This window comes from Hyaena hyaena, unplaced genomic scaffold (assembly GCF_003009895.1).
Source record: "Hyaena hyaena isolate Hyena2069 unplaced genomic scaffold, ASM300989v1 scaffold_363, whole genome shotgun sequence".
NCBI classification, from domain to species: domain Eukaryota; kingdom Metazoa; phylum Chordata; class Mammalia; order Carnivora; family Hyaenidae; genus Hyaena; species Hyaena hyaena.
In genome coordinates, this window is record NW_024080995.1 from 1,530,273 (window position 1) to 1,661,784 (window position 131,512).

Below are 131,512 nucleotides of genomic sequence, written 5' to 3' on the forward strand. Positions count from 1 at the left end.
AAATTTGTGTGTGTGTGTGTGTGTATGTGTGTGTGTGTGTGTGTGTGTACGCATATGCATACACACATCTATAAGTTGCTTTTAGATTAAAAAACAAAGCAAATTAATATCTAATTATGTAAGATTGATCATGTATGTACAACAGACATAGAATGAATGTTTAGAATCAATGTATTGTATATGCTTGAAGCAAAAGAGGGCATTTTACTTCAAGTAGTATAATTTTCAAATAGTGTCGTCTTATATTTCAGTATAAATGCCCTCTAGCAGCAGTGGATAGCACCTTCCCTCCTAGGTAATAGATAATTTGTGGTGCCTTTCTAACTTCTGAAATTATAATTCTATAGTTTAGAGAATTTCCTTATCTTATAAGTTAACTATGAAATAGAGCATTATGAAGAAATAGGAAGAGTGCAAAAAGTAACACAGTAAAAATAGATTATATTAAAAAGAAGCAGTTAAAATTAAGGACATAGCATTTTATCTTTTTGCCATTTAATTAACAGACCTTACTCAGTATCTGACACAAAGTGGCTACTCATGCTCTTTACTGGTGCTCCAAGAAAAGAAAAAGAAAAGGCAAAAAAATTTATTACTTCTAGAAAATATAATAATCTATTCAGAATACAAAATTGACAAACTATGAGAAATGAAAATTAAAGATCACTGTATGCAAAGTCACATTAGTAGCAGTTACCAACTAGAATGTATATGCTTTAAAAAAAATAGGACATCATTGGGGTGCCTGGGTGGCTCAGTCAATTAAGCATCCAACTCCTGATCTCAGCTCAGGTCTTTATCTCAGGGTTGAGTTCAGGCCCCATATTGGACTCCATGCTGGACATGAAGCCTACTTAAAAAAAATTAGGGTGTCATTTATAATAGCAACATAAAACTATGATGTGTGTAGATTAATGTAACTAGGAATATACAAATCCTTATGTAGAAAAAAATGTAAACTTGAAAAAGGGACAAAAAAGATTGTCTATCTCATTAGAAAGTCATTCTATGCTTTTGGATGGGAAGACAATATTGTAAATATATAAATTCTTTACACATTCTATAAGTTTCAGTTGGCTTTTTATAGAAAAGGAGAGGTCTTGTCTCAATATGTACTAAAACGTATTGTAAGAAATCTTTGGTGGGAGGAGAGGTGAAGGAGGCTACATTAAGCAATACTTGCAGAGCATTACAATAAGGCAAATTAAGTGTACCTGTTCAATGACGAAAAGATACCACCAAGAAAATTAATGACAGAATAGAAAGTATTTGCAATTCTGAAACTGAGGTATTTTACAATCTGGTATATCCAAGGAACACCTACTAATCAACCAATAAAAGACAACAATCACAATAGAAATATTGGGAAAGGATAAGAAGAAAGAATTCACATAAAAGAAACCCAGAGCTCTAGTAGGCATACAAAGAGTACTTGACATCATTTTAGACCAGAGCAATACTAACTCAACTAACTGGTTTTTCACCTCTTCGTCTGGTAAAAGTTAGAAAAATATTAAGACAGATTCTCCTTGGGAAGAGAATACTGTAAATGTGTAAATGAGTAGTGTTAAATATTGGTGAGGATGTAGAGATACAGAACCTTCGTGCACTCCACTGGGAGAGTAGAAAGGTAAAGCCATTCTGGAGAGGAACTTGGCACTGCTTAGCCCATTTAAATATAGATTACCTTAGGACCCAGCAGTTAAGCTCCCAGGTAACAGTTTCCCAGTAATTCTTATACAGCTCTATGAAAGGATACATACAAAGTTGTTCATGACCCTGTTATTTTGTGCTGGTGACAAATGAGTTTACTAAGCAGGTAATGAAGCGAGGAGGAGCCTCAACAATGTGTTCACATGGTTGTCTATTCTGGTAAGATTTACGAAAGTAAGATACCTTAACTATTACCATAATTTGCCTCCTTTTAAGTAGTGTTAGAGTAGCTATGGGCATATTTGGTTTGCAGTAAAGTGGAGTTGAATTGGGCAGTCTTATTTTTTTTAATTTTTTAATGTCTATTTATTTTTGAGAGACAGAGTGAGACAAAACACAAGTAAGGGAGGGGCAGAGAGAGAAGGAGACACAGAACTGGAAGCAGGCTCCAGGCTCTGAGCTATCAGCACAGAGCCTGACTCAGGGCTCAAACCCACAGACCAAGAGATCATGACCTGAGCCTAAGTGGATGCTTAACCAACTGAGCCACTCAGGCTCCCCAAATTGGGCAGTCTTAAAATGAGATTACTTTCATTTTGATTTAGTAATTTGAACAATTGGAAATTGATAATATTTAGGTTGTCTTGCTTTAGTCTTCTGTAGCCCAATAAAGAAAAATTCCCAAATGTATTCCATTAATTCTACTGGCAGTTAGTATAATGGCATTTAAAAATAAATTTTAATACACATAATTATATTGCAGATAATTCAATTGATAGTTGGTGATTTAAGATTTATTCTCTAATTTTCAGTTAGTGAAGGGTCTTTCAAAATAAGACCACTTTGAAAAATAGTAATATTTGACAACAGTATACTCCAAAGTTTTCATGGAGAATATTTTCTACACAAAGAGAAAAACTCCATTTACTTTTTTTTAAGTCTGAGAAAAATTGGTAATAAAACCACTCAAATGTTATAGACTGAAATAATTGAAAATCAGTTAAGATGAAAGGAAGTCTAGTTTGTGTATACAAATTGATGAATTTAAGAAAATATATCATTGGAATTCATTTATGCATTATATTTGACATAGTCTTAAAATCTGTAAGATATCATTAATGCTTTGTTTAGTCATTGTTCTCTTTTGCCGAGTACATTTTTATTTATATGCACAGACATACCCATTCTGATGTTCAATTCTTTCTGCGTTTCCATTTTTTTGTTCTTAGGATCTTTTCCTTTAAGCCTAATAAGTTCCTTTAATATGTATGTAGCATAGTGATGAATTCTCTCAGTTTGCATTTTTTGAAAATTTTTTTTTAATTTCAAATTCATCTTTTTAAACTTTTCATGAAGTACAATATACTTATATAAAAAGACATATATCCTAACTGTACAGTCCAATGAATTCTCTAAACTAAACAAACGATGCAGCCAGCACTGGGATAAAAACATGGAACTCCTACGCTCTAGAAAGATATTTTTACTCTCTTTAGTATTCTGAATTGTCAGATTATTATCAGAATAATATGTGTAATATATTATCAGAATACATTACCATATTGTCAGAAAATCAAGTGGGAGGTCTACTTTTTTCCAAGCACAATTATAAGCTAAGGATACACTGCTCTCTAGGATTTCATAATTTTAGAGGTTCCCAGAGACATCTAATTCTAACAGTTAAGTAAAAACTATCTATTTATGGATGGCAGTTAAATGGTGATACAGATAAGGGCACCTTGCTTTCAGGGAGAGCTCCTTTAAAAATTTTTTTTTTAATGTTTTATTTATTTCTGAGAGAGAGAGAGAGAGAGCATGAGCAGGGGAGGGTCAGAGAGGGAGGGAGATACAGAATCTGAAGAAGGCTCCAGACTCTGAGCTGTCAGCACAGAGCCTGAGGCAGGGCTTGAACCCACAAACCATGAGATCATGACCTGAGCCGAAGTTGGATTCTCAACCGACTGAGCCACCCAGGCACCCCAGGGAGAGCTCCTTAATATGATGAGGAATAACTATGAGTTAGCAGGGCCTGGGTGTTGGGGAGTATTAATTGATAAGGTTGTATTATATTTGACTCTTTACTTCTGATGACATTGTAAGAAACTATATAAAGTTAAAAGCAAATGGAGATATTATATTGAGGAAATAAAGGTTTGTATGTATATTTGCAAAGGCTGTCTTAATTCCATTCTACCTACCTAAATGTAAAAATTTTGGTTAACTTTAAAATTTCAGATAACAAAGCAAATAATATAGTCATCACCTAAACCTCTAAGTATAATGGATTATAGTCATTGGTTTTACTACACCTAGACTGGGCAAGGGTAAGGTAAAACATTAGAGGTATAACAATCAGCAATTTGAAAATTTATGCAGTTTCCTAAAGTCATAAACTGATATTCATGAAGTATTGGAGGCTTTACCAAAATTAGAGCTAAAATTGTGTTTTTATTTTGAACAAAATAATACATAAATTTCAAGACAGCAAATTAAAAAAGTAGCCAATGAGTTTCATAGATCTTTTATTGCAGATTAAATGCAATGCCAAGCAGTTTTTAGATATGGCCCACGGTGCTTCTAGTCATCAGCCTGCAGTTGGGAATCTTTAGTTATTGGAGTTCCCAAGCTCTGCAAGTCACTAGGATGCCATTTAATCAAGGTACAGGATTTCCAAACAGTAGGATTAAATACTAAGAATTTAGGAGTTCTGTTTGTGCTTATTTTATTAATGCTGTGCAGCCATAATACCCGTCTTTTCAGAAGAGCACACAATAGTTGTGGCATACCTGGATAATGATCATGACAATTGTTTCATATGCTCCCATAAAAAGAAGTATTACAAAGCAGAGCTGGGTCCGAGGTCCTATTTGCTAAGACTTCTCAAAATAAGATGAGCATTTATCTAAGCTTACCCAGAACAGTCCGAGTTTATGCCTGTTGTCTTGGTATCTGATGTGATGTAGCCTTTATTCTTGACCAAAAAAAACCAAAACCAAAAACAAAAAAAACCTTGGTTTGCAACATCAATTCTATGTTCATCCTGCCAAGTATAGAACCAGATTTTTAAGTATATTTCTTACAGTTTAAGTGTATCTGTCTCTGCTTTTCTCCAATGATGCTGTCAAGTGTTCAAATATCAGTAAAATGAAAAACTATTGAGAGATTTTTAAATTATAATTCAGGGAGCAGATAAGACTCACACATGGTTTAATTATTATCTTTTTCCCATATTCTCCAGATTCAGTCTTCTAGCAGCTTCGGGTTTCTTATCTAATGGCAGAGCTACTGGATGAATAAAGTGCACTTCTGCTTGTCTTCAGATGTTTCAGCTTTATCTTCCTTGTTGTTAAAATAGAGGATTTGTATGATCTTGATATTCCTCTCATGCACTGAGGCTGGGAAGACTCATCTGGAAGTTTTCAGTTCCAATGGAAGTGAGCATATATCATAACATTTCATACTGGAAGTAAACACTGCCTCTTCCATCTCTCCTGATGATGTCTTTCTTTATTATCATGGAATTTCAGATTTTATGAATGGAAATATTATGAACAAATAGAAGATTTTAAAATGCCATGGTGGCCAAAGAGACCTTTATGGTTATAAGAAATGGCTAAGTGAACCCCTTGACAGCCAGCGTGAAGTTGTCCACTGCCTCGTTTTGATCATGGTATCAGTGTTTGTATGTCAGTAAAAGGAGAATTTCTGAATCAAATAGATTTCTTTCATCTCAGTGTTACTCCCATAGTTCCTGAAGTAACACAGAAAGCAAAAGAGAGTCTTTTGTATCTTAACAGAATTGTTAAGATCGATGTATAATTAAGTCTTAACTTAAAAAATAGTGTGCTTAACACCACCGAGTAAGTTAAATTACCATTATTCTAAAAGGAAATGAACACAGAATCCGTAACAGATACACTTTTTGGCCTACTTAGTCATAATTACTCTCAAGTATAATTAGGACTCAGACATTGTGACTCCAGTCTATTTTTGTATTTATAAGTTGTAAGCTCATTCCTTCCCCAGGAGAGCACATTTATAGAAAATAATCCTCCCAAGCATGAAAGTTGATCAGCATTTCTAATAGATATCTTATTGATCAAAGCAATGTTATTTTGTACTGTGATTTTATATATTAATTACAACCCATTTTAATTAGACCTGTTATCACTTAGGTATATATACCTATATATGGCAATATACGGCGATATACTTACTTGATCCATTCAAATTTACTGGAACATTGTTAACTTTACATAATATTAGTGTAATTCTGCATGTGGTTTCTTTTTTTATATGTGCTTTTTATCTTGAAATAGTTTCAGACTTATGGAAGAATGATGCAGACGGTGTGGAGAATTCTCACTGAGTCCGTACCCAGTTCCCCTGTTAACACTTTATGTTAGTATGCTACATTTGTCACAAGTAATGAAACCATAATGGTACATTATTTATTATTAACTAATGTCCTTACTTGATTCAGATTCCCATAGTTTTTCCCCACTGCCTTTTTTCCTCCTCCAAGATTCCATCCAGGATAACACATTACATTTAATCATCATTATCTCCTTTGACATTGCTCTGCTGTGACAGTCTCTCAGACTTCCCTTGTTTTGGATGACCTTGGAAATATCATGACCAATACTGATGAGGTATTTTGTAGGATGGCCCTGAGTTGGGATTTTTCTGATTTTTTTATCATTAGATCAAAATAATGAGTTTGAGGAGAAAGACTATATAAGGAAAGTACCATTCTCATATCCTATCATGGCAACATATTATCAACATGAGTTATCACTACTGAAGTTGGCTATGATTTATTTTACAATGCTTTTGAAAATGCTCATGTATAGATTCTGTGGTGCCTTGAGAATGCTTTAAAATATAATGGTACTTCAGCTAAAATTCTGCCTGTGGGAAAATATCACTATTTCCAGAGAGTCCACATTTTCAAAACAGTTTTTCACTTGACAACAGTGAGCATCAATAAAACATTCTTATTTTGCTTATTTTTACGTTGGTTCACTGTCTTAAATAATTTAGATCTGACCTACTTTGATTCAGATTTTGGCAGACCTTCAAAATGATTTATTGGACCAATTTTAATTTTATATATATAGAATCTAAGTTATCTACAGGTAAGAGACTCAGTGACAGAATATAAAACAGAAACTGATGTTATTACAGAGTTATGAATGCATAATTTTCTCCTCCTTGAAATATGGAAATATTCAATCTTAATCCTACCTTAATCCCTCTAATCATAGTAAAACAAATTTGAATATTACTTGCTTTCTACAAGAAATATTGAAAGTTGTCAAATAAAGTTCACTGCTAAAAGAATCCAATGGGAAACCTTTTAAGAGAATAACTAATTCCATTTTTTCAATGTAGATTTCATATGTAAGGCAAAGTATGCTAATAATCATTACCAAAGCATAATTCATATTACAAAATTATATGGGCATAATACACACATATCCTATCTGAACCACAACAAAGTTGACACTCTGACATTAATAAATCAGTTGGGAAGTGCAATTTAGCGTTTCAGTATTAGGTACCTGCCACGGGGCCAAGAAGTAATAGAGGCCACTGGGACCTTTGCCAATGTAAGATAATGAGCACAGCCCACATTTTTTCCTTTCAGTCATTTAGGTAAGAATTGTTTTTTGGGGTTCACGTAAGTGATTTCTGGGAGATTCCCAATTTGGATCTCAAGCATGTACAGGAATCGATTCTAATCTCACTCTCAGGAGCTATTCTTTTTTTTTTTTTTTTTTTTTTTTTAATTTTTTAATGTTTTTATTTATTTCTAGGAGAGAGAGACGGCGTGAGCAGGGGAGGGTCAGAGAGAGGGAGTCACAGACTGAAACAGGCTCCAGGCTCTGAGCTGGCAGCCAGCACAGAGCCCGACGCGGGGCTCGAACCCACGAACCGCGAGACCATGACCTAAGCGAAAGTCGGACGCTTAACCGACTAAGCCACCCAGGCGCCCCTCTCAGGAGCTATTCTTATGTGAAAGGAACTAGGAAGTATTCCTATGAAATAGGACCCAGAGGACTAAAGGAATCCCCGAAAGCAGCTTCCTGGAGTCTGCTTCTGATATTTGACTCCAGGAAAACAGTTCTCTGAACAACAGTCTATTAGCAGCCATACCAGGCATCCAGAGTCCCTAAAACTCTATAGAGACGACCTGTGATATTTCTTACTTGAAGGTAGGGACTTTGTTCATTGACTCCATTAATGATATTTAAATGCTTCTCAGAAAGTGAACCAAGTGGAAGAATTCACTGCCTTTTGAGCTGTTCAGAAATACCAATTTAATTTAAAAAAGAAAAAAATCTTAATGATAGCTCTTAAGACTCTTAAATATAGAGAACAAACTGAGGGTTGATGGGGATAGGAAAGTGGGTGATGGGCATTGAGGAGGACACTTGTTGGGATGAACACTGGGTGTTGTATGGAAGCCAACTGACAAAAAATTATATTAAATGAAAAAAAAAAAAGATAGCTCTTGAGCCACAAAACTTTGTCTAATTAAAAAACAACATTTTCCAACTCTCCATATAAAGTTCAAGGCAACAAAGATAAATTAATAGGAATTTACTTAACTAAAGAACATTCAGTAGCAATCTAAACCTCTGAGCAATCAGTATTTATCCTAGGGTTGCTTGCAGTGTCTAATACTATCTTTTATAAAGTAACTGGTTCTCTTCTAAATGCTTCAATGATTTCAGGCTCCGAAGGGGTGCATAACTTGGATATCCAAGGTCACATACATAGCTAGTAAATGGCAAACCCAGGATTCAAACTCCAGGCTTCTTAGCTCCAGAACTTGCACTTGAATCACTAATGTAAACCAAAAGTCTGCTTATATTATACATGTGTGTGAAATATGTTTCATGTTTAAAAGGCTCGTAATTCCTATAAATTGAAATATCCTCAGGATTGATGAAATTAATAGATCTTAATTACAGATGCGTAATGAAATTTACCTAAGCGAGGAATTAAATTGGAAGGACACGTTAATACTAACGTGTCTAATGAGTGTCTAAGCACTCATTTTTTCATGTTAACTATGTGCAAAATTCTCTACACACACTTACATACACACGTGTGTAAGTACTTTACACACACTTAACCATCCCAATCCTAACCAGTCTTTGAGGCAGTGATTATTAACATGTTTCAAATTAGGAAAACTGAAGCTCCAAGAAGTTGTCTGGACAGGCTCAATAGCTATGAAGGGTAGAACAAGGTCACGATGACTACTTATCTGTGAGCTACTGGAACAGTTTTTCTTCTGTATTGAATATAAGTGTTCTTCATGGTATATATTAACTATCCCTGAAGGATTTTACCTATTTTACATTTTTTAATTTTATTTATTTATTTTGAGAGAGAGAGAGAGCAGGGGAGGGGCAGAGAGGGAGAGAGAATCTCAAGCAGGCCCCATTCCCAGTGTGGAGCTCATTTCAGGGCTGGATCCTACAAATCATGAAATCATGACCTGAGCTGAAACCAAGAGTTGGATTCTTAATCAACTGAGCCATCCAGGCACCCCCTATTTTACATTTGGAATTTGTCATATTTTCAATGTCTTGCAGAAACTCAGATTTAAAGAGAAACTAGAAACTCATGTAAATAGAAGAATTGTTTTTTTTAAGTGTATACACTCCTAAATAGTATTCATAAAGTTCTTTAGTTCTTAATATATTTTTTTATCTTTGTATTTTTTTCGATGTTGTCATTTACTCCTGAAAGTTGGAAGATCGGCTTTAAAAAAAAATTGGGGTATAATTGACATATTACATTATGCTACTTTCAGTTGTATAGCATAATGATTTGATATTTATTTGTATATATTGTGAAATGATCACTGCAATAAGTAGTTAGTGCATCATACATAGTTATAGTTTTTCTTTGTCTTTTCTTTTTGATGAAGACTTTTAAGATTTATTCTCTCAGCAACTTTCAAATATTTACCACAGTATTATTGACTATAGTCACCACAAAAGATCAGCTTTTTAAAATAAGTACTTGGAAAAACTAGATGTAACTCTTGGTTATTTTACAATAGGAGTGGGTTTTCCTTCTTCTTGCTGACCAGATTGAAGGAATAGTGAAGATAGGGCACTGTAGTGAGGAGTATTGCATGCGTCAAATGAAAATGGAGAGAACGAAGGATACAAGAATAGGGTTTCCAGTCCTCATAGGGATGAAGTGATGTGAGTGACATGAATGATACTTGAAATATTGAGATTTAAAACTAAAAGTTAACATGGCGAAGAACTTGCTTTACTTTTTCATTGTCTTGGATTTCGTAGCTGGGAGTATACTAAGGGAGAGAGGACATTTTTGTTAGACTCTCATCCCTCTCTCTCCTCTTATACTCTCTTTGCCTGTTTGGTTTATCATCTTCCTTCCATCCTTCAGCATTGTTTCTCATTCTCCCTTGTTCCTCCTCAATCCAGCTTTTCTTTCTTTAACTCAGCATAGCAGATTCAGAGTTCAAATTATGTGATGCTTTTCTTGAATGGATTTTATGTTTATCCTTGCAATTTTAAAATGGAGTTTTTAGACTTTGATATTTTATATTCCTAGTCTTCAGTAAAACAAAATCCAAAAAGTTTTGGACATCTTTAATTGAATTTGTTTTCTCTTACTAAGTAATAAAACCTGGTTGCTAATTATGCGTATTCACCAAATATTTTCAATTTAGTGCATTTGTTGCTTTAAAATGGTTCTTAAAAGGAGTTTCACATCAGTAACTTATGCTTTTTTAAAAATATTTTTAATGTTTATTTATTCTTGAGAGAGAGAACATGAGCAGGGAAGGACAGAGAGAGAGGGAGACACAGAACCTGAAGCAGGCTTCAGGCTCTGAGCTGTCAGCAGAGAACCCGATGCGGGGCTTGAACCCATGAACTGTGAGATCATGACCTGAGCCAAAGTCAGGCACTCAACTGACTGAGATACCCAGGCGCCCCCCAAATTATGCTTTTTAAAAGTAAATAAGCTTAGGCCCTTCTCCCTAAAATTTGTTTCAATATTATTTGGGTAAGCCCTTGGGGCTGTTTTTTTTTTTTTTTTTAAGTTATACAGATGATTCTTTTTTATACTCTGGTTGAGAACCACAATGGAGCATACTTTTATTTTGACATACAGATTTTTTAGCAGCAGTAGGGACAAATGGCACTTAACTGCCTTCTTGCAGTTACCTAACAGAAGTGAAAAGAGCTTTTAAAACATAATGTTTAAGAAAATATAGGGATATAGTTTTGTTAATTCCACACTATGCATTCTTGGTGTTAGTATAATGTAATGACAATTTCTAAAACCGATTATGGAGGAATTGGTGTCAGATTCAGTGAAATTTGATATTACTAAAAATCATACATTCAGCAAGCTAGCCATAGATGGTACCTAAAAAAGTATTCCATCTTCATCTAACAGAGAAAGTAGAAGACACATTCCTTACCCTGTGGGAGAGTTTTCATCATGACATGTCACGCCTTTGAAAAAGAAATATTAACAAAATAAATTTCAGATTGTCTCCAATTTACCCTAATATGTAGATTATGAGTCTAATACATAGATTTGTTTCAAAACCTTGTCTTTATTAGTGGAATTATCTTTTTAACTGAACTTCCTTCATACTTTTCAGCCTGATGACTCTTGATTAAGTTTTTTCTATCAATTCTTTTATTATTTTCTCTCTTTCATTTGCTGCTCCCTCTTTTGAGACTGATGCTGGGACTACCGAAATTATTCCACATCTTCTGAATTTTATGCTCGACTGTATTGGCAAATCTAATAGACATAGACACTATGAATTTTTTTTCATATTTATGTACTTATGTGACCATCACACAGATCAAGTATAGAACATATCCACACCTGAGAATTCTCACTTGTGCCCATCCGGGTAAAGTACCTTTGACAGGGAACTAAAATTTTGACTTCTGTTTCTTTTAAGCAAATATTCTATTGAAACTTTTATTTTGATGGTCATTCCTCCAAGAATTTTTATTGTTTTTGATTCCTTTTTTTTGATTGCCTATTCTTTTCAGTAACAGATTATCTTCTCAAATTTCTCTGAGAATACTAGTTTTAACCCCTTAATGTTACGCTGTTTGCTAATTTTTTTCTTCTAGAGTTAGGAGTTTGATCTGTTCATCTGAATCCTTCAGTTTTAAATTTTTGGTCATCTATGGTTACCAATTCATCCTTAATTATCTGTTAATAGTTTTGAATGAAAGACTATTTTGCTGTTGTTCGGGATTGCTTCTGACTTTATGTGAGTTTATTTCCCAAACAAATCCTCCCTTGACCAGGAGGAATGCCTGTAAGCTTTGTGTATGTATCTGGTTGGCTACATTTTAGGATATGGGCAAGGCAAAGTCAAGAAAAGTCCACCTTGATAGAAAATCCTAAATAATCTACCAAAATACCAGGGCAGATAAGTGAATTTAGCAAAGCCACAGTGCACAGAGGTAATTAATATTACATAAACAGGTTCAGTTTAACCATTTTAGCAATTGTTTCACTTTGTTCTTCAAACCAGTGTTTCTAAAGTGTCTTCTGAACAACACAGGAGAAATTAACGTGTGAAATACAAAGGGTTCCTTTGGAACAACTTGAGGTTCCCCTGGGGAAATGAGCGGGGAAGTGAAGGTAACTGAATTGAGAATAGTGATGGGGGCTTCAACTGTAACTGAGTATTTTTATTTCTTCAAAAAACAAAAAGTTAAAGGTCCAAAACAATAGATCTATTATTTTCTACACTTTTCTATGTGTTTGAAACATTTCATAATTTTTCATTTCCAACATTATCAAAAAAGAACAGCAACAACAGAAGAGTTCTGTGATCTAGCAGATTCAGGGTCTGCTACATATCAACTCTGTCAAACCCTAAAAGTGAAAAGTCCCTAATAGCCCAGGGGCAGAGAAATTTAAGTTTGTTTTCTACACCAGCATTTTCCTAATTTAGCCACAGAACTCTTTCTTAGGACATATCAATTCATATCATGTGGATCGTCATTTGCAGACAGCAGCTTTTGATACACTGCTTTATAATTTATACCCAATTACTTCACAAAATAATTTGAGGAATTATTCAGTGAAAATTTAATATACTTGAAATAGAAGTACAGGAGACCTCTGGTTGAGCATCTGACTCTTGATTTTGGCTCAGGTCATGATCTAACTAACAGTTTATAAGATTCAGCCCCGTGTCAGGCTCTGTGCTGATAGCGTGGAACTAACTTGGGACCTTCTATCTCTTTCTCTCCCCTGCTCATGTGTGATAATGCTCTCTTTTCCTCTTTCAAAAATAAGTGAATCAAAACTTAAAAAAAATAGAAATAGGGGCATCTGGGTGGCTTAGTCGGTTGAGTGTGTGACTCTTGATATTGGCTCAGGTCATGATCCTAGGGTCATGGGATCAAGCCCTACATAGGGCTCCGTGCTGGATGTGGAGCCTGCTTGGGATTTTCTCTCTCTCCCTCTGTCCTTCTCCCCTGCTCCGTGTCTCTATCATTAAAAAAGAAAAAAAGAAAGAAAGAAAAGAAATAAAAAAGATAAAAATTCAAAATACATGAGAAAAAGGCAGTAAATTAACCTGCCCTATTTCTAGTAAAAATGGGAAAGGAACACCTTATGTGATTTCATCTCAGTTAATTCAGAGATTAATTTTGTTTGTTTAGTCTGGGATTAAATTTAGCCTGGGGATAAATCTCATTGCTTCATATTTGAATATAGAGGAGGAAGTGGGGAAATGTGACCTGCAACATTGTTGAGTAGAATTATCCTTAGTCAACTTATTTTCTGACCTACTTAATTCCTGGCCAATTGTAAGACTTCTCTGCTGGACAAAAATATGTTTTTTCTCTCTTCTGACTTTCTCAGATGAGTGTAGGCTGTGGCTTCTGGTCTAATCTTCTCGCTAGGGGAAACTTGTCTGCTCTCTTTCTTCAGATTTGTGAAAACTCTTTAGTGTCGTCTCTGGTTTTCAGTGATATCATGAAACTTTTCCCTCCTGTCCCTCTTTGTTTACATTGCAATGGGAATTTGGAAGCTAGGGGATGATAAAACATGGGATAAGACCATTGTCACGAACTAGAACCTGACAGTGCTTTGACTGGAAAGATGTATGAGGAAAGATGTATGACCACTCGATCCCCTGCCCCCCTCTCTATCTGCCCCTCCCATGCTCACATTCTCTCCCTCAAAAATTATAAACATTTTAAAAATTTTTGGAAAAATAAAGGTATAAAAATTAATAAAAATTACCCATATTCCCTCATCTGTGAATAACCTTCATTAAGAATATTGTGCCTTTTCACCCTCCTACATTGGTGGGAATGTACACTGGTTCAGCCCCTCTGGAAAATTGTGTGGAGGTCCCTCAAAAAATTAACAATAGAACTCCCCTATGACCCAGCAATAGCACTGCTAGGAATTTACCCAGGGGATACAGGAGTGCTGAGGCATAGGAGCACATGTACCCCAATGTTCATAGCAGCACTCTCAACAATAGCCAAAACATGGAAAGAGCCTAAGTGTCCAAGAACTGACGAATGGATCAAGAATATGTGGTTTATCTATACAATGGAATACTACATGGCAATGAGAAAGAATGAAATCTGGCCATGTGTAGCAACATGGATGGACCTTGAGGGTGTTATGCTGAGTGAAATAAGTCAGGCAGAGAAAGACAGATACCATATGTTTACATGTAAAGGTGGATTAGGAGGAACTTAACGGAGGACCATGGGGGAGGAAAAGGGGAAAAATAGTTGGCGAGAGGGAAGGAGGCAAACTATGAGAGACTCTTGAATTCTGAGAACAAACTGAGGACTGATGAGGGGAGGGGAGAGGGGAAGGGGGTGATGGGCATGGAAGAGGGCACTTACAGGATGAGCACTGGGTGTTTTATGGAAACCAACTTGACAATAAACTATTTAAGGAAAAATAAAAACATTGTGCCTTTAATTTCAGACTGTACTTTTAAAAAATTGAGATGAATACACATTTGTATGTGTAACACACATATTAGTTATCCAGATAAGATTTCTGGAAGTTATTAAATAGTCTTTAAAAGCATTCTTTTTTTTTTTTTTAAACACGCTTTATGCCTAGCGTAAGGCCCAACATGGGGCTTGAACTCATGACCCTGAGATCAAGCCCTGAGCTGAGATCAAGAGTCAGTTGCTTAACTGACTGATCCATCCTGGGGCCCCTAAAAATTATTGAAATGCCGCTCAACTTTTCATTATATGTTCATTTTTTATTCACTGAAACTCTGTCAGACTTTTAGATTTATTATAATTTTTCAGTATGGAAACATTGCAGTAAACATCTTCATAGGTGTTTGAGGACATCTGAGACTATTGCTTTTGAATAAATCTTATAAGGGAGGTTATTTGGCAATAAAAGTGAATTAACACATTTAAGGCCTTTGATAGATATTGCAAAATTCTCCTCAAAAAAATTGTACACATTATTTATTCCCATCATCCAGATGGGAGGCAGTGACTTCCATTATACCCTCCAAATTAGAAGATAATGATGGAATCTGATTGGGTTGTGAATCTGATTGGGCTTAGTGTCTTTCTTAGTGTCCAGGAAAATACCTCCCATGCATGGTACTAGGGACATGAGTAACCCACCAGCCCTGGTGTCCATATACAGTTTAGTGAATCAGAATATGTATGTTAAAGGTGTACATGAATTGAGAAAGAGGGGAAGAGAAAGAAGGGAAAAAGAAACAAGCGGTATGGAACTAGGAATTGGACATCTGAGCTCATGACATCTACTTACTTATTGTCAAATAATTCCTGAAGGAGGTAGCATTTCCAGTTGAATGTAGGGAGTATAAAACTGCCAGTCGTCCAGCCATCTTTTCTCCAAGAGACCAGGTATGTGTGCACTGAAGATACTCTTCCCCTCACCTGTATGATTTCCAAATGTGTTGGGGGAATCCTAAACCCAAGTGGAAACTGTACTCATTGCCTTATTTCTCATATTGGTGTTGGTGCTGTTTCTAAAAGGCTACTAAAGTCTTTTTTAAAATACATAGACTTCTGATAAGGGTCTTATACTGTGCCCAAATAATCGAGGGCAAGAGTCATCAACTTTGTTCTAAACATAAAGTTCATTTTGTTCGATACAGAAATAGAATCCTGGTAAAGAATAATTTTAGCTTCTTCCATCTCTTCTTCTGAATCTATAATCTGTGGTGTCACCACTGTGATTTGCTAAATTTTTATGGGTCACTCTCCCTCCAGCTTTGGTGATATTACTATATATACAGCTTCTCCAGCTGTTCACAATGGGTCAACATATTAGAAGTTGGTGTGTCCCAATTCTCAGGAAATCCTAATGAAAAAAAAAAAAGACTCATATAGTTTTTTTTTTTTTTTAATGAAGAAGTTACAAAGTTAGCCTGACCCACTGGAATAATTAGTTTTTTACTTCTAAAATAAGAACTATTATTTTTATGCTTTTTTATTTAAAACATTTCAAAGTAATAATACATAGAAATTGACTTTTTCATTTTACATTTTTCTTTTCTACGGGCTTTGTAATGCTTTGTATACATATATATGTTATTTAGGGAAGTCATAGTTTAAATGCATATCATAGTGGGTTTTTTTTTTTTACTTTTTAAATAGAATCTGTCACAAATATTTTCCAAATTTCTTTTCTTTCCTCTTCCTAAAACATTTCTCCAAATTGTTTTTAGTTCAAAATGAAAAAAAAATTCTGATTTGTAAATGGATATGTAATTGTGATAATATAAATATGCAAAATAGGATAACACAATGTTTCCACCACATGGTTTCATAGAAATGAGTTTCCCTAAGAAAGAGAAGCAGAGGTTGTGAGCATGTTATGAGATTAAGACAGAAGAGGATCAGGTGATCAGAGAGGCAAGAGGAGAACCTAGAGAGAAGCCCTGTTGTGGAACCCTGGCTGACTCGGTTGAGCGTCTGCCTCTTGATTTCAGGTCAAGTCATGATCTCATGGTTCATGGGATCAAGCCCCATGTCTGGCTCTGTGCTGACAGCATGGATTCTGCTGGGAATTCTCTTTCCCTCTCTCTCTGCCCCTCCCCTGTTATCTCTGTCTCTCAAAATATATAAAATAAACTTAAAAAATAAAGAAGCACTGTCATAAAGAAATTTAAGTAAGGAAGGTTGATTCAAGAGCACTAAAAGTAAATGCAGATAAAAAGTAAATAGCTTTTTTTTTTAATTTTAGAAGCTGGGAAGTGTTACGATCAAATTTTTAAATAAAAATGGTTAGGTAGCATGGAAAATAAGCCTTGAGCATAGTAGTCACTTAATAAATGTTAATTTAACATAATAATCCACTGAACACATTACTTCTTGTAGTTGAAACCAAAAAATTTGTATATTATTTCTTGTAATGTGCCATTTCTGGCTGGCAAACACCTACCACTTTCTTTCTTTGTTTCCACTTAGGCCTTTTATGTAAGGAGCTGAAGGGGAAATAAAATATACAGGATGAAAAGATGGCAACGTTACCTCCCCCAGGACCTCAGAGTTTTGTCTACTTCACAAGACAGTCTCTTGCCCTCATTGAACAACGTATTGCTGAAGGAAAAACCAAGGAACCCAAAGAAGAAAAGAAAGATGATGATGAAGAAGGCCCAAGGCCAAGCAGTGACTTGGAGGCTGGCAAACAGCTGCCCTTCATCTATGGGGACATCCCACCAGGCATGGTGTCAGAGCCCCTGGAAGACCTGGACCCCTACTATGCAGACAAAAAGGTGAGTTTATTGTGACCCCAGTAGCACAGTCTTTGTTTCTTTTGTACAGAGAGATACTTAATTTTTTTTAATGTTTATTTATTTTTGAGAGACAGAGACAGAGTGTGAGTGGGGAGAGGCAGAGAGAGAGGGGGAGACATAGAATCTGAAGCTGGCTCCAGGCTCTGAGCTGTCAGCCCAGAGTCTGATGGAGGGCTTGAACCCACAAACCGTGATATCATGACCTGAGCGGAAGTCAGACACTTAACCAACTGAGCCACCCGGGTGCCCCTGTACAGAGAGATATTTTAAATTGAGATTAAGTGGAATTTAGTGAAAAGCCACATCATGACAAAAATACCCAGTTACGTAATGGATATTCAGAATTTGTACTTTTAATTTTTCATCCAAACTGGTTCTGTCGCCGACACATGATTTTGATATCCTTAATATTCTAAAATGCTCAATACAGTGTTCTGCCTTTTGGGACATGACATAGAGGCATACCTGTAGGAACAGAATTATTGTCAGTTGAGAACTAAGACCTGGAGATAGGCCCAGAATGCGTTCGTATGCAGGTGCCAACCGACTTTATGGGGATATGTAAGATCGTTCCACTAATAATGGAGTTTAGGCTTCTGCGTCACTTACGGTGTTGAAAAGAGGAGTCTGAGATAGAGAGGTGGGACATAAATCAGAAAATGTTTCCATTGTTCAATAAAGTATTTCACAAAATTACTCAGAAAGTTGAAGATAAGGAAAGGAGATTAAAACGAACAAAGAGGATGAGCTGGTAAGTTTTCTGCAAGCAGTTTGTGTTAGCGGATGGAAAGGAAAGCAAGAAGGTGGTAGAGGGCAAATAAAAAGAGGAAGTGGGTAGCAGTACATTCATGCAGAATAATTTGAAAAGTTTTCCACTAGGAAAATGGGCACTTGAGGCAACAAATAAATTGAAAACTTTTAAAATATAGGATATAAATAGCACCTTGAAAGTTAAAAAAATAATTCTCAGAAAAATACAGAGGATTAGAATCATGTTGTAGCTAGTTGCAGGTGTTAATAGACAAGAGACAAGCTACAGGCCAGATTGTATTTGCATTAGAAAAGTGGAGAGAAGGGGCGCCTGGGTGGCTCAGTGCATTCAGTGTCCAGCTCTTGAGGTAGGCTCTGATTGTGATCTCACAGTTCGTGAGTTGTAGCCCTGCATTGAGCTCTGTGCTGACAACAAAGTCTACTTGAGGTTCTCTCTCTCCCTCTCTCTTTGCCCCTCCCTCACTTGCATGTGGGTTTCCTCTCTCCCCCCACTTTCTAAATAGCTAAATAAACTTGAAAAAAAAAAAGGTGGAGAGTGGGGTGCCTGGGTGGCTCAGTTGGTTAAGCATCCGACTTCGGCCCAGGTCATGATCTCGTGGTTTGTGGGTTTGAGCCCCACACCGGGTTCTGTGCTGACAGCTCAGAGCCTGGAGCCTGTTTCGGATTCTGTGTCTCCCTCTCTCTCTGCCCCTCCCCCACTTGTGCTCTGTCTCTCTCTGTCTCAAAAATAAATAAACTATAAAAAAAAAAGGGGGGGTGGAGACAAGTCTTACTGAGACTTGAGGGGGCAAACAGAGGTTGGATTTAAGAGTCCTGATACACTGAAGTAAAGGCAGGCACATCAGAGGAAATCCATGTTACATGGTGTCAATATTTTCCACACCGCAGGAATGAAAATTGTCTCCTGCAAGTCAAATGTTGAGAGTAGCAGAACTGAGAAGGTGTTTTCACATTAGGGAAATGGAAGAGAGTTTGAAACACCTGCTGTAAAGGTTATTCTGTTGAAAAAATGAGAAGTACAGCTTTCCTGACACAGTAGTGGACACAACCAGGTTGAAGGTGAAGTTGACTAAGAGGAAACTCTAAAGTATTAGATTGGCAGTTTTATAACTTTCTCCAACCTTGCTTTGCCGCATAGCACCTGTAGACTTTGAAAGGTCAAGAAAGATAGAATAAAGTCCATTTAAAAAATGGTTTGATTTGTTTAAGATATAACTGAAAGGAAATATTTCTTGATTAGATATCTAGCAAATAAAGTAAAATAGAGAACATATTTGAAATATCTTGAGAAATATAAAATATGATGAGGTTACATGTTGCTAGTAGAAACACATCTGGCTCACTGGTGATTGCTATGAATAGCAGTACCTAATACTTGCTTCACATCACAACAGGCTGACAGCACAGCAATAAAAAACAGAGTACCTGAGAACCCCTTGAAATACTATGCAGCATTCTAATTAATCCATCAATATTCTGGCACAGAAAGGAAGAATGCTAATATGGATTCAGGATCTCTGTGTCAGGCACTAGACTTTTTATATAAATTAGCATACATATTTATCATAACCTGGTGAGATAGGAAGAAATACCGTATTTTTATTTATTTTTTAAACTTTATTTATTTTGAGAGAGAGAGAGAGCGAGCGAGCTGGGGAGGGGCAGAAAGAGAGGGAAAGGGAAAATCCCAAGTGGGCTCTGCACTGATGTGGGGATTGATCTCATCTCATGAACCCTGAGATCATGACCTGGGCCTAAATCAAGTCAGATGTTTAACTGACTGAGCCACCCAGGCATTCCCTTCTCTCTCTCTCTCTCTCTCTCTCTCAGATTCTCTCTCTCTCTGTTTGTAATACCCTATTGTTAAATGAGACAAAGGGCTTGAGGAAATTAGGCAATTTGCAAAATGTTACACCCCAGTAGTTGTAGATTCTTAAAATTCAAGTTGGTTTGATCCCCTACTGAGATTCTATTATGCCGCATCTCTTAGTATAGTCTAGTTTCTGTTGCATAGCAACCACTATGCTAACAACTTCACAAAAGTGAATAAAATAATGATGAGTAAATAAGACAGGCAAAAAAAGTACTTTCTCATTTTACTTATTACTTCATTTTGAAAAATTCCTGGCTCAGAATGGATACCTACTACATTTCCCATTTCCAAGGGAGTCTAGATATTACTTGACCAGCCACCTCTTAAGGAGGAAAGAAATCTTTCCAGAATAATCCCTGAGGCATAGATATACACTAATACTAGCTTAAAGTAATTTGAGAGGTAAAGGGAAGATGTTTGCAGTTAAATTTTTTTTAATGTTTTATTTATTTCCGAGACAGACAGAGAGACAGCGTTAGCAGGGGAGAGTCAGAGAGAGAGGGAGATACAGAATCGAAAGCAGGCTCCAGGCTCTGAGCTAGCTGTCAGCACAGAGCCCAATGCAGGGCTCGAACCCACAGACAGTGAGATTATGACCTGAGCCAAAGTCGGATGCTTAACCATCTGGGTCACCCACATGCCCCAAAATGTTTGCATTTGTTTTTTTTTTTTTTAAATATTTTTATTTATTTCTAGGAGAGAGAGACAGCGTGAACAGGGGAGGGTCAGAGAGAGAGGGAGACACAGACTCTGAAATAGGCTCCAGGCTCTGAGCTGGCAGTCAGCACAGAGCCCGATGCGGGGCTCGAACCCACGAACCGCCAGATCATGACCTAAGTGAAAGTCGGACGCTTAACCGACTAAGCCACCCAGGTGCCCCAAAATGTTTGCATTTGAATGGAGGACAATAGACCTGTTAACTAATGGAATAATGTTGGCTATGTGATAGACTAATTTAATACAGAACATTTAGGGTGGGACTCCTATCCTTCACCTTGACCCTGATTCCTTTCAAATAATATAACACCAGCCACATCAAAAGCCTAAACCATATTTGCATCAGTATAGTTAACTAGGTCAGACAAAACCTCTTTTTCATGGTTCCCTATTCTTGACATGGGAAAAAAAGATCTAAAGGGATAACCAAGTCTTTTTATTTTCTTTTGGTTTGGAGCTTTAAAAAATTAATTTTTTGTGCCTAGCTTCTCAAACATTCTTGATAACAGTAGTTTTGACTTTTGCTTGGAACCTTAGGGTTAGCTTTGTGGATTGATTCCTCTATGTTTCAAGTTATTCACACTACTAGACAAAAACTTTAGTTCTGCTACATTATAATTATTGCTCAGATTAGAAATCTTAATGACCCCTGGGGCACCTGGGTAGCTCACTTGGTGAAATGTTTGGCTCAGTTCATGATCTCACAGTTCTTGAGTTTGAGCCCTGCATCGGACTCTCTGCTGTCAGCACAGAGCTTGCTTCACATCCTCTGTCTGCCCCCACTCTGCCCCTCCCCACTCACACACATTCTCTCAAAAATAAATGAACATTTTAAAAATGTATCCTAATGACCCTTAATTTGACTTGGGCTCAGACTTTAATTTGTATTTGAGTGTAATTATCAATGCTTTGTTAAAACAAAGAACACTTAATAAATTAATGATAGAAGTTAGGGCTTCATTTTTATGTGTGATGAGTATATAAGTGCTTTTTAATAGTGTTATACAGTGCTTTAACTGTAAATGAAACTGTTTTCAGTTAAATTTCACAAATTTAACTGTTTGTGTCTTTAAGAAAAAATAAATCACAAATTACCCTGTGCTGTGGGTATTAAAAGGACAGGTACAACGGCCTACTAGCTTCCTATTTTCTGTGCCTTATATGTTACCCATAATTTCAGCAGCTGCTCCCAATACTGACTAAGAATTTACAATGTGCCAGAAACTTAAAAGCTTTACCGGCACTAAGTACTGGCTTTTGAGCTGCTAAATGGTGGGTCTGGTATTTAGAATCATATCTGTCCAAACCAAAGCATATGCTCTTTGGGTACCATAAATGTCTAATTTTATGTTCAACAAATTCTTAAATAAATGAGCAAAATGAAAAGAATTTATTCAGACTTTGATATCTATGTATTTCATAGTAGGATTTTAGAATTTACTAGAGGGACCTATACTGATCCTCCCACATTTCATAGGCTAACCTATTTTTCCTACCTATAATTAACTCCTGGGTGTGTGTAAACCCAGATATTCCTAAAGAAGTTCTTGATATGAATAAACAATGAGAATTTATATTTAAAAGTAGCAAATGAATTCCTTTTTGTAAAAATTTCAAGCACAAGGTAACTTGATCTGGCCAACTCTAGGCAGTAATATGATTTTAACATTAGCTCCGCTGATGTCTCTGGTTCAGGAAGTCTCTCTGTTAATTCTCACCTATGTGTGACCCTGTCTCTTTCATACTGTCACACTCTTCCATTTGTAGTTCTCTGCGTTATATCTGTCACATCTTGCCTTGTGTTTGAGTTACTGTGTATGCATCACTTTCCTAGGAAGTTTCTTGAATGCGTGCCTCATTTTTGTTCAAATGCCTTTCATCACCTCAGAAGTTGTTCAATACACAATTGCAGAATTTAATGGATGCATGAATTCTAAAAAGCACAGTGTATTTAAGAAAGATTTAAAATTTAAGAAAACAGTAGTTGTACTCAAAGACTAGATATTAATTTTAAAACTAATTTTAAGGTAAAAGGGAATTTTATGGAAAATTATATTTAGGCATAATTGGTATAGTGAAAGTGACTAGGAATATAAAAGGATATCTGAAAAGAATAGATTCTGATTCACTTACTTGAGAACACTGCCATATACAATTAAAAAGCAAGATACGTGAACTTAGGTCCCCAATTTGGTGAAAAATATTTATTACCAGAAACCCATTCATAAACTTATATGAAATTCAGATTAAACAACAAAAGACCAAGTCAATGGTTTCTAAAAAACACAAGTAATTTGCCTACCAACTATAGGAGAATAAGATGAAAAGCTTGAATTTAGTCTTCTTGATTTCCAAGCAAATTTCTTAGATTGTGTTAATGTTTTGTTGTTGTTGCTGTTTATTTGTTTGAGTTTTAAAATGTTTAACTAAATACCAAAGTTGTGAAGAATGTCAGTTGTGTCACAAGAATATTTTCTTGAAATGTGTTATGCAACTATTACTGTGGGTAGTAGGAAACAAGTCCTTTAATTTGTGTTTTTTTATTTAGCTGTTATTAATATTATATCTAATATAAGAAAATTAAACTGGGTAATAGGATTCTTCTAATTCTAATATTCCTTAAATCTATGAAAATATGTTTTTGAAAGGACTCATATTTTGGAACACTTACTATTAGCCATGACAATAATCAACAAGTATTAAAATTCTCAAGGTATTATGGCAAAAATCAGGGATAGCTAGTTTCTATTTTGTTTGCTTTTGATTCCAATGGCCACAACTTACGGTTACTGATTTGGGTGTTAAAGGGATGTTAAAGAGAGAAGACATTGTATTTGGGGAGTTCTAGGTAACCCATGTGCATAAATGGCTCACTTCTTAATTCACTCAGAAGAAAGGGAAGGAGTTCATTGGCCAGTGGGATCTAAAGAGTGGCATTAACGGCAGTGGTACCACGTTGCTTGAGTCTGATGGCAGTTTCTTTACCGTGAGCCTACCACAGGCAGAGGTAAATTGCTGATGTAAGTGTGCGAGGGTGGAATTTTGGATTCTCAATTTCATGTTTTCTTTTTCTTCTACAGACGTTCATAGTGTTGAACAAAGGGAAAGCAATCTTCCGTTTCAATGCCACACCTGCTTTGTACATGCTGTCTCCTTTCAGTCCCCTAAGAAGAATATCAATTAAGATTTTAGTACACTCATATCCTTTTTAAATTGTTTACTGACAATGGTGCCTTAAACTGTAATTTTTGCTACGTTTTTCAAATGTAGATTTTAGTCCTCATATACTCGAAGAGACTCTGGTTTTAGTGTGCCGATTTCAATATAATTTGATGTAAGTCCCTGAGAAAATTGGGAGAATGGCAATTTTAGCATTTTAAGATAAATTATGTTATATATTACTCTCTTGTTCAGAGAGATTAAAAAAAGTTATAAAATCATATAGAATTGTTTTCCCGGACAAAGTTGTTAGCATTTTAACAAGTGTCATTTCCAAATAGTCAACATTCCGATTGTGGTCTTTTATCAGATTCCTTGATTCTAAGCTACTTTATTCAGCATGCTTATCATGTGCACTATTCTGACGAACTGCATATTTATGACCATGAGTAACCCTCCAGACTGGACCAAGAATGTAGAGTAAGTGGTATAAATACATTTTAATATGGTCTCACTGTTATCATCTAATCCTCTTCTTTCCCGCCACAAAGTTACTATAGCTCTAAAAATTGTGGTGTTTATCTTCCAATGTTATATGGTTGCTTTTCTTTCAGTTATTTTTTCCTCCTCTGTGGTATTAACCAGTTAGCAGTGGAATAGAATCATTGCTATAGTCTTTTCCAGAAGAATGAATTTACCAGATGTCCTGCCTTGTTCTTAGATGTGTTATATATTTCTTATCCTTGGGGATATTTCTGATAGGTGTAAAGTAGGACTTTTCCAGGCAGATCTAATACCTATGTTTTCAGTCATTTTGAATATCTCTACTTTCTCTAAGAGTATCTAATATGGACATTTTAAGATTTTCTGGAAATACCTTAATTGTAGTTTATTCTAATACTTAGAGTGGATCCATAAACCAACAGCTACACTCTAATAGATGGCTTTCTTGCGTTGATCAGAAAAAAATATTTATATTGATTCTCTTCTCCTCATATTTAATATGCCATTGGATTATTGTGTCTAGGTACACTTTTACTGGAATATATACTTTTGAATCACTTGTAAAAATCCTTGCAAGAGGCTTCTGTGTAGGAGAGTTCACTTTCCTTCGTGACCCTTGGAACTGGCTTGATTTTGTCGTCATTGTTTTTGCGTAAGTACATTCAGTTTCTTTGAAATGGCAAACTCATGAAAAACAGAGAGCACAGTATTCCAGTAAAAACAAGTCTTTGGGGTCTGACTTTTCCTGCAGGTAGTGGTTGCATTTAAAGGATACTGAATGAAAGTAGTCATTGATAGGCAAATAATTAATTTTTGAGAAAGAGCATTTCCCATTGGAAAGTGTATGACATAATTAAGATTGATCATTCTCTTCATGCTCAGCACTTGGATGGATATATGCAGTACAAGTGAGGTTCACACTTTAATAAAACCTGTAAGAATCACAGAAAAAGCTCAAGTCTTTAATTAAAAAGTACAGTGCTCTTTTTAGTAACCTATACTAGTAAACTATTATACTATATTAAAATATAGAAGTAAATTTTTTGTAAGGGCTGTCACTGCATGCTAACCCTAACTTCAGTGCATTGTGCATATATTACATATGCAGTCACAGTTTATTTTTAAGGGAAAATATTACATTAACATATAATTTTAATTTATCCATACTGCTGTTCTTTTCCCAAATACATTTGCCAGAAATATTCCATTGTTTTTTTAAGTCTCAAACCTACATGCAATTTGTTTCCCTCTATCACCTTGAATTTTAAAACTAATGCATGTTCACTGAGGGAATTTAGAAAACACAGAGGAGTCTTAAGATTTTCAGTTTCTCATTCCCTCACCCCCACCCCACCTCTTTGTCCATCAGGCTCCCTTCTTTCATGGTCACATGACTGCTGCAGGTGTACCACACATGCTGACAAGAGTCAGCATTGACCTTGAGTCAAAGAAGAGTGCCTCATCTCAGGAGTCTTGTTTTTTATTGAGATATAATTTATATGCCATAAAATTTACCCTTTTAAAGTAAAAATTCAATGTTGTTTTATTTTAGTAGGTTCACTACATTGTACAACTATCACTAACTTCTAATTTCAGAATATTTCTATCACCCCCAGAAGTCACTTCTATTCCCTTCTCTCCCTAGTCCTTGGAAACCACTCATCTATTTTTTGAGGCTGTGGACTTGCCTGTTCTAGACATTTCATATGAATGGAATTGTACTTAATGTGACCGTTTGTGTCTGGCTTCTTTCAATTAGCATAGTTTTCAAAATTGGTGCTGACATTTTATAGGATATTAAATACCTATATTACCGTAATGTTGAGGTCTAATAATTAAAACATTTGATTGTTTATTTAGGTATTTAAATACTTGAAGCTATTTTAATAATGTATCTGTATTTTACTCACATAAAGGGGGTTGAATCAAATCTAATCAAATTAGAACAGTTGTGTTAGGAAAAAAAAAAAAAAGACTTGCAGAACAATCCATTTAAATAAGCATTTCCAAATGTAGGCAATACCTTGACTTAAAGGCACGGGTAAGTATCATAGATTCTATCTAAATTCTGAATAACTCTGATTTAATTCTACAGGTATTTAACAGAATTTGTAAACCTAGGCAATGTTTCAGCTCTTCGAACTTTCAGAGTGTTGAGAGCTTTGAAAACTATTTCTGTAATTCCAGGTAAGGAGTGATTGGTGTGGAGCATTAGGCCACTCATAACTCCAACTATTTGGGAGTTGTTCTTTGTTTGTGTGTGTGTTGTCACTGTGTTGTGTGTGAACTCCCTATTACAGATATGTGACAGAGTTTGTGGACCTGGGCAATGTCTCAGCACTGAGAACATTCAGAGTTCTCCGAGCACTGAAAACAATTTCAGTCATTCCAGGTGAGAGTGGGGTTAAACACCGGGGCTGACTTTGATCTTTTGGAGCCAAGACAAGAATGACTTTCTCTTACACAATTTTAATTAAATTTGATTTCTTGTGTTTTTCACAATCATTATTATTAAAAGTCAGCCTTTGAGTTTAATCAATTGCATGGATCTTAGAGGATGAAGATGGCCATTTGGCTCACATCTCAACTTGAAATTTTCCTTCCTGGATAACAGATTATTTTCCATTTTGTTTAGCCAGGAATGAAAACTTCAATTTATTCTGATTGCTTTTCATACAGTTAGGAAAAGAGATTTAAAATATCAGCATGGGGGTATTGCATGATATGTTTTTGGTTTTTTTTTTAGCTTTCCACAACAAACCATTTCTTAACTGATTATTAGCAACTTGTCACTCTATGCTGCACTTCAGCCCCTTTCTTTTAATGTCATTATAGAGAGATGTTTGACAAACATTTACTAAATTCGCACTTTGAAAAATTATTTTTATAAGTGAATATGGATATGGCTTAAGAAACCAATTTATTCATTTTGACAGTGTGGTTACTCTTTGGAACTATTTTATAATTTTTATCATTTGCTGTGATACATAGAAGTGAAATATATATAAAACAGCAAATCCTCCCTTTTGAGCTAGTAGACTTTTTTTGAACTAGGCTCTTTAAGGTCATTGATTTGATATAATGCATGAATTTCTAGGAAATCTTGTGTTCTGTGTTTATTTCTCAATCAGAGGCTTTATTTCATTATGAACACTTTTCTCCCCCTGCATTCAGGCCTGAAGACCATCGTGGGAGCTCTGATCCAGTCCGTGAAGAAGCTCTCCGATGTCATGATCCTGACCGTGTTCTGTCTGAGCGTGTTTGCACTGATCGGGCTGCAGCTGTTCATGGGCAACCTAAAGCACAAATGTCTGAGGGATCCGCTGGAAAATAATGAAACATTAGCAAGCATCCTGGATAACCTTGAAGAAGAAGACTATAAAAGTAAGATTGTCCCTGCAGTAATTAAGAGATTGAAGTAAGATTGTTCTCTCTTAGGGGCGCCTGGGTGGCTCAGTGGGTTAAGCGTCTGATTTCAGCTGAGGTCATGATCTCAAAGTTTAATTCATCAGAACTAGTTCTATAGGAACCATATGAATTGGTGTGTACACACAGTCTCAAAGTCTGCTTAATTCACAAGTATATTTTAGAATATTTTACAGAAAGCCCACACTGCTTTCTGAATAGTTGCCCTCTAATACAGCTCCTCTTGCCAGAGCTATTGATGAATTTGGGTGAGAAGGAGATCAAACAAGATTGTGCTTTCCATCTAATACCTACAGTGTGTGTGTATGATGTTGCCCACATGAACTCATAAACTTTACTGGATAATTAAATCCAAAGGTAGGGGGTGAGGGAATCAAGACACCTTCTAAGTGTATGTGCGTTTGACAGAATGAGATCAGAGAGTAAAGGTCAAGGTTCTCCTTGGATTATGAAGAGTACACATCACTTTTTTTTCTTTACTATATGTGTATTCTTGGATGCACTGGGGAAGATAAAGCAAATAAAACCTAGCTAATATAGTAGATGACTGTAAATAAAGAAAACAGAAAAAATTACAGAAGCCTAAAATGAAAGAAAACTGAAGGTTTTCAAGTAAAATATTTATAATTTCTTTACTATCAATGTTTGATGAGGAAGTTAGTATATTTTCCCTTCCTTTTTATTTTTACTTATTTTTTCAGTTTATAATTTTGGTTAATATGATCTTAAATTTATTTTCAATTTCCAAAGGATCTTTTTCTTTAAGTTATATATACTATAAAAGTAATATATCTTGTGGATAATTGTTGACATTTATAATTTACAATCAGCTTACAACACTTACTTAAACTTAGCTGTTTTTTTCCTCAGATCACTACCAGTTCTCTTATTTTGAATTGTGGTCCTATTCTTGAGTTTATAATCTGAATGACTTTTTTTTTACCTCTCACATTTCTTTAAGCAATGTTTTTCAAATGAATAGGAAGAGTCTTTGAATTTTGCAGTGAATCTTCATATTGCATTTATTGCAAATGAGTGAATAACAGCCTAGTGCACAATGAAATTTTATACCACAATCCTTTCCCTTAATTCTATACATTATTCTTTATTTTCTTCTGAAATACAGTTTTAGGGACATATTTGTGTCTGGTCTGAATTTGGTTTCCTCACTTGTTCTCTATGTCATAGAAGACAGATCTTACTGCACATTTATTTGGATATTTATGTCACAGCATGTGCTTATTAAGGGCCTCCCTAAGGTAAGCATGCTATAACTTTCTGGAGCGATACCAATGAACACAAAAGTCTCAGCCTCTGCTTTCACAGAGCTTTTATTCTAGTGGGAATGAAAAATTAAAGGAAAGCAACAGACAATTAAAAAATACTGCAAGTCATAATAAAAGCAGTTCAAAGCAAATAAATTTCAGGGGCTGAGATACCAAATAAATGAGGAGACCTTTCTGAAAAGGTAACATTTTAGTCACCAACGTGAAGATCTAAAGGACAATAAGAAGCCATATAATAGTGTAAGTGTTGGTGGGAATGTGTATTTGGGAAAGAATAATGTGTATTCTTACTAAATGTGTATTCTAAATGTGTATTTAGAAAGAATAGCATGTGGAAAGGTGCTGAAGTGAGAAAGAGTATTATGTGTTTAATGAATGGAGGAGCAGCAGAATGGTTAGATTTTAGCAAAACAGAGGTAGAATAACAGCAGAGAAAGTGAGAGAAAAAGGCAGGGGTCGTATCATGAAGAATGTTTTAGCCCATTGGAAGAGTTTGGTTTCATTTTATTTTATTATATTTTATTTTTTTATTTTTTATTTTTTAATGTTTTATTTTTATTTATTTCTAGGAGAGAGAGAGACAGCGTGAGCAGGGGAGGGTCAGAGAGAGAGGGAGACACAGACTGAAACAGGCTCCAGGCTCTGAGCTGGCAGTCAGCACAGAGCCCGACGCGGGGCCCGAACCCACAAACCGCGAGATCATGACCTAAGCAAAAGTCGGACGCTTAACCGACTAAGCCACCCAGGTGCCCCTAGTTTGGTTTCATTTTAAATGCAGTGGTTTTAATCATTTTGTCTGCCATATGGCGTACTGATTGGGGGGGGAGGATAGTGACTGGAATAAGGAAAACCCGTTAGGATATTTCTGTCATCCTGAAATAGAAGATTGTGGCTCCATCTAGAGTGGTGGTGGACAGTGAAGAGATAAGGGCTATGTCAAGATGAAATCTATAGAACTTGCTGATTGATTAGATAAGAGAAGAAGGCTTGAGGATATCTTCTAGGCTTCTGGCTACAGAAACTTGATGGGTGACAATGGGAAATGAAGGACCCATAGGCAGGATTATAGATGAAAATTGCAACTAACCAGTTAAAGTGCAGATGACACTGAGACATGCAAGTATAGAGCAAAAGTAGACACTAGGCATTTAAGCATGGAGATCAGAGGAACTGCCTGCTTTGGATATAAATACACTTGGAAGTAATCAGCAAAAAGAAAGTAATCAGCAAAAAAAAAAACAAAAAAAAAAAAAAAACATGCATACACACATCTTTCTGAAAATGTCTGATGTTTATAAGCAGGTAAAAAGAGGGCAATCTGATTTTTTCAAGCAAAGTTGGTGTTTAAAAAATGCTCAACTCCACAGTCCTAGTATCTGGAAGGCTGGCAGAGAGGAGGAGCCAAACAGGACACAGAGAAGGAGCAGCCAATAAAGTAAGAAGCAAACAATGATGTAAATAGTGAAGCCAAGAGAAGAAAGTTTGAGGAGAAGGAAGTACTGGTGTTGAATGATGCTGCAAGATCAAGAATTAAGGATGATGGAGATAGAACAATACACATTAGCTTGAACAACATGGAAGCCGTCAGAGACTTTCATGAAAAAATTAAAGTGTAGTGGTAAGAACATAAGATTAGACTTAAGGTGGTGACAGGGGTGAATAAAATGTCAGAAAGAAGAGAGTATAGTATATGTGGACATTTCTTCCAAGAAATTTAGCTGTAATGGGAAGCAGACTAATAGAGGCAATGACTGGCATTTTTTTTAAAAGGCATATTTTGAAAGGGATGTTCTTCTAGTGGTAGAAATGAGTGAATAGTAAAATATAGATGAATAATTCAGGAGAGAGGGGGAGAAGTCAAGTTCTGGAGAAAGTGAAAGAGCAAAGAGAAGAGATATTTCCACCACTGAAGCAAGAGAAAAGGTGGAGGAGGGGCAGGCTGCAGACTTATCAGAAGAGAATTAAATCAAACTCTGTAGCTTTTATTGCCTCAGAAAGGTATAAAATGGGACAGTTGGCTGGGAGTGCAAATAAATGAGAAAGGGGAAATTCTACAGAAGTTTTGAGGAGAATGCACTATGTGGTCATCCTAAGGAATGGGACATGGAGTCTATTTTGAATTGCAGTTTGGTACCAGAGATCATTTATTTAAAATGCAATCATTCACTTAGGTTTGAGAGTTTCTCCAATAACATTCAGCCACATGGACAAGTATGAAGAAGGTGGACATTAGAGTATGTGTAGGGTTAAGGTTTCATCAGGTTAGTGTGATAGACTGAAAGAAATACCTGGAAGTTGAGGAAATTATAAGAGAATGATAATAATCAGTGTCTATGGATTCAAAACTGGACAAAGAAAGAAGTGAACCCAAGAGTCAGTTGACAGGTATGAGAAAATGGTTAGGTAAATGAATTGGGATGCTTGAAGACATGAAAGAATTACCATGGTAAAGACAGCCTACATAGAAAGCCTCAACATATTCTGAAAGTGTTTTCTGGTGCCTACAGTAAATCACCTTTAGAGGTGCTTTCAAAATTTGTTATCAAAGAAGACCACTGTCTAACCTCATGCTTAAAAAATTACAATCTATAGATATCCTTTGAAGCCAAGCATTGTCTACTTCGATGCTCCTCAAACTTCCTTCTTGCTGCCACAGGTGAAGGAAAGGCTCGTGTGCATAATTGGAAGCCATATTTTCAGTAGCTATTTACATGAATGTGGTGTGGTTCTGTTGAGATAAAGCAACTTCTGTTTTCTGAATGTTTGACATTTAACAGAAAAGTTCCTGGAAAAACCACAATATTGATCTGTACCTCTACCAGGGCTTTTTCTGTCTTCATCTATGGTACTTTCCTTGTGGGGATTCCAGAGAGTACAATCTCCCAGAATGCAGTGTGCCACTTGCAGGCACTCTGCCTCTAGCTAATCCCCAGCACTAGTTTTCTCAGAGTTGACTTATTATTGCCTCTTGGTTGAGGAATAAAGTCTTGACTCCAAAAGCCCAAGTCATACATAGTTGCTACCAGCTGTCTTTCTGAACCAGGCTGGATAAAACTAATCATAGAATGTTTAGGTCACCAGTATGTTTTACCATTCTGTACCAATCTGCTTTTGACTGAATGTTGGTTCCAGATTTTAGGTGTGTGGATTTTGCAATTTTCTATTTCCTTTTATCCCCATATGACTTTTACTGTGTGGTTGAGGCTCATCTATTATTTTCCACAATCTTTATTATACTGCATTACATTTAAGAGCTTTATTGAGATAATTCACATACCATAAAATCCCCCTTCTTAAAGTATACAGTTCAGTGTTTTATAGTATATTCACAGAGTTGTCCAAACACCATCGCTAATTATAGAATAATTTTATCTCCCTCAAAAGTAACCCTGTACTCAGGGCACCTGGGTGGCTGGGTCGGTTGTGTCCAACTCTTTATTTCGGCTCAGGTCATGATCTGGTTTGTGGAATTGCAAAGCCGACTTGGGATTCTTTTTATCCCTCTCTCTCTGCTCCTCCCCTGCTCATGCTCTCTCTCTCAAAATAAATAAACATTTTTAAAAAAGAAACCCTGTACTCACTGGCAATTACTGTCCATTTTGTCTTCCCCCAGACCTCTGACAACCACTAATCTACTTTCTGTCCCTATGGATTTACCTATTCTGAGCATTTTATATACATGAAATCATACCATGTGTGGCCTTTGTGTCTGACTTCTTTCATATAGCATGTTTCCAGGTTTCATCCATGTGGCAGTAGTCCATTCCTTTTTATTACTAAATAACATTCCCTTGCATGTGTATACTACATTGTGTGTAAGCATTCACTAATTGATGAACATCTGTGTTGTTTCCACTTTTGGACTATTGTGAATAATGCTGCTATGAATATTCATGTGTAAGTTTTACTGTGGATGTATGTTTTTATTTATCGTTGCATTGCATTTTTTCTTTACATGTGAACCTTAAATTTTCTTGAGGCTAATTATTCCAATAATTTAATGTCTGCTTCTGTGTAGGGATTATCTTAAAGTATTCTATAAGATCAGTGTGAGCCATTGCCATTGCTTTACTTTTCATCATTCTTATACTGACATTCTTCTACTGACGTCATCATTCTCTTCACCCTGCTGCGTGCTAGTACAGGCAACTCTAGAGCCTGTTCTTTTTTTTTTTTTAACTTTATTTATTCTGACAGAGAGAAAGAGAGACAGTGAGCACAAGTAGGAGAGGGGCAGAGAGAGAGGGAAACAGAGAATCCCAAGTAGATTCCATGCTATCAACTCAGTGCCCAATGTGGGGCTCAAACCCATGAACCCTGAGATCATGACCTGACCCGAAACCAAGCATAAGACACTTAACCAACTGAGCCACCCACTAGAGCCCTTTCTTATAAAAATGCCTCAATGACTGGTGTGAGCCAGAGTTACTTTAAAGGATAGTTCTAAAGTAATCCTTCCATAGTCAAAATACCTTGGAAGCTTATGTACAAAAAAATTGCATCTTAATCTCCATCCTCATTCTGCCACAAAAAGTTTTTCATGTACATGCTCACCTAAATTTTCACTTCAAACTAAGAGGCTTTATTGTTTTATTTGTGTCTTATAAGATTTTTATTTTTTACGTAAGACAAAGTGATGTGTAAGTCAGTCTATTAATCTTAACTGGCGTTGTGTAACAGTTTAATGCCCTTTGAATTTTAGCCACATCTCCTCTCACTATGGTCAATTAACTCCTATCCCTGCTTCCACACCTGCTTTCTTATAATCTACAGTCCATAAAACAACCATAGTGACATTTTAAAATATTGATTATTGTCTCATATTGCTACCTCTATTGCTTCTAATCATACTTAAAATCCTGCTTTACTTTTGCCACTATAGTTCTTTCCACTCACGACCCTATAGCCAGGCTGGCTATCATACTGTTTATTCTATTCACCAACTTCACATTTGCCTCAGCGCCTTTGCTCCTGCCTTTTCCTCTGTCAGAGTATCTCTTCACCAGGGTCTTTGGATGGCTGGCTTCTTTGCAGCATTTAGGTTCCAGTTCAAATGTCATATCGTTAGAAAGGTCTTCCCTGACCACATTATGTCACATTGTCTTATTTTCTATAGGGCATGTATCTCTATCTAAAAATACTTTGTATGTTTATTTATTTACTTGTCTTTCTCCATCCCCAATTTCCATGCTTACCTACATGTAAAGAAAGATCCATAAAACTAATGATCTTGTTTATCTTTTTTTTTATTATTTTATTCACTGCCTGGCCCATAAGAAGTTATCAATAAATATTTGAGGGAGGATATAGGGGAATATAATAAACAAATGAATGCACATTGCCTAGGACTAGGCCTGAATATGTGTGAATATGGCTATACCAATTAACTTCTGTGTCACTCTTAAAGCTTACATTCTCTAATCTTATATTCTTCAATTTCTTCCTAAACAAACAGGATATTTCTATTACTTGGAGGGATCCAAAGATGCTCTCCTTTGTGGTACAAGCACAGATTCAGGGTAAGTAATATTTGTTTTGTTTTTAGTCTAAAGGCTACAAAAAAAAGGAAAAGCATACTCAATCAGTTTTTTAGTGAGAAATTTTAAAACATTTATAATTAATGCATATTTCTGAAAGCAAAACCTGGAGGTAGTGCTTGAATTGAAACAAGATACAAGTCATTTGTATATGTCTTAAGAAAGTAGAAAAATTACTTCCAGAAAATTGGCTGGATAATTTTCAAATCTTTCTTCTTTCTGGAATTAACTTTTCTTTCTTCCCGAATTCTATTCATTTTCCAATCAAGAATGATTCATAGGATGACTGACTGCAGTGACACTTTGGCCACTCTAAACAAAAGGAACCCATGGACTTGAGTAAAGATACTTTAAGAATCTCCTAAGAATCTCCTATCTATACAAACTACCTTTCTTGCAGTTTTTCCTATATACCAAGTTCATTTCTGTCCTTGCCCAGATATTTCTTCACCAGGCTCCGGGTACACTGGGAACATTAAGAATAAACAAATAAGGTTGCTGCTCCCAAAGACAGTTCACAACACTATTGAATGGCTCATGATACCAGTCCATCAATTTTATTTTATTTTGTTATTTTTTTAAAGGAGTTAGAAGTTTATTGAACACACCACAAGGAAGCAGTGGGCAGGACAGTGGAAACTGTGCCCAGTCCACCACTTTTAGAATGAAAAATATCATACAGCTACAAATATTTATGAACTTACACAACTGCTCTATTTTGGCTACTTTTTAAATTCTAATTCACTCCAAGAATAATTTGGAGGGACCCAGTTTTGCTGGAGGCCTATACATCAATATTTCTGATGCAAGAACTATTATTTGGCACTGGATGGACTTTGCAGGTTTTGATGATGATGGTAATAGCATCCATTTATTAAATGCTTTCTATATAGAGGAACTAGGCTAGGCCATTTGTATATATCATCTTCTTTAAACTTAACAACAATCTTACTTTTTGAGGTAGATTTTATCTTCTCACAGAAAGAGTGAACTACGCCTTGAAGAATTTATGTAATTTGACGAAGTCACCAACTAGTAAAGAGTGGGATGGGATGCAGACCCAGTTCTTCCTGATTCCCAATAATGTATTCTTAATCATTATTCAATATTGTCCCCCTAGAAAAGGAACCTTGAATATATAACTGTTCTGTAATACTCCCCTCCGGGAAACATTCTAACTTGTGGGGTTGTTTTTTTTTTTTTTTTTTTTTCCATATGTAGTCAGTGTCCGGAAGGGTACAAGTGTGTGAAAGCTGGCAGAAACCCTGATTATGGCTACACAAGCTTTGACACCTTCAGTTGGGCCTTCTTGGCCTTATTTCGGCTAATGACCCAGGATTACTGGGAAAATCTTTACCAACAGGTGAGTGCCAAGAGAAACATTCATTGCATTTTTGAATGGCATAAAAATCTGGTGAATGTTCCTTACCAGACTTTATATGAGATGTTTTAGTCAATTTAGAAAGGACAAAACCCTTTTGGCTCATCACTAAAATTAGATATGTCTTTACTTCCAGCACTATTAGCGTGGATAATTCTGAAAATTATAATTTGTTATCTTATCCTTTCTTGGCTTGTTTGATCTCCAGTTCCCTTTCCCCCACTTTCTGAATATAGCATCCTAAGGAAATAGCAGGAGACACACGGCCATGGTCTCTTATAGCTTTCCTGTGCACACTGTTTTCTGCTTTTGCCACGCTGCTTGCAATGCATGCCCTCAATACCAGGCTCTTGTAGGTTCATCATATTTTATTTTTGTGAAATCCCATGTACAGTTGCTATGAATTGCATTGTACCCCCTCCCATTTATACGTTAAAGTCATAACTCCCAATGCCTTAGATGATTTTTTGAGTCAGGGATTTAAAGAGTTGACTAAATTGAAATGAGGCATCATGATGGGTCCTAATCCAACCTGACTAGTGTCCTTAAAAGAAGATGAGATTAGTTCCTGGGGGACACCAGAAATGTGCCCACTGGGACACAGAGAGAAGACCCTGTGAGCACTCGGTGGGAAGGCAGCCATCGACAAGCCAAGGAGAGAGACGTCAGGAGAAATCCAAGACACCAATACTTTGATATTGGACTTGCATCCTCTAGAACTGTGAGAAAGAAAAATTCTATTGTTTTCAGCTGCTTGGTCTCTAGAACATTGTTATGGCAGCTCTAGGAAGGTAATATAAGAATTAAAGACCTGATTCACATCTCTAAGTTTTCCTGTCCCAACTCAATTTCTCCTTCCCCTAGACTTCTATGCCTTTTGAATATTTCTGTTTATAGTATCCATCACTTGTACTGTAATTATTAATTCACATGGCCGCCTCCTCCAATGTGATCCTTTTGGGCCTGTGGGCTGTATCCTTTCACTTATATGTTCTCAGCACCCGACCCCAAGAGGAAAGAGATGAGAATGATTATTCTGTATTATAAATAAAAATGAATCACTTTTCTTAGGATTGCCAGATTCTTCTTTTGGCCTGTTTTATGTTTACTTCATTCCTAATATTATAAAGGAATATAGAAATTACGTAAAGATACACTTCCAAGGAAAAAAGGAGTAGAAACAACTTTAAATATGCAAAAAGAAGCTCACTTTTACTCAAAATTAGAGAAATGAAAATTAAAACGAGAATGACAGCTAATTTTTTTACCTGTTAGAATGATGGAGACCAAAAGAGAGATGCTTCTGGCTGGGACTTGGGGAGGTAGACTTACTCTCACGTCTCTCGGAACCACAGCCAAGCACAACACAGGAACTTCTATGAACATTAAAGTGAATATACCCATTAGCCAAAACTTCCACTACTAAAAAATTATCAAAGAGAAGAAATCGTAACAATGATAACTTATGGAAATGGAAAATGAGTAGGCATCAGAGATAGGAGAGAGATATTTTTCATGTAATGTCTTTTTATACCATTTGAATTTTTTTACCATATGCTGCATTCAAAGATTTTTAATACATGTTAATTAAAAGTAAGAGTAGATGAGCAGATAAGATGATTCAGTTAGGCTCTCTACTTTGTGTGAACATTACGTCATCAATGATCTTTCCTTTATCAGTGAAAGGGACTGTAAATACTATCTGGTCCTCTAATTTGAAAATGCGCGGAATAGCTTGTTTTTTTGTAATTTTAAGACTGCAGATTAAAAAAACCCAGGACTGGGGCACCTGGATGGCTTAGTCAGTTAAGGGTCCATCTCTTGGTTTTTGACTCAGGCCATGATCTCACAGTTTGTGAGTTGGAGCCTCACATCAGGCTCTGTGCTGACAGTATGGAGTCTACTTGGGATTCTCTCTCACCTATATTTGCCCCTGTCTCTCTCCCTCTCTCTCTCTTTCTCAAAAATAAGTAAGTAAACATTTTATATTTTATTTTTTTCTTACAAATATTTTATTGTCAAGTTGGTTTCCATATAACACCCAGTGCTCATCCCCACAAGAGCCCTCCTCCATGCCCATCTACCCCCTCCCTCCCACATCCATCAGTCCTCAGTTTGTTTCTCAGCATTCAAGAGTCTCTCATGGTTTGCCTCTCTCCCTTTCCCCCACCATTTCCCCCCTTCTTCTCCCCTATGGTTCTCAGTTAAGTTACTCCTAATCCTCCTATACGTGCAAACATATGATATTTGTCCTTCTCTGCCTGATTTATTTCGCTAAGCATAACACCCTCAAGGTCCATCCGTGTTGCTACACGTGGCCAGATTTCATTATTTCTCATTGCCATGTAGTATTCCATGGTATAGATAAACCACATCTTCTTGATCCATTCGTCCGTTGATGGACACTTAGGCTCTTTCCATGTTTTAGCTACTGTTGAGAGTGCTGCTATGAACATTGGGGTACATGTGCTCCTATGCCTCAGCATTTCTGTATCCCTTGGGTAAATTCCTAGCAGTGCTATTGCTGGGTCATAGGGGAGTTCTATTGTTAGTTTCCTGAGGAACCTCCACACTGTTTTCCAGAGGGGCTGTACCAGTTTGCATTCCCACCAACAGTGTAGGAGGGTGCCCGAGTAAACATTTTTTAAATCCATGATTATTATTCCTAAAAATAGTGAAGAGCTGTACTTGATTTTAATACAAGTTTAATAGATTGCTATATCCTTTGTAGTGAAAAAGTGTGTATTTTAAATACTGATTGTTTTCCATGGAGGTATAATTTTATTCCTTTATATTTTTGATGACATGAGATTATACTGAACTGCCCCAACTTCCCCATGCCTAATATGCAATTAAAGTTGAGATAATCTACCAAAAATCTTTGTGTTATTAAAATAATGATTTCTATTTTTCCCTAGACACTGCGTGCTGCTGGAAAAACTTACATGATATTCTTTGTTGTGGTGATTTTTCTGGGCTCCTTTTATCTAATAAACTTGATCCTTGCTGTGGTTGCCATGGCCTATGAGGAACAGAACCAGGCAAACATCGAAGAAGCAAGGCAAAAGGAATTAGAATTTCAACAGATGTTAGATCGTCTTAAAAAAGAGCAAGAAGAAGCTGAGGTATTATTGTTTGGTTTAAAATTCTCCCTAGGAGTAGAAATTGAAAGGGCAATAGCAGAGGCTCATACAGAGGCTCTGTGGCCTTCCCCAGGGAGATTTTTCCTTACTGGATTTTGAAGTATAAACTGAATTTTCATTCTGAGGTGATCAAAGAACCACTTATGGATTGAGTTAGAATTGGCATCTGTCACATTCTACCTTTCCAGATAATCAGCTCACTCTAGCACCAAGAATATTCTAAGCCATTCCTCCTAAACCTGTTATCCATGATTCCTCAGTATGTATAGCATTATGCAAAGTCCCAAAACATATATGATGTGTTTCCCCAGAGTAACAATTTCATACCAAAGCTGAGGGAAAATTATTTAAATGTTAAAGATAACAGATACTCTATGGAGTAAAGCAAAATGTGCATCAATTTTCATTAACGTGTCAAGAACTTTTAAGATAAAAAACATGATATGTTAAAAAAAAGTTATGGTTTTAGATATTTTAGGATAAGGCACAAATTTTTGAGGATTCTTCTTTACTCCTCTCTCCAAAAAGTTACTTCAGTGGAAAAATTTGAGGTTTGTACCAAGAGAACCAAAAATTTAAATATTATGCAGGAGTTTAAAATTTGTTTGGCTGTGTCTGGGTGGCTCAGTCAGTAAACATCCAACCTGCTCAGGTCATGATCTCATGGATTGTGAGTTTGAGTGCTGCATTGGGCTTTGCATTGACAGTGCAGAGCCTGATTGGGATTTTCTCTCTGCCACTTCCCTACTCTTTCTCTCTCTCTCTAAATAAATAAATGAACTTTCAAAAAAAAATAAAAATAAATAAAATTTGTTTGATGGTTCAACCTAGTTAAATATCTTCAACTTATTAAGGGGAAGGTAGTAATATATAAAGAAAACTTTGAAAAAGAAAGATGTTCAGTGTAGTATTTTGATAATATTAAAATCAGAAAGCATATAAGATTTTTAATTACATATTGATAAGGAGAGTTATGATATTTTTGGGTTTTGGAGTATTATTCACCCATAAAAATGATGTGCTTTAAAAATATTATAATGACAATGAAATGTTTTAATATAATGTATCAAGTAGTAGGATATAAAATTGAGCATAATATACAAACAATTTAAAATTTTTATATTGGAAAAATGCACCAATTATTTCTGGATTTTAGGATTAAATGATTTTTATTTTTTATTCACATGTCCTTATTTTCCAAACTTTTACAAGGAATGTTTAAGTAATAAAAACTTATTTTAAAAGGGCTAACACTAGGTCATCCCAAGAATTTTCCAGGAAACCCTTAGAAGTCTCTCATTTTCTTGAAATTCATTTTATAATAATTCATTTTTATTTTCAGACAATTCAGATTTCATTAAACTGAGTGCCTGACTTTTGATTTTATAGAGTTAATTACCTGAAAAAGATGTATAAATTTTCTTATTGTATGGTTTATGTGAGTTTTATGTTCCAGAATTACCTAATAAAACTTTTACATATACTATTTTAAATTTTTACCATAAATATAGGAATAGTGTATAATAGTTTAATTCCAAAGTGAAATGGGGTCTTATCCTAATGCAAGAGAACCAATAAATATATGCTTTGTAAGCTCTCTAGTCACAATACAAAGAAAAAGACATGATGTACAAGGGACATGATCATATGCACAGTGTAATTAAATTCATGGTAGAGAGGTGCCCCACAATAGAGTTTCCCAGACTTTGGAAATGACTTACCATGTGTGTGACCCCTTGGTCCAACAGGCAATAGCATTGGCAGCAGCTGAATACACAAGTATCGGGAGAAGCAGAATTATGGGCTTCTCTGAGAGTTCTTCTGAAACATCCAAACTAAGCTCTAAAAGTGCTAAAGAAAGAAGAAACAGAAGAAAGAAAAAGAATCAAAAGAAGCTCGCCAGTGGGGAAGAAAAGGGAGACAATGAGAAATTGTCCAAATCGGAGTCAGAGGAGAGTATCAGGAGAAAAAGTTTCCACCTTGGTGTCGAAGGCCATAGGCGAGCACGTGAAAAGAGATTGTCTACCCCTAATCAGGTACCACAGCACCTATCAAATGCTTAGTGCCAGGGCTAGGATTATAGAGCAAAATGTTTTATTTTGAAGTACAGGATCTTAGGAGAGGAGAATGAGTGATTTCACTGGTATGTTTTTAGTTAAAAACTTACTGTTGGACATTATGGAAAGAAACACAGATGTCCATAGTTTTCCTTTTAACTTGGACCATTTTTGAAGGAGCCTCTACTTTCAGTATTGTCATGTCTTCTCCAATAAACACATTTTCAGAACAATATATTTGTGAGAATTGTCGTAGAAATGAAGAAATTATTTCTACTACATATTAACTTTTACATTTTTGTCTAGTCTGTATTTTTTAATATCTCATTGGTTAAAAACTAATCCCAGACCAGGTTCTCCACTTTTCTTCACCACCGTAAGTAATGATACACCAAGAATATCAGTGCACAAGCTGGAAAGTTTGGAGACACTTGATAGCCTCCACCCCTAATAGCATCCACTACTAATAACTAGTTGCAGTCTGTTATTTCTGCTGGTGTAAATATCTCTTTCCTTTTTTCTTATTTCTCTTTCCACTGAAACCTCCATATCTCAGGTTTCCCTACCTATCGACCTCTAAGAGGAACAGTTGCTTCTATTCTCCTAAATACTTGCCTGTTTTCTCTCATACAACACTCCTGAATCCCTTTTACAAAATGAACTTTCCCTTGGCTCAGCTTGAAGAACAAACAAACCAAAAATCAAACCAAAAAATAAACCCCAAAAACCCAATTGTGTTGAATAACTACTGACTACAGAACAAGACCCACATCTTATCCATGTTGTGGACTGGCTTCAGCCTCACTTCTGACCTTTCTCTACCTTCATATACCCTCAGTCCACCATGATTATTCACTCATACATACATGCCCTGTACCTTTATTACCTAGGACTTGTGGTGTTCTCTACGTGGGGTGATTTTCCTCTTTGTTTCCCACCTGGTATGGTAGCACCCATTCTTCATTCAAAAGCTCAGATGCCACGTATCCCACAAATTTGCCATTGCCCTCACCACTTCTTCAATCTGCTCTTTGGTCCTTACTCTGAATTTCTATCCTTCTCATTTATGTCTTCATTTAAAATTGAGCCAAACCATAAGAGACTCTTAAATACAGAGAACAAATGGAGGGTTGCTGGAGGGGAGGTGGGTGGGGGGATGGTTTAAATGAGTGATGGGCATTAAGGAGGGCACTTTTCACGATGATCACTGCGTGTCATATGTAAGAGATGAATCACTGGGTTCTACTCCTGAAGCCAAGACTACACTGTATGTTATCTAACTTGAATTTAAATAAAAATAAAGAAAAAAATCAGAAAAACAATAAAATTTCTACCTTCTACTACTTACATCTGTAAGGTACTGCCAGATAGACATAGAAACCAGAGTCCCTACCTTCAAAGATTTTATAATTTAGCTGGAGAGACAGAACTTGAAAATATGTGATATCAATAAAAATAAATATGACAAGAGCAAAGCAAACTGGATTAAGGCAAAGACTTTGTTATACTCGCTTTCCATTACTCAGAGTGCCTGCCACTTTGTCCTTTACATAGGAAGCACTAACACTTATTGAATTAGACACTTTCCAAAGAACAACCATTCAGTTTGGTTTATGGACACGGTTTATCCTGGCCATGAATCCAATAAATGTGACACTTCCTCCTCTTCGGTGTTGGGCAATCTCTTTTTCAAATCCTAGTATTATGTGACTTGTAAACTCACTGACATTTAAAGTTCTTTCTTAATATACCTTGACTGAGCTTCCAACATGTAAAGTGGAGTGGTAAGCAATGGAATGCAAAGAAGCACACAATGTGGTCTTTGGCCTCAAGAAAGTGTCAATTACTTATGGAACTTAGGGATTGATATATGAAAAACTAAATGACAGGTATGAATACCAAATGCTTTTTATAAGTCATATGTTCTTTGTAGCAAAATGAAGGGCATAGAAAGAATGGAGAGATCACTCTAGGTCAGAGTAGGAAAGACATGTGCGGTAATAAATAATTTACCTGCTCCAGAAGGGATGGATTCATCCAGTCTTTTCATCCCTTATTTGGAAGAATTTGTCTTCCTGCTGAATTGCTTTGTTTTTTAATATGTTTCTTTCAAAACAGTACAGAGCCACCCAGCCTCAGCTCAGTGGTCTCAGAGGCAGTAACGTGCTCTTCTGTTCTTAGGTGCTTCAGCAGATACATGGCTACATGTCATCTTCTTTTTTCCCTCTGCAGTCACCACTCAGCATCCGAGGCTCCTTGTTTTCTGCAAGGCGCAGCAGCAGAACGAGTCTTTTTAGTTTCAAAGGTCGTGGGAAAGACATTGGATCTGAGACTGAATTTGCCGATGACGAGCATAGCATTTTCGGGGACAGTGAGAGCAGGAGGGGCTCATTGTTTGTGCCCCACAGACCTCGGGAGCGGCGCAGCAGTAACATCAGCCAAGCCAGTAGGTCCCCCCCGGTGCTGCCAGTGAATGGGAAGATGCACAGTGCCGTGGACTGCAATGGTGTGGTCTCCCTGGTTGATGGACCCTCAGCCCTCATGCTCCCCAATGGACAGCTTCTGCCAGAGGTGATAATAGATAAGGCAACTTCTGATGACAGCGTAAGGACGTTTTGAATAGCTCAGGCCTGGCTCGGCCCTTGTTCTTGCATCAGTCCATCTGCTAGAGGGGCCTTCTTGGGTCCTGTGAATGGCTCTGCATTTTGCAATACCGCTACTGCAGAAACACACCTTTACATCATTAATGTAATCCTCATGGGATATGCTATAGCTATATAATTCAAATATATTTAAAACTCCATTTTTTTAAAAAAGGAACTTAGCCATTCCTTCATATTCACTTCAATATTATAAACCATCCCTTAGAAAACATTGTATAATATATATACATATATATATATACACATATACATATATCTCAGCACAGAAAATGCACTGATTATGCTGATCTTATTAGTTGAAATAAGTCCCACTTCTCTAAGAAATTTGGATTCTTTCCACCTACTGCTATCTTTTTGAAGACACTGTTTAATATATATCTTGTGTAAGGAATCCTGAGTTTTCATAATAATAATAATAATAGCAAACGTGTTTAGGATTTATAATAGCCCTGTAAGGTGATATATTATTATCATCCCGCTTTTACGTAGGGGGAAACTGAGACATGGAGAAGTAAAGCAATTTCTCCAAGTTCACTCAGCTAATAAACAGTGGTCCTGAAGTTCAACCAGAGGCCTTGTGTTTCAGAGCTTGTGCTCTTAGCCCACCACATGTTTGCTCTCTCCCCAATGTGTGGTAGGTTTTTAAACCTGGAAATAATTTAATGTTTATTTATTTTTGAGAGACCGAATGAGAGTGTGAGCAGGGGAGGGGGCAAAGAGAGGGAGACATGGAATCTGAACCAGGCTCCAGGCTCTGAGCTGTCAGCACAGAGCCCAACATGGATCTCGAACTCACAAACTGCAAGATCATGACCTCAGCCAAAGTTGGACACTTAACTGGCTGAGCCATCCAGTCACCCTGAAACTTAGAAATAATTTAGAATAGTTATGCTTCCCCCCGCCCCGTATATAAATGAAACTTACAGTGTTCATTTTAAAAAAAACAAAAACAAAAAAAAAAAGCCCTCTGTCTGGAACCTACCAATAAAAATGTAATAACCAAACTGTATACATTAATACAAACATATACACATAAAAGCAAAAACAAAACAACCATTCCAAGGGAACAATTTCAAGCGTTTAGAAGTAATTAAGTCATTAGAGGAAGCATCCAATTAGACTTGAAAGTGAGATCTTTCTGGTTTCTTTAGTTTCTAGGTTACCTCTTTAGACCACTCACTATGTTACATTGTGGTACTAAATATCAGTAGGTCTCTGACTAACCTAACAAGCTTTGAACTCTTGCTAGGTATTCATATATTCATGTTTTCAGACAATATAATATTTTTAGTGAGAATCAAGTTCCATCAAAGTCATGGCCACATACATATTTCATTTGGAATGACTGCATGTGCTTTTTAGTTAACAAGTGACCTCTGTGCTTGCATGATCCTTTGGGCCTTGCATGAGCTTTGGGCCTTCAGTCAAGATATTTTTCTTTATCAAATGAGCATGCTAAATTCTATAGAATCAGATCTTGGCCGTGTTTTGCTTTTCAGTGATGTATTATCTGTGAAATATATAATTTATATCAGATTTGGATATTGTTTCATATTTTTAAACGAAATGTTTTCATGTAAGACTTTACTTTTAGCATAGAAATATAAGTTATTACCATAAATCCTGAAATAAACTACAAAATTAGAGGATACTCTAAGATCCAACAGAAATGCAATAAACATGGCAGTGTAGCAAAAGGTACAGTTTAGATGAAAAGAATGTATGACAAATAACACAACTTTGACAACTAAAACATGTCTACATGAAAAAGAATGTGTTATTCTTGTTTGACTTGTAGAAAAATTTTTGTTTCTGGAAAGTCAGTAAATTAGAGACTGTATCCAATAGAAAATTCTCCATAAAAAGCCAGCTACAGATATGTGTATGTGTATCTGTTCACAGACATACACATACAGACAGACATACATGCATACATTTATGCCCATGTGTCCATGTTTTGATATACACACATATATAACTATATCTAAACAACTATACAACTTTAAGACTCTAGAGCTGTATTTATGTTTTTGTAAAATGGGGTGTGTATATTCATACATACATAAATCCCATACATACCACACCTAAAAAGATAGATAGGTGATACATGTAGAGTTGTATAGTTGTTTGTGTGTATATGTGTGTGTGAGCTATATATGTATGTTGTTGGCCTGCACTGAACCAGCACACTGTCTTAATTTTGAATTAGTTGCCAAGATTTAAACACAAGACATTTTCACACAAAAATGAGTACACCTGGTAAGACTGAGCTCATACTCCTGCATGGCAACAATCCTTTAGAGCTGAGTAGTGGTCACCTCTTTCAGATGGAGCTTACATTCTCCACTTTGCTACAGTGCCCACTAGTCTCCATCATCCTTTTCACACTGAGTCACTTATCCTCATCCACTCAGAGCAATTCATGCGATCTTCCCTGGTAGTAAGAAACCACCATTATAGTCGCTGCCATTAATGCTGTCATCTCAACAAAGAATACTTACAGAAATTTATCAGAGAATACTGAGGTTCTGTCCCTTTACCACACATCACTGCCATACATGTTTAGCTGTTTTCATGCGGGACTCTTATATGGTAAAACTACCTGAATGAATTCGAGACCCAGAAAGATAGGTGATGAAAGTGATTACAAGAAAAACAACGTATTTTATTTTTTATTTCCTAAGCATTAATTCTTTTAATCCTCAAAGCAAGAATATGAGGCAAATGTTATGATTATCCCCATTTTACCAATGATAGAATTGAGACAGGAGTTAAGTAACTCACCAGTGACACACACCCAGTAGATAGCAGAGCTATGATTACAACCCAGCAGGCTTGTTCCTACTTTTATTTACTCACTACAGCTACCTAAGCAAGATTTTATTCTACATATATAATTTATTAGAATTCTATTCTTAAAACTTTAATTAATCTTCCCTTTTTCTTTCAGGGGACAACCAATCAAATACACAAGAAAAGACGTTCTAGTTCTTACATCCTTTCTGAAGAGATGTTGAATGATCCCCATCTGAGACAAAGAGCAATGAGTAGAGTAAGCATATTAACAAACACTGTAGAAGGTATGTAATAATGCTCTCTTACCCATACAGATTTTTAAATAAAATTTAGATAAACCTTGGTTAGCCTTAAATAGGTATGTAAAGTTCTTAGGAAGGATTCAAAGAATAAAAAATGGTCATAAACAATGGTAAAGATAACCAGTGGATACTAGTGGAATTGTCTTTATGTTGCTTAAAAAACTTGATAAAGTTTTTTATGTGTGATTAAAGATATTGGGTGATATGACTTTTCAAATATAAATACTTAATGGTAATAAATAAAAGAAAGCTAGGTTAACCCAGGGCTGTGTTGTTGTTCTCTCATTATATAATCTTAGAAACTTAAACTGGTCTCTGAGTTTATCAACTAATATGCAAGAAAACAATATATACTTCCAGATGTTTATAAATGCCTGCCTCTGAGCACATTCACCAAAATTATAAAATGGTAATCTGTGACATAACATCTGTTAAGATTATGATGAAAAGGTGGAGCACCTGGGTGGCTCAGTCAGTTAAGTGTCCGACTTCAGCTCATGTCATGATCTCACAGTCCATGGGTTTGAGCCCCACGTTGAGCTCTGTGCTGACAGCTAGCTCAGAGCCTGGAGCCTGCTTGGGATCCTTTGTCTCCCTCTCTCTCTCTGCCCCTCCCCTGCTCGCTCTCTGTCTCTCAAAATAAAAATAAAGACCTTAAAAAAAATTTTTTTTAAAAGATTATTATGAAAAGGCATTAGAGATTTAGAAATTTAGAGAAGATAATAAGAACAAGTGGTTAGATCTTGAGAAGAGAATGAAGGGCGGCGACTTTTAAAATGTGCTGACTCCCACCTTCTCCCCCTATAATATGTCCCAGATCCCATCTTATCCTTTCATACCATGATGCCTCAGACAAAGCTTCCACCACCTCCTAAACTTAATGTTGAGAAATAAAAAAGACTATGGCATAATATATCTATTGAATGAGCCATTCCATAAATTATTTCTAGTCCCTTGTTTCTGAGATTCTTTTCACCTGTAAAAGTACATATACTGGTGGAAAATATATATTTTTCCATTAAGAAAACATAGATTTATGGGGTACCTGGGTGGGTCAGTCGGTTGAGTGTTCAACTTTTGATTTCTGCTTAGATCAGAATCACCAGGTCGTGAGGTCAAGTCCAAATTGGGGCTCCACACTTTGCGTGGAGCCTGCTTGAGATTCTCTCTCCCTCTCCTTCTGCCTCTCTCTCCCTAATGTCCTTTCTCTCTATATACAAGGAAAAAGAAAAAAGAAAACGTAGGTTCTCCTGTTTTCCATCACATATTAGATGTATGTTTCTCTAGGAGTTGCCTTTATCATCTTTGGGCCATTAATTTCACTGCCTTCCCCTAAATTATGCTTGCTCTAGTAAGTGAACATCATGATAGAAGATTTTTATATAATATGCTATGCTTTCATAGAAACAGTACTGTTAAATTTGCAAAGTCCAAACAGAAGACTTGTTTCAGTGTTAAAGTCTACTGCTGATTTTTACCTTGTTAGGAATAAAATAAACAAATGATTGACTTCATATTTTCTGTTGGTTTTCCCCCCAGAACTTGAAGAATCCAGACAAAAATGTCCACCTTGGTGGTACAGATTTGCACACACATTCTTGATCTGGAATTGTTCTCCATATTGGATAAAATTCAAAAAGCTTGTCTATTTTATTGTAATGGATCCTTTTGTAGATCTTGCTATTACTATTTGCATAGTTTTGAACACATTGTTTATGGCTATGGAACATCATCCCATGACTGATGAATTCAAAAATGTACTCACTGTGGGAAATTTGGTGAGTCTCTTAATGTGTTTTGTACCCCTAGTTCTTCTCTTTGGATGTCGTGATTGTCACTTCTTTTTTTTTTTTGGAACTCAGATGGATGTGTAGCTACACAGTTATCTATATCCAGGATTCACAATATGAATCATTGTACAGAGTCAAGTTTCTGGTGATACTACGTTAAAATAATTTTGCAGAAGTGCAGAGGTCTATAACAATACTATTTCCAAAGGGGGTCACCATCTTGAGAGTTGATGGTGTTGGTTTTCTGTTTTTTGTTTTTTTCCACAACACTTTTGTCTCTTTGAAGACAAAGTGTCTCTTTGAAGCAACACTCTGAAAATTTGATACTTACCCATTTTATAATTACATTGCAGCTGTCTTATGAGTATACTCCCCACATATTTTTAGAAAAAACTCTGGATGGTTTATTTTGACATAATAGTGAAGTGTCTGTTCCTTTGGAGTCCCAAAGTCCTGGAATTAAATTCTGATTCTGCCCCTTACTGTTTATATGACCTTGAACAAATATGCCTTTAATTTTCTCACTTATAAGGTAATAATAATACCTCATTTGCAAAATAAGAAAAATAATGTATTATTTATAATATAATGATAACACTTCATTTACCATATTGTTAAGAGGATTAGATACTGTCTACTTATTAGCCTGGTATATCATAAGTCATTAACAAATTAAACTTTTTGTTGTTATTATTATCATCATCATGCTTTAAATCAACTAGCAGAAAGAAGTCTTAAAGAATAAGAATACCAAGAAACTAAAATGGTAGGACTAGGCACAGAAGACCCAAGGGCACTCATGGTCTGTAGGTTTCAGGAAGATATAGGATCTTATTGGGAAAATGAATGCCAAACTGATTTCTCAAATGTGCAGTGCTGGTCACATTCTAGCTTAATTACTGCCTTATGGCAAACACGTGCTAGTTTCTGAGAATTTATATGAAGTAGGCAGAAGTGAATAACTCTGGATGTCTGTGAATGTCTGTGTAAGATAATTTTACCTTTGCCATGGTCCCAAGCCAACTGATCTTTGAAGCCAAAGACTTTCTATCTGAGTCAGTCTTCTTCCCCATATACTTTATTTTTTAGTTGAGATGTATGTACCCCATATGCTCTCTGAAGGAGCATTCTTCTTTCCTCCTATTTCTCTTTGGAAAAAAGGCAGGCCTATCTAGTTTCTAATTGTTGATGGAGATACAAGCCATGAAAATCAGTACCTTCTTGCTGAGTTGACTGCATCACTGTGAACCCCAAAAGAATTTACAGTGTTTCTTATCTATTGCCACTACCCTAGGTGTGGAGTACTCCCTGATTGTCTTCTTGATGCTGCATCATTTTTAAATTGACTCAACACTTATATAGAGTTCACCATTTCCCTTTGAGCCTTCTTTGGTGAGCTTCTTTGAGTCCAAATAAACCTGAATGATTCATAAACAGGTCCTTCACTGTTGTCTTTTTAAGTTAGTCCTTTGATACCAGTGTCATGAATTAATGATGTTTTGTGATGCACTTTTGTGTCAAAGCTTTGAAAGTCTTACTTTATCTCCCACTGTGTCAATTAAATACTTTTCCCTCTTCTGCTAATAAATCTTTAAAGAGTGAGTCAATATGTTCTCTATTACTCTAAGAGTAGTCAGACTAGACAAAAAGGCTGACTCAAGATTTTAGTGTCAGTCTATATTTCCTTTTCATTTTCTATCAGAGTATGACCCACATATTTTTTTTTTTCAAAAAGTATCTGTGTTGATTGTCATGGTTTTATTTACCTGGAATTTTAATGTATCCCTCTAAAATACTGTCTAAAGAAGATGAGATGGACAAGAAACTTAGAGCTTTTTAACCTTGTAAGGCTTACATTGGAGCTATAGGAATAATGTTACCAGGTTTATGGGATGAAATTAGATAATGTACATTTGTAAAATATCTGGCACATTGTCTGAAGCACAGTGATGCTAAACAAATAGTCATAATCATCATTACTTTGATTCTATACTTCTAATAATACCAGAAAAAAAAAAAAACATTGTATTTCTCATTTAGGTCTTCACTGGGATCTTTGCAGCTGAAATGGTTTTAAAACTTATTGCCATGGATCCATATGAGTATTTCCAAGTGGGATGGAATATTTTTGACAGCCTTATTGTGACACTAAGTTTAGTAGAGCTTTTTCTAGCAGATGTGGAAGGACTGTCAGTTCTGCGATCATTCAGACTGGTAAATATAGACCAACCAAACCATTGTGTTCCAGATATAAAGGGGGCTTTCTAAGGCTTTGTATTGTTATTTAAATCTTTTAGATGTTTAAATCAAAAGACAAGATTAGGTTTTGGTGTCTAGTGTAATCAAGTTCATTCTATAGCAAAAGCTTTTAAAGAGCTCAAAAATCACATGAATATTTTAATCTTAGCATCTGGAAGACATAGTCTTAATTTGAGTTAACTTTAGAATCTTGAAGACATATTGAATTATATACTAGTATAATAGAAGTGGGTAAATAAAATATTTCTTTACTAGTAAGGCAATAATTTATTTCCCAGTAAGAAGCTTATGGTTTACAGAATTTCAGTCTTATAATATTTTCATTATTTTGTGAGTTTGATAACTAAAGATCAAACTATTGTCCCCAAAATAATTGTTTTATGTTACCAAAAATATAAAAAATGTAAAGCCTTTTTAAAGTATTTTTCTCTAACATGGTTGCTTTTTTTTAAGGTTTTTTTTTTTTTTTTTTAATTCTTGTTAACATATAGTGTAATAGTGGTTTCAGGAATAGAATTTAGTGATTCATCACTAACATATAACACCCAGTACTTGTCACAACAAGTACTCTCCTTAACACCTATCAACCATTTAGCCCATTCCTCTACCCACCTCCCCCTGCCCCATAACCCTCCATTTGTTCTCTGTCATTAAAAGTCTCTTATGGTTTGCTTGCCTCTCTTTGTTTTCTCCCTTCCTCTATGTTCATCTATTTTGAATTCCATATATGAGTGAAGTCATATGGTATTTGTCTTTCTCTGACTGACTTATTTCACTTAGCATAATACACTCTAGCTCCATCCATGTTATTACAAATGGCAAGATTTGATTCTTTTTGATGGCTGAATAATATTCCATTGTATAAATGTACATATACCACATCTCTTTATCAGCTGATGAACAATTGGGCTCTTTCCATGATTTGGCTATTGTTGATAATGCTGCTGTAAATGTTGAGGTGCATGTGCCCCTTTGAATCAGTATTTTTGTATCCTTTGGATAAATATCTAGTAGTGCAATTGCTGAGTCATAGTGTAGTTCTATTTTTAACTTTTTGAGGAAACTCCATACTAACATGTTAGACTTTATCCCTATGGTGGCATGAAAAAGTATATAAAAGTATCAGACTATTTTCAAATTAAATTTTTTTAATTATCTAAAAATAGACTTAAAGATAAATTATCAATTCTAAAGGGAATGGTATCTGAAATCATTATAAGAGGCTTTTATAGCAATCCTTCAGAATATGTGTGGTAATTATATTGTGACAAGCATAACAAAATAACAATAATATTGAAAATAGCTGAAAGTAAAAACAGAAATAATCAAGTTTAGCTAGGTAATGATGACAATATTTTAGAATTTAAAATTTGGAACAAAACTCAAGATTGGAAACATAGAAAAATTTCATAATAATTAACATTAAGCTTTGCATTTACTTTTAGCTTCGAGTGTTCAAACTGGCAAAATCTTGGCCAACACTGAATATGCTGATTAAGATAATTGGCAACTCAGTGGGAGCTCTGGGTAACCTCACCTTGGTGTTGGCCATCATCGTCTTCATTTTTGCTGTAGTCGGCATGCAGCTCTTCGGTAAAAGCTACAAAGAATGTGTCTGCAAGATCAACGAAGACTGTACACTCCCACGCTGGCACATGAATGACTTCTTCCATTCCTTCCTGATTGTCTTCCGTGTGCTGTGTGGAGAGTGGATAGAAACCATGTGGGACTGTATGGAGGTCGCTGGTCAAGCCATGTGCCTTATTGTTTACATGATGGTCATGGTCATTGGAAACCTAGTGGTACGTAGTCACATGTCCACACCTTGAAAATTCTGCATAGAAAATTGTTATATGATGACAATAATTTATTTTATAATTATAGGGTTAATTACACATAAAACTATTAACTGCAATAGAATTTTGATTATTACTACTGGAAAGGCAACAGAAAATAAAAGGAAATATTGTTTCAATTTCCCTGACAGATATGCCCATATTTATATTTTTTGCAATATTTATTTTGTTTCCTACTTTATTCTCTCATTTTGATGGTGATGGCATATGAAGTAAATATGTGGTTTTCATATCTCTTAAATATCAAGTCATACTAGTAAATAGGGTATGATTAAATTAAATTAACAGTAATAAAAATGAAGCTGGAACGGAACAAGCCAATTGAAAGGACTGGCCCCATTGCATTATGGTCAGATATAATAGGACCAGCAACTATAGCAAAGATCAGGAAACTTTGGCTCATGGGTCAAATCCAGCATACTACCCATTTTTGTATGGCCTCACAAGTTGGAAGGTTGGGTTTTTATCACATTTTTTCAATGTTTAAAAACTAAAAGGAAGAATAATATTTCATGGCACATAGAAATTGTATGAAATTTAAATTTTAGGCTCTATAAGCAAAATTTTGTTACAACACAGACATGCTTATTCATTTACATATTGTCTATGTCAGTTTTAGTCTGCAGTGACAGTGTTGAATAGTTGTCATAGAGATTCTATGTCCTTCAAAGGCCAAAATATTTTTTTTATCTGGCTCTTTACAGAAGAAATGTGCCCACCAATGCTCTATAGTATCTCTTTAACAAATGATCTTCTGTGTCTCCGTTAGTGTTTTCTTGGCTTGTACTCTTTCTCTGTTTGTTTCTTCCTTTTTTACCTACTTGTTGGTGAAACCTTTTAAGCTTACAAACAGGAGAAAATGAGATAAGATGCTCATCCATGACGCAGTGACTTCAGTTTTCAAAGCCACCATGTTGACTTGGTTTAGTCTGTCAGCTTGGCATCAGACTCCTCATTAGGTATCCCAAGGGTGGGGTATAGTAACAACTATATGGTTAGTACTTTCACTTCCCACTGGCTTGAAAATAAGTTACTAATTTTTTTTTTGTCCTTGAAGCCCCTGTATCAAAGTAATTCAAAGCCTAGGACAGAAACCTTCATTCATCAAATCGAACCCTAAATGGTATTGTTTTGTGCCATTAAATGGTTAGACATGTACAGAGTAAATTATGCAATACGAATTCTAAATCTGCACAAAATATGAACACAGTGAGTTAGAATTTAATTATTAATCATCCTCCAGTTGTAGTAATAAATTTCCTAGTTTTATGTGGGCTTTTAATTCCCAGTATGAAATAAAATACATATTCTCTCTCTGGTTCTTCTTCTGAATTTAAAATTTGTATTAATAAGCTCCTATAATGTGATTTGTTTGTAAACTTCTTATCAAATGTTGACATAAAAATATTGAAATGTAGCTCTTTATATGATACAGGATGTCAAAATATACCACACCAAAGCCATCGGTCACAATTAATTTAAATATTTAGTACTCACTCAGGAATGTATGAAGTAAGGGGGATTCCTTGGATTCTCTCAACTTATTCATTCAATATTTTTAGTGCTTTCTCTGTGAAAGGAAATGTAGTTGGGTATTGCAGGATGATTGAAAATATATACCTATGAGTTAGTCCCTGTCATCAAAGTACTTGAATTCTATAGACATAGAAAAGTGGTACACAAAATTATCAGATAAGGAAGAGGTGGTAAATGCTAGCAGTGAGGCAAAAATAAAATTCCCTTGACACTTGGGAGAAAAGGAGAGAAATTCTAAATAATGACTCAAAGATTTTTTTTTTTAATGTTTTATTTCTGAGAGAGAGAGAGAGAGCATGAACAGGAGAGGGTCAGAGAGAATGGAAGACACAGTATCTGAAACAGGCTCCAGGCTCTGAGCTATCAGCACAGAGCCTGATGCGGGGCTCAAATCCACGAACTGTGAGATCATGACCTGAGCCAAAGTCAGACACTTAACTGATTGAGCCACTCAGGCAACCCTCAAAGAAGAATTTTGAAATCGGTCTTTGAATAATATGCAATTATGTAATAATACCTAATGTTTAATCCATATAGAATTGGTAATGACTGACTCATGTTGATATTTCTTCATTATTTACTAGTGATAATGAAAGAGAAGTGTAATTCACAAAATAGATAACCAACTCTTGGTTAAGGAATTACCATTGACATACACTTAGTATCTAAAAAGAAAGACACAAAAAATTATATTTCTGATATAGTCCTCTGCATATTAGAGTTATATGCTAAACAGATCACTTGCTTTTTGTTCTCACTTATGCCTTAGATCATTTTACTACCAATGAATTAAAATGGTTAAAAACCATAAGTTTTAGAGAATAGTTTAGAAAAGTAGATTTTAGTAATCTCAAGTGTATATCAGGAAACTGGCAAAGAACATTAATCAGAATGATGTTGAATCAAAAATACATCTTATTAATATTTTTTCTCTGCTTAATATGATAATGGATAGGTGATATAAAATGGACTTCATTTTTATTTGTGATATCTGGTAGATTTTAACGAAATAGTGGAGTCTTGTGATTTTTGATGGGATAAAAATTATTATTATCCTTAATATGATGGAACAGGAGCATATTCTTGAAATATGTGGAATCTTTAAAAGCCAAACTCATATAAACAGAGACTAAAATGGTAGGTACCAGAAACCAGGGGTAGGCCGACATGGGAAATGGTGACCAAAGTTCAAAGTTCTAGCTAAAAGATAAATAAATGCTAGGGATCTAATTAACATCATAGAAATTATAGTTAATAATACCATATTATATACTTGAAAGTTGCTAAGAGAACAGATCTTAAATGTTCCTACCACACACACACACACACACACACACACACACAAAAGATAATTATTTGACATGATGAAGGTGTTCTTTAGCACTATTGGTGGTAACCATTTTGCAGCATATAAATATATCGAATCAACACATTATACACCTTAAACTTACACAATTGTATATATCAATTACATCTCAATAAATGTGGAAAAAATAAAGTTAATTACAAATTTTAAAGGGAGAAAGAGAAAGTCTGTTAACACTTGCATTGGTTAGGGAGGCTAAAGTAGTAGAATTAGCCCTTGGCTTCTCATCAACATTCCTGTTAAGATATATACACACACAAACATGTATCTAATAATGAAATACATTTTTTCATTGACAATAAAGACTAAAATGAAAGTAAACTATTTCAGAATTCCTTAGTGATTCATCATAATTGTTTTCTGTGATTTTCTCTTGTTCTTTCTCAGACTCTTCTCTTAAACATATTCACATAAACCTTTTTAACCTGTGCTCTTCTACTTGCCCTGAAAAACTGTTTTAGATGGGACCAAGTTCAGGTGCGAGGTTGTGAGTCCCTTCTCCTCAGTTTGGCCTAATTTTGATTATTTAGTGAGGTCCATGTTTTCGTCCATGGAGACACGTATGTGAAAAGGTATTTTTATTTCCTATATAAAACAACACTTAAATATAATGTAAATACTTTCAACCCTCTATGAGAATTCTTCTTTCTTTTTACAATGTTGAGTTCACCTGGACCCCTGCCTCCAGAGGAAAAACTGAAATGGTTTTGCACACAGCAAGATTTTGCCTCAAGGCTAGGAGTTGTCCTAACCTCTTTTATTATCTCTTCCAAGCCTAAATGATTGGCACAAAGCCACTCAATCATAATGCCATTATCTCATTTGAATTCGGTTCAGTAAACAGGTCCTTCTCTATGCTTTAAAAGCCTCATTAAGTTGCAAGCTGGCACAATTCTTGGACAGAATATTTTATTACAGGAGGTTTGCAAGCAAGTATTCTATGTTCCATTTGTTGCAACAAACTGACATTTCACTTCTGGGAAAAGTGAACATGGAGTTGGCCTAGGTTACTTCAGCACAATAAACACTGTTCACAATTTTCTTGTTCTAGTTTTTTCTCACAGGTAATAAATATTAATTATAGGTAAATGTTGGAAAGGGTTTTTAGGCCCATAAAAGAGAATTTGGCCAAGGGACTCCCACTTCAGAAATGACATAATGATAATGGGGAGGGAACATTCTCTTTGCTCCTCAGGCTAAGTCCCTCATGGGTGCCACTGAGCTGCGCTTCCCAGAGTTCACAGGAGGGAGGATCCAGAGAAGGTAATGAGGAGTCTGGCCATCCTCTACCCCATCACACATTCTTACCTGTGTGTGAAGAAGTGCAGGGATCTTTACTGCTGGTTTGGATTTTGGCCTGTATGTCAGAAAAGTGTGCTTATTTTCTTTTTTATTTCCTGCCTCCCTATTTCTCTTGATATAGGTCCTCAACCTCTTCTTGGCTTTATTATTGAGCTCATTTAGCTCTGACAATCTTACAGCAACTGAAGAAGACACTGATGCAAATAACCTCCAGATTGCAGTCGCCAGAATTAAGAATGGAGTAAATTATGTGAAACAAAACTTACGTGAATTTATTCTAAAAGCATTTTCCAAAAAGCCAAAAATTCCCAAAGACACAAGAAGAGCAGAAGATCTGAATAGTAAGAAGGAAAACTATATCTCTAACCGCACGCTTGCTGAAATGAGCAAAGATCACATTTTCCACAAAGAAAAAGATAAAATCAGTGCTTTAGGAAGCAGCGTGGACAAATACTTAATGGAAGAAAGTGATTGTCAATCATTTATTCATAACCCCAGCCTCACAGTGACAGTACCGATTGCACCTGGGGAATCTGATTTGGAAAATATGAATACTGAGGAACTCAGCAGTGATTCAGATAGTGAATACAGCAAAGGGGTAAGATTGTTTTATGCACATTGTTTCATATGGTTGAGTAGTGTGAAATGAATTGAAATTTCAGATTTTTGCTGTGATCTGTCCTTTCTAATATTGCAAACCGATGGATAGTTTCTTTTCTTTGTGAATTCACACAACAGGTTCTTAAAGATTCCTCTGGTATGGTTGTACCTACTGGTGCTTAATAATTGATTCAATCCCACAGAGCTAGATTTGAAAGCTCCAGGTACCTTTCAGTCTTTCCTTCCTTCATCCCCTTTTGTTATCAATTGTAAAGTCGTTTAGGGTCTCCTTCCACTGTGTCTATTGAATCCACCACTCCTCTTCATCACCTTTGCCTTCCCACTCACTACTTCTGCCTAAACCATACCAAGCAGAGTCCCAGCTGCTGTCTCTGCCTCCATTTTCCATGTACTGGAGTCCACTTGTTTGATTCATTTTATTCAGGTTCAATCTCAATCATGCCACTCCTTTGAAGTATCCTTGGTCCCCCAAGTCTCCTGAATTATAGACGGTAGATAAAGTCTTCGCATCATAGCCCCAGCCAGCTGACCAGTTGTGTCACCTACTGCTTGCTTTGTCTCCTTCTGGACCAGAAACACTTGGCACTGTGCATGACTTTGCTTGGGATTTCCTTCCTTGGTCAAAATCCTGTACACATTTTTTAAGACATCCCACATGGCTAACATTATTAGTCCTTACATCACAAGGTTGGGTGAGGGTTACAAGAATTAACACAGGTAAAATGCTTCAAACAGTACTCAGTGCTCAACAGTGGCAGCTATTACGTCTTTCCTAATTTCTCTCCAGAGAGATAGGAGCTGCACTCATTTTAACCCTGCACAACTTTATGACTTTTCCTGGGTTTATTATTTAGCCTTATATTATTATTTTTTGGACAAATTATTGTATGCATTAAGTGGTGCTATAAATCATTGAGAACAGCAAACTTTATCAAAACTTTTTTACACCCTCCTTCTCTACACCTGGTTGCATATATTTAAAGTAATAGTTTTTACTGTTTTTATTAATTGAACTATATTTTATTAATATGGCATATAATAACCAAAAGTGAGTTTTATGACAAAGGATTTTTATGCCATTTCTTTAAAGTTTCAAGATATCACTTAAAAATATTATTCCTTTTTTTAGGTCACATTTGAAAATATTTGACAGGCATTTATCAAATGCTTTCTATCCGCTTAACCCTATACCAAGAAAGACCTGTCTTCCATGAATTGCTAGTGGATTTTGGTATAAAGATACATACCAGTGTGTGTGTGTGTGTGTGTGTATGTGTGTGCGTGCGCACTTGTCTGTCTGTCTCCTGGCCATATGACCAGTGCTTGGTGCAGAGTAAATCCTCCACAGTAAGTGAATAGATGAATATATTAATTATGAGTATGTATTTCTTAGTAGCCAAAGAAATTCTTTCCAGGATCACGAAAGAAGGAATACAATTTTATATTTTTTTATTTTTAAAACCTGTACATGAAGAAGTAATATCTCCAAAATTCAACAGGGTGGTTGTTTCAACTCAAAGGTAGAAAATCAGATTCCATATACCCCTTTTCAGGAACAGTGATCTGAACTTGGTCTCACATGGAAAAGGAAACTAATTTAATTACTCATTTTTCTGCTAATGAAGATCAGAGTTGAAAAACCACAGATATGACAGAGAAAAAGTATACACTTTTCCCTATATAACAGACTTTCTCTTGATGCCACAGATTTGTGATGTCATAGTGGCCAGCTGCCTCTTTATATAGGGATTTAGTCTCTAGACTGTTAGATTACTTGAAATAGACTATTTTAACCACCCATAAAGTTACTCTGCCACTTGTCCCATAAACCCTTCTTAAAAAGCATGAAATTCAGTTCCCTTAAACTGTGTTATCTAAGGACCATTTGATGGTAATATTTTTGATTATCATTTTTGTGTTCATAGTCATAACTACATGAGAAAAATGTATACTTATTCTATTTCATATTTGTGGTGTACATGGTACAATGTACAGAGGGCTACCTCATAGTTGGATTAGAGGATATATAAGCTAATTGTTTTAAGCCATTTAGCACCATATTTGAGTTGCTAAGCCCTAAAACAATGTCAGCTATTGTGTTAGTTGTTGAATTCATCCTCATTATTGTCATCTAAAAGTACAGATTTAAAATTGTGGACTTGAAAACTTTGCCTTTTTCCATAAACAATTTCCCATGACATATCTCATAGCGTGAGTATGTTCAAACCCACTTTAATATACTGGACTTGAGAAATAACAGAAGTTCAAGATCTATAGGAAATTCGTTAGGTAACTTAGAGGTAGTATTAAGTTGTCATGAACTGGGAAACCTTGTGTCTGGAGTCTTTCTCTCCAGCTGCTTGAAATTGAAATGTTTCTTATTATGACTTGGTTTTGGTTTTGTTCTTATACTTGGACCACTAAAAAAAAAAAAAAAAAAAAAAGGCGTATTTTCTTTATTGAAAGTGCCTCTTTACCCTTCCATGCTGACCTCCCTGCTAAAATTCCCCTAATTTTCAGCTCCCACTTGAGTTCCCAAATTTTTGAACTGCTTATTCCCTCCATTGCAACTTTCTATTTTTTTATTTATGTCTAAGATATTCTGGAAATAAAGATTGCCATGTCCTTGATGAACCTTGCCCCAAGGATAAATCTTGATTACCCAATAGAAAGTAATAACTTGATTCAATACCTTTAGGTCAGTTAAGTCTTAAGCACTACTTTGTGATGTTTAACAATTCAACCTCTGGAGATAGGCACTACTTGCCTTGAATTCTAGCTGTGATATTTACAAACTCTATGATCTTGAGCAATTTACAAAAAAAAAAAAAACTAGTCTCTTTATGTGAAAAAGATAATTTTAATGAAGACTAAATGCTATACATAAATAATTAGATGAGTGTCTGTTGGACAATAAGTGCCTGATTAACAGTTATTATGGTATGGAATTGAGTGGTCACACGTACACTATAAGTAGCTATTTGCTACAGGCTCACTTCAAGAGGGGTAGCATTATGTAGACCAATGGTTCACAATTTTAGTGTGCAAAAGACTCAGGAAGCTTGTTCCACATGCCTGTTTGGAGTCATATCCTTTGAACTCTCTCTGCCTAAAAAGCAACCTCAGAATCCTTATTAGTGGTGTTCCTAGTGGCTACTGTGATAGATTGAGTTGGCATGGGAAATGAACCTAACTTCATCCCTAGCTTGTTTTGACCCAGATATCTGAGATATCATTTTCTTTATTCAGGGACTGTGGATATTTCCCCCTTTGCCTGTTGAAGAATCTGCATTTTGAACAGAGAGAAACAATATCACCTTTGACACCTTTCCTTTTTTCTCGCCTCTCCATCAACAAAACAAAACAAAAAACAAAGCAAAACAAAAAACCCCAGAAAACTTCTTTTTTATGGCCTAGCATCCTATTTTCCCAGTGTACGTGATGGAGACTTTTCCATCTTCTACTAATATTAGCTCTCAGATAGGCAAGCGTCCTTATCTTGATAATACACTCCAGAATGAAGTAAAAACATTTTATAATAAAATACCTTCCTAAAGGATGACCAAGAGATGGGTTTAAATAAAGTGTTGAATAAAATAACTTAAACAGTTCCAAGGAAATAATTGGCAATAGAGGAGCAGCATTTCTCTGAAGATTGTTTGCCTCAGAATTGAGAAAGGCATACTGTCGTCTCCCATGGACCCATGAGAATAAGACTTGTCCCTGTTTCTCAGAATGCAGACACAGTGAACTAATAGCCCCTCTCAAAATCAGCCTCCTACTGAGGCACACTGCAGTCCTATAAGCACACAGCAAACATTAGCAACACACTGCACAGATTATTATCATTAGCAATGAAGTACTTCCTTATTATGAGCCTCAAATGAAGCATGAAATGCACCCAATCATTCAATAAATATTTGTTGAGATCTACGGTGCTTCAGGCACTGTGCTAAGAGTTGCTGAGGGGACAAAAATATTTCGCACATCCTGCAATTTAATGTGACTCTTATCTGACTTAACTAAATTCTTAAGTGTTGGGTTTTTTTTTTTTATTGTGCCAGGTCTCAATGTTTAAAACTCTAAAACACTAAATTAATGATTATTTTTTTAAATGGAGAGCTCTTTCTTAGATGATTAGAGTCATTCTCTTTGTTTTTTATAACTACAGATTACTTCCTTCTCTGCTTCAAAGATGAAAAAAGAAACAGCTTAGTGAATTGTAACATGGACTTTGGTACTGTATGCAAATTTCAGAGGAAAATATTAAATTAATCAAAATTTATTTCTCCAAATATTTAAATACGATAGCAGCCTCATATGATTTTATAGTGGTACAGACTCTTACAGCTTTGAGAGAAGCCCTTTATTCACTCTGTATCTAATCCCCAAATACTTATTTACTGCTCTTTTGACCAATGTATCTACTTATTTAGGCTGCTTAAGTGAATGTGCTCATTTTGTGTACTCAGCAGAGAGGAAACTTTCTGTGTAAACATCTCCTCAGAGAAGGACGCTCCATTCATTCCTCCTCAAGCCAAAGGCAGATACTTAGCTTTACTTAATAGTCTTTAGAGTTTTAAAATATTATTACCAAAGTTGTGATGGAACTAGCCAAGATCCTTGGAGAAAGGAGGCCGATGAAATATTCAAATTTTACATAATCAAACTTCCGTCCTTCAAGAGAGTGTCACTTAAAACACTGCAAACACACTTATGCAAAATTTCATGTTCCATAAGGAACTAAGTCCAAATAAACTCGTCATTAACTTTAATCATTAGAGGGAAAATTGCACAGGAATACATTAGAGAACATTTTCTGTAAGCCATTGCTATTCATTTGTTCAACTCACATTTACTGAGCATCTTCCAGTTCCCATTTCCGTGCTAGACATTAGGAAGACACATCATTAGTGCACTCATTTGTTCAGTAAATGTAGGCTGAAGGTCTTTGTCTTTGGCACGGTCCTAAGTGATAAAGAATAAAGCAAGGCTTCCGCCTTTAAGGAGAAATATATATTGCAACAGAAATTATAATTAAACATATAAAAATAATGAAAACAGAGTTTAGTTTTAGGACAAAATACTCAGACAGGATAGAGGATAGTGTAACCGACCTTAAAAATCAATTGGGATACTTCACAGAGGAAACAGCATTTGAAGGGGGTTTTATGTTGATAAGAGAAATTCTTTCTGTAGATCAGGTGAGAGATCATTCCAATGGAGGTAAAGAGTCAGTGGATGTGGCAGACCCACATGTAAAAATGCCCATTAAATACTTACGAAGGGGGTCTGGTGGGAAGTAGTAGGTTATCTAGGTAGACTGGAACCAGAAAATGAATAGCTTGATGTACCATGATAAGAGAGTCAATGCATTTCTTTTTATCTAACAGAAAGAGACAACTTTAGGGTCTTGTTTTATTATACCTTGTTCATAGCAAACTTATACTTCTAAAGAAAATTTCCTTGCGGAGTGTAGTAAGGCCCAGCCCCAGAAAAGATGAGAAGATGGGAAGTTACTGCAGTTTTTCAAAAGATATTTGATAGAGGCTCAAGATAAGGGAATGATGGTGGCAGATGGGGATAAACATTAAGATACTTGCAAGTTAATATGTAAGGGCTCAGGTCTGTATATAGGGGTCATGAGCTGTTGCAGATGCAGGGGTCAGTTTCCTATAGCTGCCATAATAAAGTCTCACAAACTTGGTGGCTTTATGCACAGAAATTAATTCTCTGAAAGCTCTAGAGTTCTAAATGTCTGAAATAGAAGTCTGGGCATGGCCATACTTTCTCTAAAGCCTCTAGGGAGCATCTGCCCTTGCTTTTTCCTAGCTTCTCATGATGGGTTGTTAATCCTTGACATTCCCTGTAATCAAATTGTGATCTGCCTGTGTGTCTGTCTTGTCTTCTTCTTATAAGGACACTAATTATACTGGATTAGAGCCCACCCTAATGACCTCCTCTTAACTACATCTGCAAAGACCTTATTTCCAAATAAGGTCATTCAAGTGGACCAGGACTGAGGACTTCAGCATACCCTTTTGGGAGATACAAATTGACTCATGACAAAAGATTTTACCTTAGAAGACTGAATTTCAGTGCTATTAAAAAATATATAGGGGGAGGAGAAAATTTAGGAGGTAGAGCAGATTCAGAGTTCAATTTGGAGGAATCTTCATTGTGAGCTACTTGCAAGACAGCCAGGTGGTGCTGGACAATACGTATTTGGAAACTTAGGTCTTAAGTAAAGAAGTCAGAGTTGTAGACAGGTTGGGATTTTATGTGTTAATTTATGTTAACCACAGGATATAAAGGGAGTCAGCCTATAAAGTCAGGGTCCCTGGGATATCAGCTCTGAGAGAGAAATCTGTGTGTAACAGATTTACTGGGGAGTTTTATCAAGAACGACACCTAACACCTGTAAGAAGTGAGGGAACCAAGATGATTGAGCACAGGGAGAAATTGAAATGCTCTGCAATTTCATCAGAAGCCTGTGCTGATCCTCTGGTCGTCTCCTATAGGTACTAGGATGACCCTTTAGAGTAGTCCCAATTGAAGCAAGAGAGTCAAGCCTTTGTACCCTTCCACCCATGAGTCATTGGATGCAGACTCTCTCTCCACCTTTCCAGGGGAAGAGATGGAACCTTGGGTGAGGCAGCTCTCTTCTGCATGACACTTCCTTTGCAGAGATTCAGCTGTGAGTCTGCAGTCCCCAACACTCCTGGTAGCTGGAGAAATGAGGGGCCCACCCAAAAGGGATATCTGGGCAGTGCACTACAGCATCCACTACACTCCAAGGGCCACAGAAAATAAGAGGACAAGTGATTGACTTAACACTTGAGTAGCGAACCCAAAAGAGGAAGCACCAAAGAGACCAAGGAAAAATTGTACATATTTGCCACTTTCATATACATTCTATAACTTTCCTCCTTATGGCAACCAGAAGAATGGATATCAGTCATCTATGTTTACAGATAACTAAAATACTAAAAGATTAAGAAATGATACTGATAATTCTGGAAGCCTTTTTAAAGTTTGAACCCTAAGCTTTAAACACCATATTGCATACCATAGAAAGGCAAGATGTGAGTAAGAATGCAATAGTTTTCTGTTATGCCCTGTAATGCTGCACTTAAGCATCAACTTTTCTATAGTGGTATTGTGCATTTGTGATCTAAATTTCGCTTCTCACCCTCCTTAATGCTGATTTATTCAATTATAGTTTACCTCAATAATATAACATGGAGTGGAACAGAATAATAAACCAGTTCATTGAGGATGTATTGAGTAAGACACAATATCAGGTTGATGGCATGTGAGAGAAGGTGGCACTTGAGCCACCCTAAAGGATGGAGATCATTTCATTGCATGGCTACAGTGGAGAAGGAAATCTCAGTCAGAGGAGCAGATATTCATGTTGTTTATATGATTCATTCATTCATTAATCCATCTGCCCCTTCATCTATTCACTATTCAATTTTCAATGCCATTATCTTTGAGAAAGCTTAAATGTGCTTACTTGTTATGAAATATATTCCTTTTATTGATTTGATAAAAAAATTGTTTAAGTATTTGTAGTCATCAAGGTGAAATATTCTGTGTCCTTTATCATATGGTGGTTTTAATTATGTTGTTATTTGGTCTCTCTTTAGATTTTTATAAAGTTTTTTTCTTCAGACAGTTATTGCCTTCACCAAAAAGGCAGTCTAGATCTTTTCTTATTATTGCATTTTAGAAAATAAAATAATCTCTTCCACAATTTCATTTGACTTGACAAGATTTAGGGATTAGTCACAATTAAAGAAATGTATAATTATAATTACTATTATACCTTAATTATACAATTAAGCTGGCATTTGATCCTATTTTTATCCATAGATTCTTTTTTTTAAGTTTATTTATTTATTTTGGGAGAGAGAGGAGACAGAGAATCCCAAGCAGGCTTCCTGCTATCAGCACAGAGCCCTACACAGGCCTTGATTCCACAAACCCTGAAATCATGACCTGAGCCAAAATCAAGAGTCAGTCATTTAACCAACTGAGCCATCGAGGCACCCTTTTGTATAGATTCTTAAAAACACAAAACAAAATAAAAGACACTTACAGAATTTTACTTAACCATTTCTTCTTTGCAGATTTGTTTTAAACTATTTGAAAAATATTTCATCTTTATTGGATATTTTTGTGTCTAAAAACAATCACATTTTGGTTTGACCTTTAAATCAGTGTTTCTCATTCTTTTATTTTGATGAATTTGGAAACATTTTTCCTTCAGTGCTGTTAAGAATGTCAAAATTGAATTAATGTGATAATTATAAGTAAATCAAGAATGATAATTTTAGAATATGCTTTTTAAAAAATCTACACTCCTACTCTCACCCATTCTAATAATGAGAATCACTTATGTTTAAATGCTTGTTATACAGAGCAAACAGAGCAAAAGGTTGCTTTAGCATATTTAAATTCATCTCCTAAGTAACAGAATTTTATACCTATTCCGCTGACTTTTTAAAATCTATGTTGAGTGATATTCAATCTTATTACTATGTTTCAAATATACTGCTTTGCATTGAGCATTTGGCATGTATTTTCTAACGTACAACTAATTTTTACTTACAGGTATGTGACTTTAAATATTTTAAATCAGTTGACTAAACTATTTCATCATTCTGCATTTCTAAACTTCAGTACTTAACCTTCTTACTTCTCACAGGGGTAAAAACAAACTGGATCAATCAAGAATGCAGCTCTGTGCTTTTAACCAGGCAAAGACATATGTGACCACTTTTACACAGGTTATCTAAACAAAATCATACATATATGATATTTTTTTCAGTGTCATGCATGCTGTTCAATACTAAATGTTTCTGCCTGACCCATTGCAAGAAAGTAGAAACATATACAATTGTTCTGTAGATGAATTGACATCATAGCATGTCACCGGGGCAATTCCATCATTTTTTGTGACTCTTGATGACTTCCTTGATATATATCTCTCTCATGTCCTTAGGTGATTCAAGTGCATGATCTATACATTTTTACTGGATGGATTATAAAAGTAATGTATAGAATGTAACAGAAACCATTGAAGCAAAATTATTTTGAAAACCTCTAGCAACTTCCCTTCCTAATCTAATCTGATCTTTGACACATTAAATTGTCACATTTATTGCAATGAGAGTAGAACTTTGAGAATATGTTCTCATCCTAACAACAGCAACAACAAAATGGTAATTATGTGCATGAAGGCTGTGGTAAATATATATAGATATATTTATACACAATATATACATGTATCAAACCATTACATTGTATACCTTAAACTTACACAAAGTTGTATGTCAATATATCTTAGTAAAGCTGGAAAAAAATAGTCACATTAAATTTAGTAAATTAAAACTCTATTAAGAAACCATTTTTGTGAGAAACTATTTCAAGTATAAACATAAAGTCTCAGAACAGAAAAGGAACATTCTAGTACTAGCCCTGTATTTACAGAAATTGAGACTCAGAAACTGTTTTCTAAGTACACATCGAGAAAAGGACAGAGCCACAGTACCCAGCTTCTAGGATAACTTTGAATATATTTTGAAATTATTTTAGGCACAGTGTTAACAAGGGCTTTATTTCTTCAATCAGTTCAGTAACTAACATTTGATTTTTATTTGATTGCATATAAAGTGCATCAATTAACATTTAATAGGCCGAGCCTATGAGTGAATGAGTTATAAGTGCTTGAAATGTTTAATTTGATTCCAAAAGCAAATTTATACACTGCTGAGAATGTCTCTTATTATGTATATATCTCATCAGGAGACAGGCAGCATAGCCTCAGGAAGGTAAGAGGTTTAAGTGGAACATACTAAGTGAACACTAAATCTTTCAATAAGACATAAAACACTTTTCATAATATTGGAAGCAAATTAATAAGGATTCCTTTATATAGTATTTCTAACAAGTATAAAAGAAAAAATGCCACTCAGATATATTTTGTCTTAATTTTAGTATAGCTTGTTGAATGAACTCTAGAATAATTTTCTGTGGGAAAAAAATCCATGTTAATAAGAATCTTTCCTACTTTCTTTTATAATCTATTGCATATTTTTAATTGCTCTTTCATTGTTGGGATGCTTTTATTATTGTTTCCCATTGTGCAATGTTGAAAGGAAAACTATCTTGAAAATTATACCCTCTGGGGATAATGATGCTAACAGTTTCTAATTAAAAAAACAAACTAATATTGTTCTGGATTACTTGAAGTTAGCTTTAAAGGTGCTCCTAAGTAAAAAAATATATATATTTTTTTCTATTTCAGATGGGTAGTGATTCAGAGGCAATATTCTCTTGTAAAACAATTTTTCTCAGACTGTAGAAAATCTTATCCCCCCCAGAACCTAAATAAAGATGCATACATATACAATAGTATGTATGTATATATAGGTAAAACACATACTTTTTCAGAAAATGGTTTCCAGAAATGTGTGTGTGTGTGTTTAATTCTTTAATTATTACTACTTTTTTCTTGACCAAACTGTTAGAAAACATGAGGTGTATGTTAATGAATGGTCATTCTCTTGAAATCAAAAAACTCTAGATATTTCATTTGTGAAGAATGATTCAAAATGTAATACTTTTCTTTGGCATAAGCTGCCTACATAAAGGTTAGGAAAGATATACTTTTTCTGTGCCAATTTTTATTTTACATTGTATTTTCAATATTAGAGATCCATGTATTCAAAAAACCGATAACTGTTCCATTCATTAGGATTTGCCTTTCCTTCTCCTTCCCCATTATGAGTAGTTCTAGGGGCTAGCATAAATGTACAGGTAGTTTCTTGTTTGTTACTCTTTTTTAATTCTAGATGATTAATGAGCTTGAGTCTTTGAGTTTACATTTTTACCTCATATTTTGCCATCATGGTTGCTTATGTTCCAATCCTTATTTACTCACTTCTAGGAGGCCTCAGGAGTAGAACTTTTTAAATATTTGTTTCTCAAGTTTTTAAGTTATTCTTTATTTTACCCACTGTATTCCAGCTACTAAGCTATCTCGTCTCTGCAGATAGGAGTTCGGTGTTAGTGCACAGAGCCCTTGAATACCATTGGTTGATTGCATAGCAAGTCCATATTGGTGAATGTCATTTGCCTTTTGAAGATCCAAGATGACACTTTAGAATCTGGCTGAGACATCTGTAATCAGTCCAATCTTATTTTGTGGCCAAAATTTGTTTTGTATTTTTGTTTTTATATGCAAGTTCTTATCTTTTAGGTATATAAGTTGTCATGTTTTTGGATAAGAAGTGCCTTAGGTAGAAGATTATGAGAAAAGTGAGAATTCTCAGTGAAATCATTTGCTTTATTTTGATTTGCATGACAGTGCCTGAGATTTGACCTCATTATTTCTCCATCATCTAATACTATATACCACATTGACCCTATAATGGAACTGTTAAGTGGATATCCTGCTGAACAAGCAGCTGTTCTCTAAAAGCCTACACACTTTCTCTTGTAGTCAGTCATCAAGAACACTAGAAAAGGAAACTTCCATTGCTTACCCTTTCTCTGAAAAAATGCTAGGGTTTTAGTTGCCTGTAACTATAATGTGAGTCAAGAGTTTATTGTAACTAGTAATTAAACTAAAAATTCTCTGGTACATTAAATGGAAGTAAATCTAGATAACAGAAAGGAAAATACTATTGTCTTTTCCATTGATGAAGGATATCTTCAGTACTTTTTAACTGACGTTATTATTTAAAAAGAATCTTGAGAGCGATCAGAATTTTAGAGAGATCAGAAAAGGATCAGAGGGACTTGAGGGGCCTAAAATGCTAAATCATGTAAAGAAACGAAATATCAATACTCATAAGATGAAAAACACAAATGGTAGTTTCATAGGTAATCTCCAGTTTTAAAAAAGCTGAGGAAGATAATATTTGCATTTCTCCAGAGGGTAAAAATGGCTCTAACAACTGCAAGGAAGAGGAAAGCATATTTTGGTTCTAGACCAGAAAAGAATATTTAAAATTGAAGTTATCCCATGATAGACTGGTAGTTTGGAAAATACTAGACTCTTACACAAAGCATAGTAGCTATCTGTGGAATTCTTCTCTAAAGGTCCTTTGATCCTTTATTCTGAACTTTACCATTTTACTCCTTTAATGATTCAGAGCCCTCATTATGAATATCAATTGTAAAATTAGACTCTAAAATTAAAAGATGAGTAATATTGATTTGAATCTAATAAAAAAATCTTTCTTAAGCTAAATGACATACAGTAGAGGTTAGTTCATCAGTAATGTCTCACATAATTTTCCTGCCCATATATATTTGCTTCTCTCAATTTCTTGCAGTCTTCTGTGTTTCTTTTTTTGCTGCTCAGGTAAAATAACTATTCTAAGCTCTGCTCCTCATAGAATATCTTTTTTTGTATGTAGCAAGTAGACTTATAGTATGTACTTTAAATGTATGATCTTTGCAATGTTTTCAACACCAACTATCTTCTTTAATAAGGTTTATGTTGGGTTCTGTGTTTTCTGCAATGCTGCTATAGGCTTGATTTTTTTTTTTTTTGGCTTTTGAATGCCAGATTATCAAATTATTAGATAACCCTACTTCATACCTCTCAAAATAAGAAATGGCCAATGGGCATGAAATAACCTTATGACGTAAATGCCTATTTCAGGATATGTCAGTAATAAATTTGTAAATTACCAATTTAGGACAGTTTCTCATATGACACCTATATTTAACAGTCTCTACTCTCATCCAGTGTTGTAGAAAACACACCCTCTAAACAATCGAAAGAAACATGATGAATAAAAAAAGCACTTAATTTGATCAGTTTTTTAATGTTTCAAGTTTTGATTTAAATTGTACCTAGTTAACATCTAGTGTAATGCTGGTTTCAGAAGTAGATTTAGTGAGTCATCACTTATAGTACCCAGTGCTCATCACAAGTGCCATCCTTAATGTCTATCACCCATTTAACCCATCCCCCCTCTCCTCCCCTCCAGCAACCCTCAGTTTGTTCTCTATAGTTAAAAGTCTCTTATGGTTTGCCTCTCTCTCTTTTTTTATCTTACCTTATGTTCATCTGTTTTGATTTTTAAATTCCACATATGAGTGAAATCATATAGTATTTGTCTTTCTCTGACTGATTTATTACACTTAGCCTAATACATTCTACCTCCATACATGTCATTGCAAATGGCAAGATTTCATTCTTTTTATGGCTGAATAGTATTCCATTGTATATATACACCACATCTTTATCCATTCATCAGTCGATGAGCATTTGGGCTCTTTCCATTATTTGGCTCTTGTTGATAATGTTGCTATAAATATGGAGGTGCATGTGCCCCTTTGAATCAGTATTTTTGTATCCTTTGGGTAAACATCTAGTAGTGCAATTGCTGGGTCATAGGATAGTTCTATTTTTAAGTTTTTGAGGAAAAAAGATACTGATAAAATATTGTTAAAACATCTATATTACCCAAAGAAATTTATACATTTAATGCAACCCCTATCAAAAAAACTCTGTTTTCCAGAGTATCTGCACCAGTTTGCATTTCTACCAACAGTGTAAGAAGGTTCCCTTTTCCTTCTCACCAGATTGGTTGTTTTCTGAGTTGTTAATTTTAGCCATTCTGACAGGTGTGATGCAGTATCTCATCATGGTTTTGATTTGTATCTCCCTGATGATGAGTGATGTTGAGCATCTTTTCATGTTAGTCATCTGGATGTCTTCTTTGGAAAAATGTTCATGTCTTCTGCTCGTTTAGCCACTGGATTATTTGTTTTTGGGTTTTGAGTTTGATAAGCTCTTTATAGATTTTGGATACGACTCTTTATCAGATATGTCATTTGTGAATGTCTTCTCCCATTCTGTAGGCTGTAGTTTTGTTGTTTCCTTCACTTTGCAGAAGATTTTTAACTTGATGAAGTCCCAGTAGTTTATTTTTGCTTTTGTTTCCCTGGCCTCTGGAGATGCGTCTGTCAAGAAGTTGCTATGGCCAATGTCAAAGAGGTTACTGCCTGTTTTCTTGTAAGGATTTTGATAGTTTCTTGTCTCAAATTTGATGGTTTCTTGTCTCACATTAAATATTTTGTCCTTGAATTTATTTTTGTGTAGGGTGTAAGAAAGTGATCCAGTGGACAGAGTGCTACTCTCCAACTTTCCCAATACCATTTATTGAAGACATTGTCTTTTTCCTAGGATATTCTTTTCTGCTTTGTCAAAGATTAGTTGACCATATAGTCGTGGGTCCTTTTCTGGGTTTTCTGTTCTGTACTATTGATGTGTGTGTCTCTGTTTGTGCCAGTACCATACTGTCTTGATGATTACAGCTTTGTAGCTTAAAATACGAAACTGTGATGCCTCCAGCTTTGCTTTGCTTTCTCAAGGTTGCTTTGGCTATTTGGAGTCTTTTTTGATTCCATACAAATTGTAGGATTGTTTGTCCTAGCTCTGTGAAAAATTGCTGGTGTTTTTTTGATAGGGGTTGCATTAAATGTGTAGATTTCTTTGGGTAGTATAGATGTTTTAACAATATTTGTTTTTCCAATCCATGAGCATGGGATTTTTTTCATTTCTTTGTGTCATCTTCAATTTCTTTCATTAGTGTTCTATAGCTTTCAGAGTACAGTTCTTTTATTTCTTTGGTTAGGTTTATTCCTAGGTATTATTTGGGGTTTGATCCAATTGAAAATGGGATTGATGCCTCGATTTCTTTTTCTACTGCTTCATTATTGATGTATAGAAATGCAACAGATTTCTGTATGTTGATTTCATATCCTGTAACTTTACTGAATATAGGTATCAGTTGTGGCAATTTTTTGGTTGAGTGTTTCAGGTAGTTTATATAGTGTCATGTCACCTGTGAATAGTAGATATTTGACTTCTTCCTTACCGATTTGGATGCCTTTTATTTCTTTTTGTTGTCTTATTGCTGAGGCTAGGATGTCCAGCACTACGTTAAATAATAATGGTGAGAGTGGAAACACCTGCCTTGCTCCTGACCCTTGAGGAAAAAGCTCCTAGTTTTTCTCCACTGAGGACCCCACTGTGGGTCTTTCATATATGGCCTTTATGATACTGAGGTATGTTCCCTTTATCCCCACTTTGTTGAAGTTTTTATCAAGAAAGACTATTGTATATTGTCAAGTGATTTTTCTACATCTATTGAGAGGATCATATGGTTCTTATCCTTTCTTTTATTAATGTGTTATATCATGTTGGTTGATTTGTGAATATCGAACCACCCCTGCAGCTCAGCAATAAATCCCACTTGATTGTGGGGAAATAATTCTTTTAATTTACTGTTGGATTCAGTTTGGTAGCATCTTCTTGAAAATTTCTATGTCCATGTTCATTAGGGATATTGGCCAGTAATTCTCCTTTTAGAGGTCTTTTTCTGGTTTTAGAATCAAGGTAATACTGGCCTCAGAATGAGTTCAGAAATTTTCCTTCCATTTTTATTTTTTGGAGCGGTGTGAGAAGAATGGGTGGCTCAGTCAATTAAGCAACCAACTTTGGTTTCAGCTTAGGTCATAATCTCATGATTTGTGAGATAGAACCCTGCACTGCACTGACAGTGCAGAGCCTACTTGGGATTCTCTCTCTCCATCTCTGTCTGCCCCTCCCATGTTCTCTCTCTCTCTCTCTTTCAAAATACATCAACTTTAAAAAAGAATAGCACCTGGGTAGCTCAGTTGGTTGAGCGGTCTACTTCGTAGCTCAGGTCATGATCTCACAGTTTGTGGTTTCAAGCCCCACATCAGGCTCTGTGCTGACAGCTTGGAGACTGGAGCCTGCTTCGGATTCTGTGTCTCCCTCTCTCTCTCTCTCTGTACCTCCCCTGCTCACACTCTCTCTCTCTCTCAAAAAATAAATAAACACTAAAAAATAAATAAATAAAAATAATAAAAAAGGATAGATATTAATTCTTTATTAAATGTTTGGTAGAATTTCCCTGAGAAGTCATCTGGCCCTGGACTTTTGTTTTTGGGAGATTTTTGATTACTGACTCAGTTTCTTTGCTGGTTATAGTTCTGTTCAAATTTTTTTATTTCTTCTTGTTAAAGGTCTGGTAGTTTGTATATTTCTAGGAATTTTTCCATTTCTACCAGATTGCTCAGTTTGTTGGCATGTCATTTTTCATAATACTTTCTTATAATTGTTAGTGTTTCTGTGGTGTTGGTTGTTATCTCTCTCATTTGTTATTTATTTATTTGGGTCCTTTCTCTCTTCTTTTTGATAAGTCCTGCTAAGGGTTCATCAATTTATTGATTCTTTCAAAGAACTAGCTCCTAGTTTCATTGATCTATTCTACTGGTTTTTCTTTTTGTTTCTATATCATTTATTTCTGCTCTAATCTTTATTATTTCCTGTCTTCACTTGGCTTTAGGCTGCATTTGCTGTTTCTTTTCTAGCAACTTTTGGTGTAAGATTAGGTTGTGTATTTGAGATTTTTATTCTTAAGGTAAGGCTATATTGCTATATACTTCCCTCTTATGACTGTTTTTTCTGTATCCCAAAGATTTTGGACTGTTATGTTTCATTTTCATTTGCCTCCGTTATTCTTTTATTTCTTCTTTAATTTCTTGGTTAGTCCATTCATTCTTTAATAGGATGTTCTTTAACCTGCATGTATTTGTGGTCTTTCCAAATTATTTCTTGTAGTTGACTTCAAGTTTCATAGTGTTGTGGTCAGAAAATATGCATAGTATGATCTCAGAGGTTTTGTATTTGTTGAGGTCTAATTTGTGACCCACTATGTGAACCTATTCTGGTGAATGTCCCATTTGTACTCAAAAAGAATATATATTCTGCTAATTTAGGATGAAATGTTCTGAATATATCTGTTAAGTCCATCTGGTCTGGTGGTCATTCAAATCCATTGCTTCCTTGATATTTTTCTGCTTAGATGATGTTTCCATTGCTGTAAGTGGGGTGCTAAGTCCACTACTATTATTTATTACAATCAATGAGTTGTTTGTTATTAATTGTTTTTTATATATTTGGGTGCTTTCAAGTTTGGGGCATAAGTATTTAAAATTGTTAGATCTTTTTGTTGGATAGACCCCTTTATTATGATATAGGGTATGATATAGGGCCCTTCTTTATCTCTTGTTACAGTCTTTGGTTTAAAATCTAGTTTGAATCTAGTTTGTCTGACGTAAGTATGGCTACTCCAGCTTTTATATATATATATATATATATATATATATATATATATATATCCATTAGCATGATAGATGGTTCTCCATCCCCTCACTTTCAATCTGCAGTTGTCTGTAGGTCTAAAATGAATCTTTTGTAGGTAGCAGATAGATGGGTCTTTCTTTTTTCTTAATCCATTCAGATACTCTGTGTCTTTTGATTTAGTCCAAACTTAGTGAAAATCTAGAGATTTTCTTGGTTCCTTTATACTATTTGTCACTTTAGGTCTTTCTTTCCTCCTTAAAGAGTTCCCTTTAATATTTCTTGCAGGACTGGTTTAGTGGTTGTGAACTCCTTTAATGTTTGTTTGTCTGAGAAACTCTATCTCTCCTATTCTGAATGACAGCCTTGCTGGATATAGTATTCCTGGTTGCATATTTTTCCCCTTCAGGAAATTAAATATATTATGCCATTCCCTTCTAGCCTGCCAAGTTTCTGTGGATAGGTCTGCTACTAACCTTATTTGTCTTCCCTTGAAAATTAGAGATTTCTTTTCCCCTGCTGCTTTTAGGATTTTTCCCTTATCTGTTTATTTTGCAAATTTTACTTTAATATCTCTTGGTGTTGGCCTGCTTTGGTTGATTTCACTGGGAGTTCTCTGTGCCTTCTGGATTTTTATGTCTGTTTTCTTCCCCAGGTTATGGAAGTTTTGGGCTATAATCTGCTGAAATAATCCTTCTGCTCCTTTTATCCTCTCTTCTTCTGGGTCTCCTATGATACAAATGTTATTACACTTTAAGGAGTCACTGAATTCTCTAAGTCTTATTCATGATCCAGTGTTTTTCATTCCCTCTTCTTCTGAGCTTCATTAATTTCTATAATTTTATCTTCTATATTACTTATTGATTTCATGCTTCTTTCATCCTCGCGGTCATTATATTCCATCTATTTCTCATCTCAGTTATAGTATATTTTTATTTCAACTAAAATAAAAATAAAAAATAAATAAATAAATAATAAAATAAAAAAATAAAAAAAAATTTACTTTTACATCTTTTATCTCTACAATAAGGGATTCCCTTCTGTCTTCTATGCTTTCCTATGGTGTCTTCTGTGCTTTTCTTAAGCCCAGTTAATATCCTTATGATTGTTGTTTTAAATTCTGGATCAGGCATATTACTTACATCTGTTTCAAAGAGATCCCTGACCATGACCTTTTCTTGTTCTTTCTTTTGAGATGAATGAATCCCTCCATCTTGGCATTTTGTCTAGGTCTCTTCCTTTGGTGTGTTATGAAAGCTTGCTATGTTTCCTGATCCTGAGAGTAATGGCTTTATGAAGAAAAGATCATATACTATCCAGGACCTGTAATTCCAGGAAGGGTTTCTGGTGTATGCTGTGTGCTCTCTGCTATTGTTTTGGCTGCTTTTTCCCTCAGGTCAGTCCTCTGTAGAGGTTCTTCTTGCCTGAAGGGAGGAGTGTTTGGGCCTTGCCCATAGTGCGGTGAGTTTTAACTAGGTGCACTCTGATCTGCTTGTCAAGAGGCTAGATCCTATTTCTCCATGAGCTGAAGCTTTGCGTACTCTATGGTGAGTAGACTTGGTGCACACAGGAGTTTATGCTGGTCTTCTAGGGGAGGAGCCCACTGCTCTGGTTCTCAGGTACACTTGCCCTAGTAAAGAAGCATCTGCAGAGCCCAGAGAAGTGGGGCTTGGTATAAGCAGCTCAGGCCTCCACTGTTGAAGCTGTTCTGCTCCCTGACGTCAGTCTGTGCTGATGGGAGGGGGAGAAAAATGGCGTCAACCCTCTTCCTCATCCCTGGAGAGGGAAATTTGTGTCTGCCACTGCCTGTGAAGCCGTCACAGAAGAGCAAACAATCTCCCTTCATGTGTCACAGGCATCCCTCAGATCTCTGCCTTCACCCTGTGTCTGGGCCATTCTGCCTTCCCAGCAGTGTAGTGCACCTGTTTTATCTCGGGCATGTTGGCTGCATTTCACAAGTCCAGGCTTTAGGGACTTGTGGCACAGACCTGCTCTGGTCCTCTGGGCCAGTGTCTCGTGGCACTGGGGTTGATGCCAGTTTGTCCCAGAAGGGCATTTGCACCAACACGCAGGAGCCTGGAGTTTAGAGTAAAGTACAACAAAAAGCCAGTGTCCAGGTTAGCTGCCTTCAGCAAGTGTCTCTTTTCCAATGCTAAGGAATATGGCAGCACAGTGGCACCGACTGGCTCTTTTGTACCCTGAGAGCTTATGCCTCCTCTCCCAGAGGCACTCCAAGAAGGAGAAACTATCCATCCCAGTGTGTCCCAGGGGTCCTCAAATCACACCATCTGCTCCTAGTCTTCTGCCCTCCTTCTCCACAGGAGCACCATTGTATCCACTGAGCTCTACATTGACCATGGTGTGAACTTCTAAACTCCAGGTTTTGAGCTTCACTGGTTATAAAACCGCATGATAATCAGCTCCTCTCATTTTCTCAGTCAGTGGTTTTGAGAAAGTACTTTTCTTGTGCAATCCCCTGTGCACTTCTCTCACTCTCTTTTTCTGTCTCTGTGTCTCTCTCCTATCTCCATAATCAGGGCTCCTTCCCCTCCACAGCACCCACAATCCTTTCCTCCTCCAAATCACATCTCCATACCTCCTATCTTCTACCATGTGGTCTTTTCTCTCCCTCTATATGTGCAGTTTTTTTCTCAGTCCTTAGATCAATTTACCGGGTCTTTAGAATGATTTGATATTTATCTAGCTGTGTTCAAGGGACAAGGCAAGCATAAGGCCCCCCTACTATTCTACCATCTTAAGCTGATCATATTTTCAAACATTGAAAGGGGCCTCTTATATAGCTATGTAAATGTGTAATCAGGATTAGATTATTTCAAAACTACTTCAGTGTTTTATGGATGCACATTGAAGAATATGGAAAGATACACACACACACACACACTATAGATATAGTAGGGAATAGAATCAGAGAGAGAGAGTGAAAAGGACTTTTGTGTTTTTTTTACCATATATCATTGTACACTTAAAATTTTTGAATCAAGATTATAGATTTTATTTAAGGGAGTAAAAGACAATTTTAGAAACTACCTACAAACAGTGCCATATTATTCAATAAAAAGACAGGAATGCTGTCTATGGCATACTTACTATTCCTAATGCTAATGAGTCTACATCTATGATCCTATGTTTATACAGCCTATAGGCTGCCAAAGGTAAAAAAAAAATTATAATTGTTGACAAGTAAAAGAGAAATAGACAAAAAGTATGTTTCATTTTTTATTAAAAATAAAATCCACACAAAAATTACAAAATCGGCTATTTATAATATCAAAAGGGAAATTTTCTATACTAAAGTGTTTATTTCTTTGCTCTTAGTTAACCATAACAATTCTTCTATTTCCATAATTACAAGAAAGGAAACTAAAAAACAAATGATTGAGTTTAGAAATATGAAAATAATAGTTATATAAAATTATTCAAATGTTTTATATGATCTCTGTGTACTAAACAAGAAAACAAGGAGATTCAAGAGTTAAATTAGCGGTACTTGTTATGAGAATTAAATGCATTTCCCCTCAAGAGAAAAATTTTATTGTAGATGTTAGCCTTTCTATTTAAAGGCATCTTTTTGGACCCTGTTAAAGAAACTTCCACTTTAGCAAGTATTAAATTTAAAGGCTGAATAGATTAAATCTAAACTCTCTACATCACTAGGGCATATACATAAATGTTTAATATTATATACAGTATTAAAACAGCTACTTTGTGAATACTTCATGCATTCCCAGAAAAACACCAAATTCCTGAAAACATTCTAAAAACTTGAATTTCTAAAGAGTCATAGCAATTTGCCTTATGAACTGTAGTTCATGCTAAATATTTCGATAATGTATATTCCAATGAGGAATAATCTTGAATAACTGTCATTTATAATATAAAATTTGAGCCAAACACTGAATTTAAATGACAAAAAATTGCCATGCTTGAAAAAAAGGTTTAAAAATGACAAGATACACTTTATAAAATCATCCTAATTTTTACTTATCAATTAACTTGGCATATATTTTTTGTTAATGCTTACTGAGAAAACCAAATACTAAGGATGAAGATGTTTTCACTAATTTAGCCTGAGTAGACATTCTGCATATTAGATGCATTTCATTTAAACTTTTATTTTAAAGTCATTTTAGATTAATTTCATCAATTTAAGTCTGCTTTTTAAATGAAATTTCTTAGTGATACTGTGCATAACTGATAATATAAAACTATTCAACCTGGTAGGAATAATGCCCCTATGCCAATGGATTATAAATATTAGAGTAATCATAATTCTTTTCTCATTATATAAAGAGTTTTGCTTATATTGTTTCTTATGTATAAAACTGTATCAATACCTTTTTTACTGGTGTTGAATAATGTGTGATAATAATAGCACTGAGAATGTGGTACCCACATATTTAGCTTCCCAGTAAATCTCTAAAAATCAATATTTGATATTAGGCCTATGATGTTAATACAAATTAATTGATTGAAAAACCAGTTTAATGGAAACGAGTATTTCCTCGCTTTTAGCACTTGTATTTGTTGAAATAGTCTAAAGAAGGAAAGGTATGATCTTAATAAGAGAAGCTTGTGCTGTAATAACTAGTAGTTTTCAATATTCACAAGTCATTCAGTAAATGAGAATGAAAAATGAGCTCTTCTATTGATGTGCTTCTCTACCCCTTATAAAGCAATATTAGGGAAAATTGACAGAAAATTGCTGTATGTATTTTTTCTAAAATTTCTGTGTATATGTAAGTGCATAACATCATGTTTGATTGTAAATTTCTGGGTGGAAAAAACTTGTGTTATGATCAATTGTATGATCATAATGGCAATGAATTCATTCCTCTCATGTGTGAGTCCGTCATGTTTAATTTCATAAATCTTTGTTTCAGATTTTGCATGTGGTGCTCTCTTTGGTAGCCACTATCTTTTGACATTAAAAATAATACTTTATGATCTTTTCAACTATATCCTGAAATTTTATACTAAAATGGGTTGTGTTGGATGAAATAATTAGTATGGTCTTTAGCATTTTGATTCCAATATAAATATTGACTTTTTTTTTTGTCGTGGTGAAAAGCCTTCTATCTATATCATCCTGATACATATTCCTAAATCCAAGAGACAATAGAAGAAATATGTTTGTATTTCATTTTACAATAATTTATTTCTTTTTAAAAAATTTTAAATATCAATAAGCTTTTTCTGCCAACTGTCAGATATGATCATTCAGTTAACAGGCACTGGAAACTTGGCACTTGTATTATTCCTATTAGGGTTTTGGTTGTCTGAATATAATAATTATTGGTGTACACAAATTTATATTAAACATAAAACATAATAAAAATGTGGCCAATACATTATAAACGCTATAGTTTACCAAAAAATTATCTTATGCTAATTCTGTCTGTATACTTACTTGCTAGCATACTAAAAATAATAAAATTTAATTTTCACAGGATGTGTAGATAGAAAGATCAAACATAGATGCATTGTAAGGTTACTTGACCTCAGTATGTGTTTATATGTTTTTATGACCATCATACTTGTTAATCTTTTCTCATAACACTTTGCATGACTTTGATTATTATTAAGTATGGCTTGAATATAAGGTTTGAATAACCTCTAAATGAAGTGCCTGGTGGGGTGGTGCATTTCTTTTTAGAGATTGAACCGGTCGAGTTCCTCTGAGTGCAGCACAGTTGATAACCCTCTGCCAGGAGAAGGAGAAGAAGCAGAGGCTGAACCTATAAATTCAGATGAGCCAGAGGCCTGTTTTACAGATGGTAAGAGAAAAATCAAGACCATGGTCTACAGATGGTAAGAGAAAAATCAAGACCTTGGTTAGCCATCCATTTATTGGTATTTGGGATTTTATCTTAAAACCTAATACTTACCAGGGGTTATTCAGTGAAGTCAGAAGACTCCACTGTATGCTGATTCAGCCATGGCTCTATGACCAAGGGTAATCATTGAAGCTTTCAAAGCTTCAGCTTCCACACTTAAGATACTTTACTAACAATAATTTATGATGACAGGATGTTATACTATAAAGCACTTTACTTACTCAGGATGCTCATACTTCTCATTTTAGATCCTTAATTCACTTTTCCAGTTCTGTGGAACCACTAGAATACAGCTTAATGGGATAGAGGCTACTACTGTCCTATTTATCATCAAGAGTTGAAGCCACCCACCAACTTTCAGTACATCATTTGATACTGTTAACCACAGTCTGTCTCAAAATCCTTCCTTTCCTTGGTTTCAGAAGCCACACTCTGCCTTTGTTCTTCTTTTGCATCTCTGAGAGTTGAGTTTCTTCTCCTCTTTCTTTCAGTGACTATTTTTACACACATCCCTTGAATACCAGTGTCTCCCCACGTCTCAATGCTGTTACCTTCTTAATCTCCAGCCCTAAGGGGTTTTATCCATGTCTACACCTTAAACATTTATTTCTGTGTTGTTTGACTCTTAAATTATTATCTTTCCCCCTGATCTCATACTTGAGTTCCCGGTATGGTCATCTCCACTGGTTGCCTTTAAATATTTGAAGTATACTAAGTTTAAAACAAACTTTAGTGAGTTCTCACCCATATAATCTAAGGGTTCTCTGGTCTTTATTTCACTTAGTGACATCATGATCTATCCTGCCTCTCAGGCTAAAGACTTTGATTCAGCCCTGGCCTCTTTCATTCTAGCCACAAGTTGATTACAGAAACCCCAGTTGATCAGAAACTCTGGGGATAGGGTGTAGTCTCCAGGGAATTCTAATGCACACTAAAAGCTGAGAACCATTCATCTGTAGGATAAAACCTGAAGTCCTTAACAGCATTTAAAGCCTTTTGCATTTCAGTCTCTTCTAAAAGTAACTCCTTTGATTCCTTTTCACTTTCTGACTTATTGAACTTACTACTCCTGGAATTTTTCAAGGATTTTATTCAAAGTAGTGACTTTGAACTTGCGCTATAAATGTATGCAATATTTTCTAATCAAATATTGTGTTATTCAAGTAAATACACAAGTCTATTCTAGAGTTGCAGTATAATACAATAACACAGACCACAAGCTTTAGAGCCTGATAAGTATGACTTCTGACTGGCCTACTGCTAATTCTCTGGGAGACCTAGAGCACATTTTTCAATCTTAAATTTCAAATTCCTCATCTGCAAAACAGATATAACAATCACATCTGAACCATAGGGATACTGAGGACATTAAATGAGAAAACACAAATTAATTACCACAGTTCCTAACATCCTTCTTCTCCTTTTCTTTTAATTTTTTAAAAACTATTTTGATAGGGTGCCTGGGTGGCTCAGTCGGTTAAGCGTCCAACTTCAGCTCAGGTCATGATCTCATGGTTCGTGGGTTTGAGCCCCGTGTTGGGCTCTGTGCTGACAGCTCAGAGCCTGGAGCTTGCTTCAGATTCTGTGTCTCCCTCCTTCTCTGACCTTCCCCTGCTCATGCTGTCCCTCTCTCTCTCTCTCTCAGAAATAAATAAAACATTAAAAAAATTTTTAAAAATTAAAAAAAAAAATTTTGTTTACAGTCCTGTATAGAAGTTCTGATAGCACCGTGTTGATGCTAATGACTTGGTATCTATTATTCTCAGAATCAGTATTTTTTGTAGAAGTCATTGACTTGTGCTCATCCTCTATGATTTTCTCAACCTGTCTCTAGCACTCAGGCAGTGAATAAAATACATGTCAAATAAAGAGATCTTTGAACTACAATGGGTGCATGAACATTCTTTAAATACAAGCTAAATTTCATTTTATGTGAGCAGCAAACAAGTATGACACCCAATTGGTAGTAATGTTTTCTTTGCTGAAATTAGTACCATGAGCAAAACAGTTTCCTTTAGAAGTGTTTCCTTTAGAAAATTTAAGAATTTCATCAGGTGTTGCCTATTTCTCAATATATTGATTAGCACCATTAAATATGAACAGATGCAACCAAGATTTCCTCTATTGAGTTTATTAATGACCCTAACTTAAAATTCAAGATAACTAGAAAGAAGTTGGGTTTATCAAATTGTGTCTTCAAATTAGAAAATGGCTTTAGAAAAATTTAAGCCTTCTGCAGAAAGGATTCATGCTAAGCTATTTCAGACTGTAGGTGCTATCTCACTGAGATTAAACTTTACAAAGTTTATTTTAGTCCTACAAAGCTCCAATGAGAATACTTATGTGAGTCCTCTCAGATTATTTATAACTTCTAAATTGAGTCTAATGTATAAGAGGTTTATAGAAACACATTTTCAGATGAACTTTGACCTTAAAAATTGAAAATTTACTAAGGGCCAAAGTTTACATTAGGTAAATACGTTCTGAAGAGCTACAGCAAAAATGGGACTATCATTAACAATACTATATTGTATACTTCAGATTTGCTAAGAGAGTAGATCTTAAATGTTCTCATCACACAGATAAAGAAGAAATTGTAACTGTGTGAGAAGATGGGCTATGTTCATTAATTTGACTGTGATGATTATATTACAATGTATATTTAATATCAAATTATCAATTCACACACCTCAAATATATACAGTTTTAAATCATCAGTTATATCTCAGTAAAGCTGGGGATGGGGGATGAATAGGCAAAATCAACCTACAGTGATAGAAATCAGACTAGTAGTTACTTCTAGAGAGTACAGACTGGGAAAGAACATGGGGGTGCTTTCTGGGTGCTTAAAATGTTATGTCATGACCTACAAGACTATTATGTGAGTATTTTAATCTATATATTTATGATGGGTATACTATGCTAAATATATGTTCTACCTCAATAAAAAATGTAAATGGGGACACCCAGGTGGCTCAGTCCTTTGAGCGTCCAACTTTGGTTCAGGTCATGATCTCACAGTTTGTGAGTTCAAAACCCTGCATTGGACTCGCTGCTGACACTGCAGATCCTCTGTTCCCCTCTCTCTCTGCTTCTCCCCCACTCACCATATCTCTCTAAAAGATAAATAAACATTTTAAGAAATTAAACAAATAATTTTTTTTAAAAAAAGGCAAGAAAATTTATGAGGAAACACATATCTATAAGTCACATCACTCTGAGCAGCTGTGCTCCACTAAAAATTATACTTGCTGAACCCTCTGGGCTAAGAGGCTCAGCCTGATAAATCAAACAGGGCATCTAATTTGCTGAGCCTCTCACCATTTATTCACTTAATTATTCTTGCATCCAATCAACAAATAATCATTAAACATCTTCTGTATTTCAGGCCCAGAGTGTGCACTGGAGAGAGATAAAGCAATAAAAAAAACACTGTCCCTTGCCGAAATAAATATGTAGATATTTAGTAGGCAGATAAGTGATACATGGGAGAGGTCAGTGATGGTTAGGGTTTTCTTCTGTGTCAGGGAGGGGGGAGGTGTGGAGAGGACTACTTTAACATGATGAAACCTAGTATAGAGTTTATGAAACACATCACGAGAACAAATTAATGAAGCCACCCAAAAGAAATAGCATTTACCCATGGGGACCCATTAAAATGTTTGAGAGGTTCTCTGTTATGTTTACATTTAACTAATAGTCCCTTTAAAAAAGAAGATATGGTAACATTGCCAACCAGCTAGGTTGGAAATCTCCTAGGATATGCCTTTGCATAAAAGCCAGACTGGTGGTCGAGTACTCCTGCCTCAAAATAAGAGTGAGAAATTCCCTGAGGTGTGATAAATCCTGAGGGCAATATTTATAAACCTTTGTCTTAGATAAAAAGCTTACTTTTCCAATTAGAGTGTATAGTCCCTGTTGCTGCCTCAATCCTAAGAATAATATTTCTCTTCAATTTTAAGACTGACAAAAATAAGTCTCAGATAGTAAAATCTTAAGAGGGACAACTTTATCCTCTGGTAATTATACTTGAGGCAGATATATTGTGTTCCACAGAAGACCTTTGTTTTTATTTTGAAATAAGTTATAAAGTCAAAAGCATTACGTTAATATAAAAAAATTCTATCCTAAATTTTTTCACTCCTTCTGGTGTTCTTTTGCTCAGGAGGAAATTATCTGGGAGTTAATTTTTGATCCTACTTTTTACTATTCTCCCACTTTATAAAATATTCCAGGGGTGCCAGGGTGGCTCAGTAGGCTAAGCATCCGACTTTGGATCAGGTCATGATTTCATGGTTCATGGGTTTGAGCCCCACATCAGGCTCTGTGCTGACAGCTCAGAGCCTGGAGGCTGCTTTGGATTCTGTGTCTCCCTCTCTCTCTGCCCCTCCCCCGCTCGCACTCTGTCTCTCTCAAAAATAAATAAATATTAAAAATATATTTTAAAAGCCTCTAAAATATTCTAACCTTAGTGAATACATTTGAGAGGTATGGTTGTTTTAAATACAATGAAGATAAATTCATTCAGATCTGAGGTTATGTTAACTATAATTAATATTGGATAATGAAGGCACACGTATATTTTCTGTTCACTCTGGGGTTTTTTTTTTCATCCTATCTATTCCAGTTTTCATCCAATATTTGTGAATTCTAGAATTTGCAGAGATATGACCTTTCAGATCATGACTAATGCTTGGATTATTTTAGAACTATTTTTGGAGGGGAATTATGTCTTTTAAGTCAACTATACCTGACATATTAAACCATGTAGAAGAATATAGTTGAGTACTGTGAGCAGAAATAAAGGAAATAACTGATACAGTTTTAGCCTTCTGGAAGCTTAAAATCTTCCAGAGAGAAAGGACAGGAACACATAAGATACACACAACCTCAAAAAACACCAGACACCTTTGAGAAACAACACAACACAAAATAAAACAAAACATAGCTTGCTACATTTTTATAGTGCTGGAAATTCGAGTGCCAGATATACCTTATATTACTTGGATCAATGAACTAACTACATTTTAGAATCATGAAAGAAACTATAAAAAGACATTGCTTAAACAGTACAGTTTAAGAGAATTCTAGTTTTGTTATTTCAAGTCATACACTTTATGATTATCTGAGTTTTCACTTGATAGGCTCAGTATTTTTAATTAAATACATTGTTTTATAAAACAGGAAATTATTTTTTTAATGGCTACCTTTCAGATCTCTGAAACAAGTATCTAAAAAGTGCTCTCCCACCTCTTTACCTTCCCTCCAATTGGAAGGGAAAACATGTTTTCAGTGTTTTTTTAATTGAAGTATAGTTGACACACAATGTTATATTAGTTTCAGGTGTACAATATAGTGATTCCACCAATCTGTATGTTACTGCTCACCAAAAGTGTGGCTACCGTCTGTCACCTACCATGCTATTCTGTGTAGTATCATTGACTGTGTTCCCTATGCCATACCTTTCATCCTTGTGTCTAATTTATTTCACAAGTGGAAGTCTGTACCTTCCACTCCTCTTCACCCCTTTTGTCCATCCCCCCATTCCCTACCCCTGAAAACCATCAGTTTTTTCTCTATTTATGGGTCTGTTTCTGCTTTTTGTATGTTTCTTATTCATTTGTTGCTTAGATTCTACATGCAAATGAAATCATATGGTATTTGTTTTTCCCTGACTATTTCACTTAGCAGAATTCCCTCTAGATATATCTATATTGTTGCAAATGGCAAGATCTCATTCTTTGCTATGGTTGAGTAATAACCCATGAGATATATATGTATCAGATATATATATGTATATTATACATATATTTATCTATCAATGGACGTGGCTATTTTAAATAATGCTGCAATAAACACAGGGGTGCATGTATCTTTTCAAATTAGTGTTTTTGTTTTCTTTGGGTAAGTACCCTGTAGTGAAATTATTGGAGCATATGGTGTTTCTATTTCTAACTTTTTGAGGAGCCTCCATGCTGTTTTCCACAGTGGCTGCAGTAATTTACATTTCCACCAGGAGTGCATGATGGTTCTGAAAGGAAAATTTTTAAGAGAGCAATTGGTTGTAGTTCCCCTTTTTTCAATCCTTTTCTTCTTCAAAGTAATTGTGGGTTTATTTATTTATATTTACTTTTTAATTTTTTTCTTTTATAATTTGTGAGGTTTTTAAAATCGACTTCAATTTTTTATATTTACATTTTAAAATTTCAGTCATTATCTTTCTGGATCTCTCTTGGTAATGGTTCTGTTCACCAGTCCTTTATGAACCTAATTACTCCCTGACTTGTTGACTGTAGCCCCTTGTACATCTCTCCCACTTCCACTCTGTCTCCTTCTCCAAGCTTTTCTCTTATTCCACGTGTCCTAGTGGAGTACAGGTAAATGTTTCACAATTATTCTTCAAGAAAAAAAGTATGCAGATATACATCAGTTTATTATAAATTTTATAGATATAAAGAATGTGTGGCACATGATTTACAAGTAATAATATAAACAATATTCCTTGTTGTACATATAGCTCATTGATTCTCACAGAATGCTTTTGTTAAATTTTGGTAAATTTTGGCATTGATAAATAATCAATGATTGCAATTGATGAACAAGTATAGTATTAACCCGAAGGTTGGTAGTATTTTCAATTCTGTTAATCAGTAAGGTGAAAGTGAGACAAAGAAACTATATGTTAGAACTTGACTCATTCGTCAATGATGTTTGCAAACCTCTGATAATAGAATTTGAATAATGAAAGAATATTTACTCAATGTTTTGTGTTATTCATAGTGTCATGGCTACGAATATGACATTCTTATTGTTTTATATATTTTACTAACATGTCCTCCATTACTTTCTTAAATTTACTCTAGAAAACCAACAAGCCCTGGTTTATAGCATTTGATGATGTTTGTAGTGTAAAGATCTCCATCATTGCTTATTTCAAACTACTGATGTGACTTTACCAAATGTGGAGTTGGGAAGAGATGATAGTAGTCCAAATTTTCCATAATCCAGAGAGAAGATAGAAATATACTCAAGAACACTGATAAAAGTAAAATGATTAGAAAGTGATATGTTTGAAGTATTTCTTGTCTTTTCAAAAGTAAGTTACAATTTCAGGGAGCCTGGGTGGCTCAGTCGGTTAAGTGTCCGACTTGGACTCAGGTCGTGATCTCACAGTTTGTGAGTTCCAGCCCCACATCAGGCTCTGTGCCTACAGCTCAGAGCCTCGAGCCTGCTTTGGACTGTGTCTCCCCCTCTCTCTGCCCCTCCCCTACTCACACTCTGTCTCTCTCTCTCTCTCTCAAAAATAAACATTAAAAAAAAACCAAAAAAACCAAAGTAAGTTATAATTTTAAGTTCATATGATTTAATTCTTGAGGAGTGCTACATTTAACAGGCTCACAAAGATTTTTGACAATTTAACAATGAGTTATCAAGAGCTTGGGTGAGCTGACTCCAACATACCATTGCATTCTGTTCCTTAATATTACTGTTCTAAAATGCTCCAGACTTGGTCGTTTTCCCTCCTTACCCTAAAATATATTTTTGGTGTGACCTCAAAAACTGTTCTTTCCTAGCCCAGACTTTCCCCTGAGCTTCAATTTAGACCTCTGAATATCTACAGGATATTTGTATTTGGAAGTCCCACCAGCATCTCAAACTCAAACCCTGCCAAGTGGCTCCCTCACCTTTGCTTTTCATTTCATTGCTGACATTCACTCAGTTGTTCTGGGGTCCTTCCTTTCTCTTACATCACATATCCAATAAGTCTGTAAATCCTGCTGACTTCATCTGCCAAACATGTCTTCAGTCTATTATTGCTCTAGAAACTAGAAGTTGCCATAACCTATCCATCTTGTTAAGGCTACTATACCAGAATTCTAAATGGTTTTCTGGCTCTGAGTCTTTCTATACTTTCAGCCTCCTTTTTCCTCTCTTCCAGAGTATCCTTCGTTTAACTGTTGACATCTATTTAAATTGCATCTGCCTATATCATTTTCTGCTTACAACCCTTCACCTACTCCTCAATGTCTATAGGATATGCACCAAACTCCTTCATGTGGTAGAAAATGCTTTCCATAATCTGACCAATTACTCTAACCTAATTTCTCACACGTGCCTCCTGTATATACTGTGCTTTCATCACAGTTCTGAACTGCTTATAATTCCTATGCATAACACAATTTGCTTCCTTTTGGCCTGGCCTTCCACCCATTCTCTTTTTGGCTAATACTTTGACTCAATTCAGGCTCCAGCTCTTCCTTCCACAAAGCCTCTTCCAGCCTTCTCCACGGCAAACAAGCCAGGTTAGGTGGGCTTCTTCCATGCTACCAAATAACCCCGTTACAGCTGTGATTTTAGTTGCCTTATCCAGTTACAGTCATTTATTTCTGTATCCATCTGCCTAACCAAAACCAAGAATAAGTTCCCTGAGGAAAAGAAACTATGTACACAGCTAAGTATACAAAAGATACTTAATAAATGGTTGAAACATTTTAAAGTAAATGTTCCTCAACTTACCAAAACAGCATGTTTTACACCTAGGATCCCAAAGACAGAGTTGTTTTGTTTTTTTTTTTAACATTTTTTAAATGTTTATTTTTGAGAGGGACAGAATGTGAGCAGTGGAGGGGCAGAGAGAGAGGGAGACACAGAATCTGAAGCAGGCTCTAGTCTCTGAGCTGTCAGTACAGAGCCTGATGTGGGGCTCCAATCCACGGACCACAAAATCAGGACCTGAGCCCAAGTCAGAAGTTTAACCAACTGAGCCACCCAGGTGACCCACATTGTTTTTAAAATAGACTACTTGAAACAATTTTACCTGCATCTTCTAATCTCCTAATCAAGATCTATTTCTTTTGAATATAATTTTAGAAACTTCTACCAATTCCCTTAATATTGTCTAGAATGGTGCTCTGCAAAGATGGTTTTTTTTAACAGAGTATCAGAAAATTGTAGATGAGATCCACATTAAGGAAAATTAGTTTGTCAGCCAAGAAGATCCTGAAAAGCATTTTGTCCTCAGATTTGAGTTTAATATTCATTCAGTGTTCATCATGTACCAGCACATTATTAGTACTGCAGTAAAGAAAAAAAATAAGTGGGTTAAACATTGTGGAAGAGATTGATGAGAAATCAAGGAAGTACAGAAGACAAGAATACACTTCAAGTTAGAAATAACTGACACGTTATTTTTAATTGAATCTATTCAAGTTGAATCTATTTAAAGCCATATTGTAAACATTAGCAATTATTCCACTGAGGGGCATCACAGGGAAAGGTTCACATTAAATAGGGTATTTTAAGCATTTTATTTATTCTGAATATCAAGATTTTACATGCATGTCTCTCTTTCCAGGTTGTGTGCGGAGGTTCCCATGCTGCCAAGTTGACATAGAGTCAGGGAAAGGAAAAATCTGGTGGAACATCAGGAAAACCTGCTACAGAATAGTTGAACACAGTTGGTTTGAAAGCTTTATTGTTCTCATGATCCTGCTCAGCAGTGGTGCTCTGGTAAGTGATGTGACACCTAAAGAAATCACTGGAATAAGTCAGTATTGTTAATAAATGAGTTGGAGGATAAAAAGTTGTTTTACCTAAAACTGAAGCCCTATGATTAGTGCTAGGGCAAAAGTTTAGCTTAGTTCAGTAAGTATTTGCTGAGCACTCCTACAGGTTGGGCATTATTCTTGCTGCCTTGACTGTGAAGGTGGCTAAGATCCAGGTATTTTTCTCAAGGAGTCCAGAGAGCACTGGGGAGAGAGGGACAAGTGATTACAGCACTGGGATGTGTTTGTAAGTGAGGAATATACTTGATAAAGGTCTGTAGCAAGAGACAAACTATTGTCTGCTTGGAATTTCAGAAAGGTAGTTGGTGTTTTGCAAGATCTAGAAAAATGAGTAGGAATCTTCCAGCCAGACAGGATGGGCTGAGGGGAACAAGCACACAGTGATAAGGAAGCATAAAATATCATGAGGTATTCAGAAAATTAAAAGTTGCTCATTAATAGAAAGTGATGTTGGAGGAAGAGCAAATACAGGGAGGAGAGTGGCAGCCATAGGCACAGCAACAAAGATAGGTAGTATCAGCTTATGAAGCATCTTGGAAAACAAACTGTAACATTAGGGGGAGAATGAGAAATGTTCTCATTCTTGTACATATAATATACCAAGCACTTGCTATGAGAGTTGAAAGGGATCTAGGAGGGTTTCATGCTCCCTGAGCCTTTTCTTACTTAATCTGTCTTTCCTGCTGACACGACCAGAGATGAGCCATTAGAAGCCCAGTTCCACCTAGAGATACCACTGAAAATTCTATTATACTAAAAACAGAATACTCAAGAACATTGTGAATTGCTTCATAGATAGTCTTCATGGATCTGGGGTTGGATTTTATTCTACTTATAAGAAGTTAACCTCTGACCATTTCATGGATGGTGGTAGAACATATGAAACTTCCAAGTCAGAGACAAAGGATTTTATTCCATTATGTTGGAAGCAACACGACTTTCAACATGTTTGTGTTGGCCCCCTAACCCCCAAGTCTCATGGGGGCATGGCAGGGGGTTAAATGACTAGTACACACACAGTGGGTTAGCATCACATCTGAAGAGCCCTAAATTTAGGGAACCCTGTCCTTTTATAGCAAGCAGTATCCAAACTTGCTTTTTGTCCCAGACAGAGACATTGTCTCATTTCTCAAGATTGCTCAATGCAAAAGCCATCCTCAGAAATAGCCAGAATGAAGAGCGGTCAGGGCCTTGTGTTCTCGGCCTATCCGATGAGAACATGCAGGGATGCACAGGGCCCTCAGTGATTGCCTCTCCTGAAACAGAAAATGAATTTTAAAAAATGCTACTCTTCTCATCTGGTGGAATGCAAGCACGAATCTTGACAATATCTGCATTATCCTGTATTCCTAATAAGTAAGGAAGTTTCTTCCATGCTGAGTCACCCATGTGACTGAGACTGTTAGAAAGGAGAGTACAAAAAAATTAAAGTTTAGAGTAATCCCTTGTTCAAAATGTCCAAAGGAAGGTGACGCTTTTGGCAAGGGACACTCTCAAAACTGATATTCAGTTGAATTATATGAAGAAGAAAAGAGAGAGGTAGTTTAAGAAACTGCTGTTTTTACTCGGAGTTTGCCATGTGAGCTAGATTTTTAAAATACCTGTCTATAAAATGAATGGAAGGTAATGACTCTAATTTAGTACATATTTATTATGCTTCAAGATCTTTATATAGGTTTTTCACTTTAAATGTAAACAATCCTGTGAAATTACAATTATTTTGCTTCTTTTACCGACGAGGAAGCTAGGTGGAGAGTCGAGAAAGTTGTTTAATGTCCTAAAGCTAGTAAATGATAGACTCCTAACTGAGGTCTAAAATCAAAGCTATTATAATTTTTCACTGACTTGTGGTTCCTCAAAAAGGAGAGTACACACCACGTAGAAACAAATGAGTGGTGACTGAAATGAGTAACAGTAGAACCTACACCCCACATTGGTAGAGCTCATAATACGTCCTTGCCCCCTTGCTCCCACAGGCACATAACACGTCCGGGAAGGCAGCTAGGTGCCCTACAGACTGAATCCTAGTCCCAGCTCTGGGACTAGGCAGAGCAAGGTGTACTCAGGCACAGTATTTGGCTCTCAGCATCAAGACGTGCTACTGGTCCTGCTCTCCGCCTCAGTTCCAGGAATCTCACTCTCATTCTTTGTGATAAAGCCCCTTCCTTAAACTTTGCATTTCAAGGGGGCACCTGAGTGGCTCCGTAGGTTGAGTGTCCAACTCTTGATCTTGGCTCAGGTCATGATCTCACAGTTCGTGGTTCAAGCCCCACATCGGGCTCTATGCACTGATGGTACAGAGCCTGCTTAGGGTTCTCTCTCTCAGTCTCTCTCTCTCTCTCTCTGCTCCTCCCCCACTCACTCTCTCTCTCTCTCTCAAAATAAATAAATAAACTTAAAAAAATTTCGCCTTTCAAGTACTGAAGCATTGCCATAGTTTAACTCGGTAGCTTGCCTGATTCCTCCACAACCTGGAGAAGGGAGGCCAGAAACCCCTGAAGTCTGGAAGTTTCTTCTTGCACTTCAGTACTACTGACTTTTAGAACCTCTGCCAGGTGCTAGAACATTCTTTTAGGGGCGCCTGGGTGGCTCAGTCGGTTAGGCGTCAGAGTTCGGCTCAGTTCATGATCTCATGGTTTGTGGGTTTGAGCCCTGTGTCAGGCTCTGTGCTGACTGCCAGCTCAGAGCCTGGAGCCTCTTTCAGATTCTGTATCACCCTCTCTCTCTGACCCTCCTTTGCTCACGCTGTCTCTCTCTCGGAAATAAATAAACCTTTTAAAAATTAGAAAAAAAGAACCTTTTATCATATTGGTAGGTCTCCCCATTGTCTGTGTCCCAACTTCTCTGTCTTCTTCAATACTGATACTAACAGTTTGCAATAAGTGCCAAGGGTCATTTTGAAAGTATTGACAGAAGAACTTGGAATAAGAAGAATAAAGTGGACAAGCCCATGGCTATGGATAGGTAGTATAATGTCAACCACTATAAGGGTACAGTCCCTTTTGCTTTCGTGTTATTCAACAAAGTGACTATTGTTTAAAAACAAAAGAGAAAATCCTGAGGTGCTCAGGTGGCTCAGTTGGTTGAGCATCCAGTTCTTGGCTTTGGCCAGGTCATGATTTCAGGGTCATCGCATTGAGCCCTGTGTTGGGCTCCACACTGAACGTGGAGCCTGTTCGAGGTTCTCTCTTTCCCCCATCCTGCCCTTCTCCCCAGCTCACACTCACCCTCTCTCTCTCTCTTAAATCCTAATACTCTACAGCTGTTTAGGTCAGCAGTCAATTTCAGTGTCCTCAGTGAGCTCAATTTGTTAAGTCTCTTCAAATTATTTCCCAAGAGACTTGTGACTATGACCACAGAATCATCATCTGTTACTTAATAAAAGTTCTAGAAGAGTGTTAAAAGATGCCACATTCATGGAATCAATGTAATAGTGATTTGTAAAGCTAAAGCATTCAATGAATGATAAAATATTGTGCAAAATTTAAAAAAAAGAAACCATCCTCTGTGTTTTAGAGCCCTATTAAGCTACTGCACTCATTCACTGAGCAAACTTTTCCTTGCCTCCTGCTGTGTTCTTGACACAGTGCTAGGCACTGGGAGTGTGCACGCATATAAGAACTGATGGAGAGGCTCCAAATTCTACTAGTGTGTGTGAAGGAGAGTGTAGGGTGAGAAAAATATATATGACAAGCTGATCTGGGGATCATGTCTTAAGTTATTAGGATTTATCCCACTTGAAGAGAGATCAAGGGGAGTCAGATGAAGTGGAAATTGCTGTAAGGTTTCAGAGATCATGGTTAGTTTTAGAGGATTATAAATAATTTTATTCTTTGCATCCTTTCTCTTAATCCCTGGTGCCCAGCAGCACATACTGGTAAGAAGTCTAGAGCTAAGTGTTACATAGTAGCTGTAATCTAGAAGAAAGTCAGCCAGCCCATAATAGTATTATCTTTCAGTGGTTTCTCCATCAGAATGTTATTTCCTGTGTTTGTTATGAATCATAAGTTTTAAGTTGGATGTGACTTGAAATTTGACTATTATTTTCACAGGCTTTTGAAGATATATATATTGAAAAGAAAAAGACCATTAAGATTATCCTCGAGTATGCTGATAAGATATTCACTTATATCTTCATTCTGGAAATGCTTCTAAAATGGGTAGCATATGGTTATAAAACGTATTTCACCAATGCCTGGTGTTGGCTGGATTTCTTAATTGTTGATGTAGGTACTTTAAGTAAATTTTAAAAGAGGATTTATTCTTGTAAATAAGTTTTCTGAAGAACCTTCATTAGTGTGTTTGTTATCGTTTTAATTTTGGTTAGCTTTTTATACTTTCAAATTATACCTTTATGAGGTTTTTTGAAATATTAATTTAACCAGTAGAAATACCTCTGTAAAGAGTACTAAAACAGAATTTCTTCAATGAATGTGAATTATTTTTTGTGCCATTCTAACATTTATAATTTACTTTTGCATGTGTTTTCTGCAATAAGGAAAAATATGATTCTATATACAGGTATGCATACAGATTTCAAATATCACTCCTGTTGGGAAGAACAAAAGGAAACACTAGGAAGTGGGGGGTGAGAATGGAAGAGGGTAGAGGCACAGATTAAAAGGATAAAATATATTGGGGTGCCTGGGTTTCTCAGTCAGTTAAGCATCCGACTTCGGCTCAGGTCATGATCTCACGGTTCGTGGGTTTGAGCCCCGTGTTGGGCTCTGTGCTGACAGCCAGCTCAGAGCCAGGAGCCTTCTTCAGATTCTGTATCTCCCTCTCTCTCTGACCCTCCCCTGCTTATGCTGTCTCTCTCTCTCTCTCTCAAAAATAGATAAAACATTAATTTTTTTAAAAAGATAAAATATTGATTTTCTTTACAATATAAAATTAGAAAATAAAAGACAACCAAGTATGTATCAAGTTGATATGATAGCTGAAAGTTATGTGAAAGTGGTGGTACAAATGCTATACAGCTGCCTGTCAGGGAAGTGGAGAGGCATGAATTTCAAAATATTTATCTCTGTCCCAATTAAAGGGAAAACCAAAATGAGTCACAGCTCTTGCCCCCACCTGAAACATCCACCCTACCCTTTGTCTCTGGAGGGGCAGTGGAGAAAAATAGGCATTGACAATGTCAAGTAATACATTCAGAGAACTCTGCAATACTTGAGTGATGGAAAATATATAAGAATGCTTCAGTTTACAAATTATTTTTAACAAAGCAAAAATATTTTGGGGAATCTTGTTAAAATAAGAAAGAGATCCCAAAACAGCCATGAGATTAAGGCATCTCAAATAGAAATGGTGCAACATCCAATTTTATTAATTTATTCTTATTTAGTGTTCTCTATTTTATTTTATATGTTAAGGTTATAATTTAATAGTATATCACATATAATAAGTACATTATTATATTTTATATTATTTCAAAAGGCTTTCTTAATTTATGACCTCAATCTCCCAATCTAATTTTTCTTAATGATATATGTTCTTCCATCCTTTACTAATTTTCCTAGATTTTCCAAAATCCAGTCTTTGTGGCTAGGGAAGCAACATCTTGTAATAAGTTATAATTTTTAGAGAGTTGTTTTCCATCTGATGTCCGGAATTAGAGGGTAACATGCAAATTTTTATAATTTTAACAAGTACTCTAACATTTAACCAACAATTTGGATCCTCAGACTTTTCAGAAAAGAAAAATATAGCATCATTCATAGATATCAAAATTATAAGTAAGAATAACTATAAATAGCAAAACCTGACTGCAAAATTAAGCCAAAACTCATCATATCTACTCAAAAGTTTAATTTCTCAATTATTTTCCAAAGTTCAGTAAGCTCTTTTTAACAGGTCAAAATATAAAATATTAAAAACAATAAATAACATTTTTGTTTTCCTGATAGGTGATGTGCAAAAACATTTTTTTAATGAAGGAATCACTAGCTATACATTACACCTCTTATATTCTCTTGGGCTTTCTCTGTGAAATCTGATCTCTAATTTTTGATACTTTGTATTAGTGATTTCATATTGTTTGTTTTTTTAATTTACCTTTATATATATGTTATCCAGTTACTGGCTAGAAAAATAAATGGTAAGAAAGATGCTTTTGTAACATAATAGATTTAAAGAAAGGCTAACCAAGATAAGAAGAAATGATAGAAAGAATGGAGGCTTTTTCTTTTCCTTTCTTTTAACCATTAAATATGTTTGTATCTTTCAAAGGTTATTTAAATATTTAAGACATTTAAAATCCTTTAAAAACATTTTCACAAACATAGTTATTTTCATCAGTCAGCCTTTGAAATAAAAGTTTAGAGTTATAACTGAATGTTTTTAAGAAGAGAGGGGTGCCTGGGCGGCTCAACCAGTTAAGCATCCAACTTCAGCTAGGTCATGATCTTGCTCTGTGCTGACATCTCAGAGCCTGGAGCCTGTTTTAGATTCTGTGTCTCCCTCTCTTTCTGCCCCTCCACTGCTCATGCTCTGTCTCTCTCTCACACACACAAATAAATAAACATTTAAAAAATTAAGAAAGAGATATGGCTGTTTAATAAAAAATTATTTTGTTTTGCATTTGAAAATCTGAACTGGTGATTCTTACTATTCAAAAGGATGTAATATACAAAGTTCAAAGATGTATATAGCTTCAATATGAAGTATTATTTAATATTCTGAAAAAAGGTAAGTAAATATATATGTAAAAACAAATATATATATATATATATATATATATACTTTTTAAAAATTTACTTATTTATTTGGAGGGGCAAGAGGCAGAGAAAGAGGGAGAGAGAGAATCCCAAGCAGGCTCTGCACTGTCAGCACAGAGCCCAATGTGGGGCTTGAACCCACAGACTGTGAGATCATGACCTGAGTCAAAACCAAGAGTCAGATGCTCGACCGACTAAGCCACCCAGGTGCCCCCCAAAATATATATTATATATTCTGTAAATTATGTATTCCATATAGATATAATATTTTTATAATGCAGCAAGGAGAGCAGAGCTATATGCTAAATTCTTGCTGGTAGAGATGCAGATTTAGAGGAGGAACTGAGATTATTTTTTTTTCTCAAAAACCAAGCCAATTACCTAGAGGAGTTGTTCTCAAAGTATGATCCCTGGACCAACAGCATTGATGGAAATTTGTTAGTAATGCAATTCTTAGGATCTACCCAAGATCTATTCAGAAGCTCTGCTGTTGGAACCCCAGCAAACTGTTGTAACAAGCATCCAGATGATTCTGGTGCCTACTGAGGTTTCAGAGCCATTAATCTGATTTGATATTCACAGGATGGACTTGTTTGATTTCTGGGGGCTCCTTGATTTGAAACTTACTTGGCTGAACATTATTCATCAGTTTAGGTATATATTGTGTACATACATATGTATGCATAGATAAATAGATGTGTATATAAATGTATATGCATATATATACATATATTACAGAGTAATCTATAGTTTTCTCAATAATATGTATCTATTATATTCAATATTATAACACTTAACAGTGGTTTGGAAATTAGGTCTACCATTTCTGTAGGGGCTATTTCCATTATAATAAACATTTGAGGGGTGCCCGGATGGCTCATCGGTTAAGCATCCAACTTTGACTCAGGTCGTGATCTCAAGGCTTGTGAGTTTGAGCCCCACATCATGCTCTGTGCTGACTGCTCAGAGCCTGGAGCTTGCTTTGGATTCTGTCTCCATCTCTGCTCCTCCCCTGTTCATGCTCTGTCTCTCAAAAATCAGTAAACATTAAAAAAATTATAATAAACATTTGAAAACTTTTTTCTTGATTAAAAAGGAATACTTGTTATTCTGATTAAAAAGTACATTTTCTTAAGTGTATTTAAGTGGAAAATAACAGACCTGAATGACGTAGGTGAATTTCAGAATGATATGAGGGACAGAGGATTAGTTCTGCTGGATATATTGTATAAAAGACTTAAAAATAAACAATGTTACACGGAGGCATTTGGAAAGCAGCCATGCTCACCACTGTACCACCAAAGTTGTACCACCAAGTTGAGACTTTTGGAAGTAACTGCATGAGAAAGAACAAAAGACTTCAACACATCTTGATTCATAAATCAGTTTACTTGTCTCTGATAGCAGGAGTGGTGAACTTGTGACAAATTAATTTTTCTACTCTGTCAATAGTTAAATATAAGACAATGGCTCTCAAGTGTTCCTAGTCTACCCTGGAAAACATGAATCTTTTAGTCATGACTTCATTCATAATGAAGAGCTGCATTCCGGACATTGTTCTTAGACATTGCTTCTTGCTACACACAGTGTAAAAACAAATGAATATTTTAAATGGAACGTACTCAGAAACTTAATGCATTTACAGATCCAGATGTAAGGTCATCGAGGAGCTCATTACTCTGTTACCAAAATGTGTATTGATTTTATTTCTGTCCATGTTCTTTCTTCTAAGATAGTTTATTATAAGAACACTAATGTCTGTTGCATTATGATTATGGTAATTGTAGCAGGTATAACATGATGGTCTGTATGTCTGTGTTGATTATAAAGCCAGTGAGATCATCTACTTTTGTGCTCTCTTCAATACAATTGAGGTTTTCTCCCAGTATCTATTACTAGGTAAATCTTTTTGGTGCCAGTTTTGGGATATCACAAGGCAGGACAGTCTTGTGAGGAATTAGCTCCGTCTCAAAATCATGAGTCTTCAAAACAGTTTTGAATAAGGTTTATACTATGACATAGATTTGGCTGAATTAATGCCACACTCTTATGACTTAGCTTTGGAATCACACACTTTCTTATGCCCTGGGTTTTATTATAATTGAAATTTTGATAGTTGCTCTAATTAAATGCATAGCAGAAATGTATAACATAAGTTTCTCTAATTAATTATATAGCATATCTAATTAAGTATATCAAGCATAAGCATATTAATAAGTACATAACCATTGACTACAAAAGTATAAACAATGTGTGATTTTTACTCAGGTATAAGAAATAACCAAAAAAAAAAAAAGAAATAGCCTACTTTCCTTCTATTATTTCTTTTTTTTTTTTTTTTTTTAATTTTTATTTATTTCTAGGAGACAGAGAGAGACAGTGTGAGCAGGGGAGGGTCAGAGAGAGAGGGAGACACAGACTCTGAAATACGCTCCAGGCTCTGAGCTGGCAGTCAGCACAGAGCCCGACGCGGGGCTCGAACCCACGAACCGTGAGATCATGACCTAAGCGAAAGTCGGACGCTTAACCGACTAAGCCACCCAGGCGCCCCTCCTTCTATTATTTCTTTTATTTTTATTAACCTTTCTTTAAATGTATTTCCTTACAAAAGTGTATATCTTACCTATTTTTAGGCAATGATTAGACAATTTGATATGTAAAGTCATATTATTCTTATTGGTCTGCTGTTTGTGATCTTTGAAATTGACTTTTCCTTCTTATGCTTTATTATTTCATTGAAATGATTAATGAAAATTTTATTTTTTGCAGGTTTCTTTGGTTACTTTAGTTGCAAACACTCTTGGCTACTCAGATCTTGGCCCCATTAAATCCCTTCGGACACTTAGAGCTTTAAGACCTCTAAGAGCTTTATCTAGATTTGAAGGAATGAGGGTAAGAAAATGTCAAACTTTCTAATATAATATTCTTGTTTCCTAAATGGAGCATAAAATATGAAAAAATAAGTATGTGGAAATTGTGGACTGTTTATATTTATATACACATATGTGTATGTATAGGCATATAGATGGAGTGTTTATATATGTGTGTGTAGATATGCATATACACAGTATTCAGTGCATATTATTTAACAAAGAGTAAATCAAATACAGTAATGCCTCCTTCACATAATACTGTTAGACAGTAATCCAAATAAGTGACTTCTCCCTTTTTAAATGAAAATCTTCTCTATGCTAGAAAATTGAAGTGAAAGTTCTGATAACATCTCCCATATACAAAGTATCAAGGACTTGTATCAGGTGCTCAAAAAACATTTTTTTAAAGAGCCCTCCTGGTAGGAGTAATAAAAATCATGGAAGTAAGGTGGCATTAGCCACCACCTTAAATTTCATCCTTAAGATAAATGTTTCAATAATAGCAGAATGATATACAAATTACATTTGATAAAACTAAAGCTCTGAAAATTTACTGAATTTGCACTAGGCTGCATGGTGTCTGAAAAGAAATCATTTTGCAGAGACAAACAAGTTGAGATAAATAATAACCATTGGCAACTTAGCTTTCAGAGCTGTATTAAACTAGCAACTTCATAAAATACATGGATGATAATGACCTTATTTTCTCTAATTAGTCCATATCCTCATTTATTGCTGCCCTCCTCAAATTTATTTTTCACCAGATTTGTACCTGTTTTCTCATGCTTCTGTTGTTCTCTTGGCTGGGAGTGCTTCTCCCTGCCCTGTCTCAACCCTAGCTCACCAGCATAGCAGACACCTACCCAGCCATGAAGCCTCAATTTAAATTTGCTTTGTCTCTTCACCACCAGGCATGTTCAGACACACAAAATCCTTATTTTATATATATATATATTATATTATATTCTTTTGTACTTATGTGTCTGACTGCCTCTCTACCTGTAGTCCCTGAACAACTTAACACGCAGATTAGTCTATCTCACTGCTTCTCCAAGTGTGATCCACAGACCAGCCATCAGCATCATCTAAGAACTTATTAGAAATGCAGATGACCAAGGCCTCCTGCAGACCTATTGAATCAAGAACTCTGGGGTGGGGCTCAGAAATCTGAAGCCTCAAGTGACTATCAGAGCTTTTAGTTCAGCAGATCTTCAGTGTTATCCCTGCTAAACTAGGACTGTCATGTCTACTGTTGGATGCATCCAGTGTCTGATGGCTCTCGTGTATATGAGAGATCATAATTATACAAAAAAAATCATAAGTGTAATTCAATACTTTTATCACATAAGAATTGAAAAATTACAAGTTGTGCTATCATACAGAAAGACACTATTGGAATCCATTGACATTAACTTCGTTTTTTGAGCATTGGTAGAATGTTACAATCGATCTAGAACGTATGACTCATATCTGGACTCAAACAGACTGTATATGACATTTTCATGAATGAAGAATTTACTTTCCCTTAGAAAACTACTTCCCTCAGCAATTAAGCTAGCCCATTATTTTACCCTCTTTGCTCTTTGTTTTTTGTCTATAATATAGCTGAACAGGATACAGGAGAATGTTTTAATATATTTGGAGGAGCAGATACATCGCTTTAGCATTTATTAACCATGCAAAAAGGATACATTTCCTCACACTGCAAGATAATTCTAAAGAGTAAATGAAATAGTGATTTGAGGTATTTTGTAGTGAGCTTCCTTTGAATCTTGAGGCTCCTAAGCTTACTAACTTTCCCAAATGGCTGCTCACCAGACCAATATGTACCTATCTCCCTCAGAGACCACCATTGCTCACATTCTTTCAGCAAACATTTTAAACACCAACTATGTGTCAGCTATTGGGCTATAAAAAGAGTACAGTGGTGAAGAGACCCCAGTCCCCCAAGACTGAGTAGGGACAAAAGTCATGGAGAGACAAACAGGAAAACAGTAGTCACTCTATGACATCTACTATAAAATGGTAAGCACACAGTACTTTAGGACCGTAAGCTAGAGTAGCTGCCTGGGGAAATCTAGGAAGGACTCACAGGGAGGTGACTTTGGAGCTATGACTGAAATAGTGGGCTCCAAACCCCAGGTACCTAGACCTTCCAGGCAGAGATGCTACCTGGTAGAGAAGCATAAAGTTGAGTGTGCAAGGCATGTTTGAACAATGACTAATAGGGTAAATGTGCCACAGTGGTAAGCATAGTGGGGAGATTCGCAGGAAGTGAGGATGAAAATATAGGCTTGAACAAGAGTTGACCACTTTGAACTTCATTCTCTACTCCTGTGTTTCCTAGCCCTTTTATTTAGTACCATGTACACTGTAAAGATCTCATAAAAGTATGACTCATCTCTTTAAAAAAAAATGCATCCATAATGTTTTTCATAGAATTGTATGCTGGCATCGAAGCTCGATGGCCCACAGACCCTACCGTAATAACTATTGCTCTAGGCCAGAGGTCAACAAACTAAAGCCCACAGACTGATTGCCTGTTTTGTAAAAGAAGTTGTATTGCCTCTGAGCCATGCCCATTTGTTTATAATCTATTGCTATGGGAGCAGAATTGAATACTTGCAACAGAGATCATATAACCCTCAAAGCCTAAAAATACTTAAGAAAATGCTTGCCAACTCCTGCTCTAGAAAATCAGACAGAGTCAAAGATTCTTAATGTTTCACTATTTGGAAAAAAAGGGGGAGCACAATGCTCTTAATTAACAAATTAGTCTTTAACACATTTGAACTCACAGACTAGAGCTGAAATATAAAAAGACAGGTAGGTTTTGAAAGATGGGATAATTAAGAAAATCTGGAGAGTGATAAATGCTACAATAGTCTCCATGCAGGAAAATTGGAATGGCAAGAGGCACCAGTGATTAATAGCAGTGGAAATGCTGAAAGCTGAAATAATGGAAGTATTAAAGATAAACTACTTCATTCTTGTTTTAACCGAGGCAAGCATTATCTATATTTGGCCAAGGACTTATATATAAAGGATACTTAGACCTAGAATAATAAATTTGAACAGATGGCTCTTATTTTGTAGATGAAGAAACCGAGGTCCCAAGGTCTTAACTGAATTCAGTAGCATACAACTAGCAGGGCCAATTAAATATAAGGGGTTCATACACTAAAAGACTCCCAACCTTAACTCCAGTTTATATATACCAGTGGTTTCTCTATATGGGAAAATTTTAGCGCTGACAATTCTAGGACTAGGAACCTTTAAATGTACATTTTATTTATTTTTTATCATTTATACTTAGAAATTTCTTTTTTCTAGATTATGCAGATTTACAACTTCACCTTACATATATCAGGTTTTTGGTTTATTGTTTTTATTGCTTCATTTATTTGAGCTATGGTATCATTTTATTATTATATTAATTAATTAATATTAATATATGATATATATTAAGATATATATCATGTATTTTAGGTAAACTTATTGATCACAGGGCTCCTGTCTCATTTTGTCTTGGTTGGCATACTACTACTAAGCATAGACAATTAATACATGTTGGTTGGTGATTTGATGTCTTAAACATGTAAGGGAGACTTTTCTAATTTCTTTACTTCTGCGTTATGTTTCATTAATGTTGACCATTTTACATTTTTACTAATCCTAATCATCCTTTTCTTTCCTTTGAATACTAGGTGGTCGTGAATGCACTCATAGGTGCCATTCCTTCCATCATGAATGTACTACTTGTGTGTCTTATATTCTGGCTAATATTTAGCATCATGGGAGTAAATCTGTTTGCTGGAAAGTTCTATGAGTGTGTTAATACCACAGATGGGTCACGTTTTCCAACAAGTCTAGTTAAAAATCGTTCTGACTGTTCTGCACTGATGAACATTAGTCAAAATGTGCGATGGAAAAACCTGAAGGTCAACTTTGATAATGTTGGACTTGGCTACCTGTCTCTGCTTCAAGTTGTAAGTGAGCCCTATCTTGAATGCTTGATATTTTAGTAGACTCTGGATGAAGGATATAATTCATTGTGTAATCTATTAACTATAAATTAAAGATAATGAACTCTGTGACTTTAAAAGGTGGCTTGGAATGAGAAACAATGAAATCTGGCCATGTGTAGCAACATGGATGGACCTTGAGGGTGTTATGCTTAGCAAAATAAGTCAGGCAGAGAAGGACAAATATCACATGTTTGCATGTATAGGAGGATTAGGAGGAACTTAAAGGAGGACCATGGGGGAGAAGAAGGGGGGAAATAGTGAGGGAAAGGGAGAGAGGCAAACCATGAGAGACTCTTGAATGCTGAGAAACAAACTGAGGACTGATGGATGTGGGGGAGAGGGGAGAGATGGGCATGGAGGAGGGCACTTGTGGGGATGAGCACTGGGTGTTATATGGAAACCAATTTGACAATAAACTATTTGAAAAAAAAAAAAAAAGGTGGCTTGGTCTTTCTTAGAACATGTGCCTATAAAACTTGTTCTGGAAAATTCTACCTCAGGAAAAATTAAAGTTTATGTGTAAAATTTTCAGGAATTATATGAACCTAGAAATAATTAACTAGGACTAAGATGTACAATGTGACTTGGGACTACATCCTTTTGGTTTTCAACATAGCATCTTTATATTAACTTAATATTTTGAAATACAGTAAAATTCAGTGATTTGATGTCACTTAATAAACGTAACAAAAAATGGACAGAGATCATGTGTGGCTATTTTAGAGTATGAGTTTCACATTCAGATTCTATTGTTATATTTACAGGCAACATTTAAGGGATGGATGGATATTATGTATGCAGCTGTTGATTCTGTTAATGTAAGTATTGGTCAATATAACACAAACTCTACAATTTTTAAAGCTCCTTAGTTTAGGTCAGCCATTTTCAAATAGTAGCTCCCAGGAGCCCTTGGTATATACACACAAAATTAAGAACTTCCTTCCACCTAATAATAGCCTCGTGATGATGTGTGCAGCATTTGGGGACAGAGCTTAACTCAAATTCTGGCTCTATCATATATAAGCACTGCAACTGACTTTGAGCAAATTACTTTGCCTCTCTCAGCTTGTTTATTGGCTGAGAGAAAAGAAAATATTTACTGTCCGCCTCATGGGACTGTTGTGAGGAACCAACAAGAAAATGTAAGCCTGGAAATTGCACAGCCTGGCAATAAGTGCTCGATAAATACATTTATCAAAATAAAAATTAAATATCATAAGTTATTCATGGTTTTTAAAGTTTTTTATTCGTAGATTTTATTGTTTTTATATTTAAAATGCTGTGGAAGAGTTTATGTAAAATGAGTTCCATGGTAAGAAGTTAAATCCAGTGATGACATTTCTGTAATCAAATGAAGAAAAGAATCAGTAAAATTTATATAAATACAGTATCACCTTCTTTACAGTTTTTTTTTTCTGGAAATAAAAAGCATACTTCAGTTCATTTAGTTACTAAACTGTCCTACCAATCTGAGAACAAGTAATAACATATGGTTAGGTCCTTTGTAGTCATTTGAAGATTATATTCATGTACATAATAAGCATGCAATAAATATTTACTTAATGTTGAATAAATTTTTAAGAATATTTAGGCTGATCCTCAAAATGCTGTGGCTTCTGAAAAGCCAAGTTCACCTAGGACAGCACTGTTTGGATTAACATGTAAAATATGTAAAAAACAAAATGATTAATGTTATTGTCAATATACTGCTAACTTCTGTTCATTTTATAGGTAGACAAGCAGCCCATCTATGAATACAGCCTCTACATGTACATTTATTTTGTCATCTTTATCATCTTTGGGTCATTCTTCACTTTGAACTTATTCATTGGTGTCATCATAGATAATTTCAACCAACAGAAAAAAAAGATAAGTATTTTAAGGTTTTTTACTGCACTGAAAATATGAACAATTATTGTCCTAAAAATATAATGTAAAATTTAATTTTAAATCAATCAGTAATTAGCTTCATTATAACTTCATTTATTTCTTAAATAGTTAAATACAGATATGCTTAATCTCATTTATCTCTGCACAGAAAATAATTATCTCCTAAGTCATATTTTTAAGCAATATGACAAGTATTCAGTTTTTTTTCAAAGTTTGCTATAGAGGATTGACTAATTAAATACAGATATGCTTAATCTCATTTATCTCTGCACAGAAAATAATTATCTCCTAAGTCATATTTTTAAGCAATATGACAAGTATTCAGTTTTTTTCAAAGTTTGCTGTAGAGGATTGACTAATTAAGAAAAATTAAAGCACTAATTGTTTATTCAAAACATATTTCATAAGGAGTTACTTCATTCATTCTCTGAGTCACTGCTCTGTGTGGTATATATTGGACTGGACCTTAATGGACAACAACACAGGGTATGTTTCCTGACCTCAAGGAGTTTGTATCATAGCAGAAGAAATGATACATGTGATGGAAATTAAGATTTGTTGAATGTTACAAGTAAGATACCCTCCTGAGATTTATGTCTCATTAACCTTCACATCAACTGTATTAATTTTTTTGGGCTCCTGTAACCAAGTACAACATTGGTGGCTTCAAACAACAGAAATTTATTCTCTCACAGTTACGGGGGCTACAAGTCCAAAATCAAAGTTTTGGCAGAGTCATGCTCTCCTTAGAGGCTTCACGGGAGGATCCTTCCTTGCGTCTTTCAGCTTCTGGTAGTTCAAGTGTTACTTGGCTTATGGCTACATATCATTAATCCCTGCCTCCATGGTCACATGGAGTGTTTTCCCTCTCTGTGTCTCTCTCCTTTGCTTATGAGAACACTGGTCATAGTTAAAGGCTCACTCTACTCTAGTATGACCTCACCTTGATTTATTTACATCTGCAATGACATTTCCAAATAAGGTAATTCTAAAGTAGTAGGGACTAGGACTTAAAAATATTTTTGGGGGAGGACATAATTCAACCTAAATATTACCTTAAAATATATTATTATTATTGTTGTTGTTGTTGTTGTTGTTGTAGACTTTGTCTAAATGTGGGCAGCCACAAAGAGGTTAAGTGATGTACCCAAGATCATGCATCTAGTAAGTGATAGTTTTGATAAAGTCAGTAGTTGATCCTATGTACTGCATATATTTTTTAGACCCTGCACTATGCTAGATCCCTAAACACTATAATATGAAATAGTGATAAGTGTAATAAAAATTAACAAAACCTACGATGATAACAACAACAAAATAAGTGGGCAGAGAAAAAATAGATATAAATAGAAAAAAACAGCTATAAAAAGCTGTATGATTTATGTGACAATTGGTAGTCCTTGTAAGATTAATAAGAAGACGTAGCAACTGAGAGGCAGTAAGATGGATAATCCACAGGGAGGGGTAGAGAAAAGTGTGAGCACATTCATAGGGCTGACAAAAGAGGCAATAATCCAGGAGGAATAGCCTTCTAACCAGTTTGAATGGACTTTGGGATGGAGTTTTAAGAAGCAAAATAGTACAAGATGAAGTCTAGGCTGAGAACAGATCTGAAAAGCCATATTAGATATTTTTCAGTAGGAGCTGATGTGTCATTGAGGTATTTTGAGCAAGGGAGCACATATAGGCTCCCTTAATAAATGTCAGTGGCATTTATTAAGACTTGATGTGTCTGATTCTGTGTAAAGTACTCCACACGTGTAATCTTGGTCAGGTTTTATAACAAATCTAGAAGGTGTCATATCACCACTTCCCTCATCAGAGAGGATGTGTTGCTTGCGTGTGATCTGACAGGAAGTAGCCTCATCACAGATCCAACTCTGGAGTCTCTTCTTCCTGAGACCATGAAAACTCAGTTCTAATTTAAAAGCTGAATCCAGCAATGATGCGTAGAATGACTGGAGAGAGACCAAAGACTGGGTCAGATTCTGCATTACCTGCAACCTGGACCACATTTAACTCTCCAAATTAGTCATTTGCAGCAATGGAGAATATGGGATATGTTCAGTGAAGAGACTGTAGTGGGTACAGTCTACAATATTATCTGTGATTTGCAAGAGAATAAATCATCTCAGAAGTCTCAGTGTCAAAGTTGGCTGAGTTACTTTGGCTGTAGCACCACACACAGGAAAATAAATGTTTCCAAGATAAGGGCCAGAATTCCAAAAGAGAGTCATTTTAGATAATAGCTTAGCATTTAAGAAAAGATGGACGTACAAGAAAAGAAATGTCATTATTGTACATGATTGATATTCACAATTGGAAGAAAATCTAGTAAATGTTAAATGTTATTTATGCTTATATTTTCAAATATAGGTTTTTTTCAAAGATTTTTTTTGAAAATTCCATCTTCCATTATTACATTTAATATCTAAGAGTCACACTTGACTAACGTTATCATATATTCAGAGAATCTTTAAAAATTGACAATTAACATTGAAAATAATTTTACAAAGTACACTCTAATTTTCAATTTAATTATTTTTTTAAACCCTAGGATTTATATATGTATATATGTAGTATATAAGCATATACATATGATTCCCCAATATTCCCTGCATAGGATAAATCAAACATGTATCTAGATAAAGCCATGTGACCATGGACAGTATACCACAGCCCTAGTTGCTTCAATCTTCTTGCTTTAAATGTTATTTCTACAAGAATTGCCACTGGAGGAAGATGGAATGGGTTGACACCCATAACCATTACTGTCAGGCAAAAGTTACTAATTTAGAAGCACTGCCAACTACCACTATCCCCTATGTTTCTTCTAGTATTCCATTTGCAATTTAAGCTTACCTTTTATACTCTGACCTTTTCTGAATGGCCTAGGGTTTCTTTTCCACCCTACTGACAGGACCAACACTTCAATTAACCTACTACATAGGAGCTCTTCTGCTAGATAACTTTGTATATGTGAATTTATCTAATCCACAGACAAGCTAATGAAAGTGGCATCTTTATAGAAAAGTATATACACTGCGGTCTGGTTAGGATAAGTAACTTGTTTCAGAGCAATCAACAAGTCCATTGGCATTCAGGATCCATTCAGGGCTTTGTTTGACTTTAAAGTCCATGTTCTTTTCCTAGTGTGTTCTTAAGACTTTCTAACTTAGTACTTTGGTCTCAGCTCATAGCACTTCTAATGACCAACCCCACTTTACTAGTTTCTCCAAATACCCATCACTTCCATAAGTAATGTTTTCATTTTAATAAGTTCATGTGAAAATAGGTGTTTAATAATTCATTAGAAAACATACTTTGGAAAATTAGAACACAAATTACTAATAGGTTCAAGTTATAAAAGGGAAAATATGTACTATATTTACACAAAGACCTAGTATAGCCCTGGTTACATATGGGTGCATTCTAAATAAAGCAACCCCTTTTAGTAACTATAACCTTATCAGGAAAGGTCAATAACAACAATAGCAACTAACAATTATTGAGGGCTTGTGTATCTAGCATTATTCTGAGTGCTTTGAATGCATTACCTCAGTTGATCCTCCAAACAGAACAACAGAGGTATGGCTACTCTTGTAATGATGAGGTGACTTATCCTTAAAGAGATTAAGAAACTTGCCCAAGGACAACAGATATAGGATTTGAACAAAGATGATCTGATACTAGAACTAAAGTCTTAAGTACCATGTAACACAGCCTTGACAGGTAGTGTGTAATATTGAAAAAGACCAGCCTGATTTACAGTGTCTTCCATCTAGCTTTTAAAGGGATACATTTTTGCACAGGTCTCTAAAGCTACAGTACAACCAAACCAAACAACACAAGTTCCTCTATTGGAGCATTTTGTAATCTCCTCATTTTATTCCTACCTTTTATTATTTTGGCAAACAAGGTATCATTAAGTAAAGTTAGAATTTGTCACTTTGATTTTTACCTCTAATTCAGAGTTCTCTTCCCAGTGTTTTCCTAGCTTCTTCTGGTAAGTTCTTGACATGCTATGAAATTCAGCTTCTGCTCATTCTTAGTTCTGTTAACATTGGCCTGAAGGCTCTCCCTGGTACCTAGCATGAATATGTAAGATAAATACCAAACACTATATATCAACTAGAATAAAGGTGAATTAAAACAGTTAAAGAAAGGAGAGTCTGGTTACCATGAGGTATTTGATGAATGTTTTTAAATGCAATATAATAGGAAGCTGACTCTTGCCTAATCCAAGAAAACTAAAGGGAAAAAATAACCAGATCATCTTTAACTCTGACCCCACAAGTTAAGTAAGGATTTAAGAACTATAAATTATCCAAAATAAGTTACTAATTACATGGATTATATTAATTTATCCCATAACTAAAATTTTGATATCACAGATCAATGTAGAAAATGTGTGAATCTGTAAAAATTACAGATAATTTTAAGAAAATTAGCATACCCTAAGAGAATAGGTAAAGCTTCTAAGGCCCCCTTTGTGAGATAAAGATCAAAAAACTTCATTTAAATTTTTTCTCCATATTTCTTTCTTTTTTAAAAATTTGTTTAATGTTTATTTTTGAGAGAGAGAAAGAAACAGAATGTGAGCAGAGAAGGAACAGAGAGACAAGAAGACACAGAATCCAAAGTAGGCTCTAGGCTCCCAGCTGTCAGCACAGAGCCTGACGCAGGACTTGAACTCATGAACCGCAAAATCATGACCTGAGCTGAAGTCAGACACTTAACCGACTGAGCCACCCGGACGCCCCAATGTTTATTATTATTTTTTTTTTTTGAGAGAGAGAAAGAGGGTGCAAACTGGGGATGAACGGGGAGAGAGAGACAGGATCCAAAGTAGACTCTGCACTTTCAGTGCAGAGCCCAACATGGGGCTAAACTTACAAACCATGAGATCATGGCATGAGCCAAATTCGGTCACTTAACCGACTTAGCCACACAGGCAACCCCCAAAAACTTAAGAGTTAGTTATTTTTACTGTTGAAACTTAAAGGTTGTCTGTTTAGTTAGGAAGTCCTTCAGGTCAAGGATCCTGGATCACCAGTAATTCCCTCAGTACCTCGAACACGATTATACATAATCTTGACCTGTTTATGTTGAAATTTCTTCACTGGAATGAAAAAAGTAGCTAATGAGTTTTCTTGAACCACCACCCCCCCCCCCCACACACACAGATATTGTGTGTTCACCGTACAGTAGTCTCCCTCACCTGTTATCTATAGGGCATATGTTTCAGTAGATGCCTGAAACCAGAGATAGTATAGTACCAAACCTTAAATATACCATGTTTTTCTTCTACATGCATACCTATGGTAAAGTTTAATTTATAAATTAAGCATAGTAAAAGATTAACAACAATAATAATAAAATAGAACAATATACCATAATACAAGTTATGTGACTATGGTCTCTCTCAAAATATCTTATTGTACTATACTCACCTTTCTTGTGATGGTGTGGGATAATCAAATGTCTATGTAATGAGTTAAAGTGAGGTGAATATCTATAGGCATTGTGATATAGCTTTAAGTTACTATTGACCTTCTGACCTATGCCAGGAGGATCACTTGCTTCTAGACCATAGTTGACCATGGGTAACACAAACCATGGGAAGCAGAACCACAGATAAGAGGGCACTATTGTGTATTCTTTTTTCTGTGCTAAAGGAATAAGGCATTTATAAATGAATACAAATAATATAAAACTATTTTTACTATGGTTTTGGCCCCTACTTTGCATTAGAGTCCCAAATATTAGCCAAATCATCAAAAAAGATATTCAGTATTATTTTTTATAACTCTTCCTAATATATTTGTAATCTAGCAATAAAATGCCTGAGATAAGTAGCAGATAAAATGAAATGCCAGCACATAGTTTAAAATGACACAGGCTACCGCACGAAAAGAAAATAGAGCCAATAATTATTACATATAATACATATATTTTGGGGAGCCTGGGTGGCTCAGTCGGTTAAGTGTCCGACTTCAGCTCAGGTCATGATCTCACAGTTCGTGGGTTCGAGCCCCGTGTCGGGCTCTGTGCTGACAGCTAGCTCAGAGCCTGGAGCCTGCTTTGGACTCTTTGTCTCCCTCTCTCTCTGACCCTCCCCTGTTCACGCCGCCTCTCTCTCTCTCTCAGAAATAAATAAAGCATTAAAAAAAATAATACATATATTTTATATATGCACATTACATTATTTATGGAGAGTAATGTGCCTACATCTAAGTAATTCTTTAATATAGATTTTATTTACAGCTACGTGGTGCATAATAAAATGCATGTTAGTTCTATATTAATACATTTTTAACCTGTCTTAATAATCTGAGGAAAGATCCAGACCATGATTCTGGTTTTAACTAGATTTATTTTTTTATTTCTTTACCTTGGAGGTCAAGACATCTTTATGACGGAAGAACAGAAGAAATATTATAATGCGATGAAAAAGCTGGGATCTAAGAAACCGCAAAAGCCAATACCTCGGCCAGGGGTAAAAAAAAAAAAGAAAGAAAGAAAAAGAAAAACCAGTTCATCCTAAAACAACACAGGGGTTAGGGGCACCAATTCTCCACACAGGCAAAATCTGCATATCAACTTTGACTCCTCAAAATCTTAACTACTAATAGCCTACTGTTGACCAAAAATCTTATTGACAAACTAAATGGTTGATGAACACATATTTTACATGTTATATGTATTGTATATTGTTTTATATAAGGTACGCTAAAGAAAATGTTATTAAGAGAATCATAAAGAAGAGAAAATATATTTACAGTACTGCCCTGTCTTTATCTTTAAAAAATCCATGGTTAGTGGACCCAGGTAGTTCAAAATTGTTGTTCGAGGGCAACTGTATATTTCTACAAATATACCTTTAGCATATAAAGTTTCAAGTTATTTTTAATTCCTCTTTAATGTGCAACTAGTTCTTAAACATGAATGCTAATATTTGAACAAAAGGCCTTATAAAACCGAAATATGTATGTATTTTGAACATTATCACTGTTCTTAATATTTCTATAAAAATGAAAAAAAATTATATATGGTTTTACTTTTATATTAGCTACACAGCTTAATACTAGTACAGTGGCCTGTAGAGAATATAAACAAAATGTAATTTGATTAAAATTTATTTATCTAAGTGATGACTTTATGATGCAGCAATTGCTATCTATTAGTAGAGTAAAACTAACATGAAGATTTTTGATATTGCAACAAATAGCAAGAGAAGCAGTTGGACTCGTCATGAGTCTAAGCTTTTTCCTACTGTGAAGTGAAAGACCAGAATGGGCTCAGATGGAAATAGTGAGTCTAAGCAGTCAAAGAATAGTTTGTATTCCTCTAACAACTGGGGAGAAAAAATTAAATGCATATAATGCACGTAAAATTTAAATGCGTATAACGTATTCAACATAACACACCTTGCCAAAGAGTCATGGCTAACAACAAAGGCAGCTAGTACCCAGCTGGCAACATGAGGAACACCCAGAACTTTTAAATGGACATGCTGCCAAGTCTCAACCAGACCTACTGAATCACAATCTATGGATTTGAAGCCCTGGTGTTTAATTTTTTGCATGCCCTACTTGATCTTGGTATAATGCTTTAAAGCTTTCCTTTAAAGCCTTTCCTAAAAGGATTTTAAAGAAGCTGTGTTTCATAGAAAGTGTAATACTAACAGTGAGACTGAAAAGAAAGGTGATATGTAAGTATAAATATGTATGGAAATACATATTCCACACATGAAATAGAGAGGAAAATATAAGTCTCTGATATGACAGCTGTCATATAAGTACAAAACAATGCAACACAGTAGTTAAAGTAATATGGCAAAGTGGAAATTTAGAGACATGTTATTTTATTAACTTGAAATACTCCAGGTAGTAGAGCTGAGGTGTTTTAGTAAAAACTTACCAGTGACTGAAATAATTCATATATAACACACTAGGGTAGATGAGCTTAAAAGCAAGTGTTAGTATACAACATCAGCAGAAGTGTGGTTTGTCTGGTATATACTGAAAGTCAACAACAATAACAAAAAGTTCTCATTCACTCTGACTTTGATTTAACTCATGAATAACACCTCTTGTAGAAATCAAGAACCTATGACCAAAGATAATTTATGCAACTTTTGAAGACATAACTTAAAAATTTTTTTTACTAATGTAATGATTAATGGATTTGCAAAATTTACTCTAAATTCCATATTATTCTTGCTTCTTTACAGAACAAATTCCAAGGATGTATATTTGACCTAGTAACAAACCAAGTTTTTGATATCACCATCATGGTTCTTATCTGCCTCAACATGGTAACCATGATGGTAGAAAAAGAGGGACAAAGTGACTACATGACTGATGTTTTATACTGGATAAATGTGGTTTTTATTATCCTTTTCACTGGAGAATGTGTGCTGAAACTGATCTCCCTCAGACACTACTACTTTACTGTAGGATGGAACATTTTTGATTTTGTGGTTGTGATTCTCTCCATTGTAGGTAAGACCATTTTGAATCAAACTAAACTTCACACATGCTCAGAAAAGATCCTGAGTTCTTGAATGTAAATTTACTTTTGAATATGTTAGGAAAATGAAGAATGGAGGAAACTTAAAAACAAATGTAAATAAAACAATGACTTCTGTGTCTGAATTCCTTTGTTCATGCTATAGGCCTCAAAGCCACAACTTTTCTATTTATTAAAAGCATGTAATACTTCTTGATATTTGATTTCCAAGATTACCCTTCACAGAAGTAGCATCTTTGTATATATATAGGGTTGTAGGTAGAAAGACATATATATGTAGGTAGAAGACCAATGCAGAATCTGAAATCACCTCCAATTTTACCACATATGAGAACTGCCCCTTGATTGACGATCACTAATAGCCAGAATATCCCTGACTCTTCATGAAAATTCTTTCTAAATTCAAAGTGAAGGTAAGGTCTTAAGAAGGGCCATTTTCATTTCTTATGGCTTCATACTTGGCAAAGACTTGCCAGTGCAATCATTTGTCAACAAGCCTCAGTCATGTCCATGAATCACAACACAGGATGGTATACTTTCTCCTCTTTCATTACCATAGCTGTTTTCTGTCTTCTTGTTTTCTCATCATCTGTACATGCTTTGCCCAGTATTTTAGGGTTGCATTTATTTTTAGGATTACAAATTATAGACAGAACGAGATTGAGGAGATTATTTCATACAAATTCTATTTAGAGATGATAAAACAACAGTCCCAGAAGGGTTAAAGCCCACGTGACCTAAAACCTCCTTGTTGAGTACCATGTAACTTAGTAGAGGCATTCAAAACCAGTCTTTGAAAAAAGAGAATTAAGAAAGTATTTAGATATAAGAAAACAAATTAAAATTTAGGTAGGAATCTCAGAGTAATAACAAGCAAAATAGTGGGAGCATTCCCATTAAATTAGGAAAAGAAAAGAGTGTTCCCCTATCATTTCTATTTTTAACAGTATTGCCTAATACAATTAGATAAGAAAACAGAGAAGAGCATGGAGCAAATTATCTTCATCTTCAGATCATATTATAGCATTCTTTAAAAATGAAAGAAAATCAACCAAAAATATGGATTCAGTTAGATTTCCGAAGATACAAATTAGAAATCACATGTATCAATATTCATGAATGTTTTATATGTGGGCAAAAATTTTAAAAATATACCTAAGGAAAAATCTCATTTACAGTGGTAATAAAAATAAAATATCTAGTAACAATTTTAACAAGAATTGCATAAGACTTATATGAGGAAAGCTAGCACACATAAAAGAAGTCTTAAATAATTTAAAGTCTTTTCTTTTACATGGATAAGAAGGCTATCACTCTAATCATGACCCTTCTTAAAATAAATTAATTATATGTACAGTGTTTTCCCAGTGAGAATATAAATAAGTCTTTTTTGCACGATGGAGATAGTAAATTGGCAATATAAGTCTAAATGATTGTAAAATTCATCTGGAAGAAAAATTAAACTATTGCTAGATAGACAATTATAACATTGATGAAGTAACACAGTGTTTTAAAAACCTCAATGGATTCAAATAGATAATTCAAAATTTAACTTCAAATATATAGAAGATAAATAATTTGCTCAGCAGAAAGATCACACAAATCAAAGATTAATGTGTAAAACAAAATGGATTCAAGAAGAAATAGATTTATAACAATGAAGCTGAATGGTCCTGCCTATGTCATCTCACAAATTTGAATCTATGAAGAAAAAAATAACAACTATGTCGAAATAAAAATCAAAATATTCTATGGAGAAAAACTCACCACTGCCTCGCCCCAAAACAAAAAGATTGAAAGACAAAATACAGGGGAAAAACTTATGGAACATTTAAGAACAATGAAGTATTAGCACTTTCAGTAGAAAAATAGTCTTAATCAATAAGAAAATAGTAAATCTCTCAATAGGGAAATGGGCAAAGGACTTAACATAGCCAAAAGAGAAAGTAGAAAATAGCCAGCAAGCACATAAAATGTCCAATAAACAAGAAAAATACGTGTATTTTTTTCTAAGAAAAATGCAAATAAGTTATGATGAGATGTTTTGAAACATCATAAAGATTTTCTGGTAAAAATTATAGGAACTACGATACTAATTGAGCATTAGAGTACGTGCTCTTTCATATATCACTATAAAGAGTTGTATAAACTTTCTGGAGATAGATTTTATGATATTTAACAAAATTTTAAATATACTGTTTGATCAAACTTTTATTGATGTATTATCAAATGATGTTTACGTAACTAGAAAAAATATACCTACTTAGATATTCATTTCAGCCAAAAATATTGAAAACAACATAAATCCTTCAATATGTGTTTATTTGAACAGGACATTGTAAAACTATAAGAAATTACTTTATTGTCATTTGTATGGAAATATTTCCATGACATATGATGAAGTGACTAAAGTAAATTATAAAAGATGCTTATATGACATAATTACATCCATGTGACAATGTATGTGTGTGAGTTTGCATAGAAAAATATCTAGAGTGATACTCAGCAAAATAGTAACAGTGATTATAATTGGTGATATTTCAGGTGACTTATATTTCCTTTATAGCATTTTACTGTACTTCTTGAATTTTCCACATGAGTAGGTATTACCCTTAAAATTAAAATTATTATGGAGGGAAAAATATCAATGTCCACAAACTTAGCAAAAGGATAGAAAATGTCACAAGGGTAATTTCAAGCATTTTCCTTTGGGATTGCTCAATCTTTTGATTGTTATGAAATTGCTTTCAATATAAAATGACAGTCTTGAAATCATAAGAGATAAGATGGCAGATAAATATATTTAAAGTCATGATTTTCTGTAGCATGGAAATTTAACTTTCTATCTCCTCACCAGGTATGTTTCTGGCCGAGCTGATAGAAAAATACTTCGTGTCCCCTACCCTGTTCCGAGTGATCCGTCTCGCCAGGATCGGTCGAATCTTGCGTCTGATCAAAGGAGCGAAGGGGATCCGCACGCTGCTCTTTGCTCTGATGATGTCCCTTCCGGCCTTGTTTAACATCGGCCTCCTCCTCTTCCTGGTCATGTTCATCTACGCCATCTTTGGAATGTCCAACTTCGCCTACGTTAAAAAGGAAGCTGGAATTAATGACATGTTCAACTTTGAGACCTTCGGCAACAGCATGATCTGCCTGTTCCAAATTACCACCTCTGCTGGCTGGGATGGATTGCTAGCACCTATTCTCAACAGCGCACCTCCTGACTGTGACCCAAAAAAAGTTCATCCTGGAAGTTCAGTTGAAGGAGACTGTGGTAGCCCATCTGTTGGGATATTCTATTTTGTCAGTTACATCATCATCTCATTTCTAGTTGTGGTGAACATGTACATCGCTGTCATCCTGGAGAACTTCAGTGTCGCTACTGAGGAAAGTACTGAGCCCATGAGTGAGGATGACTTTGAGATGTTCTATGAGGTTTGGGAGAAGTTTGATCCTGATGCCACCCAGTTTATAGAGTATAGCAAACTCTCTGACTTTGCAGCAGCCCTGGATCCTCCTCTCCTCATAGCAAAACCGAACAAAGTCCAGCTCATTGCCATGGACCTGCCCATGGTCAGTGGGGACCGGATCCACTGTCTTGACATCTTATTTGCTTTTACAAAGCGTGTTCTGGGTGAGAGTGGAGAGATGGACTCTCTACGTTCACAGATGGAAGAAAGGTTCATGTCAGCAAATCCTTCTAAAGTGTCCTATGAACCCATAACAACTACACTAAAGCGAAAACAAGAGGATGTGTCTGCTACTATCATTCAGCGTGCTTATAGACGTTACCGCTTACGGCAAAATGTCAAAAATATATCAAGTATATACATAAAAGATGGAGACCGAGATGATGATTTGCCCAATAAAGAAGATATGGTTTTTAATAATGTTAATGAGAACTCAAGTCCAGAAAAAACAGATGCAACCCCATCCACTGTCTCTCCACCTTCGTATGATAGTGTAACAAAGCCAGACAAAGAGAAATATGAAAAAGACAAAACAGAAAAAGAAGACAAAGGGAAAGATGGCAAGGAAAGCAAAAAATAGAGCTTCGTTTTTGATATATTGTTTACAGCCTGTGAAGGTGATGTATTTGTGTTAAGAAGACTCTTTTAAGGACGTCTATGCCAAAACTTTTCACCAAATAATCTCAAAGTCATTGCCGTAACTAGCTTGATTCCCTAAAATAGATGGGCAGCATTAGCAGATGGTTATGTTTGCACTGGTAGATGATTCTGTAAGAATTGTAATAGTACTCTGTAGGGATTATTGACTACAGCAAACAAAGGTGATTTAATTTTATTTGTTTTAATAAATGAGAAGACCATGTGGAAAATGTTCACATCTGCCTTGTCATCTTTTCACAGGGTGGTAAACATTCGTGTTTCCCAGGCAAATACAGCTGCACACATGCATCTATCATTTGGATACCTATAAAAGTATTTTACCTTGGCTTTGCAGTGAAATGCCCTGATAGAAGGAATGGACATTAGTAACAAATATTTAGTTAACACATCTTGTTATATTAGGGAACAAGACTCTCCCCCACGTACAGAGGTCATTCTATATTTTGAGGTGCTTAAATTTATTCAATACTGCAACAGAACCAATTTTCATGTGCCTATACAATGCCGTGAGATTATAAACATATGTAGGCTGTTCATTTCAACAAATACTTTTCATTCATCTTAACTCATAGACTAATCAGGATAAGACTTACCTGTAGAGTATTGTGCTTCATAGCCCATCTTTTAAAATATCCTTCTTTGTTCATGCAATAACCATACAACATGAAAAGTTATTTTAAATACATATCACATTTCCTCAAAACAAGATAAAAGTGAAGATAGGAAAAGGAGGAAGTGAAGAAAGCGTCATTCACTATTATTTGTACAAACTAACACTGGACTTTGCTGCCTAAAAATACGAATAATGACCCAACCCTTCATGTTTGTTCACAATTTTCTGCTTTCTCATGCAGTATTGTCAAGTCATTCTTTAGCACAAAGCAACATTGGTACTTTCCTTCAGTGAAGTGATTCCTGATGTACAGATACTTATTTGATACTGTGGTATATGTTTGAGCAGATAATTACTTGTGCATAGTATTTACTGCATCACCTGCATACCATCCTAATGTGTATGGCAAACTTTCAAGTCATGATATATGGCAGACTTTCAACACAGACTTGTGTTTAGTATGAGTTAAAGATCATTCAATGGGGGTTCTTGCCAACTTGCTCTCTTACCACTAACTTACTTTTCTAATTTGTGCTATTAATCCTTTTGAATCTTTTTCTTTCACTTATAAGATGAATACAATGTCACCTTCTCCTTAAAATTCTAAGACTATGAGGTATATTTTACATCAATCAGTAAATTACCCTGAGCTTATAGTTTACCGAGCACATATTCATTTTGCTTTCTCTGTTGTCCTATCAGGGATTTTAAGTCTAGCTTTTTTTTTTTTTTTTTACAAATAGTTTATTGTCAAATTGGTTTCCATAAAATCTAGCTTTAAAAGTCCTTGTGGATAGTGGCTTAAAAAGAAATGGCCATGATGCATTTTTTCATGGGTTTATTTTAGTAATATGAAATATTTGTTCTATCAAGTTACTCATGCATTACATAGTCGGAAGTAATTTTAGTTAGAAGATTTTATAGGAGTGTTCAAAGCAAATATACATATCATTCATTTGCTTTTATAAATTAAAAAGGGACATAAATTATATTTCTATAATAAATACTTGCAACATATTTTTTGTTGCTCTGGCTAGTTAAAAATAAAGATTTAAACATGCCAATGGAGATGAAGAGTATGGGTAGAGAATGATAGACAGAAACAGGGAGAGACTAAAAAACACAGATACGAGAAAAACAAAAACAGAGACATTTCCACAGAACTTTGTATCTTGAATGTTTTAAAATTGTGACATATTTTACAGCATCCGTGAGGGAGATGATCACTACTAGACATTTGTCGTAAGGTACATATGAAATTAAATCTAGGGCCAAAGCTTCTACACCAAATTCAATCACTCATCTTAGGTTATTTGAGCCTCTTTTTTATTTAATGTGAAAGATACCATGCAGTGTTTTCCTAGACCATGTAGAGCATTGCATTGCATACCTGTTAAGCCTGTTGAAAATAGGTTTTGACAATTAGGGAAACATACAAATATATTACATTTGTAAGATTTCTAATACTTTAAATTATGAAATTAATATCCCCTTAGATTTAAATTCAGTCTACCCTCATTATTTTAAACCCATATAAATATAATGGCATTTTGCATATTTACATATTATGAAAAGATATACAGTGGACAGGTTTATGTGTGGTTTACTATTAATGTTTTTACATTGCCTTATTTTTATGTAAAGTAAAAAATACTGGCAACTGGTTCCTCAATAATTTCTTCTTAGCATTTCAAAAACAATTTACAAATTTGCACTTTTCTCCTATTTCATGCTGAACCAATTTGATGCTGAACAATAATTTTTTTTAATATAATATAGTTAGGTTTTATATATATGTTTTCCCAGGAATGTCTAGTTATGACTTTTTATCAATTAAATACAATATTTGGAAAAGAGCTTGTTTCATACTGTGTAAGCTTAAAGTAAAATTATACTTTGCTTTTCATGTAAGTTACTGTTTGGTACTGATGATGAGATACCAACCTCCAGAAGGCACTGTCATATTAATATTTAAATCATATAATCACTGAACTCATTTTACCAAAGGATATAGAATGGCAGTTACACTGTAATATTTAAATTAGAACAAAATGGAAGCAAACACAATGGAAACAAATATTTGAACACAAATCCATACATATCATTTGGAGAATAGTGGGAGAATCTCATTTTGCCTTTTTGACTATCACATCGTCTGCAACAGATATAAATGACTTGTGGGCTGTTTCTAGATGCTGATTGTTGAAAACTCAACCCAAAATGTTCGGCATGATTTTATAGATTTTTGATAGCTTTATTACAAATATTTAAGATAAAATGCACATGTAAATAAAGCAATTTTAAATAGCAATTTTGGAGAAATGTCACTGGAAGTAATGAAAAGAGGGCCAGCTAAATTAGGATGGCCAAGTAATTGGCCTGGGTTTAGGATCTATGTATAGAGACATTTTTTTTAAATATCTGTGGTTATGATGTAATATTCTTGAGGAAAATAATCAAGAATTGCTTTATAAACATAAATGAATAGCCATGAGTATAATAATGCTGTTTACATAGAATTCTTTAACAATTTCATACATCTGTGAATGCTCAAAATGTTTGATTTTGTCATACATTATACTGTAGTTATACCTGAGACGTACACATTGTAATAGAATGTAAAAATAAAAATCATTAACAAAACAGAGTCAGGCGTGCATGTATTTTCTGTTTCTGTGAGAATAACCTTTAGGAAAACAAGTTCAGTGCATCCCTACATAAGTTGAAGCTGATAGCTTTTTTTTTTCTTTTTTAATGGAAAGATGAACAGTTTCAAATGTCCTCCATATGAAGTCTTCCAGGATAAGAAATATGGGGATAAAGAATATAGAGTTCCAAAGCAATTCATTGAATTCCACAACAGAGTTTGTGCAGAAGAAAAAAATTTAGGCAAGAAGCGAAAATATGCAAACATTTAGTTACACAGTGACTGTAGGCATCTTTTTCATGGAAAGTGTTAATTGTGTAATTGATAGTATAACACACATAATGGCTAAGGGCCTGGGGTTCTAGATCCAGAACTCTATTTGGATCCCAAGTAAGCCATGACTCTCTGAGTTTCCTGAATATATTAGTTAACCTATATGTGTCTCAGCTTTCTCACCTATAAAATGAAGATAATTGTTCTACTTCACTATATAGTCATAGGATAGAATGAGAAACTCCACAGGAAGCAATTAGAACAATGCCTGACAATACAGAATCTATAATTTACATTAGTAGTAGTAGTTAGTGTGGCAACCAGTTTGCTACTCAACATAAAAGAACTCAGGCTACCTCTCTATGATCTAGGAACAGAATGCATTCTTCATGACGATATTTTCTCTATTTTATATGACTGTATAAAGATAGAACCCAAGAGTCTTACATATTAATATGTAAAGAACATTTAGTGATGTGACATATAAACAAAAATATTTCAAGATGGAGATTTGTGAATTCAAGTAACATGCTAACATGAAGAAACATGTATATTTACAAAGGTTTGGCTTATTCCAAGAATGAATTTGGTGGAGGTAGTTCTCAGAGTTAGCTAAAGAGTCAAGCCAAACCTCTATTTTGTTTTAGCTGTGAGCTGCTTTTGGTCTTTAAATAAGACACAGTAACAATAATTGCTGCCATGACAGGCCATCATTTCAGCCTTGTATGCTATTATAATGGCATGTAAAAAAGGTATAAGACATTCCTAGGAGCCTCTGTACTGGCAGTTGTGATAATCACTGCAAAACAAAATTATGGGCCCTGAACAGCACCATTATACATCTAATAGAACTGAGTGGCAATCACGTGAAGTTCCTACAACAAAAGACCGAACTTCTTCCTTGCTATAGATAACACTATACCATAATCCAAGCAAAATTAGCTCTGGAGCACATGGTAATCTCTCTCAAGGGAGGGAAGAATTGCATACTGGCTGGAGCAGAGAACTGTGCTGCAATACCATTTGATGCACACAGGAATAGAAACATGAATAATTGATAGATCAAAACAAGCAGTAGAGCAGACATGCTTCACTTTACTCCCTGTTATTCTGAGTAGTGTAATCAGATCCGTGCATTAACAACTGAGCTAAGAAAAAAGCCAGTTTTAAGAGATTTACGAAGTATGTGTAATGCCCTTATCATATATTTTAGCTTGAATCTCATTTAAAATATTTTTCAGGAACAACTGAAATGCAACAAAACAATAGACAAAACAATGGACAAAAGTATAGGGAAAAGATTTAAGTCTTGTTAACATTTATAAAAGCCTAGTTGAACTGTTCCAGATGTAATATTTGTTGGCATGTTCTATTTTTGGTTTTATTTCATAGGAGAGACAAAACGTCTTCTACTTAGTTAATTTCCACTAGGAACAGCTTTGAATGTCTTTATAAGCCAATCAGAATAATGAAAAGCAAAGACAAACCATATTACTAAGTGAGAGAAGCCAATTTGAAAAGGTGACGTCCTGTACAAATAAGCAGATGGTTCCAGTGGTAACATTTTAATGCAGTCAGAACACACTGAGGTTTCATAAATTGGGAATTTTAATAGAATTTATTTTTACAACATTAGAACCCTAGCAAAGTTGAAATTAGCAGTACCAAAGAAAACCTTTTTTAATGTATTGGTGGGGGGGTGGGGAAGCAGTTCAAAGATGAGGTCTGAAAAAGACCCCTGATAAAATCAAAAACAGGTAAGGAGAGTTTTCCAGCCTTCCCAAAAGGTGTTCTACTTTGGGCCCTTATGCAGAGTTTTAGAGTTGCAGATACATTCACTTCCATCTCAGCCTAAGGGAACAAAGCCATGAATTCAAAACTTTTCTGATTCTTGATTAATCTCTAGAAAGTCAAACTTAGCAAAATTTAGTTAATGGTCAAAGAGAACTAAACGTCACATATGAGTTTGTTATTCATTATTCAAGATCTACTGAGCACCTTCAATCTGTCATTCCCCTTCAATCTGCAGACATTGATAAGTCCCTTCCCTCTTGAAGCTTTATTTGAGAAGGAGACAAAAATGATGACCCATGAATGATTATGAATATCAAAGAGTAATATTATATTGATTTTACCATGCATTATTAATCATGAATGTATATGTATTAGGTTATGTTTTATTGTATGTTGTGTAATCTATGTTATATACTATTTTATGATACTTAGACAATATCAGGATGTTTTACTCTCAAAGCTTCATAATTTTTGGTCACAACTTAAAAATAGTGACTTGAGGGGCACCTGAGTGGCTCAGTAGGGTAAGTGACCGGCTCTCAGTTTCCTCTCAGGTCATGATCTCACGGTTTGTGAGTTTGAGCCCCACATTGGGCTCTATCCTGAAAGTGCAGGACCTGCTTGGGATTCTCTCTCTCTGCCCCTCTCCCTGCTTGATCTCTGTCTCTCAAAATAAACAAATAAATAAACTTTAAAAAATTTAAATAGTGACTTGAAGATGTGCCTTTTCTTTTACTGCATATTTTCATAACTCCAGAAATACTTACTTTGCTCTTTCATTCCAATTATTTATAAGCTGTTTTGCCAGAGAAAATCACTCAGGAGCGAGAATTTGATTCCTAATAGTTATTTTGCTTTTCACTCCTATAGATGAATGATTTAAAAAAAAAAAAAATTCAAAGTAGTCATTTTGCTTTGGCATTCATGCCAAAGATTTAATAAGACAAAGGCTAAAATTTATAGTTAAAATGTGCACTTCTGTTTGAAGCTATGTTATTATCTTTGATATTCTTCTCAACATTAAAAATCAAGAACTAACTTTAAAACAAAATGTTATGGATGAAAAATAGGTATCAAAACTCCACAAGCTCCATAGGTATCAAAGCTCACCATGATGAAGCTTCTAAATATCAAACTCTCATTCTGCCTCCCTTTAAGACTGAATTCTCTTTTAATCTCCTTGAACAGCTCGGTGCATTTTGAAACATTAGTTCTAGATGATGCTTTCAGTTGAATCAGTTCTAATAAGAGAAGACTGAGAAGAAACAAAAATAGGAAAAGAATTTATTCATGCTTTGTTTTCCTTTCTTGTTTACTTCCTTTTATATACTCATATTACCCTAACCATCTTATTTAGACCCTACATTCAGAACAAAGATTGATAACTAGTTTCGAGTCACCGAATTTGGCCCTGGTGCTTGAAAGTAAAAGTTATGTTTATCTCCAAAGAGTCGCATATTGTTCATGTGTTTTAGAGGCAAGTGGGTCTGCCTCCTACAAACCTCAGCCAGAATACCACCTAGAGCTGGGTTATGGACAGAAAGAGATCTGGGAGGGAGCAAGGGAGAACAAGAGATGAAATCTACTTTACTTTGTGACAAAAGCCACAGCATCTATCAGAAATCTGAAGAATGGCTACAGTCGAGAAGTGAATGTTTTTAGCTAAGCATATTTTAATTTTTTTCTCTGAAATAAAGTTAAAACGTCACTTAACTCATACCTAGAGCTCGAAAGGGCTTGAATAGCTTGCTCTAAAGAAGCCAGTTCTGGTACAGAGAAATGCCCTTGAAACTGCACAAACCTGAGGACTCATTCTGACACCTTAAAATGGCAGCCTTTGGCATTGTGTTCTCTACTGTCATTTCTTCCTGCCCAGTTATTTCCTCCCGGAGTAAGATAATTCTTTTTTTTCTCCCCGCTTCTGTCATCTCGGGAGCTAAAATCAATAAAACTAATCTCTTCGTCTTTATAAGATCAATAAAGCAAATTAGACATGACATTGCAAGGACTTAGAGAAATCTACACTCTGTTTTTCAGAGTGGAATAGCATCTTATACCTTTAAAAATTGTCAAAAAATGTAAATGTACAAATATATACACAGCAGCAGCATGTTCTGTAATATGAGTTTAAATCTGTCACTCACCAACAATGTGACTGTGAACTTGAACAATGTACTATATTTTCCAAGCCTCAAGTTCATCTGCAAGAGACTGACACTCAGTTGTCCTACAGTATGTAAGTACGTGGTAGAACTTTAAGGTGCGGCAAAGTATTATGCATTGTCTGAAGTACCTCTCAATCTAGGATTCAGTCATAAATTCGATAAAATGATATTGAGCATCTATTGTGTCCTGGAAGAATCAACAATAATAGCACTGTGCTATTTTTCCATATTGTAACATGTGTACATGATGGAGAGGAGCTTAATTTAGCGAGGGCAGACTAGAGCTGAGTATTAAAAACTGAGTAACAGGGGCACCTGGGTGGCTCAGTCAGTTAAGCGTCTGACTCTTGGTTTCAGCTCAGGTCCTGATCTTATGGTTCATGACTTTGAGTCCCACATCAGGCTCTATGTTGACAATGCAGATCCTGCTAGAGATTCTCTCTCCCTCGCTCTCTGCCCCTCTACCACCCACTCTCTCTGTCAAAATAAATAAACTTTTAAAAAAAACTGTGTTATGGTTTTTTGAATGTGTTGGAATTTGAGGTACTATGGGTCAAAGTAGGAGTTCTGAAGGCAATTGAATATAAGATCTGAATAATAAAGAATATAAAAATATGAAGTTAAATGAAGTTCAAATAGTGAGAGACAAAAATCCAGGAGTCATTGCTTCCCAGGGGTGGGTGAATCCAAAGGCAAGCTAAGTCAAGTAGGAAGAGGGTACACAAGTAGAAGCTTGAAACAGTTTTAAGGGGAGTCAACAGAATATTAAGAAAGAGAAAGCGATCAGCATTACAAACTGCTTCAGAATTGTCACACAACTAAACACTAAAAATGTCAGTCTTTGAGTACAAATGCTTTTGGTGGAATTGCAGATGCCAAAACCATAGGGCATGAGTCAATGAGAAATATGTTAAGCATTAATATGACCATTACCCACTGCACATGAAATTCACCTTTCCAACACATAGCAAGGTACGATTTTTAAAACTCAAAACTTAAGGAATCAAACTGAATATCCTCTTTTCTGAAGTGTATGTTTGCATTTTCTGCCCATTTTTAAATTGATATTTAAGGACATCCTCGGAAATGTCAAAGTAGGGACTTCTGGAAATCTACTTCCCCATAAAAGAAGAGGAACACTGGCAAAATTGTCAAAATCAACTTTTTCAAAACTCTGCAAATTAAGGAGGTTTAATTAAAGAAAAATGACTGAATATCAGTAAGTATGGCAAGGTTTGTAATTGCTTCAAAAACCAATACTCTTGCAATCTCAGTGAAAAACAGCGACCTAAAAGCCAGTGGAGGGAGCAGAACAAGTTTAGAGTTCTCCCAAAGCCCTCTTTCCAGAAAATTGGCAATTCCCTGAAAAGTGCACCTGCAAAGCTGTCTTTATTTGGCCTAACTCAAAGTTCACCTGATGCAAATAGTCTTTTCCCTGGGGTTGTTTGCAATTATCTAACTTGCAGCTGCCTGGGGGAGTGAAAATACTTGAGGTAAACAAGATTACCAACAAAATTAAAAGGAAGGGCCAGGGAATGACATGTCCATAATGGTCCTCATAAAACTCCACCATATTTCTGGGAACCTACAAGCCATCTGCGTGTCCAGGGCTGCGAACATGCCAGGGCTACACACATGTACTGAGTTCTCACCTCTGGCTGACCTTGAAGCTGTGTATAGGAAGGAAATGACAGCTAAGGCAGAGTTATAAACTGCCTGCCTGAGTCTTAAAGGCATGTCCCAAAAAGCAAAGAGAGGCTGTCAGTAAAGGCTGGGAGATGTAATCATGCACGGTGTCTAAAGTAATTTCTGTCCAATCATTAGATGACCACTAAGTTAATTGAGCAGAGACTTCAGTGTACACACATGACAAAGAACACAGACTTTACTGATTTAGCCCAGGAACGCCACTAAACAAACAAGCAGCACCCCACCACCACAACAAAATCAAGGACAAAGGTGGCAGGGAGGAAATCTGACCTAAAGATTAACAGGTGATTTCTTATTAGAAACCATGGAGGGACAGAGGCAGTGGGATGACATATTCAAAGTACTTAAAGAAAAACTGAACCAGGGATTCTATATCCCGAGAAACTAACCTTCAAAAATGGAGAGATTAAGACATTCTTAAATAAACAAAAACTGAAAGACTATGTCGTGAGCATATCTGCCCTGCAAGAAATACTAAAGACAAAGATTAGGCTGCAATGAAAGGACACTAAACAGTAACTCAAATTTATAGGAAAAAAGAAAGAGCACCAACAAGTGTAACCAGAGCAGTAAATATAAAAGATAGTAGAAATGTATTCTTTAAATTACTTTTTTTTAAAATTTTTTTAATGTTTTATTAAATTACTTTTTAATGTTTATTTTTATTTTTGAGAGAGAGAGAATGCAGGCAGGGGAGGCGCAGAGAGAGAGGGAGACACAGACTCTGAAGCAGGTTCCGGGCTCTGAGCTGTCAGTACAGAGCCCGATGTGGGGCTCAAACCTACAAACCGTGAGATCATGACTTGAGCCAAAGTCAGACACCCAACTGACTGTGCCACCCAGTCACCCCAGCATAAATGTATTTTTATTTGTAATTCCCCTTTTTCTCCTATATGATGTAAATGATAACTACATAAAGCAATACTTTTACTTTTTTAAAAATGTTCATTTTTGAGAGAGAGCGCGCAAGCAGGGGAGAAACAGAGAGAGAAAGAGAGAGAAAGTCCCAAGCAGACTCCGTGTTATCAGCACAGAGCCCAGTGCAGGGCTCAGTCTCGCTAATCATGAGATCACGACCTGAGCTGAAATCAAGAGTTGGATGCTTAACAAACTGGACACCCAGGCACCCCTTGCAATAATTTTAAATCTGTGTTGATGGGCATATAATGTGTAAGGACGTAATTTGTATGACATAATACAAAGAATGGGAAGAGAAAGGAGATATTTAAGAGCAAATATTTTATATATTATTGAAATTAAATTGGCATTAGTGCAAACTGGATTGTTATAAGTTAAAATATTAATTGTAATCCTCAGAGCAACCACTAAGAAAATAACTCAAGAAATATTTAAAAAAGAAATGGCAAGGGAATTAAAATAGAACAGTATAAAATATATATTTGACACAAAAGAAAACTGTAGGGGAGAGATAGAAAAAAGACATGGTATATAGATAATAACAAAATGGCAAACAAAATGCTATCTTACAATACATTGGAATGTCAGACTTAATCTTTTCTTTTTTTTTTTCCAAGTAGGCTCCATGCCCTGAGATCAAGAACTGAGATCAAGAGTCAGACACTCCACCGACTGAGCCATCCAGCGGCCCTAGTCTTATTCTTTTTTTTTTTTTTTTTGGCTATTCATTAGAAAAATGAAATTTAAATCAATTAAAGATCACTAGACCACTTTCAGAATGGCTGCATTAAAAAAAAAAAAAGACTGACACTAACAAATATTGGAGCAAAAGGAATTCTCATACCTTTCTAGCAAGAACATAAATTTGTACAATTATTTTAGAAATGTTTGTCAGTATCAATACCAAACATATTCTATGACCAAAAATCTTACTCTGGGTGTGTATACACATAAATTAGGGTTTATAACCACCAAAAGACATTTATATGATTGTTCAGAGATGCCATATTCATAATTGCCTAGAACAAAAGGGAACAATGCAAAAATCTATCAGAATTAGAAAGGATAAATATTGCGGTATATGTCTTGTCTGCAACAAAATCCTATGGACAGCGAGAAAGGTCAACTTACTGATACATGCAAGGTCATGGGGAATCTCACCAAGAAGCTAGACACCAAAGATTACATATTGTGTGAATTAATTTATGAATCCTAGTAACAGACAAAATTAATTTCTGATTATAGAAATCAGAGGAGTGAAACCACTTGATGGGTTATTGGCTTAAAAGGGCATAATGGAGACTTCTGGGATACCAGAAATATTTTATAAATTACTCCAGGTGGTGTTTACATAGAAGTACAAGGATTTCACTGTATTGTATATTTATTAGACCTCAATAAAGTAAGAAAAACAACAGGACTGCGTTACCAGGTGGTTCGGTTGCAGTATCATCTTACTGCTCTGTTTCCTGCGGTTTCGCTTTCAGTTCTTGGGAGTTTCCTTTAATTTCTTGCAAGCTTTGCCTTGTATTCAAAAAGACATTTATTAAATTTTGCCCAACGGAAATTTTATACCAGAATTTTTTTTTCCAGGATGTCTAGTCATCTAATTACTGAATACTAACTAAATGAACACGAATGATTTCCTATCTTGGAATCTCCAGTAACTTTGTCTGACAAGTATAAAACCCAAGGTCATTCTAATGAAACTTGGGCTTTCCAAATACTTTTTTTCTCCATTTTTAAAGCCTCCCATAGCAAACCTAGAAATAGATTTTTTTAAAGGGAGTAGGGAAATAAAATAATAATTTATTCAAGGAGACTCATTAAGACTGACACTTAAGTTCGTAAATTTAGTTAATGTTTTAATTCTTTTTATGAAAGAATTCATTTGGTGATCTAATTGCAACAGCATTTTCCTACCACACTGTAATTGCATTTTACGAAGAGCGCAGAGCTATCTGAGAACTTGGTTGTACTCTAAATGTGTTAATCATTTCTTTTTGGAGGAACGGCTTGAAGTCAAGCTGTTGCACTATGAACAGTTCTCTTTTCTCCAACTTGCAACAAGTCCTAAGGTTTTTCTCTCTTTCATTTCTTACACAGCCATTCTCCTTACACCTCACTGCAAGCTAGAAATGAACTGAAAAACATAGATACCTGATCTATCAACAAGCATTATAGGTTTAACCTGTAAACTATTTCCCAGTTCTGCCCCTTTCTCTTCAACTCTACCACCTTCACACCAGTGCTGTCCACTATTAGCTCTTGCCGAGACCCTTAAAGTAGCTACTGAAATTGTCTTTGGGATCCACATTTGGTTCCCTACAAACTCTTCTACACAGAGCACAGTGATCATTTGAAACTCTAATTTCCATCAAGATATTCATTTTTTTTACAAATAGTTTATTGTCAAATTAGTTTCCACATAACACTCAGTGCTCATCCCCACAAGTGTCCTCCTCCATGCCCCTCCCCCTCCCCCCCACATCCATCAGTCCTCAGTTTTTGTCAGCATTCAAGAGTCTCTCATGGTTTGCCTCTCTCCCTTTCCCCAACCATTTCCCCCCTTCTTCTCCCCCTTGTTCCTCCGTCAAGTTCCTCCTAATCCTCCTATACGTGCAAACATTTGATATTTGTCCTTCTCTGCCTGACTTATTTCGCTCAGCATAACACCCTCAAGGTCCATCCATGTTGCTACACATGGCCAGATTTCATTGTTTCTCATTGCCATGTAGTATTCCATGGTATAGATAAACCACATCTTCTTGA

The 131,512-nt window shown here is 35.4% G+C and overlaps 1 protein-coding gene across 3 annotated transcripts; it reads left to right on the plus strand.

Moving 5' to 3' along the window:
* Positions 1-17,197: 17,197 nt before the first annotated feature.
* Positions 17,198-118,562, plus strand: SCN9A (sodium voltage-gated channel alpha subunit 9). 3 transcript variants are annotated; one of them, XM_039250141.1, is made up of 26 exons: positions 17,198-17,455; positions 23,918-24,036; positions 24,387-24,476; positions 25,024-25,152; positions 26,596-26,687; positions 27,675-27,884; positions 34,668-34,731; positions 35,971-36,112; positions 39,049-39,255; positions 41,022-41,309; positions 43,563-43,934; positions 46,944-47,073; positions 48,631-48,869; positions 50,922-51,095; positions 52,586-52,942; positions 57,322-57,798; positions 80,699-80,819; positions 90,235-90,389; positions 94,498-94,671; positions 99,934-100,056; positions 103,745-104,026; positions 104,830-104,883; positions 105,797-105,934; positions 112,350-112,454; positions 114,192-114,462; positions 117,348-118,562. In XM_039250141.1, the coding sequence occupies exons 1-26, from the start codon at positions 17,198-17,200 to the stop codon at positions 118,538-118,540; spliced, it is 5,964 nt and encodes a 1,987-aa protein (XP_039106072.1). In that variant the 3' UTR covers positions 118,541-118,562. The 3 variants fall into 3 exon arrangements, with proteins under 3 accessions (XP_039106072.1, XP_039106073.1, XP_039106075.1); XM_039250142.1 differs by having other exon boundaries at positions 43,563-43,901; XM_039250144.1 differs by lacking the exon at positions 26,596-26,687 and adding an exon at positions 26,801-26,892 and having other exon boundaries at positions 43,563-43,901; positions 104,830-104,887; positions 105,801-105,934.
* The last annotated feature ends 12,950 nt before the right edge of the window (positions 118,563-131,512 follow it).

Coding starts and splice junctions, on each gene's coding strand:
- SCN9A (XM_039250141.1), top strand. CDS start 17,198: ATGGCAACGTTACCTCCCCCAGGACCTCAGAGTTTTGTCTACTTCACA. Junction 24,037..24,386: donor ATTAAGATTTTAGTACACTC/ATATCCTTTTTA, acceptor ATTCTAAGCTAC/TTTATTCAGCATGCTTATCA. Junction 26,688..27,674: donor AACTATTTCTGTAATTCCAG/GTAAGGAGTGAT, acceptor CCCTGCATTCAG/GCCTGAAGACCATCGTGGGA.